General features: G+C 52.3%; 7 protein-coding genes across 12 annotated transcripts; 3 read left to right on the forward strand and 4 right to left on the reverse strand.

Annotated features, from left to right (window-relative positions):
• Positions 1-6,969: 6,969 nt before the first annotated feature.
• FAM227A (family with sequence similarity 227 member A) lies at positions 6,970-41,553 on the reverse strand (the record flags this gene model as incomplete). Its single annotated transcript, XM_081084051.1, has 15 exons — positions 41,333-41,553; positions 39,500-39,582; positions 34,834-34,903; positions 34,033-34,109; positions 31,782-31,928; positions 30,039-30,140; positions 29,360-29,464; positions 25,320-25,443; positions 19,121-19,228; positions 17,311-17,390; positions 14,233-14,317; positions 13,577-13,665; positions 11,134-11,352; positions 9,833-10,032; positions 6,970-7,120 (listed from the first exon to the last, which is right to left on the reverse strand). Exons 1-15 carry the CDS (start codon positions 41,457-41,459, stop codon positions 6,970-6,972), a joined length of 1,767 nt encoding a protein of 588 aa, XP_080940177.1. The 5' UTR covers positions 41,460-41,553.
• A 3,511-nt stretch (positions 41,554-45,064) lies between these two features.
• Positions 45,065-52,915, forward strand: CBY1 (chibby 1, beta catenin antagonist). 3 transcript variants are annotated; one of them, XM_081085155.1, is made up of 5 exons: positions 45,065-45,666; positions 49,438-49,598; positions 50,537-50,642; positions 50,730-50,848; positions 52,205-52,915. In XM_081085155.1, the coding sequence occupies exons 2-5, from the start codon at positions 49,521-49,523 to the stop codon at positions 52,283-52,285; spliced, it is 384 nt and encodes a 127-aa protein (XP_080941281.1). In that variant the 5' UTR covers positions 45,065-45,666; positions 49,438-49,520; the 3' UTR covers positions 52,286-52,915. The 3 variants fall into 3 exon arrangements, with proteins under 3 accessions (XP_080941281.1, XP_080941282.1, XP_080941283.1); XM_081085156.1 differs by having other exon boundaries at positions 45,587-45,807; positions 52,205-52,890; XM_081085157.1 differs by lacking the exon at positions 45,065-45,666 and adding an exon at positions 46,989-47,109 and having other exon boundaries at positions 52,205-52,890.
• Positions 52,916-57,932: 5,017 nt separating this feature from the next.
• TOMM22 (translocase of outer mitochondrial membrane 22) lies at positions 57,933-59,846 on the forward strand. The gene is made up of 4 exons (XM_081082733.1): positions 57,933-58,059; positions 58,323-58,441; positions 58,882-58,999; positions 59,188-59,846. Exons 1-4 carry the CDS (start codon positions 57,943-57,945, stop codon positions 59,260-59,262), a joined length of 429 nt encoding a protein of 142 aa, XP_080938859.1. The 5' UTR covers positions 57,933-57,942; the 3' UTR covers positions 59,263-59,846.
• A 201-nt stretch (positions 59,847-60,047) lies between these two features.
• JOSD1 (Josephin domain containing 1) lies at positions 60,048-73,925 on the reverse strand. Of its 2 annotated transcripts, none has more exons than XM_081082731.1 (5): positions 73,884-73,925; positions 72,684-73,506; positions 63,033-63,161; positions 62,726-62,920; positions 60,048-62,124 (listed from the first exon to the last, which is right to left on the reverse strand). In XM_081082731.1, the coding sequence occupies exons 2-5, from the start codon at positions 72,866-72,868 to the stop codon at positions 62,025-62,027; spliced, it is 609 nt and encodes a 202-aa protein (XP_080938857.1). In that variant the 5' UTR covers positions 72,869-73,506; positions 73,884-73,925; the 3' UTR covers positions 60,048-62,024. The 2 variants fall into 2 exon arrangements, with proteins under 2 accessions (XP_080938857.1, XP_080938856.1); XM_081082730.1 differs by having other exon boundaries at positions 73,808-73,900.
• Positions 73,926-77,678: 3,753 nt separating this feature from the next.
• GTPBP1 (GTP binding protein 1) lies at positions 77,679-100,940 on the forward strand. Its single transcript, XM_081085161.1, has 12 exons — positions 77,679-77,987; positions 81,106-81,217; positions 86,912-87,092; positions 87,638-87,986; positions 91,595-91,718; positions 92,837-92,951; positions 94,814-94,958; positions 95,084-95,266; positions 95,991-96,126; positions 96,679-96,857; positions 97,429-97,629; positions 98,437-100,940. The coding sequence occupies exons 1-12, from the start codon at positions 77,796-77,798 to the stop codon at positions 98,527-98,529; spliced, it is 2,010 nt and encodes a 669-aa protein (XP_080941287.1). The 5' UTR covers positions 77,679-77,795; the 3' UTR covers positions 98,530-100,940.
• Positions 100,941-102,072: 1,132 nt separating this feature from the next.
• Positions 102,073-117,499, reverse strand: SUN2 (Sad1 and UNC84 domain containing 2). Its single transcript, XM_081085160.1, has 18 exons — positions 117,270-117,499; positions 114,241-114,399; positions 113,235-113,419; positions 112,821-112,958; positions 112,255-112,350; positions 111,764-111,857; positions 111,119-111,189; positions 110,679-110,803; positions 108,343-108,597; positions 107,894-107,971; positions 107,378-107,421; positions 106,714-106,879; positions 106,184-106,405; positions 105,986-106,070; positions 105,489-105,604; positions 105,222-105,389; positions 104,773-104,865; positions 102,073-103,571 (listed from the first exon to the last, which is right to left on the reverse strand). Exons 2-18 carry the CDS (start codon positions 114,360-114,362, stop codon positions 103,458-103,460), a joined length of 2,172 nt encoding a protein of 723 aa, XP_080941286.1. The 5' UTR covers positions 114,363-114,399; positions 117,270-117,499; the 3' UTR covers positions 102,073-103,457.
• Positions 117,500-127,561: 10,062 nt separating this feature from the next.
• On the reverse strand, positions 127,562-137,516 carry DNAL4 (dynein axonemal light chain 4). 3 transcript variants are annotated; one of them, XM_081084702.1, is made up of 4 exons: positions 137,417-137,516; positions 131,096-131,299; positions 129,866-129,949; positions 127,562-128,658 (listed from the first exon to the last, which is right to left on the reverse strand). In XM_081084702.1, exons 2-4 carry the CDS (start codon positions 131,162-131,164, stop codon positions 128,494-128,496), a joined length of 318 nt encoding a protein of 105 aa, XP_080940828.1. In that variant the 5' UTR covers positions 131,165-131,299; positions 137,417-137,516; the 3' UTR covers positions 127,562-128,493. The 3 variants fall into 3 exon arrangements, with proteins under 3 accessions (XP_080940828.1, XP_080940827.1, XP_080940829.1); XM_081084701.1 differs by having other exon boundaries at positions 131,096-131,258; positions 137,417-137,484; XM_081084703.1 differs by lacking the exon at positions 137,417-137,516 and adding an exon at positions 131,411-131,605 and having other exon boundaries at positions 131,096-131,258.
• Between the last annotated feature and the right edge of the window lie 1,408 nt (positions 137,517-138,924).

Raw genomic sequence — 138,924 nt, forward strand, 5'->3', positions numbered from 1 at the left:
CCTCACCCAGGATGGCCACACCCTCATGGGGTGAGGGTCCCCGCTGGGGGGCTTGGCCAGCCTGCAAACAGCCATCAGCCCCTCACCCAGGCTGGCCAGGTACCCCAGCAGGACCCCCCACCCTGAAGGGGCTGTGGCCAGCCTGCACAAGGCCCTCAGCCCCTCACCCAGGATGGCCAGGCACCCCACGGGGGACCCCCACTCTGAAGGGGCTGTGGCCAGCCTGCAAACAGCCATCAGCCCTTCACCCAGGCTGGCCAGGCACTCCTATATAATAAAAAGGTAATATGCAAATTGACCCTAACAGCAGAACAACTGGAAATGACTGGTCACTATGACACACACTGACCACCACGGGGCAAATGCTCAATGCAGGAGCTGCCCCCTGGTGGTCAGTGCGCTCCCACAGGGGGAGCTCTGCTCAGCCACAAGCCAGGCTGACGGCTGCCAGTACAGCAGTGGTGGTGGGAGCCTCTCCTGCCTCCTCAGCAGCACTAAGGATGTCCGACTGCAGCTTAGGCCTGCTCCCCACTGGCAAGTGGACATCCCCTGAGGGCTCCTGGGCTGCCAGAGGGATGTCTGACTGTCAACTTAGGCCCAATCCTCTGGGGAGTGGGCCTAAGCCAGCAGGTGGTCATCCCCCGAGGGGTCCCAGACTGTGAGAGGGCACAGGCTGGGCTGAGGGACCCACCCCCCCCCAGTGCACAAATTTTTGTGCACCGGGCCTCTAGTATAATTATAAAAGAGCATTCAGAATAGGTTGTTTTTTGCAAGCTAAATTTTTAAAAATATTTTATTGATATTTTTAGAGAGAGAGGAAGGGAGAGGGATAGATACATAGAAACATTGATGAGAAAAAAACATCAATTGGCTGCCTCCTGCACTGCCCCCTGATTGGGGATCGAGCCTGCAACCCAGGCATGTGCCCTGCCCAGGAATCGAACTGGTGAACTCTTGGTTCATGGCTTTATGCTCAATCACTGAGCCACACCAGCTGGGACTCAAAGTGCTTCTTTTTTTAAAAAAACAACAACATATTTTTATTGATTTCAGAGAAAAAGGGAGAGAGAGCAAGAGATAGAAACATCAATGATAAGAAAGAATCATTGATCGGTTGCCTCCTGCATGCCCCACACTGGGCCCGCAATCTGGGGGTGTGCCCTGACCGGGAATTGAACTATGACCTCCTGGTTCATAGGTCGATGCTCAACCACTAAGCCACTCTGGTTGGGATCAAAATGCTTTTTAAAATGGTATTTTCTTAAAAAGGAAGATGTTGTAGTCATGTAGCATGTTCTAGCAATGAGGTATATGTGGAAATGTCTGGGACTTCTGGAAATGTTTCTTAAAAGAGAATAGGGTTAAGCCCTGGGGCTGGGTAGCTCAGTTGGTCAGAATATCATCTCCATACACCAAGATTGCAGGTTCGATCCCTGGTCAGGGCACATACAAGAATCAACCAGTGAATACATAAATAAGTGAAACAAACAATCGATGTTTCTCTCTCTCTCTCCCTAAAATCAATAATCATAATAAAAAAAGAGAACGCAGTTAAAAGTAAATTGATGGAGAAAAATATACCACGTTAACACTAATCAAAAGAAAGCAGAAGTACCAACGGCATATTTCACAGACCTAAAACGAACTCTCCAAAAATTCATCTGGAATAAAAAAAGACCCCTAATAGCTGCTGTGATCCTGAGAAAGAAGAACAAAGTAGGTGGGATCTCAATACCAGATATCACGCTGTATTACAAAGCCACTGTTCTCAAAACTGCCTGGTACTGGCATAAGAACAGACATATAGATCAATGGAATAGAATAGAGAGCCCAGAAATCGACCCAAACCAATATGCTCAATTAATATTTGACAAAGAAGGCAAGAACATACAATGGAATCAAGACAGTCTCTTCAATAAATGGTGTTGGGAAAATTGGACAGATACATGCAGAAAAATGAAACTAGACCACCAACTTACACCATACACAAAAATAAACTCAAAATGGATAAAGGACTTAAATGTAAGACGGGAAACCATAAAAATACTAGAGGAATCCAAAGGCAACAAAATCTCAGACATATGCCGAAGCAATTTCTTCACTGATACAGCTCCTAGGGCATTGGATACTAACGAGAAAATAAACATATGGAACTACATCAAAATAAAAAGCTTCTGCACAGCAAAAGAAACCATCAACTAAACAACAAGAAGGCCCACTGCATGGGAGAACATATTTGCCAATGTTATCACCAATAGGGCTTAATCTCCCACATTTACAGGGAACACATACAACTTAACAAAAGGAAGATAAACAATCCAATCAAAAAATGGGTAAAGGACCTAAATTGACACTTTTCAAAAGAAGACATTCAGAAAGCCAAGAGACATATGAATACATGCTCAAAGTCACTAATCACCCAAGAGGTGCAAATCAAAACAACAATGAGGTACCATCTCATACCTGTCAGAATGGCTATCATCAACAAATCAAAAAACAACAAGTGCTGGAGAGGATGTGGAGAAAAGGGAACACTCGTGCACTGCTGGTGGGAATGCACACTGGTGCAGCCACTATGGAAGACAGTATGGCGTTTCCTCAAAAAGTTAAAAATGGAACTCCTATTTGACCCAGTGATCTCACTTCTAGGAATATATCCCAAGAAATCAGAAACACCAATCAGAAAGGATATATGCATCCCTATGTTCATAGCAGCACAATTCACCATAGCTAAGATTTGGAAACAGCCTAAGTGCCCATCAGCAGATGAATGGATTAGAAAACTGTGGTACATCTACACAATGGAATACTATGCTGCTGTAAAAAAGAAGGAACTCTTACCATTTGCAACAGCATGGATGGAACTGGAGAGCATTATGCTAAGTGAAATAAGCCAGTCAGAGAAAGATAAATACCACATGATCTCACTCATTTATGGATAATAAAGACCATTATAAGCTGATGAACAAAAATAGATACAGAGGCAGAGCAGCATTGAACAGACTGTCAAACTACAGCGGGAAACCCGGGGAGGGTTGTGGTGGGGGGTGTAAGAGATCAACCGAAGGACTTGTATGCATGCATATAAGCATAACCAATGGACACAAGACACTGGGGGGTAGGGGAGGCCAGGGGAATGTCAAGGGGCGGGGGGAAGGAGACATATGTAATACTCTTTGTAATACTTTAAGCAATAAAGCAAAATTAAAAAAGAAGATCTCTCAGCTTGTCCTGGTAGGTCAATCATGGAAAAAGGAGACATATGTAATACTTTAAACAATAAAAAAAATAATTAATTTAATTTAAAAAAGAAAAGAAAAAAGAAAGCAGAAGTAGCTATACTAATTTCAGACAAAGCAGACTTTAAGGCAAGGAAAGTTATCAGGAATAAATAAGGTTATTATATAATGATAAAGAGGTCAATTCTCCAAGAAGACATAATTCTTAACGTGTATGCTCCTACCAATAGAATATCAAGCTGCATGAGGCAAAAACTGAGTGAACTGCAAGGAGAAATATATGAATCCACTACACAGTTGGAGACTTTGACGCTGTCTATCAGAATATGACAGATGCAGCAGGCAGAAAGTCAGTAAGGACATAATTGAACTTAGCAATACCATCAATCAACTAGATATAATTGTTATCTATAGACCACACCACCCAACAACAGTAGAATATACATTCTCCTCAAGTTTACCTGTAACATACCATGACAGGTTACATTCTGGGCCAAAAAAATATACCTGAAGAAATTAAACCCTGGCTGGTTTGGCTTAGTGCTTAAAGCATCGTCCCATGGACCGAAGGGTTGTAAGTTCGATTCCCGGTCAAGGGCATTGTACCTCAGTTGCAGGTTCCCTAGCTTCTGTGGGGGTGCAGGAGGCAGCTGATCAAGATGTTTCTGCCCTAGCTGGTTTGGCTCAGTGGGTAGAGTGTAGGCCTGCGGACTGAAGGGTCCCGGGTTTGATTCTGGTCAGGGGCACATCCCAAGGTTGTGGGCTTGATCCCCAGTTGGTGTGTGGGGGGGGTGTAGGTGGTACCTGATCAATGAATCTCTCTCATCATTGATGTTTCTCTCTCCTCTCTTTCCCTCTCCCTTCCTCTCTGAAATCAATAAAAATATGTAAAAACAACAAAAAAAGATGTTTTTTTCTCTCTCTCTCTCCCTCTCCTCCCTTCCTTCCACTCTCTCTGGAAATCAATGGAAAAAAATATTCTGAGGTGAGGATTTAAAAAAAAAAAAAAAGAAATTTAAAAGAACAGAAATCGCCAAAACCGGTTTGGCTCGGTGGATAGAGCGTCGGCCTGCAGACTGAAGGGTCCCAAGTTCAATTCCGGTCAAGGGCATGTGCCTGGGTTGCGGGCACATCCCCGGTGGGGGATGTGCAGGAGGCGGCTGGTCGATGTTTCTCTCTCATCGATGTTTCTGGCTCTCTCTCTCTCTCCCTTCCTCTCTGTAAAAAATCAATAAAATATATTTTAAAAAAAAACAACAACAACAAAATAAAAGAACAGAAATCACGCAATGTCTGTTCTCAGACCAAAATGGAATCAAATAGAAATCAATAACAGAGAACTGGAAAGCCCCCAAATACTTGGAGATTAAATAACATCCTCCCCTGCCAAATACAAGTAAAAGTTTATTTAGACCAGGGGTTCTCAACCTTCTGACCCTTTAAATACAGTTCCTCATGTTGTGATCCAACCATAAAATTATTTTCGTTGCTACTTCATAACTGTAATGTTGCTACTGTTATGAACCGTAATGTAAATATCTGATATGCAGGATGGTCTTAGGCGAAACCTGTGAAAGGGTCGTTCGACTGCCAAAGGGGTCGCGACCCACAGGTTGAGAACCGCTGATTTAGACAGTCACAGAGCTAGAAGTGAGCCCTGGAAGAAGTGAGCCAGCTGGGCTGTGTGGGCTCAGGAAATAAGTTACAGAGACAAAAGAAGGGTCCTTGGAGCTTAGGAAAAAGAAAGGCAAAGAAAACACTCCTGGGGGAAGGAGATAGGAGAAAGCCATGGGCCTGATCTAGAGAAAGAGCATGCTTCTAAATCTGCGGTCGCCAAGCGGTGGTCCGTGAGGTCCAAAAGGTTGGCAACCACTGTTCTAAATAACATACTTCTATGTAACACATAGGTCAAAGAAGAGATCTCAACAAAAATTTTAAAATACTTAGAACTAAATGAACATGAAAATACAATTTATTAAAATTTTGGGGATCCTGAAAGCAGTGCTTAGAGAGAAATTTATAGCATTATATACATACTAAGGGCCCAGCGCATGAAATCGTGTGAGACCCAGAACTCAGAGTCCAATGGCTCAGGGACCCAGAAAGAGTCCCATGGCTGCCACCGCTGCTGCTCCTGCGGGAGGCGGGACCCAGAAACCCGCCCACACCTCCTGTCAAGTCCTCCAGAGTCAAGTCCCTGCCCACCTGCCCATGCCTCACTGCGCATGCAGCCCTGCCCACCCACGCATGCAGCTTCCTGCTGATTGGTCATTAAGGCATGATGGTGTGACGACCACAGGCTTTTTATATAATAGATATTGCCAAAGAAGACCTAAAATCAATCTAAGTTTTGACTAGAAAATAAGAGCAAACTAGAAAAATAAGAGCAAAAAATTAAATCCAAAGTAAGCAAAAGAATAAAAAAAGTTAGAGCACACAGTGTATGAAATCATCTATTCCTGATATAATTACTGTAGTACTCTTGCCTAAAGCATGAGTTCCACATTTGCTGTTGAAATAAACCCAACTGTTCAAAAATTTAAAAACGAATAAATTAGAGCATAAATAAATAAAATTTAAAATAGTAAATCAATAGGGAAAATCAACAAAACCAAAAGCTGGGTCTTTGAAAAGATCAATAAAATTGATAAGCCTCTAGCCTTGCTAACTAAGAAGAAAAAAAAGAAAGGACAATTACTAATCTTAGAAATGAAAGAGGAGACATCACTACAGGTCCTACGGACATTAACAAGATAACAAAGAAGCCCAGCTGGGGCGCCTCAGTGGTTGAGTGTCCACCTATGAGCCTGGAGGGCACTGTTTGACTCCAGGTCAGGGCACATGCCCAGGTTTTGGGCCCAATTCCCAGTGTGTAGAGGGCAGCCAATCAATGTTTCTCTCTCATTATTGATGTTTCTATCTCTCTCTCTCCCTCTGCCTTCCTCACTGAAATCAATAAAAATATATTTTAAAAAATAAATTATCTTTTTTTAAAATACATTTTTTATTAATTTCAGGGAGGAAGGGAGAGGGGGAGAGAGATAGAAACATCAATGATGAGAGAGAATCATTGACTGGCTGCCTCTTGCATGCCCCCTACTGGGGATCAAGCCCGCAACCCAGGCATGTGCCCTTGACTGGAACTGAACCGGGACCTTTAAGTCCACAGACCGACACTCTAGACACTGAGCCAAAACATCTAGGGCGAAATTATCTTTTTTTAAGATTTAGAAGCTAAGATTTGGAAACAGCCCCAAGTGCCCATCAGTACAGGAGTGGATAAAAAAGCTGTGGTACATTTACACCATGAAATACTATGCAGCAGTAAAAAAGAAGGATCTCTTACCCTTTGAGACAGCATGGAGGGACCTGGATAGTGTTATGCTAAGCGATCCTGAAAATATCATTGAGCCTTTCGGACCAATGTGCCTGCAGCCAACTTACCTGTGGGCTGCCTGGTTACTGCAGCCACTAGATTTTCCTTCTGCTCAAGCTAGTCTGAGCTGGTTTCCTGGCCCTTGCAACCAAAGAGCTCTGACCCATGCATCTCAGAAAGAACAAACACTTGACACGGAGGAAGTACAAAATCACTGGCAACTCTTTCTGCGACCATGACTACTTTAAAAATGAGAACTGAGGGACACAGAAGAGCGAGTGAACTTTGACGTACTTTTCCATTATTAAGAATTCTTACATTGCTCACATTTCTACTTTTCCCCTGACCTTTTTTTCAAACAAACCTTATTAGAAATTCGGTCTCCTTCTCCTGGTCGGTTTTAGGTTTCTTTTCCAGGGTTTCCTCATAAAAGGCTGAAGGTGGGATGAATGTGCGGTTTGCCCTTTTTTTATCAGCTTCTCTTTGGTCTAAATTCTTCGTCTCCCTGTGGGAGAAAAGACACATAGGGAAAAAGACTACAGAGCTTGTATGGACTTTTCTCTCCTATCCTCGTAGGTAAAGAGAGGCAAGTATTTACAAATTCATTCATGACACCGTCAAGAGAAACTGATGAACAGAGAGCTAATCGCGGAGCAGCAGCTCAGCCCTTGCGGTGTGACTGAGGTCCCAGCAGCCCTGGGAACAGAGAGCACAATGGGCGGCCCTTGACCCAAGGAACACATCCTCCAATCAGGAGGCGGCGAGGGACCCACCACCCGGAAGGAAGCTGAGGCGTGAGCTTGGAGGGCGGCTGGATTCCAGTCGGAGCTCTGCACTTGCTGTGTGACCTGGGGCCAATGAATTCACCTCTCCACGCCGGTGTACTCGCCTCCACACGGGAATAATAGCACCTAGCAGTGGTTCTCAACCTTCTGGCCCTTTAAATACAGTTCCTCATGTTGTGACCCAACCATAAAATTATTTCGTTGCTACTTCAAAACTGTCATGTTGCTACTGTTATGAATCAAAATGTAAATATCTGATATGCAGGATGGTCTTAGGCGACCTCAGTGAAAGGGTTATTCGACTGCCAAAGGGGTCGCGACCCACAGGTTGAGAACTGCTGCCCTAAGGCGTGTGGTGGGTTGAGTGACCACAGGCCAGTTGCTTAGCACAGTGCCTGGGACACAGGAAGTGCTCGGCGATGGTGGCTGCTGCTGCTGGCATTACAGGAGGTTTTCAGTGGACTGTCTCTAGATAAGCTCGGGGTGCACAGTGGGAATGCTGAGTTGGGTAATACACCAGCTGACTTCTGAAATGTGGACATCTGCTTGATGGAGCAGCAGGTTATGGGTGTTCAAGGTAGACAAATAGCAGTAAATGTATGTTAGAGTGAAGTAAGATGTCATCCTATACCTCTCTGCTGTGGGAGGGTAGGCGTAGAAGGACAGATGTTTAAAAACTAGCATTGAGCTGTGCCTCAACCAGCAGTTATTCCAACGATGGGGGTCTTTTCCCAAGTCCAAGGGAAGAACTGTGTTACACAACATTCTCATTTTCGCGATCTTCCGCCACAACCTTGTCTTCACTTTCCGGCGCCTGCTTCTGCTCGCAACGAAGAGACCAAAACCAGCGGCCGGCTGTCCTTGTGAGGATTGCGTTTTCTAACGGAAAAACTTGGATGTAATTCCTGGATAATATTTTCTGCGCTGTCATTTCTTGAGATGTGGCAGCCTGCACACGTCTTCGGCTCCTGCTTTCCACTAGTATGAGGATCCTGAGCTTGTAGCAGAGTTCTGTGTGGAAACATTTCAGAGAGCTCTGCAAACAGCCTTCCGAGTTGTGGATGCTTGCCCCAGACAAATGTGAGGACCAGGCCTCCGACTCACAAGAAAACCAACTCTCCAGCAGCACCGTCCCTGCTCCTTCCCCGCACGGCTCCACCTGCGTGTGCAAACGAGGCTCTTCCTCACTCAGAGCAGAGAACCTTGCAAAATAGTTGCTGGATTGCCTTTCCTGCGGTGGGGCTGGGGGGGCGAGGGAGGGCTGCTCCAGGCCTCCCACCGCATACTTTCCTTTGGACCCTGCAGTTTCGTGGTATGGGCCTGTGTGTATTCTCTAATAGTGTCATTCACCGAGCACTTCCTTTGAGCCAGGCACTGAGCTGGACATCTTTTATTCGCACAACCACTCCATGAGCACTACTGCGATTGTCATGTAGGTGGCATGCCAGCCCCCAGGGCTAACTGAGGGACCAAGTTCACACAGAATGAGAGAGCGGGAGCCGGAGCTTCAGTCCGTCCAGCGTCAGCGCCAGTGCTCCTGACCCCATGCTCGGCAAACTGCAGCTTGCGAGCCACATGCGGCTCTTTGGCCCCTTGAGTGTGGCTCTTCCACAAAATACCACGTGGGCGCACACGTACAGGGGGATTGAAACTTCGTGGCCCATGTGCAGAAGTCGGTTTTCTGCCTGGGCGAGTCTATTTTGAAGAAGTGCTGTTGATATTTGGCTCTGTTGACTAATGAGTTTGCCGACCACTGTCCTAACCGATGTGCTCTATTAGAGAAAAGAGTGGTGACCCATGTCCGAAAGGGCCCTAGCCCATCTGCATGGAGTATTCCACATCAACAGTGTCACCTTTGTTCTTCTTATGTCCACCATTTTTAAAAAAATCTATTTGAAATTTTATAACATAAAATTTATATATAAAAGTAAATAAAGTAGGCAGGCCATGGTCAAAGAGCAAGAAGAGTATAGAACACCATTTACCCGTTCTCTAACGTCAGCAGGTATCAACATCAGGCCAATCTCGACTAACCTATCACTCCCTGTGTCCCCACACCAATACCCACCCCTAATGGGTTATTTAAAGCAAATCTTAGACACCATGTCATTTCATTCATAAACACTTCATTATGTATCTCCTTAAGACATGACTCTTAGAAAATAACACAACTACAAAACTATTATAATACCTTTTTAAAAGGAACACACCAAAAGGAATTCCTTAATATCATCTAAAACCCAGTCAATGTTTGAATGAAATGAAGATCTGGTCTCTGTTCTTGTGGAGTTTACATTCTGGCCACAAGGAAAGCTGAATGTGCTTAGGATGGCTTGGGACTAGCCCCCCACATCAGAGTTACTGTGGCGCCTACGACAGACAGGTGCTGAACGCTGCTGCCCCCCCCGCCCCCCCGCCCATGCCCTGCTCACCTGAGGAAGTTGTCCTGCAGCTCCGCTAGGTACTCATCAAAGTAACTCCATTCATTGCACCGGAACTGGGTCAGCTGCAGGAGGTTGTCCCTTCGCTTCTTCATGTTGCACAGGGTCAGGTTGATGACATCAGCGTAGGTCAGGCTGGACTCAGTGACTTTCATGGTCAAGGAAAACCCCTCCCTGCCGGTCGCTACTGCCTCTCAGCATATTGGAGGCATGTGCCTGGTGCATGGGGAGGAGGGCCGGGAGACGCAGAGTGCGCCTGCTTTGGAAAGAGGCTGTCCCCACCACGGCCAGGCCACTCCCTGTCTGTGAATGAAGCTCTTCTCTCTGCCTGCTGATAGAAGGGCCACTTTTTTCACACTGTCATCTAAGATTCTTACTGTTGTCACCGTGGTGAATAGGAAGGAATTCCATCTTTTCTTTCCTTTCAGGACCAAGGCCTCAATCCCTTGCTCATGTTTGTATGTCAAAATTTTTTCTTTGTCTCCCTCTGTCCCAGGCCTGTGTGTGCCCAGCCAGGCTCCTCCCACTACACTACACTGTCTTTACAGAACAGTAGGTGATAGAAGGAAAAGCATTTCATAAACAATAAAGCTCCATGAAATGTGACATAGAAGAGGTTTGGGGATATGAAGTGCCATAGGGCAGCCTCTTGGTGTGGAGCTGTATGTACGTAGATAGGTACCATTCAAGCACTCGTTGCCTGCCAGGCACCATGCTCAGCCTTCGCCTCTACTGCGCTTGCACTCTGCAAAAGTCCTACGAGGAGGGCCTGTTATCCCCATTTTACAGATGAAAAAATGAGGCCCAGAGAGAAGCTAGAACTTGTCTAAGTTCACTCAGCCGGGAAGCACTTGAGTAGTCCCCCGAGTCCAGGTCTGTTTGAATCCGTGTCTGACCCTCTGTGGTAAACTGCTAAGACGCAGGACGCCAGCACATGGCACACCTGTTTTCTTAAGATCTGAGCCTTCTCCCAGGTCTTTAGGGTAAACGTCAGTGGGGCCAGGAATCTGCTGATGTGTCTGGGAGAAGGGATGTGTGTTAGGAGAAACACACCCAAAATTCCTGACCAACACACACTCCAGGGTCAGTGAGCATCCGGGAGGCGTGACTGAGTTGCAATGTTCGAGGACCTGGCTAGCCCATTCATCCTGGTACCGGGGAGACGCTTTCTATACAAGGTAATTTGACTTGCCCAGGGTCCGCAGCCAGTTCATGAGGCCGAGGTGGAACTAAAACGAGCACGATTCTGGCCCGTGGGCTTCTATCAACGGCCACCCTTGGCAGGCACCTACTGTGTGCCAGGCGCTGTGTGAAGGGCTGGATGCTCCAGGAAGAGGAAGCAGGGAAGGATATGGGACGGTCGTGGTTATTTCTGTCCTGGTCATCAGCACGTCTCTGCCACACTGCCGCAGGGTGGCGTAGTTCAGCAGGAAGTGAACAACCAGAGGACTCTTCCCGTAAATGTTGAAGAGGTTGGAAGACATCTCAGGGATTTTGCAGGCAGGGTGAGACTGAGAGAGGGGGGAAAATAAAGGGTACTGTCAATTTTACAGCATTAAGAAACGTAAAGGGCCCTGGCCGGTTTGACTCAGTGGATAGAGCGTCAGCCTGGGAACTGAAGGGTCCCAGGTTCGATTCCGGTCAAGGGCACATGCCCGGGTTGTGGGCTCGATCCCCAGTGGGGGACTTGCAAAAGGCAGCCAATCCATGATTCTCTCTCATCATGGATGTTTCTATCTCTCTCTCCCTCTCCCTTCCTCTCTGAAATCAATAAAAATATATTTTAAAAAAAGCTTTAAAATAAAAAGAAGAAAAGAAAAGTAAAGGCATTCATGTCCTTTGAGCTGGTAACTCTCACTTTAGGATGCTATCCTAAGGAAGTTACCCAAAAGAAAGAAAAACGGCTTAGGCACCAAGATGCTGACTAGTGCCTAAGATGCTGTTTTACTCTAACAAAAGGTTAGAATAATGTTCAAGAAGATATTACTATCCCTAACCAAAGAATAGCATGCATGAAGCCCTAGCTGGTTGCTCAGTGGTTAGAGCGCTGGCCCAAGGACTGAAGGGTCTCGGGTTCAATTCTGGTCAAGGGCATGTACCTAGGCTGCAGGCTTGATCCCTGGCCCTGGTTGGAGTGAGTGCGGGTGGCAACCAATCTCTTTCTGTCTCTCCCTGTCCCTTCCACTCACTCACTCTCAAAATCAATGGGAAAAATATTCTCAGTTGAGAATTAACAAAATAAAAATAAAATATTTATGAAGAGTTGGTACTAAAATATTGCTTTAGGTGTAATAGATTAAAATAATCAAGATGCAAGATTGAGTAGATAATATTACATATTTTATATAAAAGAACTATAATAATTATATGAAATAATCCATGGGTACAGACAATAGGATGGTGAAGGCTTGGGGCGGGGAGGGGGGACGGGCTAGAGGGGGTCAATGGCAGGGGAAGGGGACATATTTAATACTTTCAACAATAAAGATTTAATTTAAAAAATAAAAATGAAACCATAACAATGCTGGGCTTCATTTTCCCCAATTTTATAGAAAAAGGTCGGAAAAGTTAAACAACTTCCTCAAGGAGCACGGCTGATGAGATGCAGCACCAAGATTTGAACCCATGCTGCCTGTTCTTGCCACCATGCCCTGCTACTTCTCAAAAACTTCCTGCTAAACGCGGACAGGAAACGGGCAGTGGTAATAAATACGGAGAAATGAAGAAGGTTCAAGAAGCCTCCTGCAATGCTTGCTGTCCTTGGCCCAAACTCCATGGTATAAGTCCTTTGCTTGGTGGTGTCTTGGGAAAGCCCCCAAACTCTTGCCCTGTGCAGGGCCCTAAGGGCCCCTCTCCCCTACACAGCACGGCAGGTGCCACTGACAGAAACTACCGGGCACATGGGGCGCATGGGGGGCGGGGAGGAGAAGAGGAGAACACGACCCCGGGGGCCCTGTGTTCCGTGGACTGTGCCGTGGCAAGGCTCCATGGTTAGGAGCCCAGGCTGAGCCGGACAGACCTGCATGCAAGGCTTTCTCTCTTATTTGCTTTGTGAACTTGGACAAATGAGTACTTGTTCTGAGCATCATCTTCCTCACTAATAAACTAAAGAAAAGCAGTCATTATCTCCCAGGACAGAGACAGTTAAACAACAAGTACTGCGTTAGCAAGTACCTGCCATGGAGGGTTTATTACATGATAATTATCACCACCACCTCAGGCAAGTCTCATAGCACCAGAGCAGCAAACAGACTCCATGCTCTCTTCCCAGTACACCCAGGCTCCTGAATTTCAAGCATTTAAACGCCCGGAGAAATCCAGACAAAACATTTACTTCACTTGTGCTCACCTCAGCCAGGAATTACCCCTAGGCCCGTGGTCGGCAAACTGCGGCTCACGAGCCACATGCGGTTCTTTGGCCCCTTGAGTGTGGCTCTTCCACGAAATACCACGTGCGGGCGCGCACGTACAGTGCGATTGAAACTTCGTGGCCCATGTGCAGAAGTCGGTATTTTGTGGAAAAGCCACACTCAAGGGGCCAAAGAGCCGCATGTGGCTCGTGAGCCGCAGTTTGCCGACCACTGCCGTAGGCAATTTCCTGGCGGCGTCACCTGAGTCGACCATTGGAAGTACCCAAATTCTTACCCTGACATCTCAACAGTGCTAGCTTTTGTAGCTATATCCCTTGGCCCCTTTTAAATCACCTCTACTATTAAATTCCAATTCTGTGCTCACCTTCTTAGGAAGCATATTCTCATATATTCTTGCTTCTGATCTTTTCTTGACTTGTGTAGCTTTCTTCAAGGCCTGAGTCTGACCATGATCTGTCAAAGTAATATTAGCAAAAAAATAAAATAATAATAATAATTGGGAGTTGGTCAGCCATGGTAGATCTGTTTCCTATTAATGTAAAAATGCCTGGGTGGATTCGGATCATTGGGAAATACTAGAGGAAGTAGGTTAGGTAAATTTATACAACTTAACTTGCATTTTATACAGATATACACCTATGGCCATAGATTTTTCCATTTATTAAGCTATCCACCGATCCAAGAAACATTTACTGAGCATCTTCTATGTGCTAGAAGTAGATTATCTTCAAGAAACTCATATTTTAGTGAGAAAAAGAAGGCATGCAAGTAATAAGTGTAACGCTAACTCAGGTGCCATGATAGAGTTCTCTACAAAAGTGGAACTAAATCAGTGCTTGTTGAACTGATTACCTATGTCTTCTCATAAGGTATTACGTGGTGCCAGGGCCCAGGCTAGAAGGGAGCAAACTAGGGTGACAATTATGTTGAAATTCTGTTGAAACAAACTCAAGAAAGGAGGGCTTTGGAGACGATCACTGAGTCGAAAGCTGACACTTCCCTTTTAGCTAGTTCCTGTACCTTGCGTGGTGTTCTGTGATTGTGGGGTATCCTCTGAATTCTTGGATAAACAGCTTCTCCTGCTTTTTAAATGTCCACTAGTCCACTGCAGGGGAGAGGGGGGAAAAACAAATTCAGTCAAACTGGCAGTGAGAATAATACAGAAAGGTACATGCAGTTTTGGCCATTAGTTGGTCCTGTAATTAAGGATGACATGCTATTTCCTAGATATTTCTGATTCTTCTCGTAGAGGGAGAGCTTTCAGGCACAGCTAGACAACACAGCCCTTCGTCCCGGGAACCTGGTGGAGAGAAGAGGCTAATGTAGAAAAGGCAAGGGCTGGGGACTGAGGCGCCGGGTTCCCGTCCCGGACCTGCTGCGCGACCGCCAGCGGTCCTGGGCAAGTCACCGAATTCTCGATGCCTTTGTTTCCTCGTGGGGTTCTTGTGAGACTAAGGCAGCTATCGCGTGCCAAGTGCAGGGGTGGCTGCGCACGGGCAGAGCTCTGTGAAAACAGCGACCGCTGTCCGTGCCATCACCGCGCCTCCTTCAGGAAACATTTCATCGAGCCACGCCGACTGTGCCTGGCACCAGGGACACCTGAAGCACAGTCCCTGCAGAGGAGCGCCCGGGCTTGCAGGGGCGAGATCAGTGACAGACAGTTATGCTGAGGTGTGAAAAGTGTCACGCATTTAGGGGAGAAGATTAGGTGTGTCTGTGAGTGACAGAGTGGCTCAAACTAGGAGGAACTTCTCTCCCACAGAGCAGCCTGAAGGCAGACAGTGCAGGCTTGTATGTATTTGTGCAGAGATACGCCCTTCAGGCCTCCGACTTCTTCCAGCACAAGGTTACCCCCTCCCTAGGATAGAAACCTTGTTCTGAGGGTCCAAAATGGCAGCTAGCGCTCCAGCCCTTACACTCACATTCCAGGGAGCAGAATGGAGAGAACAGCAGAGGCAAAGGACTCGCATGTGCTCTTTCCGTAAGGCTCCCGGGACACCCCCGGCACCCAGCCCTGAATCTCATTAACTGGGTCTGTCGAATGGCTACCCATGTCGGGAGGCTAGGAAGTAATCTTGTATCTGGCCACATAAGTGCCCCGATGAAAATCAGAGGTTCTCTCCTATAGAGGAAGGGGACAACAGACACTGCGGCACAACCGATAGCAGGCCGGACGCAGTGCGAGCAGCGCATCATAAGAAGGCAGAGTGGGAATGCTGCGTTCTGCCTGGGGGAGCTCACTAGGCTGGGAGAGCTGGAGGGTTTCCAAGGAGAGGAGACACTTTGGTTCTGTCTTTAAGGATGAGTAGGAGGTTAGTGATGCTAAACAGATGGTCCACCAAGTGGCAGACGAGCAGCCCACCAGTCTCAACAACTGCCACTTTGCTTTTATAAAAATACTAGAGGCCCAGTGCACAGATTCGTGCACCCGTGGGGTTCCTCGGCTTGGCGGCCGAGCGCCATGTGCTCCCACTCATCCTGGCCCCGCTGCCCCTCTGCAGCTCTGCTCGCCAGCTGTGAGCCCAGCATCAGTCCGCTGAGCAGCGCTCCCCCTGTGGGAGCACACTGACCACTAGGGGGCAGCTCCTGCATTGAGCGTCTGCCCCCTGGTGGTCAGTGCACATCATAGCGACTGGTCCATCGGTCATTCGGTCGTTCAGTCGCTTAGGCTTTTATATATATAAATATAGAGAGATGATATTTGATTAGAGAGAAGAGAGCTGAAAGGACTTCCCATACACCACGCAGCTGGCTGTGCGACAGACACTGATGTTTATAGTTTAAAGTGGTGACTGGGGTTTGTTAGAGAGAAAACACTCCCAGGGCTCAATGAAGCATCATGTTCATTCTTAACAGGCCTCAGTGAGCCTGACAGTAGAGCAGAGAATAGATGCAGAGGCCGGCTTGGTTTGCGTCATTAGACTCTCCTGTTTGTTGGAGAGGCAGCATAGTGATGCAGGAGGAGCCAGGCTGACAGCGTCCTGACGTCAGCTGAAGTCGGCTGTGTGGCCCAGGGGAAGTGATTCAGCTCTGGGAGGCATGTCTTCCTTCGCCAAATAAAGATAATCATTACCGCCCGCTGGCGTGGCTCAGTGGTTGTGCGTCGAACTATGAACCAGGAGGTCACAGTTCAATTCCCGGTCAGGGCACATGCCCGGGCTGTGGGCTCATATTGGGGCAAGCAGGAGGGAGCCAATCAATGATTCTCTCTCATCATTGATGTTTCTCTCTCTCTCCCTCTCCCTTACTTTCTGAAATCAATAAAAATATATATTTTTTAAAAAGATAATCATTACCGACCTTGCAGAAATGTAAGGACTAGAGAGGATATTTGCAAAGACAATCTGCCCATGATGGACTGTCCGATTACTTTTCTATCTATTCTCACGTTGTGACCAGAAGCTACCCCGAGTGTATGAGGCGGTGACATCGTTGGGATGGGGGTAACATAAGAATGTGGCTCAGTGGATAGAGCGTTGGCCTTCGGACTGAAGGGTCCCAGGTTTGATTCCGGCCAACGGCACATGCCCAGGTTGCGGGCTCGATCCCCAGTAGGGGGTGTGCAGGAGGCAGCCAATCAATGATTCTCTCCCTTTCCCTTCCTCTCTGAAATCAATACTATATATATATTAAGACTGCTCTGGGGCCCCCTCCCCACCACAGCACAGAGATGGAACCATTCTCCCCACGTGGTCAGCCTGCTGCTCAGACTGCGCATGCTGAGGACCAAGGAAAGCAGGAGAGAGTGCGAGATTCAATCCGGAGATGCCCAGAAATACCCGAGAGGGGCCTGGGCTTTGAGATCTGGTACTAGCAGGCCCCGCTCTGTGCCCAGGCCCCGCACCGTGCCCAGGCCCCGTTCCGTGCCCAGGCCCCGCACCGTGCCCAGGCCCCGCTCTGTGCCCAGGCCCCGCACCGTGCCCAGGCCCCGCTCCGTGCCCAGGTCCCGCTCCGTGCCCATGCTCTGGAACTTGGGAAAATCCAGCCCCCCACCCCCACCCAAGAAGGTGGGGTGAGGAGTGCAGAGATGTGGGACTAACCGGAAGGCATTGGAGCTTATGGGGCTCCAAGGGGCCTGGGTTTGTGCCTCCCACTCACCTGAGAACAGGGGACTTTCCCGCTATAGACAGTCTTGTAAGAAGAGTATGCCTTAGGAATGAGGAAAGACATCTGTTTTCCTAGGGAAGAGAAAAGGTTGTTCCTCAGTTGCTTCAGGTCTTGGGTGGCACTGCAGGCCAGGAGCCTCGGTCTGCAGACTGCCCCCTCCCTGGAGGCAATAGCAACAGCAAAAGAACCAGCCTCAGGCAAAGCAGAACCACTTCCTGAGTGACTTGGGCAAGTTACCTACCCTCTCTGATCCCATTAAAGGTACGGATACTAACTACCTCACAGGGCCAATGAACCAATGACAGGAAATATGTGTGCAGAGTACACAGGACAAGCACTCAATGCACAGGAAGAAAAAAAAAAGACTTCAAAAGAAGAACCAAAACTCAGAACCCAGCAAAACTGAAATGAATAAATGTTGGGTTAAATGCTTTAAAAAGTAACAACCTATCAATCTCATAAGATTTAAAATTAGTATCAACTGAAATGTCATTACATTTGAAGACAATTTACGGGTTAGATTTTCTTTTCACCTTGAAACTCCTGTGTGCCCATGACCACTGCTGGGAGAGCAACCCTGTTGTGTGAGCCAATAACTGCAAACGCGTAGGAAAGGAGCACACAGCGGCGCCGGGCTCTGAGAATGCTCATCTCCAGCCGCCACCGCAGCCGCGCCAGTCCTCCAAGGCTGTCCGGAACGTTCTTCCCTGTGCCCTGCACCGGGGCTTCTCAAACTAGAACGTGCTTGTCGATCCCAGCGGATCGTGGTGGACTGCAGTCTGATTCAGTGCAGCTAGAGCAGCGGTTCTCACCCTTCCTAACGCCGCGACCCTTTCATACAGTTCCTCATGTTGTGGTGACCCCCAACCATAAAGTTATTTTTGTTGCTACTTCATCACTGTAATGTTGCTACTGTTATGAATCGTCATGTAAATATCTGATATGCAGGGGTCGCGACCCACAGGTTGAGAACCGCTGAGAGGGATGCTGAGCTGCAGGTCCTTGGACCACACTCCGCAGTCCCGAGTTTGAATCCTGCCTCAGCCACGGGCTGCTTATCCCTCCCGGTCCTCCCACTGCTGCCTCAGGAATGCCTCTCTGTTCCCCGCATGCCTCTGGGTCTTCTCACCTGCTGTTCCCTCTGCCTGGAACAGTCGTCTTCCCTTTTGCAGCCTAAACCACACATCCTTTAAATCTCGGCCTAACTGCCGCTCACTGTCCCTCTCAGGGCTGGACTGGGTGCCCCTCCCCGAGCCGCTCAGCACCTATTCCCGTCTCAGTACCCGTTCACTGCGGCATCATCGTGTTGCCCGTATTTCCCACAGGACTGCGCGGCGGGGGCTGCGCTGGCCTCCCCGGGGATCCTCGTGTCTGCCTGGCACAGGCCTGGCACACGGTGCTCTGTCTGCACCTGCTGACTGCAGGGAGGAAGCTGGCCTTGGGGAAGTTGCTTCTCTGAACTCTAGTCCCCTCATCTGAGGATTCAGTGTGTCCTTCAGCTCGTTGTGGTGAAGATTCAATAAAGAGGATGAAGAGCTGAGCGTGGTGCCTGGCACACGGCAGACCATAACCGGCATCTATTATTATAATATAAAGTACTGCCACCGCCCTCAACAATGACGCTGCGCTGACTAACTGTGGCTCCTAAATGAACACGTCAGTCATTTTGGTGGCTAGTTTGGGGATCCATGAGAGAACCTGGCCTGAGGATTTCAATACGAAGGCCTTTCCCTGCCCCAGCTAGATGGTGGCTGGGCGTGACCGGGGCAAAGGGGACAGAAGTCCATAAGCGGGACCTTACCCCTTCTCCATCGTCTTCTCCTCGATATTAACCCTTCTCTCCGGAATCTCTCTGGGTCCAGGTTCGAGTAGTCCCAAGTGTCATAGCCCAGTGGGCTGGGATATATACCTAAGGGGAAGGCAAACGTGATCCTGAAAACTGCCAGAGGACCAGAGGCAGGAAACAGAAGACAGGGGCCTCTGAGCTGCCCCTGCTGGTCCCGGGGAGGCTGGGCTTCCAGCAAGCGCCATCTCCATCCCACGGCCCGTGGTCTTAGGAGTCACGTCCTCGCTAAGAGGCTTTGGTTTCCTCATCAGGAAAATGCAGATGGTGACGCCCACCCTGCCCTCCTGACAGCGTGGGTGTGAGGATCAGATTACAGCACAGACAAGGGACCCTGGGGCGTGCTGTGCAGAGGTGAGGGCTGTGCAGAGGGGAAGGCTGTGCAGAGGGGAAGGCTGTGCAGAGGTGAGGGCTGTGCAGAGGGGAAGGCTGTGCAGAGGGGAAGGCTGTGCAGAGGTGAGGGCTGTGCAGAGGGGAAGGCTGTGCAGAGGGGAAGGCTGTGCAGAGGTGAGGGCTGTGCAGAGGTGAGGGCTGTGCAGAGGGGAGGGCTGTGCAGAGGGGAGGGCTGTGCAGAGGGGAAGGCTGTGCAGAGGTGAGGGCTGTGCAGAGGTGAGGGCTGTGCAGAGGGGAAGGCTGTGCAGAGGGGAAGGCTGTGCAGAGGGGAAGGCTGTGCAGAGGTGAGGGTTGTGCAGAGGGGAGGGCTGTGCAGAGGGGAAGGCTGTGCAGAGGGGAAGGCTGTGCAGAGGGGAAGGCTGTGCAGAGGTGAGGGCTGTGTAGAGGGGAGGGCTGTGCAGAGGGGAAGGCTGTGTAGAGGGGAGGGCTGTGCAGAGGGGAAGGCTGTGCAGAGGGGAAGGCTGTGCAGAGGGGAAGGCTGTGCAGAGGTGAGGGCTGTGCAGAGGTGAAGGCTGTGCAGAGGGGAAGGCTGTGCAGAGGGGAAGGCTGTGCAGAGGGGAAGGCTGTGCAGAGGGGAGGGCTGTGCAGAGGTGAGGGCTGTGCAGAGGGGAAGGCTGTACAGAGAGGAAGGCGTTGTAATGTTTGTTTTCACGCCTGTCGCCTCTGCTTTTACTGGACTATGAGCTCACTGAGGACAGGTCTGATTTCTCGTTCCACCTCCTGTTCTAGGGCTGACTGTTGGACCTGGAACATGAGAAACAGGGATTTGGTAGATTTTATTCCGCATGGTATCACACTCAGCTGAGTGATGGAGGGGTTCACCCTAGGATTCGATGGTGATGTTTACGGGACGAATGCTCCCCTTTTTAGGAAACCATGTGTTTCAGAGTCTTGGCTTCTCGGAACCTGAACCCGCAGACATGAGAGGGACTCCACGGTCTCCCTCAGTTCTTTGGTTTGGGAAAGAAAAGACCCAGGATTAGCTGAGAAATGTGTCTCAATGCACAGCTGTTGTCTCTGTTGGACGAAGTAAGTAGACAGGAGGCTTGTTACTGGGAATGGATCAGGAAGAGGAGGCACAGCCTTGGACAAAAAGGGGAATAGGAAGGAGGGACAGAAAGTCAGGGAGTAGGAGGCAGAGTGGCAGGAGGGCCAAAGACCCAGCTTTGCCTGGTGCTGAATCCGATGCCTGGATCTGAGTGCTCCCCCATGTGTTTGCTGTTGAATTTCTTGGATCCTGCAGACGCCGAGAGGATTAAATGGGCATGCGGACTATTGTCCTTACAAAGGTCCGCTTGCAAGTCTGGCCCTTAGCTGGCCTCTTGGATGGACCTTGACTGGTGAACATTTCCTTCCACTGATATAAAACTTTCCCTAACTACCGAGAATAAATGGATAAATTCCTAGAAACATACAACCTACCAAGACTAAATCATGGAAGATACAGGACATCTGAACAGACAAATGAGTAAGGACAAAAGCCCAAGACCAGATGGCTTCACGGATAAATTCTAATAAAATTTAAAGAACTAACTCCAATCCTTCTCAAGTCCTTCCAAAAAACTGGAGATGAGGGAATACTCCCAAACTCATTATAGAAGACTAGCATTATCCTGATACCAAAGCCAGATAAGGATACCATAAGAAAAGAAAATTATAAGCCAATATCTCTGATGACTATAGATGAAAAAATTATCAACAAAATACTAGCAAACAGAATTCAACAGCACATTAAAAGGATCATACACCACGATGAAGTGGGATTTACCCTTGGGATGCAAGGAGAGTATGACACACACAAATCAATAAATGTGATACATTATATTACTAGAATGAAAGGCTAAAAAGCACACGCTCATCTCAATAAATTCAGAAAAATCCTCTGGCAAAATTCAACATCCTTTCATGATAAAAACTCTAAAAAAAGTGGGTATAGAAGGAACATATCTTAATATAATAAAGGCCATATATGACAAGCCCATAGCGACATCATACTCAACAGTGAAAGGTTGAAATATTTTCTTCTAAGATCAGGAAGGAAACTAAGGTATCCACTCTCACTACGCCTACTCAACACAGTACCAGAAGTCCTAGCCAGAGCAATCAGGCAAGAATAAGGAATAAAAGATATCCAAACCAGAAAGGAAGAAGTAAAATTGTCTCTTTTTGCTGATTACTTGGTATTACATACAGAAAACCCTAAAGATTCCACAAAAAAACGGTTAGAACTAATAAATAAATTCAGTAAAGTTGCAGGATACAAAATCAACACACAAAAATCAATTATGTTTTTATACACTAACAAAAAACTATCAAAGAAATAAAGAAGACAACCCCATTTACAATAATATTAAAAACAGTAAAATATTTAGGAATAAATTTAGCCAAGGAATTAAAATATATAAGACTATAAGACATTGATGAAAGAAATTGAAGATACAAATAAACAGAAAAATATCACATGTTCATGGATCAGGAGAATTAACATTATTTAAAATGTCCATATACCCAAATCTATCTATAGATTCAATGTAATCTCTATAAAAATTCCAAAGGCATTTTTCACAAAAATAAAAAGAAACTATCCTAAAATTTGTATGGATTCACAAAAGACCTTGAACAGCTAAAACAATCTTGAAAAAGAACAAAGTTGGAGGCATCACACTCTCTGATTTTAAACTATATTACAAAGTTACAGAAATCAAAACAGTATGGTACTGGCAAAAAACAGAAATCCACAGACACACAGATCAATGAAACAGAATTGAAAGCCCAGAAATAAACCCACACAGATAGAGTTAACTAATATTGGGAATTCAAGTGTCATAGCCCAGTGACACTTATTTCTCCAAGAATAATCAATGGAGAAAGGATAGTCTCTTCAATAAACGGTGCTGGGAAAATTAGATATTCATGTGCAAAAAAAATGAAATTGAAACCCCTGTCTTACACCACTTACAAAAGTCAATTCAAAATGGATTAAGGACTTAAGTGTAAGACCTGAGACCATAAAACTCCTGGAATACAACCTACGGGGAAAGCTCTTTGACATTAATTTTGTCAATGATTTCTTTCACATTACACCAAAGGCACAAACAACAAAAGCAAAAACAAACAAGTGGGACTATAGCCAACTTAAAAGCGTCTACACAACAAAAGAAAACAAAATGAAAAGGCAACCACTGAATGGGAGAAAGTATTTGTAAATCATTTATCGGATGAGGGGCTAATATTCAAAGTATAAAAGAGCGCATACAACTCAGTAACAAAACAAATAATCCAGTAAGGAAACGGGCAGAGGACCTGAATTGACATTTTTCCCAAAGATACTTAAAATGGCCAATAAGTACATGAAGAAGTGCTCAATATCAGTAATCATCAAGGAAATACAAATCACCTGTATGCATATATGCATAACCCTTGGACACAGACAATAGGGTGGTGAAGGCCTGGGATGGGGGGAAGGGTGGACTGGAGGATAGGGTGGGTGGGGGCGGGGAGACATATGTAATACTCTCAAAAATAAAGATTTTTTTTAAAAAAAGGAAATACAAATGAAAACCACAATGAGATGTCACCCTATAGCCATTAGAGTAGCTATTATAAAAAAGACAAGAAATAACAAATGTTGGCAAAGATGTGGACAAAAGGGAACTCCTGTGACCCATTGGTACGAATGTAAATTGGTACAACCATTATGGAAAACAGTATGGACGTTCCTCAAAAATTTAAAACAGAATTACCATGCAATCCCAGCATCTCACCTCTGGACACATACCCAAAGGAGTGAAATCACTGCCTTGAAGAGATATCTGCACTCCATGCTCAGTGCAGCACTAGGTACATAGCCACGGCATGGAGCCTAAATGTCCATCCACCGCTGGATGTGTGAAGAAAGTGTGGCATTTACACGCAATGGAATGTTATTCAGCCACGAAAGGAGATCCTGCCATTTGTGACAACATGGACAGACCTTGAGGACACTATGCTAAGTGAAGTAAGTCAGACAAAGACAAATACTGCATAATCTCACTTATGTTTAGAATCTTAAAAAGCTGAACTCAGAAGCAGAGAGTAGAAGGGAGGCTGCCAGGAGCTGGTGGGTGGGGAAACGGGGAGGTGTTGGTCCAAGGGTATAAGCTTCCAGCTATAGGAGGAACAAGTTCTCAGCATTTGATATCCATTATTGTGACTATAGTTAACAATACTGTATTGTCTACTTGAAAGTGGCTATGAGAGTAAATCCTCAATGTTTTCATCATAACCACCAGAACAAAAAATGGGAATGATGTGAGGTGCAGGATGCGTTAGTTAACCTTGTTATGGTAAACTCTTAGCAGTATATACACGTATGAAGTCATCACATTGTACCTGAAACTTACACAGGGCTACATGTCAATTACATCTCAATAAAGCTGGGGGGAAACAGTTTCCCTAGTGCAGCGGTTCTCAACCTGTGGGTCGCGACCCCTGAAAATACATCTTGCCTATCAGATATTTACATTACGATTCATAACAGTAGCAACATGACAGTTATGAAGTAGCAACGAAAATAATTTTATGGTTGGGGGTCACCACAATGCGAGGACCTGTATGAAAGGGTCGCGACATTAGGAAGGTTGAGAACCACTGCGTGGACAAGAGGGCGTCACTGTGCCTCGGCTGCTTGTAAATGATGTGGCTTATGCTGAACCTCTGCTCTTCTGGAATCTGGGGCACGTGGACAGAGGCGGCTGCACGTCCAGCCCCCAAAAGTCTTGGGTGCTATTTCTCTAGTGGGATTCTGGGCAGGAACGTCACAGGCAGGGGCTACATTTTCGTTGCAGAAGGAGAGGGTTCTGCATAACTCCTCCCGGGAGGGAGAGAGCATGCGGAAGCCTCACGGACTCCTCCCAACCCCGACTGTCTTCTCCCCTACGATCCGCTGCGCATCCTACCACGTCGCTGTCAGACATCTCAGCCATGAACACACCGGTGAGTTCTCTTAGCAGGTCGCCTAATGGGGGAGTAAGCTTGGAGACCGCCAGCACAGCAGGAAATGTGGCAGGTGCTTGCTCAGCAGGGTACCTGGGCACAGGAACCTCTCGACAACGGTGGCCTTTCGTGACCTTAACAATGTCTGTGCTGAGCCCTGGCTGGTGTGGCTCGGTCGGTTGGTTGGTTGTCATCCTGTGCACCGAATGGCTGCCAGTTCGATTCCCGGTCAGGGCACATGCCCCGGCTGTGGGCTCAGTCCCCAGTAGGGGGCGGACAGGAGGCAGCCAATCAATGATTCTCTCTCATCATTGATGTTTCTATCTCTCTCCCTCTCCCATCTTCTCTGAAATCAATAAAAATATATTTTAAAAAAAGAAAGGAAAGAAAGGAAAGCAAACGTCACACTAGCACTGTGTGTGCTGCAGACAAGGGGAGACTGCGCAGTTGGGCCGCCTGGCCTCGCTCAGGCGAGGGCTGTGGAGGGTGGGGTGCTCTAACCGGCAGACGGCTTTGAAGTTCCTGAGTTCTGGGTCCATCAGCTCACAGCAGAGGCAGCTTGTGCACAGCAAATGGGGCTGCGCTCAAACCTGAGGCCGGCAGATGCAGCTGGACACAAGCAGGGGGCTAGGAATGGCTCAGAGCTGTTCGGAGGAAGCAGGGAAATTGGCACCCTCGGCTCTAATGTCAAGGAGAGGAACGGACAACCGCCTCAATGAAGGGATGGCAAACAAGAACACACTCAGGTGGGGAGAGTATTTCCAGAATTGCTTTCTAAGCCATCTCTTACCTGAAATCCACAGGCTCATGGTGTTACAGATATAAGACTTGAATTCATGTGTGTTGAGCCAGGACTGTGGGAAGCAGGAACTGAAGCTGGTGTACAGGCCTTTACTCAGAAGTGATGGCAACCTCTGGGAGCAAGCAGAGCTTAGGCAACATTCTAGACATTTCTAGACCCAGAAAAGAGCCCCTGACATCAGAAAGGACTTGTGATAAAATTCTCTACCTGATGCCTGGCCGTTGTGGCTCAGTGGTTGAGCATCAACCCATGCACCAGGAGATCATGGTTCGAATCCCGGTCAGGGCACATGCCCAGGTTGTGGGCTCCATCCCCAGTATGGGGCATGCAGGAGGCAGCCGATCAATGATTCTCTCTCATCATTGATGTTTCTCTCTCTTTCTCCCTCTCCCTTCCTCTCTCTGAAATTAATAAAAACATATATTTTTTAAAAATTCTCTACCTGACAGCAGGCTGCCTTCCTTGTTATGAGTGGAGCAATTTCCACCTACCCTGCCCCACAGCCTGGTGAACTCCTTCCCCTACCTGGGAGCTATGCTGGTCAGCAACCCTTCCACTAGCCCCTTCTGCAAGCAGCTGAACAGTAGTCCAGAAGGTGACAAGATACCCGTGACCCCCAGAAATGATACTACTCACTGGGGTTTTCCTGTGCACAGGTGGTACTGTCATTTCTTAACTATGCTGGAGCTCAAATTACACATTTATATTTGGCTTTAGTCATTCACCATCCTGTCTAATAAAAGGCCAATATGCAAATTGACTGAACGGCAGAACAACCGGTCACTATGACGCACACTGACCACCAGGGGGCAGATGCTCAACGCAGGAGCTTCCCCCTGGTGGTCAGTGTGCTCCCACAGGGGAAGCGCTGCTCAGCCAGAAGCCAGGCTCAGGGCTGGCGAGCGCAGCGGAGGTGGCGGGAGCCTCTCCTGCCTCTGTGGCAGTGCTAAGGATGTCTGGAGAGGGCCTAAGCCATCAGTCAGACATCCCCCGAGGGCTCCCAGACTGCGAGAGGGTGCGGCTGGGCTGAGGGACCTCCCCCCCCCCCGAGTGCACGAATTTTGTGCACTAGGCCTCTAGTTATAACATAAGCACTTCTCCAAGTTATTATAAACTCTTTGGGATTCTTTTCCCAATAGTAACTTTTATAATATTACTAGAGGCTTGGGGCACGGATTCGAGCACCAGTGGGGTCCCTTGGTATGGCCTGCGGTGATCAGGCCGAAACTGGCAGTCTAACACTGCCTGCCGCTCCTGCTCAGCCCAGCCCCACTGTACCTGCCACTGCCACTGCTCAGTAACCTCACTGCTGCTCTGCTGCAGTCTCAGGGCTGCGGCAGCCAGCTGTGAGCCCTGCGTCTGGCACCCGTTGGTCAGCTGAGCGGTGCTCCTGCTGTGGGAGCGCACCAACCATCAGGGGGCAGCTCCTGCATTGAGTGTCTGCCCCCTGGTGGTCAGTGCGCATCACTGGTCGAGTGGTCGGCCGGTTGCTTAGGCTTTTATATATATAAATGCTGAGTGGCCATATCAAAATTACCTAAATATCCCCCATTTTTTTCTAGACTTTGCATTACAAATTATGCTGAATAATAATTTTTATTTGTTAAACTACCTCACTGGCACATATTAGACAGTCAAAATTGCTGAATGAATGCATGCATGAATAAAAGCAGCTTTTCCTGTATATTAAATATGTCTTCCAAAAGATGGTATGGTAATACTATTAATTATAGCAATTCTGATATATTGGGGGCTTATTGTGTGCTGGGAGATATATCAGATGCCTTACAAACATCATCTCAGTTAATCCTTAGGACAAGTCAGTGAAAGGCATTATTGTCCCCATTTTATGGGTGATGAAACTGAGGCACAGAAAACCTAAGTGAATTGTTAAGTGGTCACTTAAATAGCTTAAGTGCCTTACAGCACAATTCACTCCCCACTCGTCCTGTCCGAGTGCCATTTCCCTATATCCTTTTTAAAAATATATATATTTTATTGATATTTTTTTACAGAGAGGAAGGGAGAGGGATAGAGTCAGAAACATCGATGAGAGAGAAACATTGATTAGCTACCTCCTGCACACCCCCTACTGGGGATGTGCCCGAAACCAAGGTACATGCCCTTGACTGGAATCAAACCCGGGACCCGTCAGTCCTCAGGCCGACGCTCTATCCACTGAGCCAAACCGATCAGGGCTGCCTATATCCTTTTAATCTGTGCTCTCTAACAGGTGAAGAGGGTACTGAATTATTATTGCTTTAATTCCTATTTTTTATTATTGTTAAAGATGAACCTTTTCCCATTTGTATTTTTTCCCTGGTAAATTTCTACTTTATGTACTTTGTCCATTGGTCTGTGGGGTGTTTCATTTTTTTCTTATTGATTTACAAGAAGTTTTCATGTTGTGTGACATATATGGTACCAGTATCTTTGCATAGTTTCTCATTTGCCTTTTAACTTTGTAGTAACTTTTTAAAAATTTATGTAATTAAATCAGTTGATATTTTCCTTTATGGTTATTTGGGGTCATACTTAAAAAGTCCTCCCCCACCCCCAAATCAGGTAAATATTCACTCAGATTTTCTTCTAGCAATCCTTTTAATATATATATACACATACTAGAGGCCCAGTGCACGAATTCGTGCACAGGTGGGGTCCAGCTGGCCCGGCCCGAATCGGGGCGGATCAGGGCCGGGCCTGTTGGGAGGAGGAGACAGTGGGAGGTTGGCTGGCCAGCCTGCCCTGATCAGGGCCGGACTGGATTTGTGGAGGGGCCTCAGGTGATTGGCCGGTGGGCCATGCCCCCCGATTGGGGTGGAGGGGGCCGATTGAGGGCGGGGCTAGCCGTGGGAGGGGCCATGGGAGGTTGGCTGGCCAGCCCCACCCCCAATTAGTGTGTGTGGGGCCACTCGGGGGCGGAGCTGGCTGGGGGGAGGGGCCATGGGCTGATGGGGTGGTGGGGCTGATTAAGGGTGGGGCTGGCTGTGGAGAGGGACTGCAGGAGTTTGGCCAGCTGGCCCCACCCCCAAATGGGGTCGGGTGGCCGATCAGGGGCCAGTGGCCTGGGGGAGGGGCCATGTGTGGTTGGCCAGCCAGCCCTGCCCCTGATCAGAAATGGGGGGGCCCATCAGGGGTGGGGTCTACCTGGGGGACAGGCCACAGGTGGTTGGCCAGCAGCCCTGATTGGGGTGGGGCCAGGTGGGGGTTGGGGCTTCAGGAGTTTGGCCGGTTGGCCCCACCCCCTATTGTGGTGGGGGCGGCGATCAGGGGTGGGGTGGCTCAGGGGAAGGGCCTCGGGGGTTTGGTTGGCTGCCCTGCCCTCGATTGGGGTGGGAGAGGCCAATCAGGGGCAGGGCCAGCTGGGGGGAGGGGCCAAGGGAAGTTGGCTGGCCGGCCCCACCCCCCAATTGGTCCGGTTCACTGGCTGCAGTGGGCATCATAGCGACTGGTTGTTCTGGTCATTACAGCATTCTGGTTGCTGGCTTTTTATATATATAGATATTCGTATATAAAAAATAAAAATGTATATTCTACTTTTTTTCTTTTTCTTTTATTTATTTTATATTCTACCTTTAATTTTAAAATTATAGGCTTATTTAAATACTACAGAAATATATAGAATAGAAAAGTAAGTTCTTAATCCTTATTTCTCAGAATATAACCATTGCTGAGAGTTTGGTGAATTTTTTTCTGGAGTTTTTTCTATTCATAGGCACATTTAAGTATACATATATATTTTTAACATAGACTTGTATAAATTGCCTTGTTTTTCACTTAAAATCTTTCCCAATCAGTAGGTTTACAGTTGCATGTGCTGAAACAGTTTATTATTACATTATTATTTATTAATTATTGTATTATTTTCCACTCAAACAACTGTAAACCTACTTTGGCTCCACCCTGTATATACAGACCTACCTCATTTTCCTAACAGCAGCATTACAAGTCAGTGTATGAAAACATCACAGCTTACCAATTACTCACTCCCTTATGTGATTTTTTTCCAAACAGAGGTTGATACTCACTTTTAAGATAGCCTCTTCCGAGTGGGGCCTGGCCCCGTGGGACAGCAGCGACGCGTACTGCTGGGATATCCGCTCGAACAGCTTGTTCTGGACCTCCCTGTTTCGCTACCAGGAATAAAGTCAGAGCAGGAATTATTGCAGTCTCTTGTTGAAACAGCCAAGGGCTGAGATTCTTAAATAAAATTTTCTCTCATTTAAAAAAAATCGTTTTCTCAAGATATTTAACCTATTAATAGTTAGGAAGTAATCGTCATTTTATATGATTTGTGAAACAGGCACAGCAGGGCAGAGTGTTGAAGAAAGCACCCTGGCTCCGGGCCAGGACGTCCTGACTTTCCCCCGCCCTGCCCCTGAGCAGCCCTGCGACATGGAACAGCTACCACAAGTCAGGGCAGCTGCAAGGGGCACACGGACGGGGCATAAGGACGAGGCCCAGGTGAGGAACGGGGGCGGGGGGGGGGTGAGGAGGGGGTGGGGTGAGGAAGGGGTGGGGTGAGGAATGGGGGGGTGAAGAAGGGGGGGTGAGGAAGCGGGGGTGAGGAACGGGGGGGGGGGTGACGAGGGGGCTGCAGAGGCAGCCCATGGAGTCCGAGGGCCGTCCGCCCACGGTGAAGGGTCAGGGTCTGAGGCACAGGGAAATGCCCTGAGCCAGGGCGAGAAGCCATCAGCTCGCATTTACCTGGTACCTTTCATGGAAGATCCACCAGAAGCTATCCAGCCACATGGCTCGTACGGGAGGAGAAGAGAGAAACTTCTCTAAGTCTCTATGTGAACAGAAAAACTTGAAAAGAAACAAAATTCACAGTTATTGTTGCTGCTGCTGTTTTTTAATTCACCGGGAGCCACCGTCAGACTCGTAATCATCTCCACTCAAAACCTGCCTGCCCTCCTGGCCCCACGCCTGGTTGTTACAATCACACCGTTTTCCCACCAGTCATTTTTGGAGTCGACTTAAAAAAATAACAACATCCAACTTTATAGTGAATGCTGACTACTTGCCTTGCCAGATACTTTCACTTGTTCTCTGTTCACCCCTAACAACCACAGGAGGCCTGCGTTAACAGCTCCACGTTACAGACGAGGAAACTGGGGGCTAGAGCGCTGAAGTCATGTGCCCCCAGTAATACAGCCAGCAGGCGGCAGGGCCAGGATCGGAACTCACAGTAATATTGTTGATCACTAAGCTCTCTAATCACATTGATGATAAAACTACCATTTTTTGGAATTTATGACTAAGCACTTTTATTCACATCCTTATTAAACTTTACAAATTCTTCAAGTTAGAGGCTGCGGTTCTCCCTATTTTTCCGAAGAACCCAGAGCCCGAGAGCCACTGAGCCACCAGAGGTCCTGCCCCCCAGCTCCTGCTGCCACAAACGACACGTGTGGATGCCTCGGTCCACCTTCCTGGGGAGCACACGATGCTCCGGGTGCTGCTGCTCCCCATCCCTGCTCAGGGCAGCTGGGGATCAGGCACCACACCCAGGGTGGCCCCTGCCTGGCCCAGCGGCCAGCAAACTCCACTGTCACACGGGGCAGTGACTGGCACAAGCAGGCCATCACTTTTAGGAAGTCTGAATGCAAAACACAGAGGAAGGAGGCGACGGAACTAGAGACCTAGGTGGAGAGAAGGCAGCAGGGAGAACTCATGAAAAAAAGAAGAAGAGGAAGCAAACAGAGGTGAGAGAGAGGGAGAGAGAGGGAGAGAGGGGGGAGAGGGGGGGAGAGGGGGGAGAGGGGAGAGAGAGGGAGAGAGGGGGGAGAGGGGGCAGGTGAAGCAAGCAGCAGTGATGGATGACCAGGCAGGAGCTGAGGGGACGACGACCGAGCTGCTTTGGGGACAGGAGTTGTGCCGGGCAATGAGGCACAGCCGTAGGGGTGCCAAGGCCTGGCCGTTTTCCGGGCTCCCTCCCCCCCTCACCCCCCACCTGCTTCAACCATCCCCGCCTCCTGAGTGGCCAGCGCCTGCTGTCCCACATGCACGCGGCTCTTCTGGGCCGTAGCACACTCCCCCCCTGCTCCCCCTCCCTCCCCGAGGAACCCAGTGTGTCTGCTCTCCAGGTGGGCCACTCACCCCACAGTTTACCACGGGAAGAATCTAATGTCTAAGAAAAAAGAGAAGCTACGTTTATTGATACACAGTGTGGCAAATGACAGCAGAGCATGTGTCGTATTTTTAAAAAGCATGTATCATGAGGCCGTGTACTCCATGTTTCGCGGGTGGAATACATGGTCACAACGGTCTGGAGACCAGTGCTCTGCAGACAGAATCTAGGTTTTGGGGGGAACCTTGGGGTCTAATCTCAGCGCCAGGCTGTGTGGCCCTCAGTGACTGACTGAAATGGCCTGCCTCTGTTTCCCGGGTGTGACGGGGACAGCAGGGGCGGCTGTGCACAGAGGTGCGCTGCACGCTCCTGCTTACCTTGCCGGTGAAGGGGTTTCTCTCAGACCGGACCACGTTGGCCACCATGTCACAGAAGTCCACCCCATTTGGGAGCTCATTCGGCTTGGAGTCGTTAAACTGGGGGTACTGGTAGAGCTCGGCCAGCAGCTTCTTATCCGCCGTTCTCTGAGGCAAAAGGGCAGAATGTGAAAATGGGGTGCATCATGTCGACAGTTTAAGACAATAAGATATCTTCCCCTTTACGTCATAAAGACAATAAAACAACCTTACAGAGCACTGGGGAAAAGGAAGGTGCGCCCATGATCCCAGCACCTCTCACCAAACACCCATTCGCATGATTTCTATTTTCCCTTTCGGGCTTGGAGCACATGTCTACAGATGTGTTAGGAAACTTCATTTTACCACACACACACACACACTTTTATGTCCTGCTCTATCCATTTAACTTTAGATTTTTCACATTGCTACACTGTCTAAGTTTATCATCTATAATAATATATCCTATTAATGGGCTACAACTTAATTAACAGTTAATTACTTCCAATTAATACTACTGCCATTACCTGGTCAGGGCACATACCCAGGTTACAGGTTTGATCCCCGGTCGGGTTGTGTATGGGAGGCAACAGATCCATGTTTCACTTTCACATTGATATTTCTCTCTCTCTAAAATCAATAAAAATATATTTTTAAAAAACCACTACTGCCATTATATATATACATACATGTATATATATTTATATATATACATGTATGTATATATATTATTGATTGTATAAATATATATACATATATGTATATATATTATTGATTTCAGAGGGAAAGGTAGAGGGGGAGAGAGAGAGAGGAACATCAATGATGAGGAGAATCATTGATTGGCTGCCTCCTGCGCTCCCCACACTGGGGATCAAGCCCGCAACCTGGGCCTGTGCCCAGACCAGGAACTGAACGTGACTTCCTGGTTCATAGGTTGACACTCAACCACTGAATCAAGCCAGGCCGGGCGCCATTATATTTTTTAAGATTAGTAATAACATGGAACATATAATTTCCCCTTTCTTTGGATTATTTATTTAGTATGACTTTCTCAAAATGGCAACATTAGGTCAAAGAATATGACTATCCCTATGGTTCTTAATATATATCACTAAATGGCTTTTTAGAATAAAAATAAAATATAACTATAAAAAATGTAAAAATACAGAAAAGTAGAAAGAGGAAACTAATTACCATCACCTGGCCCTAGCCAGATAGCTCAGTGGGTAGAGAATTGTCCTGACATGCCAAGGTTGCAGGTTCGATCCCCCGTTAGGGCACATACAAGAAGCAACCAGTGAATGCACAAATAAGTGAAAGAACAAATCAATGTTTCTCTCTCTAAATCAATCAATAAAATTTTTTTAAAAAATTACCATCGCCCAAAGGCACCGACTGGAAACATGTGGAGGGACTGAATTGCTCTCTAACTGGACTATGGCCTTGACCGTGGCTGAACTCAGTGACTCAAGCACTGACTCTGAGTCGGGCGGCCTGGGGTGAGACGTCAGCTCCACCGTTTAGTAGCTGTGCCACCTTGGGCAGGACATTTAAATCTGCTCGGCCACCATCATGGGTTAGACGGCAGTTTCCATGCTGACTCTCAACTGCTGGACTTTATGCTATGTGGGCATTTCCTAGGCTAAAAGGTGAAGAGAAGATAACGCTGTATTGTCCCTATTCTCCAGCATTTAAAGGGTTTGAATACGTATGACCTGAGTAGTTTAAAGAGCAAGCTTAGGAGAAGCTTAACTGGGGTGTCTGCTGGAGAGGGTGGGGTCTGGCCGTGGGTCCCAGGGTCTGAGCAGGAAGTGGGGCTCTCCCCTCAACTCTGCGTGATGGTGGACGGTCATCTAACTACTGAATCCCAGCCTCTCGGGCGTCTGCAGGGACTGATGGACCAGCCCTGCTGTGTGAACGCCCCTTGGAGCGAACACAGCACGGAGCTCTGTGGGAGCTGAATCTGAACTCTGTTCCTAAGAGCAAACATCTACATTCTACAAGGAAACAGACAAACGCCCCGTAACACTCCCCATTCTGCTCTTTCCAGGGTGTTGTGAGAACTAGCGTTCTTAAAATACTTGGAAGTCCTCTAAAAAGGGAATTCTGGGTTTTCCTGCACAATCACCATCCAGGTGCCAATGACTCCGCCCCGCCCCCGGCCCCCTCCCAGGAATAAAACCGATTTCATGCCTAACAGAAACCAGTCCGACACACACCCAGGAGCCCTTACCCTTTTAATAGAGATAGATCGGACATTCCTGGACACTGAGCCACTGCAAGTATCCGGTGCTTTTCTTTGGCTTTTGCCTGCAGAGGAGCGGGAGAAGAGGATGGGATGTGAGAGCCCGCAGGGTCCGTCCACCGCTGGGCCGTAATTATAACTGATCTTTTCATCCAACCTGAACTGCCTGTGACACTCACAGGATTAATCTTACTAGATCCCACCTGTGCTGCTGACTTGTTAAGCCCTCCCTCCCCCCAAGCCCGCTCCTCATCTACAAAATACATTCCGTGGTGCCAAGCTTACTGGCCGGGGCATTGTGAAGGCTTGGCAGGGAAATATGTACGAACCGCCTGGTGCAGTGTGGCACGTAGTAGGTGGTCTCTGAATGGTATGGCCCTTCCCTCCTTTGTTGCCCAATGCCAAGAAGTCAGATTTAAGACTCCTTCAGAAGATTACAAAAATATCCTCATCTGAAACTCTGGATCCCTACTGAACGCATTTTAGATACTAGAAAGCCAAACCCCACAGAAACACTAGGGCAGTGATGGCGAACCTTCTGAGCTCGGCGTGTCAGCATTTTGAAAAACCCTAACTTAACTCTGGTGCCGTGTCACATATAGAAATTTTTTGATCTGTGCAACCATAGTAAAACAAAGACTAATATTTCTGATATTTATTTTATATATTTAAATGCCATTTAACAAAGAAAAATCAACCAAAAAAATGAGTTCGGGTGTCACCCATGACACGCGTGTCATAGGTTCGCCATCACTGCCCTATGAGAAAGGCGATGAGAAAGGATTTTGCCTCTGTCTTCCGAGCTGCGGTGGCTTTTCTCTTTTAAAGCCTTCTTCTCCATCTCAAATCTCTCAATTGCCTTCAAAAACCAAAAAGAAACCGGGCATTAGGGAGCGATGCAAATCTTGGCACAGGGCGGGCGGTCAGGGACGAGGCCATGTCACCTGTTGGCGTGCAAAAGGCCCGGAGCAAAGTCTGTGACAGCCTTTGCTGTCTCCCCCCAGGTGGTATGATCTTGGTGGCCACTGGCCTCATCCTCGGTGTCACCACTAATACAAACCCCAACCCTGCCCCCTCTCACGATGCTCCTCCTCCCAGCTGCACCTCTGGGCTTTGCCTTCGAGGAGTACAGGGTTTGGAGCAGATCCAAGGTACTGTTTAATCTCTCGGGAAAAGGGGAATAATAATACCTACCTCTCAGGGTTCTTACAAGGATCAGATACAAAGTATTTACTGCGTTTTAAAATACAAGCACAGAAGCTATCACATAGGAGCTGCTCAAGAAAGGGTAACTATTATTATTATTGGTCATCGTACCCCTGACCTCTCAAAAACATTCTCTTGACCTCTGACTCCTCCTCTCCTCCCCCCACACACCCTCCTGAAAAGGAAAGAAAAATGAATGTCAGTGACCCAACAAGTTGTACTGATTTTTAGCCACCGTGCCCAGATAACCAAGTTAACAAAGAAGTGTGATTCTGTGTTCTTGCCCTCAAGGAACTTACAATCTATTCTGGGAGCTAAGTCAACAATTAAACTGGTAAATTTAGGTTTCACTCAAGTGAGGTTAATGTGAGCTGGAGCAGTCACAGAGGACTGCCTGGAAGAGGTGGCACAGGAGTGGGGAAATGATGAGGCCTCTGTCGCCTGAGCTTGCTAACGGTGAAGTGCCTCTGAGCCTTCCCCTGTCTCTCTCCTGAACTGGCATGTGTGCAGGTGTGTGTCCGTGGGGGAAGGGCTCACACTGGTACCGTATGTGTCAACACGTTGCTCTAGGACAGAACACAGGGATAAGGCATGATGATGAATCGGTGGTTGGGTGTCAATGGAGCAGAACAGCAAGGCCTCTGGTCCTTCCCAGGATGCCCTGCAGCCAATATTGTCAGGGCCTTGGAAGGAGGGACAAGACCTGCACACGGAGGGAACAGAAAGGGGAGCTGGACAGTGGGAGGAAAGCAAGTTTTAGGGGGGAAACGATGAGACCGGCATTTGGCTGAGTTTGCATTGGAGTGACAGCAGGACCTACCAGTGGGGCTGTGCCTGGCTGATGACCAGCATCGCAGGGGATTATCCAGATATTCAGATTCGTTAGAGGCTTATTCCTTGGGTCTGTGTTGGGTCCTGAATTGTTTATTGTGACTCCTGAATAGTTTTCTATTGAAACACACACACACACACACACACACACACACACACACACAGTAACTTGCATGGTACAAAGCCAAACAGCACAGTAAAAAGTCTTCTTTCTACCCCTTGCCCAACACCCGTAGTTTCTCTCACCACCTTTCAGAGTTATTTGGTTCAAATGGGAGCATTCATCTTGCAATTTCCACTTTTAGTTTCTAAAACGCTCCGGCAGTCAGACGATTAGTTAGGTTTAGGTACCTCTCCTCTAGGTAGCTGGAACACGGGCCCGAAATGCAGGTGAGAAGCGACAATTTGCAAATGCATTACTCATTCCACAGGTATTCCCTGGGCACCTGCTGAAAGCCGTGCGCTGGCCCCATGTGAGGACGCAGCAGGGAGCAGTGATGCCATCCGCGGCCTCCCAGACGAGGGGGGGAAGCTGATGATGAAGAGCTGAGAGGCGCTGCGGTGGGAAGGACAGGATGACAGGAGGGGCCCAGAAGAGCTATCCACACTAGTCTTGGGTGGAGTGGCCGAGAAGGCCTTCCAGAGGTAGTGGCCCGCAGGCAGGGAGGAAGGAATGCCGACCCGGAAGTGAGTAGTAAAGCGGTGGGCAGACAAGCTCTCAGGGAGGCTGGAAAGAGCCACGCACGGCTCCTGGCCGGAGCCTGGAGGGAGACCCACACCTAGGACATGAGGGAAGGAATAGGAGAGGACGGAGGAGGGGGAACTGGGCCTCAAAAGGAGGTGGCCCACTCAGGTGTCAGTGCTGATCTACTAAGACTTCTCATCCACCAGGCACTGTGCTAGGAGCACCCAGCAGGCAGGACGGAGGCTGGAGAGACCCATCTGGCTGCAGGTGCTGACCCGGGAGAAGCGGCCACCCAATCAAGGCCTGGGTGTAAAGGGCAGGGCAAACCTCGGCCAGAAATATACCCACATAAATACTCCACAGGCAACGGAACCTGGACAGAGGGGGAAGGGCCATACAATGGAGCACATACAGTCTTTTCAACAAATGGTGCTAAGACAACTGGACATCCGCATGCAAAAAAATGAACAAGTCACAGACCTTACACCCTTCATAAAAATGAACTCAAAACGGATCACAGGCTAAATATAGGATGTAAAACTGTAAACTTCTATAGGATAACAGGAGGAAATTTAAATGACATTGGGTACGGCGATGACTTTTTAGATGCAACACCAAAGATATGATCCATGAAAGAAACAATTGATAGTTGGACTTCATTGAAATGAAAAATGTCTGCTTTGCAAAAGACAATGTCAAGAGAATGAGAACACAAGCCACAGGCTGGGAGAACACATTTGCAGAAGACATACAGGCTAAAGACTGTTATCCAACATATACAAAGAACTCTGAAAACCCAACGATAAGAAAACAAACAATTCAATTAAAAAATGGGGCAAAGACCTTAACAGACACCTCACTAAAGAAAAAACACAGATGGCCAGTAAGCACATGAAAAGATGTTTACTATCACATATAATTAGAGAATTTCAAATTAAAAAATGAGATATCATTATGTACCAATTAGAATGGCCAAAGTCCAGAACACTGACACCACCAAATGCTGACAAGGATGTGGAACAAGAATTATCCTTCATTGCTGGTAGAAATGAAAATGGTGCAGCCACTTTAGCAGTTCCTTACACTTAAACATACTCAACGTATGGTCCAGGAATCCTGCTCCATGGTATTTACCCACATGAACTGAAAACCATGTCCACAAAAACCCTGCACGTGGATATGTATCGTAACTTTATTCATAATTACCCAACGCGGAAGCAACCAAGATGTCCCTCGGTAGGTGAGCAGAGAAATAAGCTGTGGAGAATTCCGACAATGGAATACCACTCAGCACTAAAAAGAAATGACCTGTCACCCTGGCCAGTTTGGCTCCGTGGACAGAGCGTCAGCCTGTGGACTGAAGGGTCTAGGGTTCGATCTCGGTCAAGGGCACATGCCTGGGTTGCAGGCTTGACCCCCCGTGTGGGGTGTGCAGGAGGCAGCCGATCAGTGATTCTCTCTCATCATTGATGTTTCTGTCTCTTTCTCCCTCTCCCTCTCCGAAGTCAATAAAAATATATTTAAAAAGAAAAGAAAAGAAATTACCTATCAAGCCATGAAAACATGTGGAGAAACCTTAAATGCATACTACTAAGTGCAAGAAGCCAAGAAGCCAATTTGAAAAGACTACATGCTGTATGGTTCCAACTATATGACATTTCTGGAAAGATCCATGGTTAGCAGGGGTTGGCAGGGAGGAAGGGATGAACGGGAGCACATAGGATTTTCAGCGAAACTATTCTGTGCAACACTACAAAGGTGGGTACATGCTAACACACGTGCCCAAACTCATGGAATGTGCAGCACAACGAGAGACCGCTAATGTAGAGATGGGCTTGGGGTGATGATGATGTGCCCGCTCAGGTTCCCCAGTTAGAACAACGCAGCGCTGTGCTGTGAGGCAGTTGTGCACACGAGGACAGGGATAACCGAGAACGCGATACTTTCAGCTCAGTTTTGCTGTGAAGCCGACACTGCTCTAAAAAAGAAAGTTCATTAATTTAAAAATATAGCCCCAGCCAGTTTGGCTCAGTGGATAGAGCGTCGGCCTGAGGACTGAAGGGTCCTGGGTTCAATTCCAGTCAAGGGCACATGCCTGGGTTGCAGCTAAATCCCCAGTAGAGGGCGTGCAGGAGGCAGCCAATCAATGCTTCTCTCTCGTCATTGATGTTTCTATCGCGCTCTCTCCCTCTCCCTTCCTCTCTGCAAATACACACACACACACACACACACACACACACAGGGCCCGGTGCTTGAAATTCATGCACGGTGGCGGGGGGGGGGGGGTGTCCCTCAGCCCAGCCTGCACTCTCTCCAATCTGGGACCCCTTGTGGGACGTCCAACTGCCGGTTTAACAGACAGTCAGACATCCCTCTTGCAATCTGGGACAGCTGGTTCCTAACTGCTCACCTGCCTGCCTGATCTCCCCTAACCACTCAGCCTGCCAGCCTAAAAACCCCCAACTGCCCCCCCTGCTGGCCTGCTCGCTCCCAACTGCCCCCCGCCACCCCCCCTCCCCGCCTGATCACCCCTAACCTGCCTCTGCCTCAGCCCTGCCACCATAGCTTTGTCTGGAAGGTCCTGAAGGTCTCCCTGTCTAATTAGCATATTACCCTTGTATTAGTATAGACTGGAGGCCCCTATTGGGCAAATGTGCTTTCAAATACATGGACGGACCTCCAGAGCCCTTCCTTCCTGGAAGCCTGGCCTCAGCCCCGACATCCCTGACTCACCAGGATGTTGTCCAGCGGCTTGGGAGTCAGGCTCACTTCAGCAATCCTTTCGTTCACCTGGTGGATGGAGCCTACAAGACACGCTAAGGAAATCCGCTAAGGAAACTGGGTGGCAGTTGCACACAGGCAGGGCGAGCTAGCCTGGCAAGGACACGGGCTCACTCCCTTCTGTGCTGTCGCTCCACTTAATTATCTTCTTTCCAAACATTCAACATGCCTTCTGTCTTGTGTTAAATTAGCTGCTTTATAAATGGTAAGTGATAATTCTATTCTAAATACCTTGGAAAATATAGAAAGAATCGTCCATGATGCTGCCACCATAACAACTCGTTAGGATTTAGGGAGATTTCCTCCCAGTATTGTTTACATACAGCCCTTTGCACATAATTATCATCTCAGTGTATGTCTACTTTACTACTCTGACTTCTCTTCCACGCACTAATATGATCATTTTCCATAAAGCGGAATGATCTTTGCAATATTTTAAACGGCATCATACGAATCCGTGTAGAGGATGCACTTTAATACACTTAACTGTTCCTTGGTTATGGAATATTCAAGTTGTTTATCACTCTTTGCAGTTATAAATCATTGCAAATTATACACATAGTCACACAAAGCTCTATTCCCATATTTTGGGTGATTCCTTTAGGAGATTTTAGGTTACAGATGACTGGATCAAAGTGTATCTCAACTGTTCATCGCTGTTGAAATCTCTGCTCCGTTCAATGGCCCATCTTGTTGCCCTCGCTATGCCTGAATCTCTGTCTGAGCTTCCATTGGCCTCAGACAAATCCTCTGTAAAAGCCCCATAATCCTACCACTCCGCTCACCACCTTCACATAAAGCAAGGTTCACGCGTTCTCCATTACCGTCAAGTGTCCTCACGGACTGGAGGATCCTCGGCAAATGAAGATGCGGGGGGGGGGGGGCACGACCACTCCGATGGGTCAGTTAGGCTAAGATGAGTGTGGGATGAAGAAGAAAGAGGGAAGGGTTAGAAATGGCCCAGGGAAGCGAGACCCTGAGCAGGTCCTGGTGGGATCACAGGCTCATTTGAAGAGGCTTTCTGAGAGGCGTGGGGAGAAGGGGACGCAGATGGGCGAGTGCCGTTGGGCCGGCAGCAGCAGGACTTGAAGGGAAATGAGCTCCGTGTGAGATGAAAAGACCTGCAGTTATTTATAACCTGAGGGGGTCATTTTCTGGATGAACTCTAAGTCCTCCAGAGACGGGATTCTGTGGGTCCCTGGGATACAGTTCAGGGTCAGAAGGGAGATGAGGATGGACAAAGGAAGGACCAGAGAAGTAAGATGCTACAGCAGAGCCAGGATGGTGCCAGAAGGGGCCAACTCTGAGCCCAGACAAAAGGGCTGGCAGGTGAGCAGAGGTGAGGTCAGCTGGAGGAAAATAATGTTTTAAATTGGGTCTTAAGTTTGCTTACCTGAGGCTCGAGGGCTGGGCACTGACGTTTTAGTTGCTATCTATAATTGTCATTTTTTTTGGAAGAGAAAAGGGAAAGGAGGAGGCAATGAAAAAAAAAAGCTTTCTCTCTTCTTCCTGATTCTTTCAACAAATATTTCCAGTACTTCCTCCTTTTGCATGCACTCTTTCTGATGATCTCAGTAAAAACAATTCAAAGTCAAATAATCCTTACCAGTCTCAAATTCTTTTAGAGGATAGGTAGAGAGTAAGTAATGAAAGACGTAATGAATTTATAAGGAACGAGCTAACAAGTAACGCATGTTATGAACTTCGCACAGGCTGCACCCCTGCGGGGGGGGGGGGGGCCCGGTATGTTTGGTCTCGATTGTAAACGGCACCACAGAAGGATACAGGGTACATGGCCTTCCAGAGTCTTCCTTGCGGCATTCTGCTTCCCACTCGGTGGCAGGCCCTCCTCCACTGGCACCATTGGCAAAGCGGTGACATTGATGACAACCATATTCTTGAAATAAGCCATTGCCTAGTTTCTTGTCAACTGACAAATAGTGACTTTCCACTGCTAACAGCCTGTCATTTCTCACTCCAATCTTGTTCGCTGTTCAGCCAGCCTCCTGGAAATCACACACAGCATAGAACAGCCGTGGGCAAACTACGGCCCACGGGCCGGATCCTGCCTGTTTGAAATGAATAAAACTAAAATAAAAAAAAGACTGTACCCTTTTATGTAATGATGTTTACTTTGAATTTATATTAGTTCACACAAACACTCCATCCATGCTTTTGTTCCGGCCCTCCGGTCCAGTTTAAGAACCCACTGTGCCCTCGAGTCAAAAAGTTTGCCCACCCCTGGCATAGAACTATCTTAGCAAACACAAGCCTGCTCCACTGGCAGGCAGGGCTGCTGGAATAAAGGCTTTTGTCTGAGAAGCCCATTGTCAAGTGAGGATTTCAAGGCATGTACACTTGTTGTTTCTATCTGCTGACGCCCACCCCCGGCCCCACTGAAAATTGTTGTTCAGTTGACCCTTGAACAATACGGGGATGAGGTAAGGGTACCCCCATGCAGTCGAAAATCAACACATATCTTTTGACTCCGGAAGTTGACTACCGATAGCCTACTACGGACTAGAGGCCTTACTAGCATAAACAGTCGGCTAACACATACTTGGTATGCTATATTTTCATATACTGTACTCTCACAACCAAGTAAGCGAGAGAAAAGAAAATACTGTTTAAAAATCATAAGGAAGAGAAGGCAAGCGAGTTTCCAAATCAGAAATGAAATCAAATCTTTCTTGCCTCTCTGAGCCTCCCCTGGAAACCTGAGCTGTGGGTGAGGTTCCGAAGACCCCTTTCCGCTCTCCGATGCTATGATTCCATGATGCGAGTGCATCTCCTCCGTGTGAGGGCCCTGATCTGCCCAAGGCTCTGCTCCTTCTCAAAAACTGGCCCCACCACTACCCTTCCTCCTGGATATAAACGCTAGGGCCAGGTTGCTGTCCCGGCTCCTTGCTTCTTGCTCATCACTACTATCTGTGGGCCCTCCACGGCCAGAGCCTGGTGGCAGAAGCCTGGTTATAATGAAACAAAAGATCTGCCCTCAGGCAGCGCATACATAATGGAAGGAGAGCGAAAAGGTCGAGTTTGGAGGAAAGCTTCACCAAGGTGCCCTTTCACCAGTCTCCTTCCCTCTCCTGCTCATGCCTTCCGCTCCGCACTCTTCTCCCCAGCACTGCCCTACATGCCTGCTCCACTGAACTACTTTCTGGTCCCTTCCATGCTATGCTTTGTGCTTTATGCCTTTACACCTGCTGTTCCCTCTATTCAAAGCTCAGCCCGGGGGATGCATCTTTTGGAAAACCTTCTCTTTTTTAAAATGTGTCCCCCTTTTCCCCTCTTGACCCCGTCCAGCTTGCCTCCCCACCCCCACCCCAGGCCTTCACCTCCCTATCGGAAAGCCTTCTTGAATTACTCCAGGCAATTAGTACCACCTGTCCGCCCTGAAGCCCAGAATTCTGCTTACAGAACTTAAAATACTGAACTGGAATGATTTGCTTCTACAGCTTTCCCCATCAGGCAAATTACTCCGTAGAGATTATGTTCACTCAAGATTTGTTTCCATTTTAGACTCACTCGCCACACTTCTTTCTAGGCCAGAGAGGCTATCCATTTTGGGCTACCCCAAGCCAACTGGGTTACAGGAAGAGCTGACCCAGGCCCTCCCTCCTGCTCCCGGCCTTGCGTTAAACAGGCAAGGGGCAGAGGGCAGAGGGCAGAGGGGAGGCAGGTGCATGCAGGGCGTCGCACTTTGCTCCTACCCCCGCCCCAGCATGACCGGCCAACTACACCCTGTTCTCTGACAAGCCAGGCTTAGGGCGACCCTGTCACAAAGCCTCCTGCTTTAGTTTAACATTATTACTCCTGCCTCACGGGAGAGCTGAATATTATGCTTTCTAAGAGAAATGTTTAAAATACACACTCTGTTCCCTGCTGAATTTTCATCGGCCATTTCAGGAGAAGTATTCTCTGAAACATGGCACGTTTCTATCGTCAGTACTGGAGGAGGGAAAAGGACGCGCAGGGAACTAGCTTCATTGAGAACCGCCCTGTGCCCAGCACTTTGTGGGGGCCTCTGACACGCTAGGTACTGGGGGTAGATGAGCGGAGACTAAGAAATGGCTGCCCTCAGGGAGCACAGATTCTGGCCGCCGAGACTGGACTGTGCCGTTTAAAGTTAACGTGCTCCGCCCTGGCCGAGTGGCTCCGTGGGTTGGAGCGTCTGCCGTACACCGAAATCTCGTGGGGCCAATTCCCAGTCCGAACTTGTGCATCCATGTTTCACTCTCACGTCGATGTTTCTCTTTCCCTCTCCCTTCCTCTCTCTCTAAAATCAATAAAAGCATGTCCTCAGGTGAGGATTAAAATATATATAATTGCCCTAACCGGTTTGGCTCAGTGGATAGAGCGTCGGCCTGAGGACTCAAGGGTCCCAGGTTCGATTCCGGTCAAGGGCATGTACCCTGGTTGCGGGCACATCCCCAGTGGGGAGTGTGCAGGAGGCGGCTGATCAATGTTTCTCTCTCATCGATGTTTCTAGCTCTCTATCCCTCTCCCTTCCTCTCTGTAAAAAATCAATAAAATATATTAAAATATAAATATATATAATTAATCATAAAGTTAACATATTCTAACTTAAACAGGTTGACTTCTGTTCAGTTTAACCTTTGGTCGTTCAGTGACGAGTGACTGAGCCCAGCAGTATATTCCTGCTGCGGAGCGGACGGTGAGCTGGTCAGACTTGATCCCTGCCCTAATGGAGCTTACGTCTGATCAAACTATCATATTCAGGAACCGTGGAGGATAACTCTGACCACTTCTTTGAAGGGAGGCTCCCAGTGCTATGAGATGACATGACAGTGGGCCCTGACCTAGTCGACACGCTGCCAAGTGGGAAACTCCCTCTAAGCAAGAGGGGGCAAGAGGAGAAATGCAGGAAAAGGCTAGACCTGGGCATCCCCGTAGCCACGAACCACAGGTGACAAGTCATCCCTTGGAATTTGGTTAATGTGAGTGAAGAACTAAACTTTTTATTTTAATTTTAAAATGAAGGAGCATAAATCTGAATATATTAATGATATGTAAAAATGAGAATATTTGAGCTATTTGGAGTTAAATAAAATATTCAAATTAACATCATCTGATTTTTTGTTGTTGGTATTTACTTTTTACAACATGGCTACCAGAAAGTTCTAAAGGACCTGTGTGGCCCACAGGTTCCCATGGGGCAGTGCCGGGCCGGACCGTGCAGATTTGGGTTCCAGGACAGCGCAGTGGGGTGTGGTTGGAAGAAAATCACAGCTGGAACCGGGGACCCATGGGTCCTGCCGGCGCACCTACTACGCACCCAGCAAACACCCCGAGTGACCCCGAGCTTGTTTCCTCATTTATCTCATAATAAACACACTGTTGGGCCTCCGGGGAGCTGGCGTTGGGTCTCCGTAGCTCTCTGGCCCGTGCTCCCTGGAGGCCCTGAAGCGGGCCCTGGGCACAGTTTCCCCTCTGGTAGGACCGGATGAGATGGGGGCGGGGCGGGTTACCGTGCTTCCGTCCGTCCGTCTCACCAGAAGACTTGGGCGGAATCCGACGAACTCGGGGCGGGTTTCGTCCCGGGTCCCTCAGGGGACCCCGCGAGGTTCTGGGTGAGACAGTCGACCCCCGTGGCCCCCACATCCACCAGGAAGAGGTGCCCTTTGCTTTGTGGTCTTGGGGGGAGGAGGGAGAGGAGCCCCATTTTGCTCCTGTGAGTCCTGGGGTTCTCCAGGCAACGCCCGGCGCAACCTCCACGTCCCCCGGCCCCACACAATGGAACCTTCGCGAGCCGCTGCCTGACGCGGTTACCATGGGGACGGCCCCCGCGGCCGGGGAGACCAGACCAACGGGTCTGTGGGGAGGCCGAGTGTCGGTCCCGTCCCGTCCTCCATCGGGGGGACCTGTGAGTGACTCCAGGGGACAGTCCCTTTGTGGGGTCCCTCTGGCCCAGCGAGGGCAGCCCTCGTGCGTTCCTGGTGCTTCGGGAAGGTCCGTGTAGTGTCCGCGCCGCGCCGCGCCCCCCCCTTTCCCGGTGGTAGGTCCCGGGCGGGCTGCGCACGCGCGGGCCGGCGGTGGCGGCGGGCCGGCCGGTGGTCCCGGCGCTGGTTTGGAACCCGGCTCCTGCGGCGGCTCAGGTACGTCTCCGCCCCGGGGTCTCCCGAGGCCTGAGGCCGGGCGTTCCCCAGGGACCAGGGTGTTCGGCCGGCTGGAGCCGGACGGCGGGACGGACGGAGGGCGACGGACGGATTCACCGCAGGTGGCCACCGCCCCTCCAAGTGTGTTTCCTTGATTGTAAATTGGGATAGTGATTATTCATTTATATATATGTATATATATGTATATGTGTGTGTGTGTGTATGTGTGTGTGTGTGTATGTATATGTATATATTAAATTTATTTCAGGGAGAGGGAGAGCAGCAGAGGTAGAAACATGCCCGCCATCGGGCCACGGTGCCCTGACCGGGAATCGAAGGTGGCCTCCTGGTTCATGGATCAGCCCTCAACCACTGCGCCACACCGGCCGCGTGTGATCACCGCTTTGGGTTGGCTGTGAAGGGCGAGCAAGGGAACGTTTGTAATCTACGGTCAGGTGCATCCACCAGCCCCGGTGGCCTTGCCCCTGCGGGGCATGGACCTGCTTGGCTGGCTCTGAACTGGCGGGTGTGTGGGTGTGTGTGTGTGTGTGTGTGTGTGTGTGTTTGTGTGTAGACACGGATCCCTTTGAGCAAAGACTCGCCTTCTTGTTAGACTAAAATACGATAATGACATTGTGGCCCTTTGCGAACTGTAAAGCTCTGCACAGCGTTGAATGGTGGTCGGCACCAGCGCGGAGGAATAGGCCGTCTCTTGAAGCCCAGTCCCACCACCTTCCCACGGTGCGATGGGGGCAGGTTCCCTAGCTGCTTATGTACAAGGCATCCAGCAGTGCCCTGGCCGGTTTGGCTCAGCGGGTAGAGCGTTGGCCTGCGGACTAAAGGGTCCCAGGTTCGTTCTAGCCAAGGACACATGCCTGGGTTGTGGGCTCCATCCTACCCCCTCCCCCAGGAGGGGGCGAGCAGGAGGCAGCCAATCAATGATTCTCATCATGATGTTTTTATCTCTTTATCCTCTCCCTTCCTCTCTGAAATCAATAAAAATATTTTAAAAAGAGAAAAAAAGAAAGAAATCCAGCATCGGGCCCAGCCACAGTGGACCCGCAGGAAGAAATAGTAGTTAGTGTTCGTGACTGCGCCCTTTTCTTTTTTGAGTTAAAATCTTTCTTTCTGGATATTCCTGTTTCATTCTTGTTCTGCCCGCTACAGGCATCAAATTAATCGCCCTCCCTCTTCCACCCGTTTTATTTTTTCTCCAGCAGGAGCCATGCCAGGGCCTTCCACGGTGTTTTGGATGACGTGGTAGCACAGCTTAAAACGCCCTCAGCATCTCGGTCCCCACTGCTGTCCGTCCACCATTAGCTGCGAGCGTTCTGGTTTGTCCACGTCCTAAAGTGCCGTGCCCAGGCCCAGAGGCCTTCATTCCACAGCCTGTGTGTCCACTGCTTTTTTCATCACAAACACACATCTACTAGTAAAACACTCGTGAGCACACACCCCTGAATATCTTTATTTTCATTTATTTAGAAATCATATATACATATACTCTGTATTGTATATTGTAAAATGTCCAAAGAAACTTTTAAACTTTTATCATTAATTTTAATGATATTAATTTCTATTTTTTAAAAATTTTATTGTTTTTTTACAGAGAGGAAGGGAGAGGGATAGAGAGTTAGAAACATTGATGAGAGAGAAAGATCCATTAGCTGCCTCCTGCACGCCCCCCACTGGGGATGCACCCGAAACCAAGGTACATGCCCTTGACCGGAATCGAACCTGGGACCCTTCAGTCCGTAGGCCGACGCTCTATCCACTGAGCCAAACCGGTTTGGCATTATTAATTTCTACATCATTGAAAACAGCAGTTTTTCTACATGTTTTTATTGAAAAGATACCTTGCTAATTGTGATGGATTTATACTATGAGTTAGTTAGTTAGTTAGTTAGTTAATCCTCACCCAAGGATATTTTTTACATTGATTTTCAGAGAGAGCAGAAGGGACGGGGAGAGACAGAGAGAGAAGCATCAATATGAGAGAGGCACATTGATTGCTTGCCTCCAGCACATGCCCCAACCAGGTACGTGTGTTTGACCGGAATCGAACCTGGGACCCTTCAGTCTGTGGGCTGATGCTCTACCCACTGAGCCAAACCGGCTAGGGCTGAGTTGTTTTTTAATGATAGTTGATATAAAACCTTATTTCAGATAGCCTTGAAGTTCCCTTCTTTTTTGGTCTGCTTCTTGTCAGATATAATTACTGACAGTCCTTGGGTTATGTCGGACTCAACATATGTCGTTTCGTGGTTACGTTGCCATCTGCCATTTATAAAAAAAAGAAAGTTCTGTCATTTCGACGTATGTACATATGTGCTTTATGTTTTTTATTATTTATTTACCACAAGTAAAAAAGGTCAGGAATTGTTTTCTTTCTTTTAATTTTGTTTTACTGTTTCACTTCATTGCTGCTGTGCATGTGCTCCATGTGAGTGACTAGGTGCTTATGCCGGTGGGTTCCGACGTACCCCGAGGACCTACTGTAGCTCATAAAGTGGCGAAAGAGGGCCTCAGACCTAGGACTAGGGGGCGGGAGAGCTCTGCTACTCTCCTCTGCCCCCTTGTGCTCTCACTGTTGTTGTAGTCTGTCTACAGTTTCTTGGAATATTTTTAAGCTACTTGTGTGTAATGAGTTAAAACTGGGTAATGTATGGGAAGTAATGAACCTTGACCCCTGTCTCACGCAATATACGAAGTTAATTCCAGATGATCATAGTCCTAAGTGTGAAAGTTAAACAATAAAAATTAATATATGAAAATGTCATTTTTAGAGTAGGAAAATTTTCTTAAATAGGACACAAACACTAATCATTAAAAAAAAAAAAAAACATCGTAAATTAAATTCCATTAAAATCAAGAACTTCTTTCATCAAAAAGAAACCAATAAAACAAAAAGGCAACTTTCAGACTAGGAGAAGATATTTTCAGTATTCCCTGTATATACAACAAAGAACTTATATTCATCATATGTAAAGAACCCTTACAAATTAATAAAATAAAATAAAAAAGATAGACAACCCAAAGGAAAAAAGGCAAAAACTTGAATAAGCATGTCACAAAAGAGGGTATCCAAATGTCCAGTTAGCATATGAAAAAGTGTTCGATTTAATTAGTAACTAGGGAAAAGCAAATGAAACGCAATGTAATCCCACCACGTATCTTCCAGAATGACAAAATAATGATGGGACAGCCCTGGCCAGGGTGGCTGATTTGGCCGGAGCATCATCCCACACACTGGAAGGTCGTGGGTTTGATTCCCTCGTCAGGGCACATACCTATGTATGTGGGTTTGATCCCTGGGGGGCCGATTGATACTTCTCTATCTCCCTTCCTCTCTAAATAGATTTTTTTAATTAAAAAAATAAAATAAAATGGAGTCTAGGCAGTGGCTGTTGCCTAGTGTGATTCTTACCAGCGTATGGGAGTATGTTCCTTGCTCCCAGACTGTAAATCTGGTGATGTCAACTGTGACAAAATTTAAGACCGGCAAGTTAGGCGCTTGCCTGTGGGTAACATAACCCGCAGAGCCACGCACACCTCTGTTCACAGTCCAGCTCCAGCTCAGGACCTTCGTCTTTCTGGACCTGATCTGTCAGGTGGGGGTGATGGGAGCTAAGCAAAGGACGGCGAAACTTGAGACACGACATGCAGAGGTTTTAGCGCACTGCCGACCTGGCACGTAGCGAGCAATCAGCACGTGGGAGCCGTTACCAGGATGGTGAGTAGCCACCTACAATGTACGTTTCCTGGTTTCAGGACAGTGACATACAATCACGGACCCGGCTGTCTGTACCCCCGACGTGTGCTGCCGGGAGCGCTGACGGTGCCTCAGGCCGAAGATGCCTCTCTTTGGCAACACGTTCAGTCCGAAGAAGACGCCCCCTCGGAAGTCTGCCTCGCTCTCCAACCTGCATAACGTGAGTGTCGGTCCTCGGGTCAGCCCGGTGCGCACGGGACAGGGTTGTTGGGTCTCTGTAGGGAGTGGGGTTCTGCAGAGGTGAGCACGTAGGAGAGCACCCTTTCACTCCTCTTGCCGTGGCTAAAGTCAGTTTTAACTCCTACTCGCTCAAGAGCCTAATAAGCAGTCAACCTCGCGATGATTTCTGGCTCCAAATATTACCCAGGGGGACTTCACTTTAGTCCCAGGGCGCGGCCAGGAGTCGACTTAGTCGTGTCTAAGAATCAAATCATTCTGAAAGGATGTTTGCCGCCGTTAATGGCGTTCAGAAGGGTATGTCACAGCCCCCGCGCCGTTTCTAAGCTCCTCACGGGCAGAGCGGTCACATTCTTCTCTGAGCACCCAGGCCTGGTTCTGTGCAGGGTGGGTGCTCAGTGCGTTGTAGAAACATCAGAAAAATACATTAAAAATACATACCTAGCTTTTTCGGAAAACATCCTGGTATATCAAGTAGTATGTTTCTTACAGTTGAGAATTTTTTGTTGCACTTGATTGTCTGATTTTTGTTTTGTTTTTTTTAAATATATATTTTATTGATTTTTTACAGAGAGGAAGGGAGAGAGATAGAGAGTCAGAAACATCAATGAGAGAGAAATATTGAGAGAGAAACATTGATCAGCCGCCTCCCGCACACCTCCCACTGGGGATATGCCCGCAACCAAGGCACATGCCCCTGACCGGAATCGAACCTGGGACCCCTCAGTCCGCAGGCCGACGCTCTATCCACTGAGCCAAACCGGTTATGGCTTGATTGTTTGATTTTAAAAATATTAAATGTGCTGGGTGATGACTAGAGGAAAGAAGTGCGTTATTGGGGTCCTGTCGTTAGGAGAGGCGCTGGGCCTGGAGCCCGGGTGCCGGCGCCTTGTGACGCTAGCACGCAGTGTCTCCCCACAGCTGGATCGGTCCACCCGCGAAGTGGAGCTGGGCCTCGACTACGGAACCCCCACTATGAACCTGGCGGGACAAAGCCTGAAGTTTGAAAATGGCCATTGGGTAGCAGGTGGGCTGATTTCCTGCCATTTTGCCCAACAAGATGATGGAGGGGCTCCCCCCACCCCCTGGTAACGGCTGGTCTGTCTGCCCCCAGAGACTGGGATCAGTGGAGGCGTGGACCAGAGGGAGGCCCAGCGCCTCCGGAGGCGGAACCAGCAGCTGGAGGAGGAGAACAACCTCTTGCAGGTGAAGGTGGACGTCCTGCTTGACATGGTGAGGACGGTGATGGGCAGGGCTGCCTGGGCTTGGCTTTGGTGGGAGGCTCCGCCCCAAGTCGGTCCATCCAGCTCGTACCTCTGAGTGCCCGTTGGCCCGGGAACATTGAATCCAAAGATACAAAGGCAAATCGGGCGCAGTCCCTACCTTCAAGCACTCATGGGCGGCGGGAGGGGGCAGTAAGCGCAATGCCCGTGCCTCCTGGTAGGGCAATGGGTAGAGTCTGAACAGGGCCTGGGGTCAGCACGTGATAGAGAGTGACTCTGTGGAGACGGAAGGGCGCACCTAGGAAGGGATATGTGAGCTGAATGTGGAGCGATAAGAGGAGGGCAGGGCTGGGCTGACGCAGTCCAGGGAGGACCGCCTGCTCCTGCGCCCCACGGGCACGCGTCAGTGCCTGGCGGCACCTGCCCACACGCACTCTGCATCGGCCTCCGTTTCCTGTGGCTGTTGAGAAGCCAGCAGCCTGCTGGGCCTGGAGGTACAGTGGAGGCTGACGGAGAGGCAGGAGAGCGGGCAGGGAGTGGTTGGAGCCTGCGCTCGAGCTCGCCGTCCTGGCTCCTGGCCCAGCTCCACGCTGCTCGTGTGTCTTCAGGCAAATTACTCACCTGATCTGCGTGAAGAACTCCGCTTCTTCAGCCATAACATAGACACGACGGCGGCTGCGCCCTGTGAAGTTAATAGTACAGTGAAGCTGGGGCGTGGTGGGTTGCTCAGGAGTGTAGCTCCTCTTTCACAGCCACTGACCGTTAGCGACGATGGCTCTGTCCCTGTCGGGAATGTAAGTCCAGGGAAGGGCCTGATGAGGAAAGTGGCGCTCTTTTCGAAGCATCGTTATGGGAGCTGCAGCCCAGAAGCAACCAATCCTTTAGCTTAGAATTACCAGCATCTGCCGTTTTCTCTTTTTCTTCAAATTATAAGAGCAAGTTTATTTAGACATTTACGGAGGTAGAAGTGAGCTGGCTGGGCTGTGTGGGCTCAGGAAACAAGTGACAGAAGCAAAGGAAGGGCCCTGGGAGCTGGGAGAGGGAAAGGCAGAGGCAATGCTCTGAGGAAAGAGGGGGGGCGGGAGGACAGCGTGCTCCCAGCCTTCTGTTCCCTGAGGCCTGCCGTCCTGAACAAGGTCAATGCCAGGCGATCCCAGTGACCCAAACCGCCGGCAGAGTGGATTGTGAACGCTCTTCAGTACTCGAGATGGTTACGTTCTGCCCGGTCACAAAGGGGTTCCTTCCTGGAGGCTGGCAGGCCGCGGTAGAGAAACGCCAAGCGCCTTTACCCGTGGGCAGGGCTAGCCTCGCAAACCTGAACGCAGCCCACAATGTCCTCTCTGACAGCCCGCTGCTTTCCTTCCAGTTCTCTGAGACCACTGCCGAGTTCCAAATAATGAAGAAGGAGCTGGAAGAACTGAAGAGTGTCAACCGGAGAAGGAAATGAAGACCCCAAGACGTTGGTTAGGAGAAGAGGGAGAACTCGCCTGACCGGAGGAGTGGACTATAGCTGAGGTTTTTAAGCTGAAATGGTAGATTAGGCCCCTGGAGAGAGGACCACAAATGGGGCCAGAGGCACTGGCACCCTTGAGTTCACAATGGAAGGGTGATGACATCCTGGAGGAAATCGGGGTTCCAGGTCGGGGCAGTACATAGCAATGTCCTCTGGCTGCCCCGCTCAGGGAGGCCACGCTGTGAGCAGGCCTCTGAGGTCTGGAGCGGTGCTAAGACTCTGGGTGCTCTCCAGTCACTTCACATATAAACGCACTGTCCCAGCTTCACTCTCACTGCACGGGCTCTCTTGGGAGAAGCAGCTGGAGTCCACCAGAGCCTCCCCTCACACGGTGTTTGGGGCGTGGCCCCAGTTCTAAAGAGCGCTGACCTCCGCCCTTCAGGCCCCCCTCTGTGTGCTTTAAAGAGTGTTTGCTCCCCAAATCCACGTCCTCTGGCTTCAGTTTCTCAGCAGCATCACCAGTCTTCTATGCAACACTATATTTTTTGCTACTTTCTTGTTTATACTACTTTTTCCCCTTTTTTTTCAATAAAGATTTTAAAAATAAAAACAAAGTGTCCTTTTAAAAAATATATTTTATTGTCCAGACAGTATGGCTTAGTGATTGAGTGTCGATCCAGAAATATATATATATATATATATATATATATATATTGATTTCAGAGAGAGGAAGGGAGAGATAAACATCAATGAGAGAATCATTGATTGGCTGCCTCTTGCATGCCCGCTACTGGGGATCGAGCTTGAAACTCAGACATGGGAATTGAACTCTGACCTCCTAGTTCATGGCTCGGTGATCAACCCCTGAGCCATATACTTCTTTAAATTAAATGATGTTACACAATCTCCATGACCAGAGTGAAAAAAAGAAGCATCAATTCTTGGAGAAGTGGAACCTGGAGTCTGAGCTGTCCCATCAAAGGCAGGATTTTCAGGTTGTGGGAAACGTCCCCGCTGCAGGGGAAGCACTCCAGCGTCTGGGGCCTTGGCAGAGGCTGCCCTGGGACAGACACCGGCTGTCTTCCCCATTCCCTGCTCTCTGGGGAGTTGGGACTATCCTGGTCCTGGCAGGGACCAACGAGTTGGGGTGGGGCTGGCTTCCTGGAGGGGGGGTTTGGTGCCTGAGTCTGAGCTGAGCTGCTCTGGCTGGAGGAAGGAGCCAGCCGGTCAGTCAGAGGGATTCAGCTGCCAAAGAGGGAGGGCACTGCGGGTGGAGACAGTGCCCAGGGATGGCGACCATGGGCAGCAGTACCTGCCTGGGGGGCTCAGGTCCTTGCACACATTCTCACTTCCTCCTCAGCTCAGTCCTGTGGAGCACAGACTGTCAGCATGCCTATTTGCAGACAAGGAACCAGACTCCAGGAGTTTCAGAACCTGGGCTAGGATCACAGACTCGCAGCCACAGGGGAGGAGGAGCGAGGTGGGGGATGGCCCCAGCGGCTGCTGTTTGTAGTCCATCCTACTGCCCACTCGATGGGGGATGGGTAGAAGCTCCAGCCATAGGATACAGATACACACAGGGCATAAGGCTCCAGGCGCAGGCACTGGGGCCATGGAGTTTGCTTGTTCCTAGGCCACTGTGGTTGGCAAACATTAAAAGAGCACCCTTGATGCCAGGTACCTATTTCTAATTCTCACGAGAATTCGTCCGTCGTATCATCCCCTGCTTTTAGCTGCAGAGAGCATCCCAGAAGGTGACAGCTGGAAGGGATAGAGCCGGGACTAAACCTTGGGAGTCATGAGAGCGGATTTGGTTGTCACAGTGATGTGGGTCCCCCTGCTCACCACCAGGGGCACCCGGCCAGCTGGAGCCTGAATGTGGGACAACTGCAGGGAAGAAGGACTTGTGAGCGATCATGGAGGCAAGCCGCTGGTGAGTTTGAACAGGGGAAGGCTGTGATCAACTTGGTTTCCAAAGGCTCCCTTTGGCTTCTCTGGTGAGAACAGACTGCAGGGGGCAAGGCTGGGACCAGGGAAGTGGCAGGAGAGGAAGTGAGTGGGCAGACTCTAGACATGCACTGAAGGTGGAGCCCACTGATGGGCTGTGGGGTGTGAGCAGAGCCAAAAATAATCCTATTGACAAAAGTCCCTTAAGTGAAAGGGAGGGAAAGTTATCCATATCACCACTCTAACCTTCCCCCCCCCACCCCCCCATAGAGATGCTATATACTTTCAAGGTCTTACTTTTTTAGGCAGACACATTCTTCAGGTTCTGGCTAAAATTCTTCCTCCTCAAAGCCTGTATTAACCAAATCTACTGCTCACGGGGCACCCGAGTAAAGAATGCTATCCAGGGGACATTTATTATCTCTTGTAATCACTACAACAATTTCATGACTTTCTGTGCTGAGTGTCAGATTAGAGAAGAATTGTTACGGAAGAGCTGAGGTAGAAAGTCCTGCTGGTGGGAGGGGAGAGAGTGCAGGATCAGAGGCAATAGCCAGGGAGTTTTACAGTTTGAGGCCTAGCAAGGGGTCCATATGCAGAACTGTCCGGATAAGAGCTAGTGTGTGTTTCTGTTGGGTGGGGGGTGGGAGGCTTCTATCTTTTTTAAGATTCTCAAAGGGATCTCTGCCCTCCACCAATCCAAATTAAGAGCTATTTTACCCGTTTCAAATTTAACAGGACAGAAACAGGGATGGTGGACATCGTGGATTTGAGGGATAGGGAATGAGAAGAGCTCAGGGGTGGGGTTTTAGAACACCCCATCTTCATCCAAAGGCAGTCCCCTGTGCACCAGGCACGGGCCATCATCTCTCACTTGGTTGTACCCTAAGTTGCGTGACCTGGCATCAGTCCACATGTCTTCTTTGCTGCCATTGAGCATTTCTCCTTCAAACCCTCCGTGCAGCCACCCTCCCCTGGTTCTCCTTCCTCTCCAGCAGCTCCTTGAACCTCCTGGTGTGGGGGAAGAGGCCCCCCGCTCCCCACGCCTTTAAAAAAATCTTTATAGGTATGACTACACTTTTAATTAAACATTTTATTATGGAAAAATACACAACATAAAATTTACCATCTTAACCGTTTTCATGTATACAACTCAGTGGTATTAAGTACATGCATGATGTGCCACCATCATCGCTATCCATCTCCAGAAAACTTTTCATCTTGTAAAACTGAAACTCTCACCCTAACCGGTTTGGCTCAGTGGATAGAGCGTCAGCCTGCGGACTCAAGGGTCCCAGGTTCGATTCTGGCCAAGGGCATGTACCTTGGTTGCGGGCACCTACCCAGTAGGGAGTGTGCAGGAGGCAGCTGATCGATGTTTCTCTCTCATCAATGTTTCTAACTCTCGATCCCTCTCCCTTCCTCTCTGTAAAAAAATCAATAAAATATATATTTAAAAAAACAAACAAACTGAAACTTTCTATTCATTATACTAATTCCCACTTCCCCTCCCCCCAGCCCCTGGCAACCACTATTTTACTTTCTTTGCTTTTAAGTATTCTGCTGACCTTTTAAAAAATATTTTTTTATTGATTTTTTTTTTTTTTTAAGAGAGAGAAAAGAGAGAAACATCTCCTGTAGGCCCCCTACTGGAGGTTGAGTCTGAAACCTGGACATATGTCTCCTCCAGGAATCTGGGAATTAAACCAGGGACGTCTGGGTGCATGGCATGATGCCCTCCCCTTGAGCCACACTGGCTCTGCGACCTTTAAATGTCTCATTGCTCAGGGCTCTGTCCTCTGCCTTCTCTTCCCATTCTGCCTTTGCTAGATCATCTCATCTACTCCCGAGGCTTTGAATACTCTGCACTGCCTGACTTCTCTTTTCTCCTTGTCCCATGGCAATTGTTAATTGTTGAAAGAGCTCTTTAGCCTCAAACATAGGATTTTTAAAAAATCATGCGTTGCTCTTGTGAATACTATAAACAAATGTAATGGGTTAAAGTTTTCCTAAAACTCCTTCACATTAGCATTGTGACTTTCTACTTGAAGTCCTGACGTCTGTACCTTCCACATAAGATTGCCTTTGCTATGTTGGGCTTCCAACATTTCATAAAGAGCCCGTAAAAGAATCAAAAGCCATTGGCACTGGGTTCCTAAGCTGCCCTTGCACTGATGTAGACCAAGCATGTCAAACTCCCGGCCTGGGGGGCCACATGCTAAATGAGGCACGTGGCCCCGCCGACCTCAAGTTTGACATGCTTGATGTAGATCTAGCCTACTTAAAAAAATAAACATGCCAAAACCGGTTTGGCTCAGTGGATAGAGCGTCGGCTTGCGGACTGAAAGGTCCCAGGTTCGATTCCGGTCAAGGGCATGTGCCTGGGTTGCGGGCACATCCCCAGTAGGAGATGTGCAGGAGGCAGCTGATCGATGTTGCTCTCTCATCGATGTTTCTAACTTTCTATCTCTCTCCCTTCCTCTCTGTAAAAAATCAATAAAATATATTTTTAAAAAAATAAAAAAATAAACATAATTCATAAGTGTACAGCCTGATGAATTATCCAAAATGAACACACCCATGTAACACCACCCAGGGCAAGAACTTTACCAGCAGCATCCCAAAAGTTACTCTCCTGCCCCTTCCCAAGTATTAACCCCTTCTCCTCAAAGGGATCACTATCCTTCTCACCATTGATAGATTTTGCCTGTTTTTGAACTTTATATAACAGAATCATCCAGTAGGCACCCTTTGTGACATGAAAACTTTTTGTAATCAGAGCTGCCCAGCCCATAGATGAATGAAACCGAGGGCCGTTATCTGGAGGAAGTGCAAGCCCTCCTACCCCCGAATGGGTAAGTGCAGATAAGGATTTGGATGGTGCAGTCCTGAGATTCTCCCATTCCACGGTCCATTGGCTAAAGATGTATATCAGATTATCCTTGTATATAATAACTTGTGGGGCACATTATAAAAAGAAGCATTTTCATCTATCATATAGGCAACATATTAAAGTATGGCGAACACCTAATTCTGGGGAGGGTGTGGGGAAAAGGCACTTCATTCACTATTGTGAAACTATATACTTTCAATGAGCCCTTGAAATACCTAGCAAAATTTTAAATGGTCATACTTTTCGGTAGCAAATTCACTTCCAGAAATCTATCCTCCAAAAATACAGTAACCCTGTACTGTGCCTCAATTTCTTCATTTCTAAGGTAAGGACAATAGTACCTCAGCATACACACAGTGCCCGCTCCGGAAGCGATAACTCTAGCCTTTGTTTTAGTATACTGGGTCTGTTTATTTGATGTTTCCCCAAAAGACCAATTAACCTTCAAATCTCTAACTTATCCTACCAAACAGCACACCACTCAGGTAAATGAAACTAGATGAGTGTTTCTCAAAGGGCGATCCCTGGGCAGCTTGTTAAAATGCAGGTTTCTGAGCCCACGCGGAACCCTCTGAACAGAATTCCTGCGGAGGGACCCAGACTTGAGCAAATCGCCGGGTTTTATTTCCCTGGAATCTCAGCCGCGTCCGACTGGGCTGAAGGCGGATGACGACTGCCGGCCAGAGGGCGTCGCTGTGGCCCCGCCCTCCCGATTCCAGCTCCCGGAAGGGCAGCTCTATGCTCGGCGCGACATTCGCCTCCTCTCTTCCGGTTCCGGTGTCCCTCCCTTCCTCCCTCCCCCCCTGCAGACATGGCTGCCATCGTCGCTGCCCCGGGTCCCGGTGCTCCCCTGCCCCCGGACGAATTGCTTCCGAAAGGCGATGCGGAGAAGGCGGAGGAGGAGCTGGAAGAGGATGACGACGACGAGGTACTGGGGCCCAGCGGGCGCGGCGGGGAGCGGGGGTCCGCAGCGGAGCGTCCCGCCCGGGGGTGTGGGCCCCGCGTGCTGCGGGATCGGGGCACGGGCGCGTCGTGGAGCCTGGAGAGGTCGGAGCGGAGGCGTGTCCTCGGAGGCGGAGTTAGGGGCCGCGCTGGGCCCGGAGTGCGCTCGCTCCGGGGACGGTCGGCGTGCCCCGGCGCGCGGGGGGCTTTCCGCTGCTTCGGCCAAGACCCCGGCCTCCTCCACCACAGCCAGACGAGACCCTGTCGGAGAGACTCTGGGGTCTGACGGAGATGTTTCCGGAGAGGATCCGGTCCGCGGCCGGAGCCACTTTTGATCTCTCCCTCTTTGTGGCTCAAAAAATGTACAGGTAAGGGACAAGGGCAAAGACGCCGGGGGTGCCTGGGGGGCGGTGCGGGAACGCGGGCGTTGGAAGGATCATACCTGGGTTGGAAGCCCGCCTGCCACCTAGATCGTGGAGTGACCTTGAACGTCTGGTCCCTTAGCCTTAGTCTCAATTTCCTTGTAAGTGGGGATTCTTGTTGGGTAGGATCGTTGTTAGGCTCGTTTCAGATTGTGTGAGATAATGAACGTATCGGTATCTTTGTAAGAACTCGGGAGAACGTTAAAATTGCTGTCACTAGCTACACAGCTCCCAGAACTGCTCCTCCTGTACTGGTAGGAGTATGGTGCAAGAGTTGGGTAGAGTATGTTTATCAAAAACATTGCCTCGGCGGCGTGAGGAATTTGGTTCCTTCTTGGTGCAGCTGTCTGGCTTTGCCTCCCATCCTGCTCACAATCCCTTTGTAGGTTTTCCAGGGCGGCCTTGTGGATCGGGACAACTTCCTTCATGATCCTGGTTCTTCCTGTTGTCTTTGAGACTGAGAAGTTGCAAATGGAGCAACAGCAGCAACTGCAGCAGCGGCAGGTGAGCTCAGAGACACCTGAGTAGACCAGCAGTTAGTGTGTGGGTAGAGCGTGGGATCTGGCCCATGTTTTAGGTTCTTGATTGTGCGGCCAGCATTGCTTTTGTAGACGGTCTGCCCCCATTACATAGGAGGGAAAATGAGATCCCCAGGTCTGCATGGCGCCTTACATCTTTCCTTTCTGTTCCAGATACTCCTAGGGCCTAACACAGGGCTGTCAGGAGGAATGCCAGGGGCTCTACCTTCACTTCCTGGAAAGATCTAGATTGTTACTGCTCTATTTGACCTGTCTTGGTGGGAGAAGTTTGAAAATTCAATACTGTTTGAACTGATTTTTTTCTTCTTTTTGGCACAAAAAATAAATCTGGTTGGGAAAATGTCCCGTTCGTTGTCTCATGGAGACTCCCAACTTGCAGCTGTGCCCTCCAAGCTTTCCTGGCTGACTTCTCTCCTCACTCTGACACCAGAGTGCATCGATGCAGATGGTCACTCCAGCTCCGGCCATCCCCTCACTCAGTCACTCCTCGCCAGAAGGTCTCCTCAGTGTCTGCTTGTGGAGCAGGAACTGATGCCCCTGGGAAGGATGTACCCCTGACCATTAACGACGGTTCTGTTTTGACATGCACTATATGAAATACAAAATGCATTACAGCTGTAGTGTGAAGGCAGCCACTGTGAATTTGTATGTTGGAAACGAGGGAGGGCCAGCAGCAGTTTTAACCACAGGATGGGTACTGTGGAGGGCAGAGCAGGAGCTCATGTCCTCTGTGCATTTTGGCCATTAGACCTGTGTGTCTAAAAGAGAAAAAAAAGTCAGTGCTCACTTTTGTAATTAAATATTTAAAATGATTCCAGCCAAGTGTCAAGCATGTGTTTCTGGATATGCACCTCAAAACTTATACCATTTTAGAAGGACAAAGACATGAACTGCCCCAAAGCACAACATATCTCTAAAAGATGACTTGTGATTTTAGTGAATTCCTTCTAAAGCAGCATCATACATTTACCTTTTCCCCCTTTATGTACATAATTACAGAATTTAGGCAGACATGAGATTTATGTATGGAGTTCTCCACTTTTAATATTTGGTTAAACAAAATACATCTTCTGTAAACAAACCCAGCACAAGGCCAACAAAAACAGGTAGGGGAAGATAAAAGCAAGGAAAACAAAAAGCCTAGGGTCACCCCTTATGGGCATCAGGGTCAGGCCTGCTCCCTTCCTTAAAGGAAATAGGGCTTTTTGCCCTTAGGCATCAGCATGGGTCCCTGTTCCCAAGCACCAGAATTGGATATGAACAGAGAAACCAGCCCTGAAATGTTTAAGCGTCTTTGCATATCCCATTGGCTCATGGACTCCAAGTACATGGGGACTCCTTTGAAGGGCCACTTGCACAGGCGCGAGCACACTGGAGAGGTTTCCTCCTCTTCCGAGGAAATGGCTTACTATCTATCACTGACAGTGCCAATGGACCCAAGCTCCTGCTTCCGACCATCAGCAAGGCTGGCTGGAACTTCTGGCTGGTGGTGATTGGAATGTCATTGTGCAGGGATAAAGAGCTGTCTGTGGAGCCAAGCACGTCTGATGTAGAAAATGGTGCAAGAGATTGCAGTCAGTTGCTCAGACAGCGTAACGCAGTAGCCGCTTGGTGGCCTGTTACTCAGCATAAAAAACGGCCTTGTTGGATTGAAGATAAATGTGCAGAAAAAGTGCTGGTGTAAACATGCACTCCAGTCACAGTGGGGAGGAGAGCGCCTCAGCTTCATCCTGTTTCACTTGCTCAGGTTTGACATGCAAGCCCCAGGCTGGCTTTGCTGCTGGAGAGAAGTCTGGCTAGTGGAGCAGCTCTCAGGCCTGCCAAGACCATTGATCTGAAAGGCCTGGACGGGCCATCCCTGCCCGCCCGTCGGCCTTGCGGCAATACAACCACTTTGGAGACAAGCAGTGCTTCCCCTCCTCTCATGTTTTCCAAAGTTAGGAGAAAATGGGCCTACAACTATTTAAAGAGGTAGGGGTGGGTCAATTCTTCGTTGATTTGTAAAGAAAACTATAGAAAGATGACAGACCCAAGTCCTCTAACATAATACACATAACCACCTAACTTGAGGACTCTGCTCACTATAGTGACTCCCAGCCTAGGACTTCGATTCTAGCTGTTCTCTTCACAATACTTTCCTCACCCAACTGTTTTAAACTAGTGGAATTTGATGTCGAAGGCAGGCTCATTTTTTCCTGATTTGGTCAGAGTGGGCCAACAGGAAAAACTGCCCTTATGCTTATCTGGTGTCCCAGAGCCTCCTAACTTAATGAAATGGCAGGGACACTGCTGGATGAGGCAGACAGGTTGCCTATGCCCGGCTGGTTTCGGCCATGTCTTCTTAGGTATCTAGCTCACCCTGTCATGCTAGAATGCTGCAGGATTCAGCCACTCTGAAATAGTAGAGAACTTTTCATTATAAAACGACAAGAATAGCCATAAACCATCCTTAAAAATAGGATAAGGGAAGGCATTGAGGGTTGCAGATGGCATGATGTAGTGCTGCTGGGGTTGTCGAGATGGTTCCTGAGAGACCTTTGCTCTGGGTCCTTCAAACCAGTCACACGAGCTTTGCATGTCCTGTGTCTTCAGACCCACTAGTTGCCAGGAAAGGGGAAATGGAGGCAGCATCTCCAGGTAAGTCAGAGCAGCAGTGAACTCCAGCAGAGCCTCTGTCAAGTCCTCAGAGGAAAGGGAAAAATAAGCTAGGGGACACCCCCCCCCCTTTTTTCCTTGTCTCTTCGAATAAAACAAGGGTCTTCCATTGCTTGCCCTAAGCACAGAGTTCCTACCTTCCTTCCTTTCCCAGGAATGAGTAACGTTGGTTGGTTCTTGTAACATTTCACACCTCTGGCCTATTGCACACTGTCAAATCTGAGGGAAAAACCCGATGAGATGTCTGGGGAAGTGGCAAGGGCAGACCCAATGTATAGGGCACAGCACATCATGGAGGATTTAGGGGTCGAGGTGAGGGAAGCTTGGCAGAACTGTTACATATCAGCCCTCCAACTCTGACGGGCCTCCACCTCTTCTGGTACCACCAGCAGGAGTTCACAGTTCTTCCCTCGCAAATGATGTTTTAAAAATTTCCTATTGGGGGAAAAATACATGAGAGAGAGAATGAGATGCTGTTAAAATGGCAAATTCCAGTCTTGGGGCCGTATGTTCACCAGTAACCTCATCAATTTATACCCTTGACAATCCTAAAAAACACCCCCATGGTGATCTGCTCTTGGTGGGTTCCACTTTTGGTTACCCCTCAATCTGTCTAAGATTTCCAATATGAATTTCTGCTCCTATTATTGCTTAAAGTAGCTAGCTCTGTGACAAACAGCCAGCCGAAAGGACTTCTAATTGTGTGTGTGTGTGTGGGGGGGGGGGGTTGGGGGCGTTCTTCTTTGGGACGTTTAGTTCTCTCTGCCCTGAATGTCTTCCTTCCTCTGAACTGGCAGCTATACTGTCACAGCCAAGTGTAGATAAAATGACAAGGCCAGTCCTGCCAGACCAGAAGATCAGTGTCCCAGGAGCTGGAGCTTCATGGACTATCAGAGATTCAGGTCTTTCAAATCTGAGACCCTATGATTCTGAGTGAGGCAGGGAGAGGTCCAAGCAGCCAGGGATTTCAGGTCCTTTGCCAAATAATGAGAGAGGAGCCATAGGAGCCCACCCAGCACAACAGCCACCACGGCACCTGAGCTCGCTCTCGCCTCCAATCCACTCGGGCGTCTTCAGCTTGGAGTCCAGGTTGTAGTAGGCACCGCCCACCTCTCGAACACAGATCCAGTGCTGCCTTTTGAGAGGCAACTTCAGTGGACCCCAGCTCAGGCTGGAGGGCAGATTCATGATGAAGCCCATGACATTAGTGAGAGCAATGGCACTGACATCCCTGCAGAAGAGGAACGGTGTCAAGTCCCCTGGCTGTCACACAACTGGCCTCCTACCTCCCCACGCAGCCTCTGCGTGCCAGTTCTCCTCAAGTCAAGCCAGGTTCAGATTACCTGCGCTTGTCCCACCAAACAGCTTCATAGCCTTTGGTCTGAAGTGCTGCCATAATGACGTTCACATCGTAGTTCCCATTTCCCAGCATGCTCTTCTTGTGGGGGGTCACCATGGTGTTTGGAGACAACCTACAGATGTGAAAGGAGGACTGAGACTTGTTGATCTGCTTAAGGCCTCCTGAGCCTGCACTACCAGAGACAGCACTTTAGGCCACTGTCCCCCAGAAGTTTGTTTACCCCATTCAAGTAAACTAACCAAGCTTCCAACCAAGTATTCTGCAGGCTGGGCTCTTACTGTCCAAGGATTACTTCTTTTTTAATGTAAAATAATAATTTACGACTGGCTGGTGTGGCTCAGTGGTTGAGTGTCAACCTATAAACCAGGAGGTCACCGTTTGATTTCTGGTCAGGACACATGCCCGGGGTTGCTGGGCTCCATACCTGGTAGAGGGCGTACAGGAGGCAGTCGATCAATGATTCTCTCTCATCACTGATGTTTTTAACTCTCTTTCTCTCTCTCTCCCCCTCTCTGGAATCAACAAAAATATAATAATAGTAATAATAATAATTCAGCAGGGATGGAGCCTCTTTGCCTGTCATTTAGAAAGTGTGTCAATGAACACAAAGTGTTCCATGAAGGCGTCTCATTTATCCCCAGCCTACCCATTTCTGCCGCCTTTTCCTTGCTGATTTCTCTGCCCTGACAAAAGCCAATGGAAAATAGTATTTGATATTTTCATTTACACGGGTAGTATTTGTTACTGTTTTTTTATATTTAAGTGCTTTCCACTTAAAGCTTACACACTTGATAATCATTAATCATTTAATACTCAGGCCTACAGGAGCCCAGGCAGGTAACATAAATGTATGAATTGGGGCCAGGTATAAAGCAATAAAATGGAGTAAGGCCTAAATGAAACTGCATGCATGACCCATGTAAAGCATTCCAAATATACATGTGTATGTGTAAAATACTTAAGGATTTTTAAAAATTAAAACACAAAGAATCAATTGAAAGAAATTTTTGTGCCAAACACAACTGCAGTCTGGCTTGCTCACCCAGCTGAAAGAATTTCTGGCCAGGCCTCTTAGCCACTCCTTCCCCTCAAGGCAAGGTCAGTTGTGAGGCGTTTCCGGTCCTATCACTTTGTTTCATAGGCTTGCCAGGCCAGGACCCGAGGAAAGGCCATCTTGAAGGAAAGGGCAGCACGTGCGCAGGAGGGAGTGTGGAATAAATGTGGAGCTGTCACCCTGCTCAGTGGTGCTCAGTGCTTACGCGTTGGCCTCAAGAGTCTTGGGTTCGATTCCTGGTCAAGGGCATATACCCGGTTTGCAGGTTCGATCCTGGGGCTATCAGGGCGAGTGCTGGAAGCAACCAAACAATGTGTCTCTCACACTGATGTTTCTCCTTCTCTTTCTCCCCCACTCCCCTTCCTCCCTTCCACTCTCTAAAAATCAAGGGGAAAAATATCCTCAGGTGAGGATTAATAACAACAACAAAAAGCAGAGATAGGAGCTGCTAAATGCCATCTCCAAAAGAGAATGGAGACTTTAAGTCAATTCTAAAAACTTAAAAAATCTTATAAAAAGTAAAAAACTTGAACAAAAATAGAATCAGACATAGAAGCATGGAACAGATCATCTAATGCAGTGGTTCACAACCTTCCTAATGCCGCGACACTTTAATACAGTTCCTCATGTTGTGGGGACCCCCAACCGTAAAATTGTTTTCGTTGCTACTTCATAACTAATTTTGCTACTGTTATGACTCGTAATGTAAATATCTGATATGCAGGATGTATTTTCATTGTTACAAATTGAACATAATTAAAGCATAGTGATTAATCACAAAAACAATATGTAATTATATATGTGTCTTCCAATGGTCTTAGGCGACCCCTGTGAAAGGATCATTCAACCCCTAAAGGGGTCGCGACCCACAGGTTGAGAACCGCTGATCTAACCTCAGAGAAGGCAGGGGAGGGGGAAGGGTAAGAGATCAACCAAAGGACTTGGATGCATGCAAATAAGCATAACCCATGGACACAGACAGTAGGAGGGTGAGGGCATGTGCTGGGGGGTGGGAACAGCAGGGAAGAGGTCAATGGGGGAAAAAGGAGACATATGTAATACTTTAAACAATAAATAATTTAAATTTTTTTAAAAAAGTAAAAAACTTCTCTATATACAGCAAACATACCAGATCATTTTTTCAGCATAAAACATATTCCTGCCACTGCTTAAACCCTCTAATGGCTCCCCAAACACTTAAATACAACCTAACACTACTTCCTCTGGCCTGCAAGGCCCTGGGGTCCTGCTGACCTCATTGCACCTCTTACCACACAGACCTCTGCTACTTGAGCACACCAGCTTTCTCACCGAGGGCCTTTGTACTCAATGGCTGCCACTATCTGGAATACTCTTCCCCTAGATCAGCGGTTCTCAGCCTGTGGGTCGTGACCCCTTTGGGGATCGAACAACCTTTTCACAGGGGTTGCCTAAGAGCATCAGAAAACACATATATACATAATTAATTATTGTTTTTGTGATTAATCACTATGCTTTAATTATGTTCAATTTGTAGCAATGAAAATACATCCTGCATATCAGGTATTTACATGACGATTCATAACAGTAGCAAAATTAGTTATGAAGTAGCAACGAAAATAATTTTATGGTTGGGGGTCACCACAACGTGAGGAACTGTATTAAAGTGTCGCGGCATTAGGAAGGTTGAGAACCACTGCCCTAGATCATCACTTGGTCAGCTCGTTATTTGGGTCTCAAGTATTACTGCCTTAGATGCCTTTTCTGACAGTCCAAGCTTAGGTTTCTCCCAGTCACTTCCTATTGTATCTACCTGCTTTAATTACAGCCCTTGTTATTACTGGACATATCTTCTGTCTGTTTTCCCACACTACAATGACAGCAGGGGGCGCAGCGGCCTTCTCTATCCTGTGAATGTTACATCACCAGGGCTCAAAGAGTGCTTAAGGAGTGTTGTCGAAATGTTCTCTGTATTTATTTTATCTCTTTCCCTGAAAATAGCAGAGGACCCTTAAAATGAAAAGAGCTTATGTGCTTGTCTCCAGAACTAGCAAAAGGGTACCTGAAGACATTACATTCCACTCTGCAACCAAAATTTTTCTCTGTAATAACTACCATTTATTGGAAACTTCTGTGCCAAGCCCATGACATGCTTTCATATGTATCTAATTTAATCCTCACAATAAGCCCATAAGGCTATGAATTATTTACATTTTATAGGTTTAAAAAAACTAAAAAACAAAACAAAAACTAAAGTTTGAATGACTAATCCCTGATCACTTATCTGTCAAGTTTGAACAAGGATTCAAACTCAGATTTGTTGGAATCCAACGTGTGCCTGTGTGTTTTTTTTTAAATATGTCTTTATTAATTTCAGAGAGAGAAAGGACAAGGAGAGATAGATAGAAACATCAATGATGACAATCATTGACTGGCTGCCTCCTGCATGCCTCACACTGGGGATTGAACCTGCAACCTGGACATGTGCCCTGACTAGGAATCGAACCATGACCTCCTGGTTCAAAGGTTGATGCTTAACCCTGAGTCACACCAACTGGGCAGTTGTGCCTGTCTTATAGCAAGGACCCAAGAACAGAGTGGTGGTGGCAGCAGGTTGATAAGAGGAAAGGCCAGCTGAGCCCCTGGGGCCTGGGCTTGAAATGTAGCTTAATAGGACAAAGGCTCTAGGTGGGTTCTTGGGCACTTGGATTAAATGCAAAAGCATATGAAAAAAAGCCCAGCTCAAGAGAGATCCAGTTCCTTTCCTTTCACCAGTTTTTCAATAGCTTCTCATCCTTTCAGTGTAGTCTCTAGCCAGTGGATGCAGGGAAACTTCAACAAAGAAACTGCCGAGTCTTCCTCCTCTTTCACCACCTAAGTCCCTGCCAGGCTCAAACCTCAGAGCTGAGCTTTCCCAAGTGTGTTCCCAGAGGACCACAGAAAACATTCGATACAATGGCTGAATGAAACAAGAAAATAGGTTTCCTGCAAGTTTTCTTGAACCCCTAATGTGCTAGTATTCACCTTGAGTCTTGAGGACATGTTTGACCACATAAACGTTATTTCTGGCCTCTCCTCTTTCATCCTACTTTCTGTTCCAAGTCAAATCCTTTAGGCTCATCCTCGCATCCTATCTCCTCCATGGAATCTTTCCTGGCTCCTTTGTAATAGAAAAAGGAGGGAGATTGGGAGGAACTTCCATGCAGCATCAATGCCAATTGTGAGATTTAATCTCCATGCCTATTAGCTTATCTGTAAAAATGGCAATGATTCCTATCTTAGAGGACCACTGAAGAATGCAGTTTTTTTTTTTTTCATAAATGTGCAAACAAATAGTAAATTCCTGAAGGAAATGGCTCTTCTATTCTGTGTCCCTCACAGCTAGGCACTGGCAATTGAGTAAACATGTGTTGGTCAAACTGATCAATACAGGAAATGCCGAGGATGGCTTCCATCTCGTTCCCAGAGTGGTTATTTGAACAAGTGGGGCCTACCCAGTTTACCTACGACACTAGCACTTGCTTTTATGTTAATAGTTGTGTCAGCTACTTTTATAAGCTTTATCACTTAATCCTTCCAACAATCTCGAAATAGAGATCAATCCCATAGTGTAAATAAGAAAACTACGTACAAAGAGGTTATAATGATTTGCTCAGTCATGTACAGCTAGTGAGGGGCAGAGGTAGGATTCAACTTCCTAACTCTGAACAGCCTCCTGGATATTTCGATACACTGGCCCTGCTGAATTCCTTAAGATCCTGTTCTGTTTCAATCGATTGTTTTCTTGAGACTCCCTGGTAAATTCTTGTTCAGGACTGACTCTATTTAATTTAATTAGAAATTCTGGGCCACAAAGCAGGTTTCTCACTGTTGTCACAGCCAAGAGGTTGTTAGATCTGAAGTGATCTACAAGTGAGAAGATAGGCTCTAGTCCAGGTCTCACACCTCAGGTAAGTTCCAGGTCCTCTCGTGGTTGTCAGTGTGTCTGGCTATGCTGACGAGTTCAGATTTTAAAGAAAAGTAGATGTGGAGACATTCATTCATACTCCTTTTCTCCCATAATTATTTTCCTTTTTATCAGGTCTGAAGAGCTGTGACATTAGAAAATATGACTTCCTGATGTCTTTAAATTATTAAGTGTAAAGTACAGATCACAGAAGTACTCTGTAGTAGATGTTGGCCATGACGGTGATGGTGATGATGTTTGGCCCTTGGATGAGATAATTCAAATCTCTAGGGGTTAACACTTAACAACATCTTTTCTCAATTTACAACTACCATACCTTTACTTTTTAAAAAATTGATCTTAGAGAGAGGGAGGGAGAAAGAGAGAGAAACATCAATTGCCTTCTGCATGCACCCCCGCCTTTGGTGTATGAGACAAAACTCTAACCAACCGAGCCACAGCAGCCAGGGCACAACCACCAAACCTTTCTATGTGGCTCCTGCCTATTAAATGGCTCAGGGACCATTTAATAGGAAGGCAGGAGGACTTCCCCTCTATGGTAGGGAACGCTGGTTGCTCATCATTATCTACAATCTTTGTTTTTTCCAGGTTGCATTAGACTTTTTTCCCCTAGTACCAAGCTAATTTTCATCTATTTAGATTTTAGCAGCTATTTTGAGAGGGAAACACATACTTAGCTGCAAGAACATTTGATCATTGAAAAATTGAGATGAATCTAGTGAAAATGTTTGAGACCTGAGGATTTTCAAAATAACCTTGCAAAGCTGCTGCCTTATTTAACTTCTAAGTCCTTTCTTTTCAAAGCATAGATGTACATGATAAAATGAGATCAAATACCCACATGAATATTATTTCTATCTTTTCTCTAATTTCACATGTTGAAAACTGACCCTTTTCGTGCCTTTTTTTGCTATCACTGTAGACTACCACTGTCTCCAAATCTTGGACCCAGCCTGCCACACCTCTGACTCCTCTCTTCCTCGTCCCCATGTTGCTACCAAGTCATTAGCTTAGTTCTAAGTTCCTATTCATTTTTATTCCAAACATGAGTCATTTCATGGGCACAACTGTACGAAACTCCACCCTGCTTTTGTATTTCTCCTTTATCTGGCTAAAATTCAACTGCTACGAAGAACTTCCTTCTCAACAAATGGCATTAATGAAATTTTTTCTCATTTCTACTATTCATTAGTCACATCTTCACAAAAGTAAAGAACTTTAGATCTGGGAATTTAAAATTATCTAGTAAAACCTGTCAACTTTACGGTTCTTTCTGTTAGGACCCAAATAGATCATCTTTTCTTTTAGATTGTTCTAAATTCCATGCTTCTAATCAGAGTCTGTTCTCAAGGCCTGGCCAATGTGTATCTCCGAGATGTACCTCTCAGCGGCTGAATTCTTTTCAACTTGTTTTCTCTACAGTGCCCAGCAGTGCCTGGCACACTGCAGGCAGCCAGTAAATGTTTATTTAAAAAATTCAATTTTTTCTCTCTCACCTCTTTCTCCTTTGCTTTTTCCTCGAATCCCTTTCATGCCTTTTTTTTTTTTTTGGTTTCTATTCATCCACACAGAATCTTTCCATACAAAATAGTCTATATAGAATTCTTGGAGTGGGGACAGAGTATATTCTCTTTGTGTACAGAGTTGCTATTACTTTAAGGTGGATCTTTACATTGTGCTGCTAGGGAAGTGGGGAGTGTAGTACAATTTGCTAAAAGCAAGTTCTATTCCTTTAAAGCCAGGAATAGAACTCTGGCTCCATGTTAATGTTTATCAAGTATTTAGCATTCTTTCATTCAGGGAAAACAGCTTAAAGAGCCCCACTATTATTTACAGTTTATAATCGTAGTCCACATCTTTAGACCCAGACCCAACTTACTAGCAGAGTGAACAGCTACTGATGATATAATTGTTCTGACATTCCTTTCCAATACTCAGGGAGCCAACAGAGCAGTTAGGAGGCCCAGCAGTTACAAAGCTTGGGTCCAAATCTTGCCATTAATAGCTCTGTGCTGCCCTGATCGGTTTGGCTCAGTGGATAGAGCGTCGGCCTGGGGACTGAAGGGTCCCGGGTTTGATTCTGGTCAAGGGTATGTGCCTTGGTTGCGGGCACATCCCCAGTAGGGGGTGTGCAGGAGGCAGCTGATCGATGTGTCTCTCTCATCGATGTTTCTAACTCTCTATCCCTCTCCCTTCCTCTCTGTAAAAAATCAATAAAATGTATTTTTTTAAAAAAATAGCTCTGTGCCATGATTTTCTCATCTGAAAAAATGGGAAATAACAGAATCTACCTTTTAAAATCAATGTGAGGAATGACTTAACACAAGGAAACAGTGCTTTGCACAGAGTGAGCGTTCATCTGTGTTAGTGATTGTCATTTCAGATCGGGGCCAAATTTAAAGAAGTGAAAAACTTGTGAATGAACACACAGAATCTTGACTGTTGAAATTTACTAGTGAGTGAAACGGGGCAGATTGCTTAAACTGAATCCTTGGATCAATATAATAAGGTTGTTGCAAGATTGCTACATATTGCCCTAGTCGGTTTGGCTCAGTGGACAGAGCCTCTGACGGAGGACTGAAGGGTCCCAGGTTCGATTCCAGGCAAGAGCATGTACCTCAGTTGCATGCTGGACCACCGGCCCTGACTGGGGTGCATGTGGGAGGCAGCTAATCGATGTATCTTTCTCACATTGATGGTTCTCATTCTCTGTCTCACTCCCTCCCTTCCACTCTCTAAAAAAAAATTAATGGTGAGGATAACAAACAAAGATTGCTACATATTACCAAGTACTGTACAAAGCACATTCAACTAACTATTCACTGTGAGTCCTTTCCTTCTCCCTAGATTTAGGTTAGAAAATAATTCGCAAATATCCAATTAAAAAATATGAATTAAAAAAATATGAATGGCTAGTGAAAAGAAGCAGTGTAATGGATTGGCCTCCTTTCTACTCTTTTCAGTTTCATGACTTGATGATCTGAGACAAATTATCTCACTTGCCAGGGCCCGATTCCTGAAGAAAGGTAATTCTATTTGCCAGGTAATGGCCATAACGCAAATGACACATTTGCACCGCTAAGGCATAACTATGGTTATTATTGGCAGAGGAAAACAATTTACTCTCACTGTAATTTTGTCAACACCCTGGGATTAACATTCCTTTAAGAGAGGTCTATGGTTCTTTCAGGGTAAAAAGTCTACACCTATGTGGGGACCCTTTCCCCCTCCCTGTGTGGGAGTCCACTCTGTGGGACTCTTTCCCTCTCCCCATGGGGGAGTCTGTACTTGTTCTTCAATAAATCTCCACCTTTGCTATACTACAAAAAAAAAAAAAAAGTCTACACCTATGGACTTTCACCCCAAAATAGACTGTTTCCAGTTGTAATACAGGCCCTTATGGCGCAATAATTTTATCTCTGAGTGAAGGGAGAAAAGGGTCTTCTGAAACTGCCAATATGCACTGCTTAAAGAATTCTTCCGCTTTATCTGCACTGAGAGCCAGGAGGCCTTAACACTGTCTGGCTGGAGGAATCAGACAGGCTCACTGCTGTGGGCTGCAGACGTGCTGACATGATCTGATGATCTGAGATGTATTATCTCACCTGCCAGGGCCCCATTTCCTCAAGAGAATTCCTTCTGCAGGAACAAATTCTCAAACCCTTTGGTAAAAGAATTTCAGAACATCACAGCAGAGAGGGAAAAGCGGAACTTCTATCAACCTGTCAGATAGCATCAGTGAGAAAGGGTATCTAGAATGAAGTAAAAAAGGGAGGGGATCAAGAGTCAGCTTCACATCACGGCTTTGCTGCTTAGAAACTATTTGGACAAATTACCTGACCTTTCTGCCTGTTTCTCCATCAGTAAAACAAACAGGAGACCACTGTGGGGAGGCAGCACAAAACAGTATGTGAAAAGCACGAAGGCTAGCACATGGTCTCAAAGAAAGGCTGAGCCCTGTGTATACACCTTTCTTTCCTTTTTAAAAAGATATTTATTGATTTCAGAGAGCAAGAGGGAGCGAGAGATAGAAACATCAAGGATGAGAGAAAATCATTCACGGGCTGCCTCCTACACGCCCCCCACTGGGGATCGAGCCCACAACCCAGGCCTGTGCCCTGACCAGGAATGGAACTGACCGCCCAGTTCATAGACACCTTTCTAGAGAACCCACAACATCCCCTCTCCGGTGACAGGTGACTGAGCAGTACTCATCCGGGCCCCTCTAGACTGTTAGGTCCTGAGGGGCAGGACTCGAGAGGCATCAGACAGCACAGCGGTCACCGGTCACCGGTCACCGGCGCAGGCACACACCTCAACTCAGACTCGGCTCCACCTCTGGTGGCGTTTGCTACCCGGGCAAATCACCGCGCTCCTCTGGGCCCGGCCTTCATCTACGACAGGGAAGTAACAGCGTGTGTCCCTCGGCATTGCGGATGCTCTCAGCACCGCGCCTGGCCCGCCAGGGTGCAACGCAAAGGAGCGGCTCTCTCCCCCATCCTGCGTCCCTCACTTATCCCCGTTAACCGGATCCCGCTGGCGATGCTTTCGGTTGGAAGGTGTAAGGCGACGAGACGCCGCTCCACCCGCAGACACAGCAAAAAGTCCCCAGAAACCACGCAGCGGGGCCCTACCTCTGGAAAATCTCCTGCAGCGCCTCCCGGCTGAAGGCGCCGCTGTCCTGGAAGACGTTGTTGAGCGCGTGCAGGGCGCAGAGCTCGCGGCGCTGCTTCTCGTGGTAGATCCGGGGGGGCGCGGCCTGCGGCGGCTCCGGGGACTCGGACTTGGCCTTGTCTCCCCGCCAGGGCACGCAGCTCATGGTTCCCGCCGTGGGCTCCGGGGAGGGCTGAACACACCCCGCCCCCCGAGGAAGAGGGCGCGCTTCGCAGTCTGTCCGGATTCCTGAGGTCCACCTTAGTTTCCGGTGCCCATGATTTATGCTTTGTCACGGGGAGAAAGACGGGAATCACCAGGAAAAACAGCCCACCTCTTCTCGATAGAAAAGTAACTTCTGAATTAGTGTTTTTCACCACTAACGTCAAAGTGCAGAATTTTTAAAAAAAAACAACCATAGAAAAACCTAAGGCCTTGCTCCCTTCCCCCGCCCTCCCCACCCGCCCCCCTCGGGAAAAACCCCCACGGTTTTCTTGCTGTGTTTTCCTTTGTACGAGCCAACCGGGCCTCAGCGCAGGAAGACGGGGCGGACCCGGTCACACCGCTCCTTCTCTTCCATTTCTTCCGGGCCGCAGCGCCACTGACTCGGGAGGCAAGGCCCAGGTGGCGTATAAAACGCAAAAGCCGAGCAGCTAGCGAGGGCCGGCCGGCGTGGGAGGGCGGGCAGCGCCGGGGCCTCCGAGGCGCCTCTCCATGCCCGCGGGTGCGGTGGGCCCCGCGGGGCGCGAGCCGAGGCGGGCGCGACTCCCTCGGAAGCGCGGACTCTCACCTTCTCGCGCGGCCCTGCGGGGGAGACAACCCGGTCAGCGGCGGCGGTCGCACGGGCCCCGCGGAGGACCACGCGGGCCGGGAGGTGGCGCGGCGGGTCCGGCACCGGCCCGAGGGAAGGTCCTGCGCGGGGACGGGCCGACCCGCGAGGGGTGGAGCCCCACCATTCTCCTCACCCTCGGGGGCCCACCCGTCTCGCCGCCCCCACCCAGACCTCCCCGCCGGTCACGTGAGTGCCAGCCGCGGGGCCCTCCCGCACCCCCCCACACCCCGGCCCCCGCGCCCACTCGCGTCCGCGCCGCGGGCCGCCCCTCACCGCGGCCGGCCGCCCCCTGGACTGCGGGCCGCCACCTGGGCCGCGCTCCGGAGCGCGCGCACCTGAGCCCGCGCACCTGAGCCCAACGTCAGCGCCCACGCCCAGCGCGTGCTCCGGAAACGCCCTCCCGCGCCGCGCGGCCCCGCCCCGCCCCGCCGCGGCGTCACGTCGAGGGCAGCCTGACGTCACGGCGCAGCGGTGGGGGCCGCGGCCTCGCGCGCCGGCTGGCGGGCTCCTGTAGCGTTGGGAGACCGGGTCGGCGCGGGGTTTCTCCGCTCCGGGCCTCCCTGGGCTCGCTGGGCGGGGCGATTGCGGGAGTCCCGCCTCGGCGCCCGCCGCGCCCGGCCCGCCCCTCCCCCGGGCGTCGGCGCCGTCCCGGGCGGTGACCCAGCCCGCGGCGGCACTTGGCGGCCTCCCCACCCGCCCCTCTCGCCGGGCCGGGTTGGCTTAGGGCCTGAGCCCTTGGGCGGAGCGCTTCCGCCGCCCCGGCCCAGCTCCTCCCGCGCTGACCGCTCTGTGTTGGTCCAGCGAGCGGTTCGCCGGGGGATTGCAAAGCACCATCACGGCGCTCGGGCGCCCATTCTCTCGGGGAAGGGCCCCGCCGCGCCGCACTCCCGGGAGCGCCGAGGCTGTTCCGCTTCGAGCGGAGTGCGATCCGCGGCCCTCGGTGTCCCATTCGGTTCACTGCGCTCAGCCACGGTCTCGTCCCCCCGGCGGCAGCCTCGGAGCTCCCCTGGGCTTCCTGAGGCCCGTCCAGCGCATGGTGCGCCGGCAGGTAAACGCAGCCCCGCGTGGATTCCCCCCTCGGCTGCCCCGAGGGCATGTGGAAGGCAGGCATCACCACATACTCACTGTCCACCTGAGCTGCCCCCCTTTTGGAATTTTGTTCAGGAAATTGGAAAAACAATAAGAGATCACGCTTACTATTCCGTCCCTTCTTCAACCTGCTTCGACAGCACCCAACACCATTACACCCAACAGTTATCACTGAGCACGTTTGAGGGCCCACGAGGGGGTTGGGAGTCCTCCAGGCAACTTTTGGATTACCTTAAATGTTTGTAATTTGTAAGCCTGCTAAGGGTTACAGATATATTTACCTAAGATTAGTTATCGAGGCTTGCCAGCACTGTTCTAGGTGCTTCACAAATATAACCTTATTTTCCGCTGACTGTTCTGTGAGGTAGGTATTTTTTTTTTTCTTTTTAGAGGTGATAACTGACGCTCAGGTGAATTCACTTGCTCTAGGCCACATAGCTAGTAAGTAGTGGATCCAAATGGGAACGCAGGCTCTAACCAGGGGTGGGCAAACTACGGCCCGCGGGCCGGATCCGGCCCGTTTGAAAGGAATAAAACTTAAAAAAAAAGAGACCGTACCCTTTTATGTAATGATGTCTACTTTGAATTTATATTAGTTCACACAAACACTCCATCCATGCTTTTGTCCCGGCCCTCCGGTCCAGTTTAAGAGCCCATTGTGGCCCTCGAGTCAAAAAGTTTGCCCACCCCTGCATCTAACCTGTCTTTAGAAAAAGGATGTAAAGATGGGTAGGGAATTCCCTTCATAAAATGTGACTTTGGACTTCTCTATTTAAGAAACACCTACTCTGCGAATAGGACAGAGTCCTATGATGAGAAGAGCATGCTTAAAAAAAAAAAAAGTTTCCATTGATTTCAGAAAGAGGAAGGGAGAAGGGGAGAGAGATTGGAAACGTCAATGATGAGAATCATTGATCTTGATCGGCTGCCTCCTGCCCGCCCCCTACTGGGGCTCAGCCCAAAACTCATGCCTGTGTCCTGACTGGGAATCGAAGGGTGACCTCTTGGTCCAACCACTGAGCCACACCTGCCGGGCAAGAGCATGATTTCTAGTATCCCATCATGTGCCAGCACATTCTGAACTTGAACTCTTTCTGGACAAGCCAGTTGATTAGTAAAATATTAAACAGCAACTATTATCCTAAAGTACAATGCCTTGATATTTTGCTTCCCTGACAAATCATATTTTATTTGTAACTACCTCATAGAGAAATATATAGGGTAGTGGTGAACAATTTAGCCAATCACAAAGGAAAAAACACATTCGAAGAACTAGTACCAAGACATCGGGAGGTGGGTGACTTCTTGCCCAGGGTACCCCAGCTGTGTTTGTACACATAAGACTTGAAAACAGGAACAAGACGAGGTTGCCACTTTCCTTTCGGTTGGCTCCCGGAAACTGCAAGCCACTTTGAACCCTGCCTTTTTGTTCACTAAATCCTGTATTCCAAACCCTAAATCTTGGACATGTTACCTTCTCAAGCGGCTACTTTCTTGCTTGCTACCTGGGACCAGTGGCCTACTCCCCAATTTCATTAAGCTTTTCAGATTTTTGAAACAGGAATTCAAGATACTAAAACTTTGTTGATGGTGTTTTGGATTGGGGCTTTCCACAAGTGGTGATACTGAAAAAATCATCCGTAGGAAACTAAACAGACCCTAGCTAGATCTCAGCTCCACAGTTCGTAAATGTGGTGAGGTGTGTTAAAGAACAGAAGTTCAACCCCGGTAAATTTGAAGATCTAATTGGCTTTATTAAATGATTCATGAATTGGCAACTCATCTAGTAAATAGAAGGGAGCCCCAAGTAGTTGTACAAAACGGAAGGTTTTTATAGGCAGGAGGGTGGGTCAACGAGGTTAAAAGAATGGGTTGTTTCAGACTAGGTCACCTTCCTTTGCGAGAAGGCAGAGGGATCTTTTCAGGCAGCTTACCTCACCAGAAGAGCAACACCCACCGTAATGTGTCTCCTTGCCCATGGTCAGGGGGTGCTAATAACTTTATCTGGCCCAGTTTCTTATAAGAATCTTGCACTTTGTACTACTCAGCGCAGGTCTCTTATTTACAAGGTGGGATGCTGCACAATTCATGAATCACTAATAAAGCCAATTAGATCTTTAAACTTATTTGGTTGAATTTTGTTTTGTTTTTTAACAGATTCTTTTCCTGCCCTGCCACTTACAAAGGCTCTGTGACCTTGGGAAAGTTTGGCTTCTCAGTTCTTAAGCTACGTGATTTTTTTAAAGTACAGATGGTTGTAAAATCAATCAAATTGCTGATTGATTTAAAATTCCACTCGTGGGAGGGAATGAAACTGCATATTGAGTCTTGGTGAAGCTTACCACAGTGATTCCATTTTGGGTCTATTTTTAACAGGTGCTTCTGGCTTCTGTTAAGCTGGCTGCCTCTTCTGTCTCTCCGCAGAAGACAGTGAATGGAGAATTCTCCCTAAGGTCAGCGTTTCATTAATTGCCTCGCTCTGGCTGCTACAGTATCCCAGGCATCGATCCAATCCTACTATCAAAATTGCCCGGAGATGGCCAGCAGGTCGGACCGCGGTCTTCCAGGGACTGCCCCGAGTCACTGAGTGGAGTGGGACGCGCCTTGAGCAGTTTACTATCTCCGTGGGCGGTGGCCCAAGGCGCGGGACCTATCCGATGACCGGATTGGGCCTTGCCCCTGTCCATCATCCGACGGCTCTGGGCGCCGACTGTTTTGCCGTAAGATTTGGAAGTTGAGCACCGCCTCTGGAAACGAGGGGCGTGAAGATTGGCGAAGGTAAACGTTGTGTGTATTTTTCTCCTCATTGGATGGCTACTGTGTCAGTCATACTCTCCGCTGCTCCCGTTGGTGGAAAGGCTCCGGGCTGGTAGCGTGGACACAGTGCAGCCCCGCCCAAGTTGCGATCCGGGCGCGTGACGTCTCAGATATTTGTTGTTGGGGTTTGGGCCTCATTAGTTATTCATTAAGCCCTTGAAAGGGCTGCAGCGATTGGTGGCTGGGAAGCCTGGTCGATTGTTTCTTAGCTAGAGATAGGTGTCGCCCTCTACGCGGCCGAAAAAGTTTCGCATAAATTATTCCGATGGGGTGTGGGGCGGGGCTACGCATAGATTAGGCAAATGAGCAGGGGAGGGACGCGAGGCCGGGTACGAATGAGCCTAAGTTATTAAAGATGGCGGCGGAGCGGAGTCGCTCCCCGATGGACTCGCCGGTCCCGGCCTCTATGTTCGCCCCCGAGCCCAGCTCCCCGGGGGCGGCCAGGGCCGCGGCGGCTGCCGCCCGGCTCCACGACGGCTTCGACTCGGACTGCAGCGAGGACGGCGAGGCGCTCAATGGCGAGCCGGAGCTGGACCTCACCAACAAGGTAGGCCCGGGCGCCGGCATCGGCGCTAAATGGGACCAGGTGCCCAGGGGGCCCGGCGGTGGGCCGAGCCGTTTCCCGGGCGACAGCGGGGGCGGGAGCGGGGGCGGGAGGAGCCGAGCCCGCCCACCTGCCGGTGGGGACAGCGCCGGGGGTTCCCGAGCGATGGGTGGCCCCGTGCGGCCCCCCACCGCCGTCCTTCTACCAGCGGCTCCGACCCCCTCCCGCCGCCCGGCTCCCGGGGAGATCACAACCCCTCGGCTCCGCCACGTGGAACTCGGGTGCCCGACACTGGCAGCGCCCCGCGCGGTGCCACCTCCTCCGATACCGAGGGGGGCCCGCTGCACTGTCCGTGGCAGCGAGGGTCGGCGGTGGCTTGGGAGCGGGAGTGGAGGCGCGGGAGGATCCGGTCGTCCGAAGCGAAGCGGGAGGCGTCTCTTCCTGGTGTCGGGAAAGGAAACAGAAAGTAGTGGCTCAGTCGGGGAGAAGGAGGTCCGAGCTGTGTCCACTTTGCCAGTCCACCCAAAACAACATTGAAAGAGGGACTTGACCTGTCACCTCGCCGTCCTGGGAGTGGAACACAACCTGTATGAATGCAGTAATGAAGGCCGTTTCAAATCGTGTCCTCTGAGCTCCCGAGAAGGTGGGCAGGAGTTATGGTCTGACCACCTGCTGGGCATTGTGCGCGATGACAATTAAGTATAAGATGTGACTGTGTTTTGCAGGTGCTAAATGGAAAGAATGCTAACTTGGGAGCCAGACAGGGTTGGGTTCTGGCAAAAAAAGAAAAAAGAAAAGAAAGAAGCAGACCCGAGGTGGGATCACTTGCTCCCTTGAGAGTAAAACAAGACTTAATTGCAGTTTCAGCCCCTCCCAGGTGTGGAGTATTGGGCTGTAATTTCCTCGTGGACACTAGACAGGCTACCTGCATAAGAGCCCCTGCCACGCTTCCACACCAACACTGTCAACTGGCCTGAAACAATATTTTCTTTTGCTAATAACTTTCTATATACATATGGTTGTATGCATGAGTGGCTCTGGCCACCAACACAGGCTTCGAGCCAGGATGAACTAACTCTGTCCCTGACTGATAGAAGAGCAACACCCACCATAATGTGTCTCCTTGCCCATGGCCAGGGGGTGCTAATAACTTTATCTGGCCCAGTTTCCTATAAGAATCTTGCACTTTGTACTACTCAGCGCAGGTCTCTTATTTACGAGGTGGGATGCTGCACAATTCATGAATCACTAATAAAGCCAATTAGATCTTTAAACTTATTTGGTTGAATTTTGTTTTTCTTAACAGATTCTTTTCCTGCCCTGCCACTTACAAAGGCTCTGTGACCTTGGGAAAGTTTGGCTTCTCAGTTCTTCAGCTACGTGATTTTTTTAAGTACAGATGGTTGTAAAAATGAGAGATGCCTATAAGACCCCTAGTATGGTGCCTAATACATAACTATTCAGTAAATGAAGTGAACTGAAGAACTGATCATTCCCTGTGCAGTTTAATAGCAGCCGATGGAAGATAGAGCACCAGTACCCCCTCCTACCTGTTGCTGGAAAATTGCAATAGAGATGTTTGTGACCTTACACAGTCTTTGGTGGCAAAATGGCATGAAACTTGGCCCATACTGCAGAAGACTTGTCCCTGCAACCTAAGCAACCAACTTTCAGTGGCTCTTTCTCTCTCTAGAGGCAGCTGAGCACTTGGAAGCCAGTGGTCTTACCTGGTGCCTCTAATGCCATAATGAGGATGGCCACGCTGGGAGAGAGGGAAGGTCTGGGGATATATGTGAGGCAATGTGACATGATGCAACAGACCCAGGCAGCACTCAGGTTAGAAGTACAAGCTCTGATGAGTCAACTGGAGAATTGTAAGAGATGTGCTTGACTCAAGCAGGCCAGCTGGATGTCAATTCATGGTCAAGTTGCTGAAGAAACCTGAAAACAGTGGGAAATTGCAGGGCAGTGTTGCAAAGAGAGTAATACCTTCATTTCCTGACCAACTTATTTAATGTTCCAGAGTAGGGAAGTGGTTCTTCATCTCATAGCTGGGATGTTGAGGAACTTTATGTATATAAATATCGGTGATATCGAAAAGAAAAATGACCATGTAGAGAGAGATAAGGAATGGTTTGAGAGATTGAGTCTTGAGGAAAGGATTAGAAGCTGTTAGTTCTGCACTTGCTACAATTATATGTGGAGATCTAAGGCTCTGAAAGTTTCCAAAGTGAGAAACAGTTAATGGTTAGTTTCATCCAAGAAGGTTTTTTTTGGGTTTTTTTTTTTTTGGAAAGGATTGTGAAGAAAACTGTACTTACCACCTATTGAGCTTTGGACTAGATGCTTACATGTTATCGTATTTGGTCTTTACAGTGGCGTGGCCTGAGGATGCAGGTGGTATTACCTACATTTTGTAGATTGAAGAAAATGAGACTGAGAGAGATTAAGCTCTTTGTCCAAAGTCACACAAGAATTGTTACAGAATGGCTATTGTTAAATGGCCTCCCCAAATAAGCGGTTGATACTTTAATGTTATTGTCACAAATTCGTAAAATGATCGTGCTAATGCCCATCTTAGTGGTAACGGTGTTTTTGTTGATGGATGAAGACGAGTCTTGCAGCATTTTTTACTGCCGATTCCTAAAGAAAAAATCAAGATAGCCAAGGCAAAATGGAACAGAACCCTTTTGTTATTATGGCAACCATTGGTCTAAGGTGGAGGGCATGGCAGTTTAGATATTTGTCCTATGAGCTGCGAGCTGTAGGTAGAAGGCTTTGGCATGTGGGCATGAAGCATTGCTCATCAATTTCTACCCACAGTGTCAGATTCTCAGTCATTGTTGGTCCTTCCCCTCCTGTTAAGCAGCTGGGGGCAGGCTGCTCACACCCTCTTTTCTGTGGGTTGTGTTTCACACTCGTCATTATAAAACTCAACTCAGATAAGGCCTTCGGCTCAGAGGCTATTGAAGGAGTGGCAGAGAGGGCAGGAGGGGCTTTGTAGCTGTTGTAGATTAGGGTGCTGCGGGGTGCAGTCAGGGCCTCGGTCAGGCTGTTGACCTGCTTTGGCTGTGGTGCTCTTGTAGTAAGTGTGGTCTAAGGCTGTTGGTTTCTTTTCTAGCTGGTTCTAGTGAGCCCTACGTCAGAGCAGTATGACAGCCTACTTCGGCAGATGTGGGAGAGGATGGACGAGGGATGCGGAGAGACCATATATGTCATTGGGCAGGGATCAGGTGAGCATAGTTTTCCTTTCACTTTGTTTTTTAAAAAATATTTAGAGCACATTTCCCATCTTTTACCCATTTTTTTTGTTCAGTGTCTGCAGAACTGTTTGGGAGGATATAAAAGTATAATGTGATCATGTTCATTCCCACCTTTTTGGTCATAATATGCTTGACTTGATTCACTTTCCAAGCGGTTTTACAGATGCCTCTTTTCCACCTCCATTTGCATGAAGGGGAATGAAGCACAAAGCCAGGGAACTTGTCCCAGGTGTAGAGCCTTCCCTGGGTAGATCTAGTCTTCCCCTCCACCCCAGTTTACAGATCCCATTGCTATTACTGTCTGCTTAGCAGAGAACTTATGTGGCCCTTCTTGATATCAGTAAGGAGGAGACACCGGAATTCTTCTCTTCAGCAAAGCTGTCTTGCCCCAGACCACACTGACCACTCAGTGTGGGTAGTTGTGCTAACAGAAGCCCTCTCTTCTCCCCGTGAGATCCCATCAGACATGTAGACGAGGTAGCATTCTGGAAGGAACTGGTTATTGTACTGCGGCCTGCTTATTCCGTTGTAATGGGGCTGTTTTGGAGGAAGGCAGCTTCCATAACAGAATCCCACATTATGTCCTGGGTATTTCCCCTCAAGTCATTCCTCCTCTATCCTTTCAACACAAGGCCTACTTACTTTATCTTCATTATGGCATTATGCTGAAATGACAGCTGGGTTTGATAATGATTATGAATTTAGCCTGAACCAGAACTGGTCTGTCATCTTTGCAGGAAGCCTCAGGAGGGCTTGGTGCATCATTAAAGGAACAGTTCTCTTTGTGAATGTAGGCTTTGTAAAGGCAGATAATAATTCCTTTGTTGACTGAGTTTAAGATGGAGAAGATCTCAATATCATTCTTTATTTGGCTAATACCTATTAAGTATCTTCTAAGGGCTTGATACTGTTGCAAAGTAGTTTTGGATACTAAAATCTGGTCTCTGTCCCAGGGAGGAAAGATAGCATATATACAAATAACCTCAGCAGAGAATAGTATTTGGAAATGGTCAGAAGTGACACAAAGAAGAAGGGCTCGATCTCCGGTTACTGCTGTGCCTTCCTTTGAAATGTGTTTCTTATCTATCCTTTCCTTCCCATCTTTGCTGCCAGTGCTTGGTTTTGGTCTTATCACCCTTTGCATGTCAGGAAGGGGAGTTGGTTAGCATTGTCAGGTGCTAGAGAGACTGCAAGGAGAGTTGGGTTCAGAAAAAGCCATTCATTTGGTGACTAGGGGGTCATTGCTAGCTTTTTGAAATCTTTGTGGCAGGTACAGACCAGGCCTGCTGTGATAGGATGAACCATCAGAGACCACTTCCTGCTTGTGGAGCTGAAGAAACCACATCTAGATCAGTTTTGACAAGTGGTGGGACTGTTCTTTGAGACCCAGATCCCTAACACACCTTCCTCTGCCCCCAGTTCTTTAATGTGGACTCTGAGTGAATTTTCCCGTACCCTGGCGGCTGACAACTAATTAACCCGTTCATGGCAAAGCATAAGATGTCAAACATTCATTAACACATTACACACCCAGGCATTATCTTTGCATCTACCAACTGGATGGTATTAGATTCACAGTGACTCCTTCCTGCTGGAATTATTTAGAGGTTGTAACTAGTTAAACAAGCTGAACATCAAACAGAGGACTAAACCAGATGCAAGGCCCCAGGGACCGGCTGCAGCACCTGCTTCCTGTGTGTGCCTGGCGCCTCACCTCTGTTTATCACATCCTTTGCCTGTAAAATGAGGATAATGACATCCTTCCCCACCCGCCCTCTGAGACATTTTGTATGAATAAACTGGCATTAAACATTCTAAGCTGCATAGAGGAATGTGCTCTTTAAGTACACATTCGTACTCTAAGATGGATCTTATAAAAGGGGCAATCTGGCCCAGGAGTTAGTTCAGGGTCTGGAGTCTGGCAGGTCTGACTTTGCCTGCTGGCTCTAAGTTATCTTAAAAAGGGAAGAGTAGTAGTGTCATGGTGAAGGTTAACACTTGGCACATAGTGAGCATTATATAAATGTTAGCTACTATTAATAGTTGCAGTAATAATTCTTTAAGGGTTCCAGGTATAGTTGATTTGCCATGAGATTGCTGTCAAAAAGAATCTTGTTAATTTTTTAAAATATATATTTCATTGATTTTTACAGAGAGGAAGGCAGAGGGATAGAGAGTTAGAAACATCAGTGGGAGAGAAACATCGATCAGCTGCCTCCTGCACAACCCCTACTGGGGATTGAGCACACAACCAAAGTACATGCCCTTGCCCGGAATTGAACCCGGGACCCTTTAGTCCGCAGGCTGACACTCTATGCACAGAAACAAACCGGTGAGGGCAGAATCTTGTTAATTTGTCAGATATTAAGTTACAACTTTCTAAGAGCCACGTACTGTATTAAAAGTTCAGGGAACAAAGGAGGAGGAGTATGAAGTCTTTGTGGAGAGTCAGGAAAAGCTTCAAAGAGGATGTGACCCTTGAGTCGGTTCTGAAGGATGAGCAGGAGTTTTGTGGGCGAATGAAGGCAGTGTGAGTGCGCAGAGGCAGCCACAGGCAAGAGGCAGCGGCCAAGGAGGAGCATGTGGCGGGCCAGTGAAGCAGGAGTGTATTGTGTGAGGCTGGGAGTGCCAGTCAGGAGGGCCCTTGAGTGCCATACCAAAGAGTTCAGGCTTTTATCCTGAAAGTTCGGAGAACCTCGCATCAGGTTGAGCAGGAAGTGCATGTAGAACGGGTAAGTCAGGTGCCAGGACTGAAGTCGCACTGAGGGTCAGGTGTGGGTGAATGTGGCCTTTAGTATCTGGACCGCTGCGGCCTTCCCCTTGGCCTGTCTCCACTAATGCCGCGTGAGGACTGCAGTGCATGCGGAGAAGGGGAATGTGACGGGGCATTTGACCACCCGGAGCTCTGGCTGGACGAGGTGCTATTGGTCATTGCCCCCAGCTGTGGAACAGGACCTGAAAACATTGCTTTTCGTTGGGTCAGAATCAAGAAACAGTGGCTAGAATTTGGGGATCTGGCAAGAATGGCAGGATTAGCAGGCTTTCTCCAAGGAACAATTCAAGTTCTCTGACCAAGAACTTCATGTAGGAAAAGCATCCCCCCTGGGGGATCCTGGGAATGTTTGCGTTCGACTTCTTTCCTGGAGATGCTAATGGATAGTGAGGGAAGACGTGCATCCAAAACACTGTTCCACAAGGCGTAGTGTGTGGAAATGCCGTAAGTGAGCAGGATAGGTAGATGTGCTCGTGGGTTTTGTAGGAGAGGAAATACATAAGCAAAGGCGTGGAGCTGGAGAAGTACAGAGAACATGGGAGGGATGGTGACTGGGTTGCTTGCACTGGGACAGAACTGAGGGGGTGGGGGTGGGGGTGGAATCAGTGGGGAGACCTCTAAGGAATTGAAACTGAACCTGCTGGGCCTGGGAAGCCATTCCCACCCAGGCTTTGACGAGGGCGTGACAACATCAGAGCTTCTTTTTCTAGGAGCACGGACTTGTGTCCACGCAGGATGGGCTGGAGGAGCTGAGATGGACTTGCTAAGACCAGTTAGGGGTCTGTTGTGGTAACTGAGGTAGAATCAGGGCCTGAATCAGACTTGTGGCAGCGGGTTGGCCAAAAGCGCAGAGCCGGGACAAAGCAAGAAGGGCAGGTAGGAAGCTAGAATCAGCGGGACCGGAGTGATGAGTATTCCGCTGGGCTGACTGGGAGGATGGTGCTGTCTTCGGAAATAGGGAAGGCGAGAGGAGGAACTGGTCTGGCATAAGCGGAACCCCGGCCAGGGGAAAAGGCTCTGGGTTGGAATCAGAAGACCTAAGCTCACAGCCCCTTGGCGCTCGGCCAGCTCGCAGTCCTCTCTGGGTTCTGTTTACCTCAGAGGGTTGCAGTGAGGACTAAAGTGACTTATTAATGGTGTTAGTTTTTGTGCTGTTGTTTAAAGGGAGGGGCTTGGGTTGTTGAGTTTAGACATTAGGCTTCTAGGAGTCATCCAGGCAACTGGGAATTCATTCTAGAGTCCTGGGAAGAGGACAGTGCTAGAAAGAAAGGGGCTACTTATTTATTTATTTGTAGGTTTTTAAATGACAGGTGAAGCCATAGTATGAGATAGTCAAGGGGAATGCTCAGAGGGTAGAGAAGAGGGCCCCTGACTGGCTACTGGAAAAGCCTGGCATTTAAGGACAGGAGCAGGAAGAGCCACAGCGTAGACAGAGAAAGGAGCCAGAGAGCAGGAGGGGAATCAGGAGAGTTCATGCGCTCGGCACGCAGGGTGGAGGGAGGCGAGCAGTGGCCAATACTGTTGTGGTCGAGAAAGGGGCATCGGAGGAGGGGTTAGAAAGCCATTGATGACTTGACAGCTAGTTTTTTCTAGCGTTAAAAGATTCAGGGTAGGATGGTGATAGTCAGCAAGTCTCAATTACTCTTTTGAGATGCTCGGTGGTAAAGGAGGAACAGAGGAGATGGTAGACAAGCAGGGGAAGTGAGGATGGGTTTCCTTTTCCTAATTGAGGAATAACTGAGCTTGTCCGTACGGGAAGAAGTAGGAGGAAAAGGAAGAGAGGGTGCGAGAAGGTGCTTCAAGGTGTTTGGGAGGCAGTAGAAGAGATTAGGCCCCTGCTGGCGGGTTAGCCTAGGGCAGGCGCAGGGGTGTCTCAGAGACAGAGGCTGGAGGAGAAGCTGAAGGAGCTATTATGGAAGTTATGACATCGAGTGGAAAGCATTGATGGGAATTGTCATCAATAGACTCTCAATAAATGATTGGTTAATTGGTTCCTCCCTTCCTCATCCTGAGCTCAGACTCATTTTTCCATCTATTTGCTGGACATTTCACTGGAGCTACCTCAGTCAAAATTCTATTTCTGAAATCATCCTTAACTCTCTCCCATTTCCCTTTGTCTCCCGTCCTCATTATTGCTTGCCGGGATTATGAGAACGACTTCCTAACTGGGCTCCCCATTTCTGGTCTCTCACTTGTCGATGTACACTTTTTACCCCTGCCCAAGAGATCCTTCTAACCCGCAGCGATCGGGTCATGTTACTCCCTTGCCTAAACCCCCAAGGCTTCCTATTGCCTGGTGCATCATGTGTTTTGCTGCTAATGTCTGTCTGCTTAACCGCTTCCACCTCTTGTGTGGTCTCCTGCCACTTGCCATCCTGCTCCCCAGCACACTGAGCTGCTCCTGGTCCCTGAATGTGCTGTGATCTGCAATGTTCCATGCTTAGCCTCTCCGCCGAGGACACCTTTCCTCCTTTCTCTGCAGCACCCTGCAAAGCTGCCCTCCGCTTCCCCAGGCAGTGCTAGTTGCTCAAACTTTACATTCTCTTTGTACAGTTCTATAGTATAATATTCAAGCTGTATTGCCATTAATTAATTTCCTGTCTCTCCCACTGGGCTGTGAGCTCGCTGAGGGCACCTGTATTCCCCGGACTCAGCATGAGGCTTGGCATTAAACCCAGGAGAGTCTCCGTGATTACTGTTGAATGAATTAATGAGTGTCTTGCTTAATGGGGAGGCCTGTGGCACTATTATTTATTAACTCTGCATGTGCCCAAGGTTTTTAAAAGTGTCAAATAGAGAGAGCCATGTTCTCTGGTGCCTAGGGTGGGGCCTTGGTTAGGGCTAGACTGTCTGGCTTGTTGGAACACTGATGCCTGGGCTCTTGTCACCAGATGGGACTGAGTACGGGCTGAGTGAAGCGGACATGGAGGCCTCCTACGCCACAGTGAAAAGCATGGCCGAGCAGATAGAGGCCGACGTCATCCTCCTGCGGGAACGGCAGGAAGCGGGGGGCCGCGTGCGTGATTACCTGGTCCGGAAACGAGTGGGAGACAATGACTTCCTGGAGGTCAGGTGAGGAGGCCTCAGGAGTCCCTGCAGCACGAGCCGTGATTGAGCCTCTGACACCTAGCGTGGCAGCTTCACCCCTTCCCTTCTGAGTCATGGAAAGAGTGTCCAGAGACACCATAGCACCTTTCTCTCTTCCTGCACCTCCCCATCCCTAACTGTTTCCACTTGGGAAGAGTGGGAGCGAGGCCAGCCATTCGTTCTGTGGGCTGCATTGTCTTCCTTATCGGCCTGTGAGTCCAGAAACCCGGGTGATGGAGGAGGCATTCTGTGCCTGTCTTGGCTCTGGGGCCCCCCTCCAGCAGCCTTGGGGAAGCGAGTGGGAGTTCAGGGAGAAAGCCACTGTGGTGGGAGCCCCGCTCCTCCTGCATAACCCTTCCTGCGCCCTGGAGAATACCTCCAGGCACGTTCCCACGGTGCTACCCAGGAGTAGGAGGGGCAGTGAGCTGGAGAGGCTCAGGAGCAAGCCTGTCCTTACAGACTCCGTTGGTGGGTTTCCCTTCACTCACCCACTGACTCTCACGTGGATGTGTGGCTTCATGTACTCGCAGGGTAGCGGTAGTGGGCAACGTGGATGCTGGCAAAAGCACGCTTCTGGGGGTCCTGACACACGGGGAGCTGGACAATGGCCGAGGCTTTGCCCGCCAGAAACTCTTCCGCCACAAACATGAGATCGAATCTGGTCGCACCAGCAGTGTGGGCAACGACATTCTGGGCTTTGACAGCGAAGGCAATGTGGTGAACAAGCCAGACAGCCACGGCGGCAGCCTGGAGTGGACGAAGATTTGTGAGAAATCCACGAAAGTGATCACCTTCATTGACTTGGCTGGCCACGAGAAATACCTGAAGACCACGGTCTTTGGCATGACAGGCCACCTGCCTGACTTCTGCATGCTCATGGTAAGTGCGGCGCCTGGGCAGGCTGCAGCGGGACGTGGAGGGTGTGGTGGTGTGCACGGGTTTGAAATGGTTCTGAGGCTGAAGCCTGTTGGTTTGGGGCTTTGACACTGGGTAAGGATGACAATTTTGCCAGGGTCCCCTGAGCTCTACAGTCATCTCAAGGGTGTAACTTGATTTCCTAGGTGAGGCTCGGAAGTGATGCCCTAAGGAAAAGCCAGCGTATTTGCAGACCTCTCATTTTTTGGAGAGACACAGAGGAGGGTTTCTCCTGGGGGTTACTGCCTTTAGAAATGTTTTCTTCCGGGGTTGGGCTACTTTGAGGAGGTGGCACCAGGGGGAACCCTCAGAGAGGGGGGCCGGGGGGAAGGAATGGAGGAGAGCACAGACAGCAGTCAAGAGGCGCCTGAGAGGGGGCCTCTTCCGGAGCCTGGAATGAGTGTCCATGTTGAGAGGATGCTGCGTGCCTGGGACCGTGCCGGGCCTGGGGGCAGCAGCGAACAGGGCCGGCCTGGGCTCCGGAGAGCGGTCAGCCTGGTAGGAATGGATTTCTGAGCAGCTCATTTATGTAGAGGAGCTGAAAAGGAAGGGAGCAGAGGCCTGTGTTGGATCATGTTGCTAAGCTTGTATTTGGGTCCCTTTGATCTTCCTCCCTGGACAGAGGGGGGTCTGTGAGGCCCACAACCTGGGTGGCAGCTTCACAGCTTTCTCAGACAGAACCAGCAAGCACGTTTTCCTTCCGCCAGTCCTCGAGGCCCTTCCCCATGCCCCAGTCCCTCCAGCTGCTTGCATTAATAAGTGTCGTAAACGCAGCATCTGTTCAGAGCAAGCTCCATCAGGTTGTCCACAAACACAGGTTCTCCGGCGAAGTCCCCCCAGACGAGACTAAAGGGAGGCGGCGCATCTGGATGAACACTGTGGGCTCTGCCCAGGGTTCTTGGGCTCAGTGTGGTTTCATTTCCTGTATCTTTGGTCATTGCAAGGGGCCATGACCAGCCTGGACTGGGCTAAGGAAACATTCTCTCTAAGAAGGGGTTTCAGTGGATGGTCCTTAGGGCATATGGGGGTGGTATTGAGAAAGGTATAGCCCTGGCCGGTTTGACTCAGTGGGTAGAATGTCAGCCTGCGGACTGAAGGGTCCTGGGTTCGATTCCGGTCAGGGGCACATGCCCAGGTTTCAGGCTTGATCCCCAGTGCAGGGTGTGCAGGAGGCAGCTGTTCAATGATCCTCTCTTATCATTGATGTTTCCATCTCTCCCTCTCTCTCTTCCTCTCTGAAATCAATAAAAATATATTAAATAAAAAAAGAAAGGTATAGCCGAAACCGGTTTGGCTCAGTGGATAGAGCGTCGGCCTGAGGACTGAAGGGTCCCAGGTTCGATTCCGGTCGAGGGCATGTACCTGGGTTGCGGGCATATCCCCAGTGGGAGATGTGCAGGAGGCAGCTGATCGATGTTTCTCTCTCATCGATGTTTCTAACTCTCTGTCTCTCTCCCTTCCTCTCTGTAAAAAATCAATAAAATATATTTAAAAAAAAAAAAAAAAGAAAGGTATAGACATCTGTCAGTTTAAAATGAACACTTTTCTAACTAAGCTACAGTGAGAAAGGCCAGTTTTTGGAAACATCTTCACTCATATGAAACGTTAAATATTATCTGACTTTTGGGCCAGATACAAATATTAAAATTTTCTGTAGAAAATAATTAAATATTTGATTATTATTCTATGGCAATCTATTTCCAGGAGGGTGGGGGATCTTCAAAGCAATAGAGCTCTCTCTTTTCCAGGTTGGGAAGAACTAAAGCAAGTCTGGGTTGGATAGGAAAGGTTGGAGGGAATGGGGAAAATTAGGAGGGAAGATGGGGCGGCGTCTTGTTGTAGCTGAAAGCACAGGTATAGGGCATCTGTGTCATTGGTAGTTGGCTCATCTGTGAACTATGATGATCAAATCTCATGACAATTTTGTTTTAGTCACAAATTTATGTGATACCAAAATAAAAAGGTACCGAAAGGCTTAGAGTGAAACGTCTCCCCTCCTCACTCTGTGCAGTTTCCACCCAGAGGGAAGTAGTATTTCCAGTTTCTCATGTATCCAGAGATAGTTGTAATCATACCAGCAAAAGTGTGTATATTCTCCTCCTCCAATTTCAAACATTCAGAAAAGTTGAAAGAATAGTCTAATGAATACTGTAAACTTGCCACTCAGGTTCAACAATTGACATTTTGCTATACTTATTTGTACATGGATGGATGTGTGGGTTTTTTTTGCCTGAAGCATTTGAAAGTAGATTATAGACATTTCAACTCTTCACCCCCAAGTACTTCAGCGCACAGCTCCTAAAAGTAAGAACTGCCTCCTACTGTTCCTGCAACCAAGAAGGTGAAGGAGGGCTCCCTAAATCATCCAGTATCTAGTCCAGAAGTATTTATATTTCTCAGATGTTCCCCAAATGTCATACATCTGCTTTTTTCAACAGTAACCCAGTCACCATTTTTTTAATGGTAGTGTGCTATATACACCTTGCTTTTTTCCCCTTAAAAACATATCTTAGAGATTATCCCACATCAGTAAATAAGTTTCCTCTTTTTTGGCACATGTGCCCTAATTCATTTAACCAGCCTCTGTGGTGATATTTAAAAACCTTTATTATTATGGGAAGGAATAGTAACAGTAATAATAGCAGCTGTTGCTTGAGCACCTACTCATGCTAGTTGCGTGCTGGACCCCTGACATGTTATGACATTTAAACTTCAAGTGACCCTCTAAAATGGGTATTACCCCCCCCCCCAATTTATACATGGGGACACTGAGAGCCAGGGTTGTTAAACTGAATTCACTTTGATGACCCTAGACCAGTGATGGCGAACCTATGACACGTGTCAGCGGTGACACGCGAACTCATTTTTTTGGTTGATTTTTCTTTGTTAAATGGCATTTAAATATATAAAATAAATATCAAAAATATAAATCTTTGTTTTACTGTGGTTGCAAATATCAAAAAATTTCTATATGTGACACGGCACCAGAGTTAAGTTAGGGTTTTTCAAAAGGCTGACACGCCGAGCTCAAAAGGTTCGCCATCACTACCCTAGACAGTTGTTTTCCGAGACTGTCTGGGCTTGTCTTTTTTTTTAAAAAATAAAGCTTTATTGTTGAAAGTATTACATATGTCCACTCCCTCCCCCCCCCTCCATGTTGATCTCCTCCAGCCTGCCCCTGCCCCCATGCCAGGCCTTCGACACCTTATTATCTGTGTCCATGGGTTATGCGTATATGCGTATAAGGTCTTTGGTTGATTATCTCCCTCCCACCCACCCTCCATCACCTTCACGCCGAGATTCCGCCCTCTGTGGACTTGTCTTCTGTTGTTTCCAAGCCTCCTGGGATTTTGCTAGCCCACAGCGCTGAATTGGGTTAAAGCAGCCTGTGCCCAGCCCAGCTTTCATCTGTAGCCGTTTAGTTCCTGGCCTGAGACTTGTGCCCCTGTGTCCAGTTCTGATGGCGGCCTCAGAGATGGGAGCGCTCTCCCGTCAGCAGTCGTTAAGTCTCTGTGCCACCAGCAGCCACCTCTGTCTCCCTTGCCCTGATAGTTCTTTCTGTGTTGGGGCAGGTGGGCAGCAATGCTGGCATCGTGGGGATGACCAAGGAGCACCTGGGCTTGGCATTGGCACTCAATGTGCCTGTTTTTGTGGTGGTCACCAAGATTGATATGTGTCCTGCTAACATCTTGCAAGGTAAGTGAAGCCCCAGCTAGCAGCAGTCTCTCTGTCTGGGGCTGCCACGCCCTGGGCTCCCTGGTGGTCTGCTGCCAGGCTTCAGCCCAGAGCCTTCAGCGTCCTTATCTGGTGCTCAGACCTCGCCTTTGTTTCCCATCAGCCCAGAACCTTCTGCCTTCTCCCTGTTCAGCTCTTGGTCTGAGCGTAGCCTAGAATTACCCCCTGCACTTTGTTCTTTCTGGTTCCAAATGCAAGATTCTTGAGGCCTCTAGTCTCGTACCTCTTTTCAGATGGCCTCAGACAGAGGGGGTTGGGTTTTACCATGTGAGCTGGATGAATGTGGCAACATTGGGGCAGGGGGTCTGGTAATGTTTTTTGTTTGTTTTTTTAAATATGTTTTCATTGATTTATTTTACAAAGAGAGGAAGGGAGAGGGATAGAGAGATAGAAACATCAATGAGAGAGAAACATCAAAGATTGGCTGTTAACTGCACGCTCCCTACTGGGGATTGAGCCTGCAGCCTGGGCATGTGCCTTGACCAGGAATCAAACTGGTAACCTTTTGGTTCAGGGGTTGACGCTCAACCACTGAGCCACACCGGCCAGGCTGATAATGTTTTAGCACCAAAGGCTTCAAAACAAGAGCGGGACTAGGCCTTCATGTATTTCTCCCTCGTAGCTACAGATGGTAGGAGAGAAGTGGAGAGATGTCCTTTGGGGGGGCCTCATGAGGACCTCTGCAGGCATCTGAATGTGCTAGAGATCCTTTTGTCAGATGCTTTTTTCCCCCAGGAAGCAGAGCATTCTGAGAACATTGTCCCTGTGGACGCACCCCCACCTCCCCCCCACTTGCCTTCTCCCATCACTTACAGGATGCGGGTCTTCTAGAGATTAAAGAAATCCAATGGTTTCAGACTCGTAACCTCAGCAGACAGGCCCCATCCGTGCTCTGTTTCTACTCTAGCAAACATGCATCCACCCAAAGTTTTGATCCTCTTTTTTGCTTCTCCAGGCATTGTGGCATTTAACATTCTCTGTCTCCTGCTTGCAACAGTGATGAGTGGACCTGTCTTGCCCTAAAAGCCTGGCCAAAGAGAAGCCTGTGTCTCCTAATTCTGTTCATTTCACCCTTTAAGAAACCCTGAAGCTGTTACAGCGCCTGCTGAAGTCGCCAGGCTGCCGGAAGATCCCTGTGCTTGTGCAGAGCAAGGATGATGTGATCGTTACCGCCTCCAACTTCAGTTCCGAGAGGTAACAGGCTAGGGAGCACTCACTTCTGGGCGGGCACAGACGGGGTGAAGTGGACTCGTGCTCTCAGCACAAGGTCTCCCAGGCTGGCAGGTGCCTCAGATTCTGAGGAGCTGCCCAGCCGTGGGCAAACTACGGCCGGCGGGCCGGATCCGGCCCGTTTGAAATGAATAAAACTAAAAAAAAAAAAAAAAAAGACCGTACCCTTTTATGTAATGATGTTTACTTTGAATTTACATTAGTTCACACAAACACTCCATCCATGCTTTTGTTCCGGCCCTCCGGTCCAGTTTAAGAACCCATTGTGGCCCTCGAGTCAAAAAGTTTGCCCACCCCTGAGCTAGCCTCACTGAGGTTAGAATCCCAGCGAGACCTCAATGTCCTTGCCTGTGAAATGGGAATGATGTTCCCTCCTCCATGGGGCTCTCGTAGGGTTGGAAACTGTGCCTGGTCCCTGCGTAATAGAAAGCTGCCATTTTTATAACTTATTCTATATTTTTATACTGTTGTATCTCAGAAGCTCTCAAATCACAAATCATTTTAGGCCTTTACTCATTAACATATCCTGCGATTCTATAAATATACTTGGATGTCGGTTGTGTGCCAGGCTCTTCATCTCAGCATTGAGGTTTCAGAGTTGACTCAGGCACTAGCCTTGTCTTCAGGGTGGTCAGCTCCTTTGTCAGAGATACTCTTTGAACTTTGTTATAACTCTGTTCCTTCTCCCAGAGTCTTGGGGCTGCTTAGAGCCACCTGTCTTCTGGCTTGGCCTGTAGTACAGGACCCTGGCTGGCATTTGGCCTGTTCTGCCCTGACAGTGTCTTCAGTACCACCATTTGACCAGCAGAGGGGGTACATTTCAGCTGCCCCCATTTATCTTATTTAAAATTATTTTCTTATTATGTGTGTGTGTGTGTGTGTGTGTGTGTGTGTGTGTGTGTTTAGAGAGAGATAGGAAGGGAGAGGGAGAGAGAGACATTGATGTGAGAGTGAAACATCAGCTGCCTCGTGCACATCCTCTACCCGCGATCAAGCCTGCGACCTGGGTATGTGCCCTGACCGGAAATCGAACCAACAGCCTTTGGTGCACAGGATGACGCCCAAGCAACTGAGCCACACCAGCCAGGGCAGCTGCCCCCATTTTAATTCACTGAGTTTTTCTGGTGCCTGTCTGTGCAGGTACTATTCTAGGAGCCGTGGGGATATATCATTCCTGATCTCCAGGAGTTTGATTAACCCTGGGTGGAGATACAGAGGCCTTTGAGATAGATGACGGCAAGTCAGGCAGTTACATGTAACGGAGGCACAAAAAGCTCAGGAGCTGAGAGGAGTGAATGTCCGTCTGGGAAGGGTCTCCTGGAAGCAGCAGCAGGGAGGCGTGCCCTGAAGGATGAGAGGATTTGGTAGTTGGATCAGAGGGAAGCAGTTCAGGCAGGAGGATCAGAGTGGACAAATACAGGGGAGCATAAAGAACCAGGCTTTTAGAAGAAAGTAAGTCCTCTGGTCTGGCTGGAATATAGGGATTTGAGAGAAATACCTGCAGGATGCTGGGAGGAGGGACGCAGGCTGTTTTCTCCATAATGGGAAGGGATTGAGGGCTTGAAGCAAGCCTGCGTGTGCTGTAGGAAGAAGCGTTCCGAGCGCCTGAAATGGGGCAGCGGTGGAGGGACAGAGAGAAGGGGGGCGATTTTAGAGACAAAGCTGAGTAAGAGGAGAAGGCCTTAGAGCCGGGCCAGAGGGGAAGAGCCCTGGGAGGCGGGCGAGGGGCAGTGGGGCCCTCCCAGGAGCCCCCCTGCTGCTCCCATCCTGTCGGCCAGGCTGGCCTCCTGAGCTCCTGTCTTTCTTTTTATTCACCCTCCACGTAGGATGTGCCCGATATTCCAGATCTCCAACGTCACAGGCGAGAACCTAGATCTGCTGAAGATGTTCCTCAACCTCCTGTCCCCCCGCACCAGCTACCGGGAGGAGGAGCCGGCGGAGTTCCAGATTGACGACACTTACTCTGTGCCGGTGCGTGGCCTCCGAGGAGCAGGGCGGGAGGCTGGGCGGGCACTTCCCACAGCGGGTTGGGCTGAGTGTGTGGTGGAAAGGGGCTGAGTGGGGAGAGACTTACGGGGCCAGGGTCTTCTCTGCAGGGTGTGGGGACGGTGGTGTCAGGGACAACACTCAGGGGCCTGATCAAGCTGAATGACACGCTGCTGCTGGGCCCGGATCCTCTGGGGAACTTCCTGTCCATCGCCGTGAAGTCCATCCACCGCAAGCGCATGCCTGTCAAGGAGGTGCGGGGCGGCCAGACAGCCTCCTTTGCGCTGAAGAAGGTGAGCGTCGATAATACCCTAACTCCCCTAAGAGTCCGCGTTTTACTGGGCTCGGGCCGTCTCCATCCTCACGGCTGCTCTGCAAGCCAGGGCTTACTGACCTCACCCGCAGAGGAGGAAACGGAGCTGAGCCCGCCTGAGTGACATGCCCAGGAGTGCACAGGTGGCACGTGCTAGAGCTGGGACTTGAGCCAGGCCTGCCTGCCTCCTGCCACCCTCCAATCCTGAGCAGGGTGTGCTGAGCTCAGTGGTGAGGTCAGACAGGCATCTCCCTGCTGTGCTGAGGGCCACTGGGGTCCATGCCAACTCCTCTTCCCATTCCACCTCCTTCCCCAGGAAGGGGTGAGTGGCAGCTCTAGGATCACCTACCTTCTCCGCCAAGCAAGTTAGCCAGCAAGATGAGGCTGTCTCTATCCCCGCAACAGTCATGTCATACTCGCCCTGTTCCTCCCACCATTGCTTCCTGCCTTTACCCTCATCACCCACTTAGCTCTTACCCATCCTTGACGGCCCAGCTGAAATGCCGCTCCTGCATGGCCCTGAGTAGCAGTGTTTCGCTTCCCCAGAGTGCTAAGACCTGCCTGGAAGGCCTGTGGTCCGGTGCAGTGAGGGCAAGGCTGAGTGGGGCGGTCCTCATTCCCAGAAGGTCGGCTAGTCCTTGGGAACCAGGGGCTGCAGCCCCAAGGCACATTGTGCCTGAGTCTGGGGTTCCTCTTTCTTTCAGATTAAGCGCTCATCCATCCGGAAGGGCATGGTGATGGTTTCCCCGCGTTTGAATCCCCAAGCATCCTGGGAATTTGAGGCCGAGATCCTTGTCCTCCACCACCCCACCACGATTAGCCCACGCTACCAGGCCATGGGTAGGTGTCTAACGGGGCTGCCAGCCCAGGAGCCCCCCACTCTAGCTCTCTACAAAGTGCTCCAGTGACCCGAACCCACAAGTTTCAGCTCCATCCAAGAGGTCTCCTTCCTGCTTAGTGATGCTCCCTTTTCCGCCCACGAGCTGTAGCGTTTATCAATCCTGCAAACAAACCGAGTCCTGGCTGTGTGCCTACTCAGTGTCTGCTGAATGACACGCTGAGACCAGGTGTTGCCAGGTGCTGCGGACAAAGGCCAGGTAGGCAAGGGCCCTGCCCTCGGGAAGCCAGCAGGTTAGAGAGACACATGCAAACATAGTGCCCTGAATTCAGGAATAAGGACCATGGTCCCAGGGACAGGTGAGGTCTAACGGGAGGAAAAGGTAGGTGAGTTCGAGGCACGATCAGATCTCAGTGCAGCCTCCGTTCACTCGGCTCCCCTAGGCCTCCCCAGGCTTAGCCTGCACAGCTCAAGCATATTTGATGCTTTCACTCTGCCTCCCCTGCCCTGAGGCTAATGGTGGCGCGAGGCGTCTGACCTGGCTCCCTTGGCAGTGCACTGTGGGAGCATCAGGCAGACGGCCACCATTCTGAGCATGGACAAGGACTGTCTACGCACTGGGGACAAGGCCACGGTGCACTTCCGCTTTATCAAGACCCCCGAGTACCTGCACATAGACCAGCGGCTGGTGTTCCGGGAAGGCCGCACCAAGGCCGTGGGCACCATCACCAAGGTATGGCCGGGCAGATCTCCCCCCCCCAGCAGACACCAGGGTCACTGGCCCGCAAGCACAGCAGGTGCTTCTGGAGAGGCCTTGCGGGACCTCCTGACCGGCTGGGCCAAGGCCAGTCCCTGCCTCGGGAGAGCTGGACCAGGGCATTCCTCCTGGGTGATAGCCACACGTCCGATGTTTCCAGCTGCCGGGATAGTCACTGCTGGGGCCTGAAGTTAAAACCTGCCCCAGACTCTGGTTCCGAGGGCCGCAGGGTCCTCAGGCTGGAGATGCAGTTGATGCTCTGAGGAGTCTTAGCCCGTCTGGGAGCCTGGAGTTCAGCTCACCAGGCTCTGGCAGGCAGGGCCCCGTCTGGGAGCTGGGCTGAGTGGGAGGGGCCGAGGATCCCTGGCTGCGGGAAGAACAGCCAGAGCAGGGACAGGATGGAGCTCTGGATGGGGAGAGGACACCTGGGCGCCCCCAGGACCAGCCAGGCTGGGAGTGAGCAGTCCCTGAGGGCGGGGGAGCCGGCTGCTGAGCTGATGGCACTGCCTGCTGCTCCAGCCTCATCCTCACCCCTTGGCTCCTGCAGCTCCTCCAAACCACCAACAACTCCCCAATGAACTCCAAGCCTCAGCAGATTAAAATGCAGTCAACGAAAAAAGGCCCCCTGACCAAACGAGAAGATGGGGGCCCCCCTGGAGGGCCGGCCGTAGGGGTGCCTCCCCCTGGAGACGAAGCGGGCTCTCTGGGGGCTGCACAGTCAGCTGCATCCAGCAGTCTCCAGCCAACGGTGAGCATGCCTCGCAGCCGTCCTGGACCCCTGACCACCTCGGGCGGGTGCAGGCAGGGCGATGGGGTGTGGCTGTCACAGAGTCAGTGGGGGTGACGTGTGAGAGCCCCGGCACAGGTGCTTTCTGAGCATGCGCAGTTGCCTCTGAAGGCGCTGTTTTTCAAACTTGGAGGTGCGGCCTACATAAAAGCAGTTTAATTGGTCCTGATGAGCATTTGAGAGTTTCCCACATTTCAGTCTCCCGTTGCCAGTAAGAATAAATAGTGTTTGTGTCTGGGGGTGAGTGTGCCAAGGTCCAAAAGGTTTGAAAATCTGCCGTAGAGGCTCTCCTGTGCCCCCTCCCCCAACGTGACCCCTCCTGAGGGGCCGGTGGCCTTGGCCCTGTGTCACTGTGGCTGTCACTCAGCACCCCTGCCAGCTCTGTCCCAGGTTCCTCTCAGAACCTTTCTCCAGCCGACCCGCCTCTGGAGAAGGAAGCTTTTGCTGCACCTGTTCTTTCTGTTCTCCCCATCGCTTTCCTCTGGCTCCGTCATTCCCTTTCCCTTCCCACCATCAGTGGTGGCAAAGCTTGGTTCCTACTTCCTTTGTGCTCCTCCGAGCTCATACCCTGGCCACGTGACCCACCTGCCCCGCAGGCCGGCAGAGCAGGCCCTTGCTCCATCTGACCAGCAGAGCCGTGCTCAGGCGAGGCTGGGACCACACTGCCTGCCCTTCATCTGCTGCCTCTGCTCCTCTGCTGCCCAACCCTGCTCCCCTCCCCTGCTCCCCGTGGCCCGCTGCTTCTCAAGCTCTTCCTTTCTCTTTCAGCTCAAGCCCAGCAGTGGGGGCCGGCGACGAGGGGGCCAGCGTCACAAGGTGAAGAACCAGGGGGCCTGCCTGACTCCTGCCAGTGGCTGCTGAGTTTCTCCTTCCCACCCAAGGGATCGTGCTCTGGCCACGCTCCATCCGATGGGCCAGAGCAGCCACCACCCTCCCCAGGCCACGGCCGGAGCCTCATCATTCCCCAGCCCTGGTTCCCGGGGCTCTAATTTATAGCCGAGGACGACGGCAGACTTCCGGAGCACTACCATCTCCCGCCCTCTTGCCCGCCTTCTTCCTCACTCAGTCTTTGTACATCTGGGCCCTTAGTTTTTATTCTTTTTATTTTCTCTCTCTCGCCTGCGTGCGTGCGTGTGCGTGTGTGTGCGTGTGTGGGTGTGTGCGTGGCCACTCAGGGCCCTGGCAGTCTTCTCTTCCTTTCCTCCTCCATGGCTGGCCCCGGCCTCCAGGAGCTGTCCGTCCACGTGTGTGTCTGTGAGAACCTTTAGGGGCTGTCGGGAGCTGAAGGGCCTCCCTCCCAGTGCTGCTCTGTGCCCGGAGCCCTCTCTGGAGCCGACCTCGGGGCGGGGGCTGCAGGTATAAGTGCGGCTGCTCCGTCTCAGGAGCCTCTTCCTGGGACTCGGGGCTTCTGGCAGGGTCAACCGTGCTGGCTCCCTCTCTTCCCTCCCTCTCTTCCCTCCCTCTTTCTCCTTAAACCCCCGAACAGGAATGCCAGAAGCTCTTACATTGTAACCTGTAGATGGTGGAGGGGAGAGGCGATTGGGTGTCGGGCCCTCCCTGCCCTTCCCTCCAGCCTGTGCCACTGACCCAAAGACAGCTGGTGGCTTTCCTTCCCGGCACAAGCCTGTTTGCCTGCTGCTCAAGGCAGCTCCTCTGCCACCTGCTGAGCCTCCCAGGCTGCCTCCTGCCTGGACCTTGAACCTTACTGGTCTTGGGGCACTGATGACTTACTTAGAGGGTGTCGCCTGCTCAGGGTCCTGCTCACTAGCGCCTCCTTTTGGCGGGGTGCGGGTGTTCCTCTGAGCCAGGCTGGGAGGGGAACCCCTCCTCCCACCACAGCTCCGCCACATCACCCCAGCGTGGCTGCTGCAGGGGCACAACGGAATGGCCTGAGCCCCAGGTTTGGAAGCCCCGGTTGGGATAGGGGGAGGCAGGTGCAGGCCACGCGGAGCAGGAAGCCCGGAAGAACTGCCTGGGGCGGGGGCCGGGCCCAGAAGGCAGCGTGGGCCCTGAACCAGCCTGGCTGAGCTGGGACTGGAGCCCTCAGTTGAGGGTGCACTAACAGGCAGAGATGTGTCCTGGCCGGGACAGACACCCAGCTGGCTGGGTCCTTCCTCAGCCTTGCCTCCCTCTTGTCCCCAACCCCTCTCCTGTCCTGCTCCCAGACTGCTGGTCCTTCACTCCCTTCTCCCCGCTGTTTCTAGTTACCACTGGCCCATGGCCACGGACTGACCAGACCAGCACACAACATGAAAGCTTGTCCACGTTGACAGGTGGAGGAGCTGCCACTGAGAACACTGGTGCCCTGCCTGCCCCAGCCCCAGTCTTAGAGAGCAGGGCAGGGAGGGGGAGCCCAGATTCTGGGAGGCAGGCGTGGCCTCACCACCCACGCTCTCCCACCAGCTCTGACACAGGACAAGTTGCCAGCCTTCTCTGGACTTCAGTTGCCTCCTCCCCAGCAAGAGGTGAATGCCTCCGGGGGGTCAGAATTTATTGAGGATGTATGTGAGGCCCCATGTGCCCAGCACGCTGCGTGTACCCACGCTGGTCCCCAAGGCCATAGCAGAGGCCCCGAGCTGGGCGACAGGCTTGAGAGAGGTGGCATGGACATGTCTGGTGTGGCTGGGGCTGTGCCAGGTGTCTCCCTCACTTCATAGTCTGAGGGAGGTGGCATTGGCGCCATTGTTCTAGGTGGGGACACAAGCTCAGAGGCGCAGTGCCACCAGCAGGCGGGGTCTTCCCACCCTGGCCCTTGGCCCAGCCATTCCCGCTCAGCTGTGTCCTTTGGCCCCTCCTGTTCCTTTGTCTCCTGGCGGTTTCCCTCTTGCTTTTTGGCTCATTCTGCTTGCAGGGCTGCTGCCCACGGAATCCTTGGTAATCAGAGGGCTCCAGTGTTGAGCGCCCTGCTCTGTCCCCTTGCGGGTGCTGTGGAACTGGTATTTCCCTGGGCGTGGCCATGGTAGGCCTTCGAGCAGGCGGTGCCTGGTTTTGTTGGAACTCTTCGGCCCCTGTGAGCATAACCACTGGATGTTAGGAAGCCGTGGCCGCCCCCTGGCCTCTGGCCTCAGATGCTCGGGAGGCTGGTTTGGATCCGTGTGGCCGCCGGGCCACACCTGTTGCAGGGCAGACCGAGTGCAGCGTTTCACTGTCCTCCACGGGGACGACCCGAGTTCCCTGTGGGTCTCAGCCTCCCAACTCTCCGTTTGGAACAGAACACCAGCCCTTTTGTAGTTGATGAAGAATAAAGTTGTTAATCTGATCATCTCAGTGGCAAACCCTGACCCTTCTGTGTGTGTGGTAGGGGTGGTGGCATCTTAACTCCGTCACACCGCTGTTCTGCGGACTGGCCCCGGCTCAGCACAGGGCAGCAGGACTGTGACATGGGCGGGGAGTGCACGTTGGCTTGGGGCCAAGGGATGTACCACAGGGAAGATGGTGTGAGTTGTGCCGTGAGGGGCCAGTAGGATTTGAACGTGTGCAGACAGGCAGAGGGTATGTACCTGGTCCGAGGGTGAGAGCAGAGGCCCCAAGCCCTGTGACTGTGGTAAGTTCCAGTGACTCGGTACTGCTCAGGGCTGTCTCCTTTGTTGAAAAATGGTGCTAGTTGCAGAGCAGGTGTTGAGTGGAACCGGGAGAGAAGCGAGCAGTCAGTGGGGGACGAGCCTTGTGTAGGACTAGCTCTTTCCTGGGACCCTAAGCTGAGGGGATCTGAACTGGCGCAGAACCTCTGGGCTGGATTTGCACTCCACCGGGCACCCTCTGTGGCACTTGACCCCCAGCCCCTCCTACTGACCTGTTCCTGCCTTTATTTTTCTCAGCTGTGATGGGGACTGGTCCTGGGCCAGGTGTCATGGTCAGACGAGGCGTGTTGGAGGGTCCAGTGGGGGACCACCCCTGGCCCTCTGAGCAGCTCGATAGAGACACTGACTGGGGAGTGGTTAGGGGAAGGGCCAGGACCTGAGCTGGCAGCTTCTGGCTCTCAGGGCACCCACTTCCGTGTCCCAGCCCAGCCCAGACGGGGGCAGATGTCTAACTCCCGTGGAGAAGGACGCAGCCCTGAAGGCAGATGTGGTCACTAGTTAAGCACGTAACTTGCTACCTTCTACTCATGTGGCTCTAGAAGATGCTTCATATGATGTCAGGGTCGGCTAATAAAGCCACCCCACTTTCTCCTGCCAATCCTTGAGCCCAGAATCACTGGGGCAGGGCCTGCTCAGGCCGCACCTCCCACCACAGCTGGGTTTTAGCAGAGAGGCCTGGGTTTCTAAAGCAGGAGTAAGTCTTTGAAGCATTGTTTTGGCCAAGAATTCATTCTCGTTTTCCCAAAAGAAGATTCCCTGTGCAATGGCCAGATAAAAACCATGTATTCTCCCCCCAAAAAACAAAAAACACGTATTCCATGAGTCCTGGGCATAATTTACTCTTTGCATAGGTATAAATTAGAATCTGGAGATAAGAAAGGTAAGAGCCCAATGGTGCAGCATTTGTGACAGAAGAGCTGGGCAGAGGTGTGCGGGCCAGCGCTGGAGGAGCACAGGGTGGCCTGGGGCCTGGCCTTCAGCCCCGCTCCGCCCCGTGAGGCTCGGCCCAGGAGGGCGCCTGCCTGCATGGCAGCCCCTCTTGGCATCCGGGTTACACGGAACTGAAATCAACCAGCACCCACAGAACAGGGCTAGGAATCAAGCTCTTAGCTTTTCAGTTAAAAAAATGACCTTGAAAAGTGTTTACATAATAACAGCAGGGCCAGCTGAGGCAAAAACCCTGACTCCCACCCCTGCCCTCCCCCACCCCAACCCCCCATAGAAAAAAGCCAGAAAGGAAGCAACTGAGCAAGAGCTGGAAGAGCCCTGAGGGGGTGCCAAGGGTGAGGGCCCCTGACTCAGGGGCCGGATTGAGATGGGGCACAAGTCACACAGTCCTCCCACCATGACACCTGAATATCACCCTGTCATCACTGGGCCACCAGGGGAGCCAGGGCGTCCTCTGCCTGCACCCTTTCAGCTGGCCCCCGACGCACCCTGGGGGATGTGGCAAACGTGCTAGGGACAGGCAGGCCCCACCCCCACATCAGAGGAGCAGAAACAACTAGTGTCCCCAGCAGAGGGGCCCTTCCAAGGATCCCAGGAGCTGACCTAGGGTACAAAAAGCCCCACGGCCCACCTCACGCCAGGACAAGCACAGTGTATAGAAGCCCTTGGAGGACCCTGTGGGCCAAGCTCCCCAGGGTCGATGGAACTGGCTTCGGCAAGAGCCCAGCCGCCAGCTCCCAGGAGCTGCCTGCCTGCAGCCCGTCCCAACCGGAACTGCGGGCACCCTCCTCCCATGGGGCCTCAATTCCCTGCCCCGAGCCCTAGCTTGTGCCCCCGTGGCTTTGGCATGTGCATCACACACCACACACCTCCCAATAGAGCTTCCTGGGTGCCAGCCCCTCCGCCGTGGGCAAGGGGCAGTCAGTCAGGTCTTGCCCACGGCTGCGGGATGTGTCCACCATCACCTCCCCTGCCTCTCAGTCCCACATGATATGCTACATATGTACAGCCTCCCAGGAGGGGAGGCAGACCCTGGTGCCCGGCGTGAGAACGGAGGATGGAAAGATTGGAGCCAGCTGAGCCCTGGAGCTGCCGCTGCTGGGAAAGCCCGGCACATCTATGTCCACTGGGCAAGGGCTCCTGCTCCTGGAAGTCAGTGCGCTGATCAAGCATGTGGGGAAGCGCAGGGGTGCTGCTCCCCGACACCCGGAGAAGGGGCGTGGCGGGCCTCCCCGCTGGCTGGCAGCAGTGCAGGGGCGCCTAGTGGGCGGGCTCCCCATGCACCCTGAAGCGGTAGATGCAGGTGTACTCAGGGTGGCCCCAGTTAGTCAGGATCCGCAGCTCCACCACCTGGTAGGTGGCCATTTTGGGGTCCTGGGTGGAGAAGAAAGAGGTTACGAGTGTCGGAGCCCTCAGCCCTCACTGGCAGCAGGCAGGCGGGGAGGTGCCACCCCTCGGGCCAGGACCCCTGCCCTGGGGCCTCTGAGACCTGGACTTCCCAGCTCCTGTCTTCAGACCCTGCAGGAGTGTCCAGCTGGTGGGCCAAGGGGCTCCAGAGGCCTCCCACCGGGGCCACCCCCGGAGCCACGGAAGAAAGGCCTGTGGCTGAGCACCGGCCCATTCATCCCAGCCGACAACCCACAGGAGCGCCTAGTGACGGCGGCACTGCCCTCGCGGAGTCTGCGGCTGTGCTGATGTTGGGAAAGAATCCCTTTCTTTGAACGAAGCAGAATTTCTTTTCTTTCTCAAGTTGCCATCAGGCGTCTGTCTTCTATGCTCCACAGCCAGTTTTGAGGCAGCTTTCGATGCCCAGCACAGTGCCTCCTGCTCTTCCTCCCCCCTCCAGCCTCCTGTCCTCCACTCGCTCCTACAGGCAGTCTACACACACCCTGAGAAACCCCGGCTACTCCATGGCTTCGTTATCGCCTGGAGCTCACAGCCCAGTCTCCGCCAGGCCGGGTGACAGCTCCACGGGACCGCCTGACAGGTGCCTGCCCCCGTCTGCATTAGCCTCTTGGCTGCCCTCCCCACCTTCCCCTTCCCTACTGTGTCCGCCACCTCTCCATCCTCCGGGTGAACACCGATCGTCAGCTCTGGCTTGCTTTCCTACAACCACGTCCCGACTCTCCCTGTCTCCAGGCTTGTCCCCGTGGACTCACCATGTACACGGCCACAGTGATATACTGCACATCATCCTGTCACTTCTCGGCCTAAAACAGCACTGCCCACCCCCTTCCACCCCCACCCTGAGGGCTGAGACTCTTTGGCCTGGTGTCCAGGCTCTCTTCCTGCCACTGGCCCTTCGCCTCACATCCCGACCTCACGCCAGTGTACTCCGCTCCTCCCCTGGGGGAGGCCGCAGGTTCCTGGGCCCCCGCAGCCCCGAGGAATCAGCCTCCTGGGGGAGCTGGGGCTCTGCCCTTCTGGGAAGTCGCTAACACAGCTGTCTCTGTTCCATGCCTCGGGCTGCAAGAGGGCAGGCGCTGTGGTTTCCTGTCTGAACCCGGGGCCTGGCACAGGGTAGTGGGCAGGGAAGTGAGTGTGCCACCTCTGCTGGCACAACACAATCCTGTACCTGAAAATAGAATGTCTGGATGGGCTCCCCGTCCTGGTTGTAGGTGAACTGGCCAAGAGGCGTCCCCTCCTGCTGCAGGTCTTCATCAAACCCCTGGGAAGAGCACAGGATGAGGCAAGAGCTGCTCCTGGACACGCGCCCGGCCACCGAGAGTGCCTCCCTCCGTGCCCACCGTCCCCTCCCCCCTGGTGGGCTGCAGGGGACCTGAGCACGGGAAACAGGCTGCTGTGGGGTCTGTGACAGACAAGTCGCTTCACTCCTTGGGCCTGTTTTTCCCTCCGTAGCCTGAGACAACTGGGATCGAAGTCCCATTTCCCACCCTGGCCCCATCTCTTCCAGATCTGCTCCCCGCCCCCAGCCAAAGAGTGACCCCCAACTTTATCCTCAGTAAGGCCCCCAGGCCCTCCTGCAGCTCGCCTCGGGCCCGCACAGGGGGGATAGATACTCACAAAGACAGCAAAGTCCTTGGGGGCACTGGAGATGGTGCTATTGGGTGACAAGGACTTGGGCACATGCTCTAAGGTGACAGCAGTGGGGCGGATGCGCGCAGAGAGGCGGACCACGGCAAAGCCCTGGGGCCCCTGGAAGGCCCAGCAGTTGCCTGGATGCACATCTGGCTGGAAGGGAAGAGCCGGGTCAGGGCAGGGCTGGGGACAGAGCCGCCCCAGCTGCACAGGCGACTGCTCGGGACACTGCTGTCCCTGCCTGGTCCCTACCTGGAGGATGACGCGGGGCGACTGCGAGTGGTACCACAGCGGGATGCCGAAGAGGCTGAGGAGGGCCGTCTTGGTCTCATAGGTCTCGGAACATCGGGTGCTGATCACACTGGCCCCTGACCCAGGAAAGAAAGGAGTGTGGGGGCCTGGGGCCTGGGGAGCAGGGGAGGGAGACCAGACAACCAGCTCAGCAGCCAGAAGGACCTGCTTAAAGGGCTGAGGCCGCCCAGGGGGGACCGCTATTGCCCGTGTCCTCTCTGAGGACGGAGGGCAGATGCCCAGGCCCAGCCTGCACACCCAGCCCAGACCACAGGGCAGCTGTAAACAGCCTCATCCCCGCCAAGGATGGCGCCGGCACATCACGGGCCTTTGTGGTGAGTTCGGGGTTGGGTGATGTCTGATGCGCCCCGCTTGCCTCGCACACGGCTGCTCCGGCAGATGCCAGCGGCCAGTGCGGGGACCAGGGCTCGGCTGCGGAAGGAGAGCGGGGCACGCACCTCCGGACTCCAGCGCGTAGTCCACCATCCCGATGCGGTCCTCACTGTAGCGCTTCAGGGCCTGGTTTACGATGCGGTGCACCTCCTAGAACAGGCACCAGAGCAGGGGTGACGGGAGGCAGACGGCCACCCTCGGACCGCCCCTGCCGGGCCCTTCTGTGCTTGCACCACGCTGGGTCCCAGGGCATAGTTTCTCACCTCCTCTGTCACCCCGATCACGCCTTCCTTCTGCAGCCTCAGCCCCACGCTGGCCACCGCCTCCCTCGCCGACTTGCCCTGCATCTCGGCCACGTGGCTGAGGATCTTGCCCTCCAGCTCCTGCAGCCGAGCCTGCATCTCCTCGCGCTGAAGGAGCCCCGAGCGGGCCCCCCCACCTTGGAGAAGGAACTGACTGACCCAGGCAGGGAACTGGGACTCCACCTGGGACCGGAAAGAGGTCTCACTGTGGAGGCCAGCAGGGCAGAGCCTGGCTGGGGAGAGAGGCAGGGAAGGGGTGCAGGCCTGGGAGGGGAGGGCCAGCATGTGCCTGCTCGGGCCACACAGATGAGAGAGTTATGAATGACCCCTCCCTGGCTCCCAACACAGGAAGACAACATCTGTGTCAAGTCCAGGGCCAGGCCCCATGGGACTAAGGCTGCAGGGGCAGGAAACTGTCCCCTACAGATGCCAAGGACAGATGGTCTCAGAGGGCGGGTGCTCAGCAGGGGACCTGGACGGCTCGGACTCACGTCATCCCGCACGGCCTGGAGCTGCTGCGGCAGGAGGCCCACTTGGTCCGCCACCGAGCTCTGCTTCAGGGCCAGGGCTGCCAGCTCCTGGCGCAGGCCTGCCAGCTGGCCCTCCAGCCGCCCCAGCTCCTTCATGGAGTTCTCCCGGAAGGACTCCTGGGTCATCCTAGTCCCAGAGAGAGGAGAGTGAGCCTTGGATGCGGGGAAAACAAGAGGACCCCTCACTGGCTCCTGATGGGAGGCGTGCCCACGCACACAGGCGACGCAAGGCCTGCTCGGGGAGATCCTGGCTGTGAGCACAGCGCCAGGTTTGCCTGACCCAGGGAGCTCATTCCTGAGCCCAGATCCATCGTTCACTCGGCCTCTGCCGCTCGCCCCCCCATGAGCAGATGTCCAGGGCAGGGGAGGCAGCGTGTGAGGGTGTGCAGAGAAGATGGTATGTCTACATGAACCCACGAATCCCAGTCTCTTGCCGTGCCCACCCCAGCCTCCACTGCCCTCAAACACAGGCTTCAGCACGCGGTCCTGACCTGGCTTTCAGCCATCCCTCTCTCTGCTTAAAACAGTCAGAACAGGCTCTGGAGCGCTGCTCCCCAGTCCTGCCTGGGGTGGGAGGCATAGGGCAGGGGGAGGGGCAGGCCTAGGCCAGACGGCAGCCCATTACCTGTGCCACTCGGACTTCAGCTGCTGGAGTCGGTCCTCAGACTCCTGTTGCAGGCACAAGGGAGAAACGCGCCATGTCAGGCTCAGAGCAATTGCCTTTCGGGATCTGTTCCCTTTGGGGTGTCTTTGCCTAACCACTTCCCTGCCCCAGGGTCTCCCATCTGCTCCAGCAAATGTCAAACTGGCCTCCGGGTCAAGGTCCTTGTGCCGGTCTCACCGGATCTGGGGCCCTTAAGCATTCATACACCCACTCACTCACTCACTCATTCAGCACGCCAAACCCAACACCACGGCCACTTGACTGTACCCCTCCTGTCCCAGCAGCTCCCAGTGTGTCCCTGGAGAGCATTCCAGCCCAGGTGGGTTCAGTTCAAGCAGAAGTCAGGGGACTCCCCCAACCCCCGCCCCCACCCCACCCCATGTCTACACAAGTCCTTCGGGCGGCCAAGGTGCTCCCTCGGCCCTAGAACAGAGGTTGAGTTGGGTCAGGGCCCATGTGGCCAGTGCCCAAGCCCACCTGGGAGGCCCGGACTATCTTCTTGAAGAGGTCTTCTGCGTCCTGCTGGTGCTCTGCCCTCAGGGAGACCAGCTCTTCCTGTGGGCACAGCGGGAGGGCGGGGTGTCACGGAGCTGCGCTCAGAGGGCCCCTAACCACCAGTAAGTGGTGTGAATGCAACCCAGTCCAGGCCTATTTGATGGCACCCTCAGCTCCCGCCTCTGCCACAGTGCTTCCTGGGGCACTGCACACCCACGGGGTGCCGGGCACTGTAGTCCACGTGCTCCCAGCGGGCAGGGGCGTGGGTGCAGACAGGAGAGCGTCCGTGTGAGAGAGGAGGACACTGAGACTGCCTCTCGCACGTCAGGGTGCGCAGGGTCCCCCCCTCCCCGCACCCCCCCCTCCTTCCGCCCACGGTGTCACCCCCAGGCGGCACTCAGCTCTAGCCGAGACCGCAGCTCCTCCCGCACCTGGATCCGGGCCGCGGTGTCCCTGCGGAAGTCCTCCTTCAGGGCGGCCTCGCGGCGGCTCACCAGCCCCTCCAGGAGCGCCAGCGTGTCCTCCTGGCTCAGGCCGCGGCCCCCACCCTCGCCGGCCGCCCCCTGCCGCAGCTCCAGGCGTTCCAGGCGCATGGCCTCCTTCTGCCACGCGGAGGAAAACTCGGCGGCAAGGGCTTCCAGGCGCCGCTCCAGGGAATGCACCCGGGACAGAATGCGCTGCTCAGCCTGCAGGCGGGGAGAAGCCCAGAGGGGAGAGGCCTGCAGCCACAGTGCTTCCTGGACGGGAAGGAGCCTCAGACCCTGTGAACACTGCCCCACCGGTGGCAGCAGCTAAATGGGTTCGGTGGGCGTGGTGACAGCACAGCACAGGGTACGGGACACACGGCGGCTGAGGGGTCTGATCCCCAAGGAGGGGTGCACGTGGGACAGGAGACGGGGACATAGGGCCCTCCCAGGAGAGGGTCCGAATGGATGGCCACAGGGGGCTGGGTGAGCCCACCCCCTTCCCTGTCGGTGCACGTGTGCCAGAGGGAGGGGCTAAGAGGCTCAGCTGACTGTCAATGGCTCCCACTTCTTCCGTCGGTAACTACGGCTAAAAGACCACTAATCTCAAAGGCCTTTCTTTTTCCTCTTGAACTGGACGCCCACAGAGAAGACAGCACACAAGTCATGTGGACCTGAGGGTGGCATCTGATAGCGTGCCATGAATTTTGAGAACCTTGTTGGCTTCACCACGAAAATCTTTGCCAAGAGAAAGCATAACACACAGCCTGTCAACTACCAAACGGCAAGGCCACTGGGTACAGAGGTCAAGTCTGATTTTCAAAAATTCCACTTTTTTGGCATGACTCAAAAAGCAAACAAACAGTAAAAAGTCACGCTTGTAACATCTGCCCCTCCACCCGGTGCCCGCACCACCCCCTCCCAAACAAGGCAACTATTTTTATTAGTGTCTTTATGCAAATGTAACTTTTTCTTTTCTTTTCTTTTATAAAAAAAGGTGGTCCTGAAATTGAATTGTATCTAATGTCTTTACTAATGATTAAAAAAGGAAGTTTTATAAATGCCAGAATGTCATCAAAGTAAACTCAGCAAGATACATCCAAAGTTAAATAACTGCAATAGTTTTAATTTTTCATTGTGGCCCTCAGGACCTGTGCACATACCGGCTGGTTATTGGTGCACTTCACACAGACACACACACACACACACACACACATGCACACACGCACGCAAAACGCACACGTGCACGCACACACACACGCAAAACCGCGGGCACACACACATATGCGCGTGCGCACACATACACGCACACACACATACGCGCATGCACACACACATACACGCGCACACACACACACGCACACGGACTGCAGGCTCTTTGAGGGTGCAGCCTGGGCCTATCTCCTCTGCCCCTGGCAGGTTGCAGGAGTGGCCCCTGTCCTCTCGGGGCCGCAGGTGCACCTGTGGGGCGTGGCCGGGCAGGTGCCCCCATAGAGAAGGGGGGCCTGTCTCCTGCTTGAATCTAGACTGGCTCTGGGTTTGCTGAGGCCAACAGGATGTGGAGGACGCTAGTTCCAGCCGAGGCCTCGAAGGGCCTGGCCTGATTCTGCTCTTCTGGAACCTGCACGGCTGCTGTGAGAACACAACCGGCCTAGCCTGCTGGACAACAAAAGCGCGGGGAGCCCAGCCGCCCGCTGACCCACCAGCCATGTGGAGCCCAGCCAAGGCCAGCCTGTCCGTGCTCGGACCAGAAGGGCCAGCCAGGGGGCCCACAGACTCGTAGCTAGTTCAACGCTTGTACTCTAAGGCACGAATTTTAGGGGACGATTATCTGTGCTAACAGATAACTGACCAAGATACCACCTTATTCATAGAAGTGCTCAGTAAATATAGGATGGGGCAAAAGTAGGTTTACAGTGGTGAGTACACGAAACACAGAGTTTATTTTTGTATTATTTATTAAGTATTGTGTTATTTTCATACGAACAACTGTAAACCTGCTTTTGCCCACCCTGTACTTGTGAGACTGTGGGAAGGAACACAGCGATAAGACGACTTGTCTGATTCCTGTCCTCCTGTTTCCTGTGCTTAGGACGGTGGGGACCGTGGGGCAGTTCTGAGTCATATCTGAGCCGACTGCCTCCCAATATGTCCACTCCGAATGGTAGAGAAAGGGGTGCCCGGGGGACTAGGGTGCCCCAGCGAGGACGGCACCTCTCTCAGCTGTGTGCCAGGTACAGGTGGGCCAGTCCACGTGCAGGGAAACCAGCGGCGGCGGCGGGAGCCTGCTCTCAGGCACTCACCTGGGAATGTGGGGCGTCTCTGGCCTCCCACACCTCATGCTGCTGGCTGCTGCCCTTCGCTGCCCACCAGGAAACCAAGGTGGGGTGGACCGTGTGCAGGCCGTAGGGGTAGAAATTCCAGGCACCTGGACACAGGCGAGAGGCTGGTTACCTGGCTGGTTATGAAGGCGCACATGCTAAGGGCTTCGCCTACACAGGTGCCCAGGCTCAGGGAGGACCCAGGAGAGCCAGACAGGCGTGGCCTAGGGCCCCGGGCGCAGGTGCCCAGGCTCGGTCCGACCCACTCGTCCTGCCTCCTTCCCTTTCTGGCCGGTGATCCCATCCCTCTAGTTTTCAGCTCTGCTCAGCACTGCCTCCGCCCCAGTGCCCTGCGCCGCTGGCTCCGCAGCCCCATTGGGCAGCTCTTGTCCTACCGTCCCCTGGGCGGCGGGTCAGCTCACCGTAGGTCAGGCCTGTCAGGAGCAGCAGCAGCAAGAGGAACCACAGGAACGTCCTCAGGGACGAGAAGCGCCTGGACCGGGGTGGGTGGGGCGGGCGGGGGAGGCGGACACGTCAGAGGCTCGGGCCTCTTGCTCCCCGGGAGTCCCTGAGATTGTTTCCGAGTGCTCAAGTAATGGGGACAATGAGGACCCTGTGGATCTCACTGATCTTATTACAAATAAGCAGTGAGTCTTTAAAAACACTAAAATTTTCATGTACAGAGGCCCCCTATGCAAGCAAACATAGGAAAAAGTATGGAACTCCTTAAACAACGTTTTCTTTTTAGAAAAATGGGAACGCTTTTCTCGGTGCCATGAATCCATCCTCACCCTCTTCTCAGCACAGCTGGCCCCCCTCCAACCAGGATACAGCCAGAGGGACCCTGACTTCTGGCCTCGATCCTCTTCCTTAGCTAACTGCCGGATCCCAAATCCCAGCACAAACCCACAGCCTCAGGCAGCTCCTGAAGTTGAGGAGGACCCTGGGGTCCAGGTCGCCACGGGGCCGGGGCTAGAGCCAAGGCCCCACCAGCAGGAAGGGGCCGGGCTGGCCTGAGACTCAGCCTGGGACTTTCTGACTCATTGTCCAGGAGGAGTCTCGCTCACCTGGTTAGAACGAAGACGTCGAGGAGGGAGGCAGCCGTCGTCAGGCGGTACCAGGTGGTGCCGACCCACCAGTAGAGGAGTCCGAAGAGCCGGCCTGGAAGAGGGGCCAGCAGGCCGAAGTGCCACCCTGAGGAGCAGGGCCTGCAGTCGTGGCTGCAGAGCACCCCTCTCCCCCTGCGGTCCCTGCCTCGCCACACCCCCTCCAGGCACCTCTGTCCTGGCCGCTGGCCACCAGTCCCTCTAACCCCCCCACCCCCCACCCACTCCACCAGCGCCCTCCGCCCTCCACCCTCTGCCCTGCGCCACAGCCGCTCCTGCCCTTCCAACTGCGAGGATGTTCCCATGGCTCTTGGCCCCTGTGATTATTCTAGAATGAGCTTCCCCGGTGGTCCTACAGCCCCTCTGGGTAGGCTGGACACCCAGGAGAGATGGGTGAGAAGGGGCTGCTGTAGGGAATGGAGACAATCGTAAACGGAACAGCCAGCACCCACCTGGGAAGGTGACCACCGTCCAGAAGAAAGAGCCTGCCCGCGAGACCGCGCCCCTCAGCTGTGAGCCGGAGCCCTGCTGGGCCGCCTGTGAGTACCCTGCAGGGAGGGAGCGGCTGTCTGTCCTCTCAGGAGAGCCTGGGACGGGCACTGCCTGCCACTGTCTTCTCCTTCAGCCCGCGCACTGGGACCCCGGACCATTCTCCACATCCCAGTGCCACACAGGCTGGCACCCAGTCGGCCAGTAAGCGTCTTCCCATGAGCTCCCTGCCTGCACCCCTCCCCTCAACCACTGTTCAGACCAGACCCAGGGGCCGTGCACCTCCTCGCGTGCAGCAGCGGGAAACGCTTGCTGGAAGTGAGCAGACAATGGAGTTGACCTTGACTCTAGGCCTAGTGGGGCAGGGACGGCCCATTGTGTTGGGGGACACCCCAGGCTGGGGTTCAGGGCGCTACAGGCACAGGAGGGACGCCAGAGGGTCTGCGGGGGCGCCTACCCGACAACAGGCTCCCTCGAGCTGTCAGGGAGCCCGGGCGGCGGTCCTGGAACCCGGCTGAGTGTCGCCTACCTACGTAGTCGTCCTCAGAGGAGTAGCCGGAGGAGGACCCCGGGAAGTCCTCGGAGAGCTTGGCCCCCACCAGCCCGTTGATTTTGCTGCTCTCGGTGTCCCCGGTGCCTCTCCTCCTCCTCACCGGCAGGTCCTCACCTGCGGAGGGAAGAAGGCGGGGTTCTCCTGGGCAGAGATGCCGAGGAGGGGACTCGGGGAGCCCCGGGGGACACCCTGGTGGACTCTGTCCTCGGCCCCTCCCGGGAGGGTGAGCTGGGCCCAGCCCCTGTCTCCTGGGCTCGGAGCCGCCACGGGGCTCCTCTATCATCCGCAGGGACCTGGGAGCTGAGGCCTGGGAGCCCCCCGCTGGCCCCGCGGGGTCAGGCACCGGGTGAGGGAGTGGGAAGCAGAGCCCAGGAGGAGGGTTCCACTCACTCCAGTAGGCGGCACTGTGCAGCTGGTCATCGAGGACGGAGCTCCGGGCCAGGGAGGCGGCCCGGGGGCTGCCGTAGTAGGACTCCCTGACCACGGACTCGCTGTAGTAGGTGTGTGTGTCCGCGGGGCCCAGCTGGGGCGCCGGGGAGAGGCGCTTCGTGCTGCTGGGTTTCCTCTTCGCGGTCCTGCGGGGTCAGCCAGGAGGGAAGGGGAAGGTGAGCCAGGTCAGGAGGAGGCTCGGCAGCCGGGCCCTCCTGCAGTGAGTGGGTTGGCCTTGTTGCTAGGCAACTAACAGCCCCGGGCTACAGGCCCGCAGAGCAGAGCTCAGGTAGCTCCTTGGCTCCCATTATCTCCCCATCTCACCAGCAGGGAGATGGTCAAGGTGATGAGTCAAGATTCAAATCTAGGTCTCTAACTTCAAAGCCAGGCGGTTTTTCTCACGCCTCTAATGATCAGTAATTCCTACAACCCACGGAAAACCTAGACAAGCCCGACCTGCCTCCAGGGGCCGCAGGGGCTGTCTGAGGGCTCCTGTCTGCGAGGGGGGCAGGATGAGGAGGGCCCCTGTCTCACTCATTTCCTGCTGCCCTGGGACCACTCCCCTCCTCGGGGCTTGGCTGCCGCTCCTGAGGCCCTGCCCGCGCTGAGACACAGAGTGCAGGTCCGCGTGCCGGTTCCAGGGGGCATGACGGAGGCCTGCCCTCACAGGGCAGGGGTTTCCGGCCTGGCTTTTTCTTGAAGCTGCCTCTCCCCACTTCCTGTTCTCTGAACACAAGGCCGTGGCCTGGCTTACAGGAGGGGGAAGTGGTACTCATCCTGGCCTCCTCACAGGAGTGGATGTCCCCTGGCCTGGACATGGGCGTCTTATCTCTGCCCATGAAGGTCACAACAGGGAGAGGCCGTGCAGGGATGCCCAGCCCTCTGCTCTGCACAGCAGCACGATCCACGGGGTGGGAGGTGGGGGGTTAGGGGTAGGGGTTGGGGGTGGGGGGTGGCAATCCCCTACCGGAAAGGACTGTCCTTAAACAGGGTGCTCTGGCTCCCCGCCACTGAGCTCCCGCCACTGCTGCTGCCGCCGTCATCGTCCCCCTGGGAGTAGCGGGTGAGGCGCTGGCTTCGACGAGACATGATGAGGTGGGATGGGGACCCTTCCCCTAAAGAGAGTCTTGGGAGAGAAAGGAGGGCCGGTGAGGCTTGGGGCTGTGGTAGACCCTACCTGGCGGAGGAGAGACAAAGCATTTTAGCCTTCAAAACAGCCTTCGCTGTGGGAGACAGCCCTCCCCACCCCCTGCAGCCCGCACCTGCCCTGGGCCCACTCGGTGCCCAGGCAGCCTCTTTCCACCAGGTTTGCTAATTTTCAGTTTATCTGTCACTGAGCTCCGTGAGAGCCAGAACTGTCCTTCCGCAGCCGTTGGCATGTGGCACACGAGAGGCACAGGCGATGCTACATGAACGTCTCAATCACTGCGGCCGGCACAGACCCCCCAGCCCAGCCGCTCCACTGCACGCCTCTCCCGAGAGCAGGGGCCACTCCCATCCTCGCCGTTTCCCGGGGGAACAGGCTTTCCTTTTCTTTCCTGTAGCTCTACTCATGGGCCAGGGCCCCAGACAAACTGACTCCAGAGACCCTTTCCCAGCCCCAGCCCCCTGCACTCTAACAGGGGCTGTATGCTGGGTCCCCTCAGCTAGTTACTGTCCCGCCGCATCAGGACACCTCGTCGTCATGGTGATGATAAAACACTCAGTAAATGCCTCCTAGGTACCTGGCTCCTACAAACCCATTTCTGATCCTACAAGCAAGGGAGACGTCATTAGTGCCATCGTGCAGCGGAGGGGCCTGGGACACAGCTGATGGGTGACTTGCCCACAGCCACCCGGCCCCTAAGTGACTGAGCCGGGTTGTGAGCTCAGATCTGACGGGTGACAGGGCTGGCTCTTTCCACCCCACCGTGAAGTGTTCAGGTCGTTTCAGGAGTGTGGTGTGCGGCCCCAACTAGTGTCTCTGTAGCCTCAAATATGTTCCAAACAAGCTGTAGATAAAGTTGTTACACAACAGATATTTGTTAACAAACTAACAAAACGGGCAGTGGAGCAGCAGTGTGGGAACCAAGGCTCTGGAACTGATGACGCAAGGGAGGTCCGGGTGAAAGGCCTGGCAAAAGGTGCTGTTCTGCGCTGGCCGGCTTGGCTCAGTGAAAAGATCCTCCGCCTGCGGACTGGAGGGTCCCGGGTTCCATTCCGGTCAAGGGCATGTACCTCGGTTGCAGGCTCCGGCCCTGGATGGAGCGTGTGCGAAGGCAACCAATTGATGTGTCTGTCTCTCTCCCTTCCACTCTCGCTAAAAATCAATGGAAAAATATCCTCAGGTGAGGATTAACAACAACAACAAGAACAAATGTGAGCTCTTCTTTAAAAAACAAAGAAATGCGTGTGGCCCTGCCACCCGAGGAGGACTAATAAGCTCCAGGAACCCAAAATCAAAATCCCGGATTACAACGTGGAGTGTCACCTACCACAGCCGCCTCTGCCAGCCCGTGACAGCCCCGGCGACCTCGGCCCCCTCGAGAGGGCCTGGTCCTGGACACCTGCTCTCCCTTCCAAGACTCCTGGCTGCGGTTTAAATGACTAGTTCTCTCTGACACATCCCGACTCAGGCTACGGAAACCAGAAGGTCGGGTCAGCCCAGCTGGCCGATTCTGCAAAGTCCTCTTCTGAAACGCAAGCAGCCTCACGCCCTGGCCTCCCCGGCGTCTTCGCGGTGGGACGTCTACCTGGCGTCTCCCTCTGGTTCTAGCCGGGCTTGGCAAAGGGCTGCCGGTCGGAGCCGAAGCAGGAAGTGGGCCTGGGTTCTGGTCTCTATTCCGCTCCTTATATGGTAACTCCCTCCCCTCCTGCCCTCCCCACCTGAAGCTCCAGCTGCCCACAGCCACTCCTCTTAACTCCCGCCCCACTGCGTGGAGGCCTCCGCTCGGGGGTAGAAACAAAGCAATGTGTTTACACAATACTGAAGGCCGGGCGGCGAGAATATACATATTCATGTGGACATGGGGGCGGGGGGGGGGGCGGGCTGAAAACTGTCAGCGCCTGCAGCCTCCCCAGCGCCGGAGGCACGCTGGGACCACAGAACAGAGCGCAACTGGGTTTTCACCGGAGGAAAAAGGTCAAGGCTCCTCCTCCGAAACAAAACCGGAGATGAGCCTCCGGACGCTCCAGGCTTTTGCATATGAGAGTAGACAACGCCCCCCACACGCCGGGCCCGGGAAGAAACCGCCGCTAAAACACCCCTCCCCGCTTCTGCGCTGAGCCACAGCCTCCTCTCGGCGCCACCTTCCTCCATGCGCGTCACAAACTTACAGGACAGGATCTGCCCCGTGTTCAGACTTGACGCAGATCTCGGATCGCTCCCGCGGGCCATTTCCACGCGGGGCACGCCCCGGGGCCTGGACCGCTCCAGGTGCCCCCCTCCCTGAAGCGTAGGGATGTTTACACGCCTCCCGGCTTCTCTGCTCCAGGTCGCACTCCCGCCCCCTGCTTGTCTGGGCTCTTTTTAGAACTCGGCCAAATGGGCTGCTCCTATTCCGAGTTGGGAAAGGCGGAGGCCGAGAACTGCCTGTCCCTGGACGCTGCCCGACTGGCACGAGAACATGGGCACTGCCCTGGGCCGGCTGGAGGCAGCCGGGTCCTCCCCCTCCTCCTCCCGGAGGTTCTGCCCCGGGAAGTCCCGCCTGGAGACATCCGCCCTCGGGGGGCCCATGGGCGGCCAGCCCTGGGGGCGGGGACCCGCGGCGGTGAGTCAGGGCGGCCCGGGCACCGCGCGGCCCCTCCCGACCGGCCCAGGGGCGGGCGCCGGGCGGGGCTGGAGCCGGGCCCAGCCTGGCCCGGAGAAGAAGCAGGCCAGGAGCTCGGCCATGGCCGGAGCGGCGCAGGGATGACCCGGGGTCAGGCCGGGCCCGGCGCCCGCGGGGAGGCGGACAGGGCCGGCCACCACCCTCGCCCCGCGCGTCTGCCCGCCAGGGGCCCCCGGCCGGCTGTTACCTGCTGTTCCGCGCGGGGCCGGGCGTGCGAGGCCCGCGCTGCCACCCGGGCGCGCCCCCTTCGCGTCGGGATCCCGGTGCGGCTCTCGGTGCGGGGCCCGGGCGCAGGGAGCGGCGGCGCGGGACGAGGTCGGCGGGCGGGAGCCGCGGACAATGCGGCCCGAGCACAACTGCGCGGCGTGAGTGGGGCCGGGCGGTGCGCGCGTGGCCGAGTGTGTATGTGTGCGCCTGTCTGTCAACCCTGACAGGCCGCCGCCCATTGGCTAGGCCCCGCCCGCCGCCCCGCCCACCGCCGCCGCCCATTGGGCGGTTTGAACACAAAGGCCCCGGCTGGCCCCGCCCTCCGCGTGGGCCCCGCGGGCCGGGCGCGCCCAGTTAGGAGTCCGCGCGTGGGAGACGCGGGCGCGAGGGCGACGTCTGGGCGCCGAGGACTCGGCTGCAGCCGGCGGGGGGGGCTCGGCCGGCTGTCGCTGCGCACTTGCCTGCGGCCCCGTGGGTCCCACACCGAGGGCTCCCTCGCGCGCTGCACACCACGCGTGGCCTCCTGGCCGCGGCCCCCCGGCGCCCCGCCGGCTGACTCGGCATTCGGGACGCCCGGAGATCGTGGGCGTGGGTGGCGGGGGCACAGCCGCCGGGAGGATGGCCCGCGGGGTGGGGAGCAGCGGGGAGCCGACTCCCCGGAGGGAGGCGTAGTGAGCGGTGAGCCCTCCGCGAACTCTGGGCAGCTCGTCCCAGGCGCCTGCGTGACTGTCCTCCTGGCCAGGCCCTTCTACCCATTTTGCAGACGAGGAAACTGGCGCACAGAGGTTTTAAGTGATTTGCTTCAAGTCACACACGGCTAGAAAGAGGCGACACTGAGATCAGAAGACTCTTCACATCCAAGCCCGCGTTTTCCGTTTTAGGTTGATTTGGGGGTTCAGACACGCAGGAGGCTCTGCCACCGCCCGGGCTGCCCCGGGGCCCCCAAGTCTCATTGCGGAAGCTCTGCTCTGCGAGCGGAGGAGCTGGTGCGAGCTGGCAGGAGCGCGGATGGATACCAAGGAGGGAAAGGCCGCCTGCGCCGGGGCCTGGTGCCCGGGTACCCCCCCCCCCTCCCCCTCCGGCCCAGCCTGGGAGGAGAGGACTCGCTCCCTCTGCAAGCTCTTTAGGGGAAGGCGGGACAGACGGTCGTTGTTTAACTTTAAAGTGCCGAGAGGAAGAGACGAGATGACAAAATGAGAGACAGGACCGGAAGGGGGCAGGAAGGGAGGTGACACCACACACACTCCACAGGGCACTGCGGACATTTGAAGCACAAAAAACGGGCCTCCGCCCTGCCTGCCCCACCTGGGCAATGGGGGTCTCACCTGCACTTACGCTTCTTGAAGACAATGGTGCTGGCAGTGCTGCCTCCGGGTTAGATGGAGGGCCCCCCCGAGGCCAAGGGCTGGCTCTGCCGGTCCCAGCACAGGCCTGGCTCATGTCTGAGCACCTGCCGAGAACTCAGGTCAGATTTAGGGGCAGCGTCCAGGGAGGGGCAGGGCTCTCTCTTGACCTTCTCCTCACCAGGGCGCTTCACTCCCTTCTGTTCTAGCCGATTTCAGTGGAGCCCCCAGATCCCACCATCTCCCTTGCAGAGCCTGCGTCCCTCCTCTCCCAGGGTCCTGGCCGAACCACCTCCCTCCCAGGATGTGCCTTCCACTGGTCTCCGGCAAGGGCCGTGGCCTCAGGCTGGTAGGAGGCAGGCCCTTCTCACACTGCGTTGCCTCCATGCGCCTTTAGTAGGCGAATAATGGGCCCGAAGACACGGGGTCCCAATCCCTGGAACCCGTGGATATTGCCACGCGTGGAAAGTCTTGGCAGATTCAATTAAAGGAAGGATGTTGAGATGCAGACATTACCCTGGATTATCAGGGTGGGCCTCCATGTAATCACAGTGTCCTTTTAAGAGAGAGGAGGAGGAGGAGAGGGCAGTGTGACCATCGCGGGGGGGGGTGGGGGGGTGGGGGGGTGGGGGGTGGGGAGGGGACTGGAGAATGTGGTCACAAGACAAGGAACGCTGGCGGCCACCAGGAGCTGGGGAGACGAGAAAGGGACTCTCCCCCGGAGCCCCCAGGGGGAGCGTGGTCCTGTGACAGCTTGATTTCTGCCCAGCGATTTTCATTTTGGACTTCTGGTCGCCTGGCCTGTGAGAGAGTAAGTTTGTGTCTCTGCAAGTCACCAAGTGTGTGGCAATTCGCTGCGGCGGCCACAGGGAAGTGAAAGGACCCTGGCTGCAGGGAGCTGGCAGTGTCCTCACTCTTGGTCATTTGACACAGGCACACTGCGGACCCCCCGGAACCAGTCCCTGGCCCATGTGTCCGGGCCCATGGGGGAGGCAGGCAGGTGCACCGTCATTCCACCACCGTGGGGTGTCATGGGGACGCCCTCGTCTCAGGAAGCACAGAGGAGAATTGGGAATGCTTGTTTAGGGCTCCCATGATACACCAGGCCCCTCCCTCGGTCCCGGCAGTCCTCACTGACACCGTGCGTCAGACTGTGACACCACACACACACCTGTCTCCCACCTCTCCTGCCCCCCTTCACCCCAGCCCCATCTCCCTGCCATCTGCTCACTCAGCATCTCCGCCCTTCCGGGTTCTTCTCTGTCTGGCCACCATTCATTTGGCTAGTCTTCTCCCAGCCCCACACTCCTCTTTCTCCCTGCTCCACCTTCCATCATCATCATTCTGTAAACAGTGGCAGGTGGGGTGGCGGCGTTGCCCCATCTGGAACAGGGTCTTGGGGCCTGACAGTGCAGCGGGGCCGGTATGGTTTTCTTTCTTTCTTTTTTTTTATTGATTTTTTACAGAGAGGAAGGGAGAGGAATAGAGAGTTAGAAACATCGATGAGAGAGAAACATCGATCAGCCGCCTCCTGCACATCTCCCACTGGGGATGTGCCCGCAACCCAGGTACATGCCCCTGACCGAAATCGACCCCGGGACCTTTCAGTCCGCAGGCCGACGCCCTATCCACTGAGCCAAACCGGTTTGGGCAGTTATGGTTTTTCTTCATTGCTGGACACTTTTGCCTTAGTGGCCCCTTCCTTCATAAAAATTTTTTTTAAATGATATTTTATGACATTGGTAGAAAGATGGCTGTAGTCTGGGCCTCATTCATTAGTAATTACTCATTATCGGGATATTTAATGTTCCCTCTGGGTTTCAAAGAAATGCCGATGAGAACATTTCGGTGTGCCCCCAAGGCACTCTGGGCCCCGGGCGCCCTGTCTGCTCGTTTCGGCAGAGAGGGTGGCCCGCACTGGGGCTCCGCGAGGGGCGCCACCCGGAGCACCTGGGCCCGGCCCTCCCTCTGCTTTTGGCGGCGGCGGCTGGTCAGTGTGGCTGTGATGACCAGCGAGGAGGACGCGGCATCTGTAGCCCTGGTTCCAGGCCGGGGGCAGCGCCTGCTCTGTGCCCCGGGCCGGCCACTGCACCCCTCGAGCCCCTTTCCTCACTCGTACACGAGAGGAAGAGCAGCTGTCCTGCCTGTGGTAGGATGGCTGTGTGGCCTCGGGCCTGTTTCCTCCTATGTGAGGGCAGGTGGGAGGACCCGCTCACTCACCAAGGAGGGGGAGGGAGTTGGGCCTGATCTGTCCTGGACTCCTGGTCAAGGCAGGTGTCTCCTCTGTGCTTCCGGACACGTGGGCCAGGGCCTGGTCCGAGGGGGTCCTCAGTGTAGCTGTGTCAAATGACCACATGAGTGAGGACACTGCCAGCTCCCTGCAGCCAAGGCCACCGCCGCGCCTTCCTCCCGGCCGACAGGGAGTTGGCGTCTGTCATCAGACCGTCACATCAGAGGATCCTTGGTGGGGGCCGGGGCGGGGGACTGTAATACCAAGCTTCCTGGCTGAGGAACAGGTTTGGCAGCTGTGGAGAGGCAGTCATCTCAGGGGATCCGGTGCCCCCCCCCTCCCCCTCCCCCGTGGGGATGTGCTGTGGGCCCCGCCCAGCCTGGCGACCTCTTTCATCTGCAGCGTTCAGCGCGCCAGCACCCGGTGGCAAGCGCAGTTAAGCCCCATTTACGGAGGAAGTCCAGTCCCAGGAGAGGCAGGCGCTGGATCCAGGCAGGCGCTGGGCCCACCAGGGTCGGGGACAGACCGTGGACACTCCTAGTCAGGCTCTCTGGGTGCCTGTGCCTGTCACCTCTGCCCCCCACACCCACATCATCAACAGACTGCCTGCCTGGCTCCCAGTCTCCAAGGGCCCGATCCCAATGGCCCTTTCCTCAGCCTGCGCCCTGGCTGGAATAGAACGTGCAAGGATGAGCTCAAATTTCCCTGCCCCTACCTATCCAAGGCAGAAGGAATGGCTCCCGCATCGTGTCCCCGTGTCCTGAGCGCCTCTCTATCCCCGCACACCCTACCCCTGCCTGGCCTCAACTTTCCCACCTGCGCAATGGGGACAGTAATTGCAGCCCTTCCCGGCCGGCCGGTGGCTGTGGAGACAGATGAGGTGGGGAGATGGGAGCTCTCCAGGGCCTGGGGGAAGGCGCGGCACGAGGACCCAGGAGGCGGCCAGTCCCCCAGCTGTGTCAGTGTTGGTGGCCGCATGCCTTTCCCACGCAGGGCAACCCCGAGGGCCTCCCTCAGCGCCCAGCAAGCAGCACTGAGCCTGCATGGGGAGTCCCATCATGAGTCCCTCAGCGGGTCCCCAGAGAGGGTGCAGGGGGGGGGGGGTGACAGGCCTTGACGGCACACGCCTGGGGCGGAAGGGGCTTCAGCGGCTGAACGTGCTCATCTGCTCAGCTCAGAACCGCTGGCCAGGGAGCCCCTCCACCAGCGCCTCCGAGGCCCCGGCCATGCACCTGGGCACCGTCTCCAGCGGGGCCCCGCCTCTGGCCAGGGCCTCCCGGGGCTCAGGGGCTCCCATCAGCCATCGCTCGGGCTGAAGGGGCTGGTGGTTGGGAATGTGGGCTCCAGAGGGTTGCCTTCTTCTTTTTTATTTTTTAAAATATACTTTATTGATTTTTTACAGAGAGGAAGGGAGAGGGATAGAGAGTTAGAAACATCGATGAGAGAGAAACATCGATCAGCTGCGTCCTGCACATCTCCCCACTGGGGATGTGCCCGCAACCCAGGTACATGCCCTTGACCGGAATCGAACCCGGGACCCTTCAGTCCGCAGGCTGAGGCTCTATCCACTGAGCCAAACCGGTTAGGGCAAGGGTTGCCTTCTTGATGCTGAAAAGTGGGAGGGTGGGTGGCATCAGCGAGAGGTGACCTGGGGCTGCCCCCTTCATCCCCCTGGCCCGAGAGAGGACTCCCTTCCTGCAGCTGGGGTGTGTGTGCACGTGTGTGTGTGCATGTATGTACATGCCTGTGTGTGTACAACACGGACAGTAGATTTGGGAGTGCCGTGACCGTGGGCAAGCCTCAGAGTGCTCATCAGGCCACAGCAGGGGCTGAGCGAGCTGCCTTTACGGTCCGCCCAAAGCCCAGCCCGGCTCAGCCCTCCCTACTGGCGGTGGCCCTCCCGGAACCCGTCCCGCCCCCAGGACACGCCCCGACTCCACACCCAGCCCAGTGCCTGTCGCCGGTGCGGGGCAGCTCCGCAGGGGTGTGTGTGTGTGTGTGTGTGTGTGTGTGTGTGTGTGTGTGATGCCTGCTCCACCCGTCCCTCCTCTCTCCTGCTGGCTGCCTGCCCGTGCTCCTGCCACACAGGCTCTGAGAGGCCTGTCGCCACCCTTTCTGCTTTCTGTCTGGAGTGTTCCAAACTCTCCTGTTCTCTCCCCCACATCCTGGCCTCTCGGTTACCCCATCCTCCTCCCGGGTCTGTTCTCTGCAGCTTTGCTCGTGAGGCCAAGGGGCTGTGGTTATTCGTAATTGAGGCAATTTCTCAGTCTTCCTCTTCCGGCCTCGGCCAGCCCACAGCTCCCACCTCAGATCCCTCAGAGCCAGGTCCCTGCCTCCACCGCACCGCACGCCCCACCGCACCCCTAACCGCCAGCCTCCCTCCCACTCCTCAGAGCCCGCGTCCCTTCTGCCTTCCTTTCTAGGATTAAACACTTCCCTTTGGGACCCCGCTTTGGGGTCCATCTCCTCCTCCTGCCGGACAGTCTGCCTGCCCCCTTGAGCCCTCTCCTGTCTCCTCCTCGGCGAGCCCTGGTTCCCCAACTGGACTCTGGAGCTTCTCCTGGGAGCCCGGGAGGGGGGGGGGGGCGCACGGGGAGGAGTGGGTGGTGACCAGCTGAGGAGCCGGGTCCTGGGCACCTGGACCTCCATCCTCACGGCAGCCCTGCGAGGCGGGGACTGCTGAGCAGTGAGTTACTGGAGGGGGCGTGGGCCTCAGAGCGCAAAGTGGAGGTGCTGGGCCAGGCTGGACCATAACTTCAGTGCGGGTGGCAGAGCACACAGTAGGTGCTCAATAAATGTTTGCTAATGAAGAGCAGAAGGAAGTCGGGTCTGACACACTCAGAGCCACCACGCCTTTCCCACTTGGGCCCGATGAACCTGAAGAGGTGGCTTATGGCCGGCTGGGCCTCAGAGGAGGGCAAGGGGCAGGCAGGGCCCATCCAGCACCCTCAGCGCCCTCCAGCAGGCCCCCGCCAAAGCAGTTGCTGGTGAGCATGTCATGCCCACATATGGCCACAAGAGGGCGCCCCACGCCACCAGCCCCGAGGAGACCGGCCTCCCAGTGGCAGAGCAGGGATCTATAGCGGGGAGCGGGGTTGGAGGACTGTACCATGTGGAGGGGTGGCTGACAGGTGCACCACAAGGAGGGCCCTTGGGTCAGAGGAGATGGGCCCAGAGAGAGGGTGGCTGGTCTCGGCACACAGCCAGCCTGGGCAGAGCCGGGAGGTTCCCTCCCAGGTCCTCACCTCATGCGTTTGAGGGAGGTCCTGTCATTTTGGGGGCACGTGATGATTAGCTTTGCCTGGGTTCCCCGGCCTTCTGGACTGCAAGGCAGACCCGGGGTCAGGAGAGCGGGCTGGGGGGTGGGAATCGTGGGCGGGATTCGTGGTGGAGTTGGCCAGACCTAAGGCCAGGATCCTCCTCCATCAGGGGGCCCCAGGGGTCACGCTGGTGTACAGCTCATGCCCATGTGGAAGTGTTCTCAGTGGGGTAGGTGTCCAGGGGTCTGGCTTGGCAGCTCTGCCCCCTTGCTTGGCCCTCGCTGACCCTGGGACCCCTGTCTCAAGGTCAGGCTGGCCCTGGATGCCCAGGCAGCGGGCCTTGCTGAGAGGCAGAGAGGCCAGGGAAACTGGGCTTTTTCCTGGGGCTGTGGTCAAACTATCTGGCAGGGGTGCCGCTGGGAGCTGCGTGGCCCTCCTGGTTACTGTTGGGTGAGCAAGATGTGGGTGGGGCCCAGCCGGCGTGGCTCAGTGGTTAGTGTTGACCTATGAACCAGGAGGTCACGGTTCGATTCCCAGTCAGGACACATGCCTGGGTTGTGGGCTCCATCCCCAGTGGGGGGCGTGCAGGAGGCTGCCGGTCAATGATTCTCTCTCATCATTGATGTTTTTCTCTCTCTCCCTTCCTCTCTGAAATATATGAATATATGAAAAGATGTGAGTGGGGAGGTGGGCTAGGAGGCGGCTCCCTGATGCCTGCACCCCAGCTCACAGCCCAGCTTATGCTTGACCAGTAGAGCAGGCGACTGTCCTTGGCTGCCTCCCGTCAGCCCTCCAGCTGGGAAAGGAGACTTGTGTTCCTGGTTCTATGGCATCGAATCCTGCCAGGAGCCTCCAGGGCTCCCTGCCTCTGGTTGGCAGCAGGGGTGTGCCGCACCCAGCCCCAGCCCCAGCTCTGCCCACTCCCCACCCACCGCTCCTTTGGCTGCTGTGCCCTGACCCCTCCTCACCTCCCTGGGCCTACGGAAACCCCTTTCAGGCCCAGCTCAAATGTCACTTCCTTCGAGAGGCCTCCGGGCAACCAGGCCATCGAGGCCTCTCCCTGGCACCCCAGCCTGCTTGTGGCCAAGGTCACAGTGGGCAGGGCACACTGCAGAATGGCAGGGACTGGCCGTCTCCAGCCATTCCAGGGCCCGATGGTCTATGCAGCATTTAGCGAGATGGGGGAAAAGAGGAGCGCCCGCTTCATGTACCCTGTTGCTCGAAATTTCCTAGAAAAGACTTTTCCATCCATCCATCTGTCCATCCATCAATTCACCAGCCATCTGTCTATCCATTATCCATCCATCCCTCCATCCATCATCCATCCACCCATCCACCCACCCACCCATCATCCATCCATCCACCCATCCATCCATCATCCATCCATCCATCATCCATCCACCCATCCACCCACCCCCCCATCATCCATCCATCCATCATCCATCCACCCGTCCACCATCCATTTGTCCATCATCTATCTATCCATCCATCCATCCACATATCCACCCACTCATCCATCCATCCATCTATCCACACATCCACTCACTCATCCATCCATCCATCCATCCACCCACCCATCCATCATCCATCCACCCATCCATCCATCCATCATCCATCAATCCACCCACCCACCCATCATCCATCCATCCATCATCCATCCACCCGTCCACCATCCATCCATCCACCCGTCCACCATCCATCCATCCACCCACTCATCATCCATCCATCCATCATCCATCCACCCGTCCACCATCCATTTGTCCATCATCTATCTATCCATCCATCCATCCACATATCCACCCACTCATCCATCCATCCATCTATCCACACATCCACTCACTCATCCATCCATCCATCCATCCACCCACCCATCCATCATCCATCCACCCATCCATCCATCCATCCATCCATCCATCATCCATCAATCCACCCGTCCACCCATCATCCATCCATCCATCATCCATCCACCCGTCCACCATCCATCCATCCACCCGTCCACCATCCATCCATCCACCCACCCATTATCCATCCATCCATCCGCCCATCATCCTTCCATCCATCCATCCATCCATCCATCATCCATCCATCCACCCACCCACCCATCATCCATCCATCCATCATCCATCCACCCGTCCACCATCCATTTGTCCATCATCTATCTATCCATCCATCCATCCACACATCCACCCACTCATCCATCCATCTATCCACACATCCACCCACTCATCCATCCATCCATCCATCCATCCATCCACACATCCACCCACTCATCCATCCATCCATCCATCCATCCACACATCCACCCACTCATCCATCCATCCATCCATCCACCCATCTATCATCCATCCATCCACCCACCCATCATCCATGTGTCCATCCATCATCCATCCATCCATCTGACCATCCCCAAGGCCGGGGAATGGCTTCCCAGACTGACCCTGACCCAAATCCTTCCATCTTTAAAGCACTTCCACATGTGTGGCCACCACCTCCCCAGCGCCCTATAGGAACCTTGGGAAGGAGAGGGGGAGGAGCTTTGAACCTTGTTTTGCAGCTGAAGAAACTGAGATGATTGAAGAGCAAGTGGCTTGTCCCAGCTGGCAGGCTGACCCTGGAGAGGGTGTCGAGCGGGGCTCTGGGTCACAGGCCTGGCCTGTGATGAATCCTGGCTCTGCCACTCAGTGGCTGTGTGGCCTGGAGCCGAGCCGCTCTGGGCTTCACCCTTCGTCTGAACAGGGGGGGGACACACTGATCTCACAGAGTGAATATAAGCAGTACACGAGCAGAGCTTGGAAAAGGCTCAGTGAAGTGCCTGGCACACCTGGGGCACCCAATAGTTTGAGAATATTATTAATACCAATTCAGGTCATCTGCCTCCGGTTCACCCCCACCCCCACCCTCACCCCCGCCTTTCTAAGGATGAAAGATAGCAGCTGGCAGTGGGAGTGGGTGCTTTAAATACCAGAGGAGGAGAACAAAGGAAACAGAACCGGGCGGGGTGTGCGGCCCCTCCTCCCTCCTCCCAGAATGCCCGTCCTCACGTTCATCGCGTCAGTTTCCATTCGGTTGGGTGACGGGGTTTAGTTTTCCTTCCTGACCGGCTGTGAGCTCACAGAGGGCGAGCTCTGTGGCTTTGCCATCTTTGCATCTGCACTCCTGGGGCCTGGCACGCGATCGCTGTGGAATAAGCATCTTCGAACTGAATTAAATCATGCGAGACTGAAAACATCTTGATAGTAGCTCAGTCTGGCCACCAAGGGCATCCCAGTCAGGGTCCACATGGCCATCCAACTGCACTCAGCCCGAACCCCAGAGGTACGGGGCAGGGCCACGGGGTTCCAGCGGCCGAGCTGTCTGGCCAGACGCCCCTCGGTGCCTGGGACACACCACACTCTGAGGATCCTGAACACGTCTCCCCCGACCTCAAGAGGCTGTAGATGGAGTCAGTTTTTGGCCATTTTAATTGTAAAAACCAAGACATTTATATAAATAAGACCGCTATGTAAAATAGGATTCATCCTTCTACTAAAGCACTCTCCCCACACTCAAAAAGAATATAGAAAACCCACAGAGAAGAAGTACAAATCAGCATGCGGTCCCTGATGAGAAGTAACTGGAGGCCAGGTTCCCTGCTGAGACGGCCTCTCGGCGAGGGCACTCCTGGCCCAGGTGGCTCGCTGGAGGCTCAGTGACACCTCGAGAAACTGCCGGGCAGCAGCTCCCACACCCTCAGCTGCAGGCTGGGGGCAGTGGAAAAGGTGGACGAAGCCTGGCGGTTGGGGGTCGGGGGAGGCTGCTTGGTCCGCAGGCCGAAGCTGGGGCCCATGAGATGCAGTGGTGCTCAGCCTGGGGCCAGCTTGGGGAAGGGGCTTCTGGGGAGTCCCCACTTCCCCGGAGGACGAGGAGAGAAGCTGCCGGTGCCTCTGGAAGGGAGGCTCCTTCCTGGGGCCATTTGCATACGGTCCATAAAGACAAGGGCAGTGGTCATTTGCCAGTGGCCCTGGGGTGGAAGACAGGGGCTCCCGGATGCGAGGGGTGTAGCCCCGAGAGACATGGGGCTGGCATGTCCCCGCGAGAGCAGTTCCACCTCCCCACGCTCCGACCCTGTCACATGCCCCCGGCCCCCCCCTGCATGGAGACCACTGCCTGCTGCCCCTCACACCCTGGGATTCAGAGTGAGATGGCTGGGAGCCTGGGGAGAGAGATGTCGATAAATTCACACACTGGGCCTGGCTCAGGACACGGGTACACAGGACAAAAGAAAGACCCCACGCTCTCCTTCAGAAAACTCGGCCCTGCCTGGGCTGCTCCCCACCCGGAGGAGGAGGGGGGGTGGGAAGCCCTGCGGGGCGGGGTGGGGCAGGGGCAGTGTCAGGAGCACTTCCACACGCACACGGCCAGCGTGCCCCCGAAGTACAGGTACAGGAGGTTCTTCACCTCGTGTGTGATCTCGAACCCGAAGCCCTCGCCGATCACCACGTGCCAGGAGGAGCCGAACTTCTTGTCCATCGTCTCTTTGATCATCTTGGCGGCACTCTGGAACGAGGAGGTGCTCGTTAGGGGGGTGCGGGGCACAGCGCACACGGCAGCTCCCTCTGTGGGAAGCGGAAGTCTTGGCAGGAGAAGGCCTGCCGCCTGGTCCTGCTGTCCTGCCCGGGAACCACCACTGTGCCAGGAGGGTCCCCCCGCCCCCCTGCCCGCCGGCCACCACGCAGGGCAGAGGCCTGGACCGCCCTCCCAACAGGAAGATGGCCGAGGGGGCAGAGCAGGCCTCAGGCTGGACACAGCGTCCTGGTCAGCTCTGTTTCTGGGTCAGTACCAGGCTGTTCTGGGGACTGTGAGTCACAGGCCCAGAGCACCCAGAGGCTGACTGCACAGGAAATTACCGTCACTGTGAGGCGTCGGGCTCCCTGCGGGGACACAAAGGCTGTTCCTTAAAGGGTTTGTGGCTCCAGAAGGGGAGCTGGACTGCGCCCCTCCGTCACGCCACGGCCCCCTCCTTCCTGTGCTCACTCCTTCAAGAAGGGGTCTAGGGAAGGGCAGGGCCCAGTCTTTGTGCGACAAGTCCCAGGCTCGGGCATCTGCCGGGCACCAGTAGCACCCACCACAGTGCCAGGTGCCATGTGATCACTTGGTCCGCATCACCTCAGTGCACACATCCTCACCGCTGCCCAGATCTGGACTAGGAAACGGCTGAGAGATGAGAAATGGCCCAGCCAAGGTTAAAGAGCTGGGAAGGGCTGGAGATGGGATTGGCCAGGGTCTGCCTCCCCGCCGGCTGCTGTGACACTAACTTCTCTCTCTCTCAGCACTTATAGCCACTGGTAACACCGATCCCGTGTGGATGCCCACTGGCTGTGCCAGCAGCACGCAGACGGTGCCGGCAGGAGATGGGTGGAACCCTCTGAATGGATGAATGGATGCGAATGAATGCCTGGGCGGGCCTGTTCTCCCCTGGCTCAGAGCCAAGGGACGGTGCCCTATCCAGCAGCCCCCCTGAGACAGGGCAGGTGGCAGGGGCGTCACCAGGACCCCTCTGGCTTTTCTCCCTTGAGGGCTGGGCGTGACTGCCAGAATAGTGCCCACAGCCAGCGCCAGCCTCTGCCCTCACCGCCCTGCCCCAGCTACGGATGCTCTAGCCTGCCCCCGCAGGGCCCTCTGGAGCTGGCTGTGCCAACGGGGGTACTTGATTCACCCATGGGGTCACCAGAGGCACGAGGGGCGCCTGCACCAATGGCAATACCTCGTTGTTGTTGGAGAATTTCTCACAGGCCGTGACACACAGCTCCATGGTCTCCACTCGCATCTCCTCTGGCATGTCCGAGTGCTAGAGACGGGCAGGGCGACAAACAGAGAGAGCTGAGCCCGTGGCCGGGGCTCGGCTGGCCTCTCCGTCCCAGGCTTAAGGCGCGGACACTGGGTTGAGCCCTGGCATCTCCTCTGGGAACTGGGGGCGCGACCACGCGGCTCTACGGCCCAGGCCCTTCTGCCTTCTGGAAGCCTCGTCGCACCGTGTGAGCCAACAGATGTGGGAGGCGGCCGCCCAGGCAGGAGTGAATCCAACTCAGAAAATGGCTCACGGGCAGCCTCCCTCGGACACAGCTGCCCTCACCCCGGAGCCGACAGCGCAGCCTCGCGGCTCCTGGTTCCTCTCTGCCTCTGGGCTGCGCTTCTCAGTCCACTTGGCCGGATCCCCTCCCAGTCCCAGCGCTGGGGGCCTGGGCTTGGCTCCACCCTTTCCCCTTCTTCGTTCTCTCCTTTCCCGGGCCCTAGCCCCGTGGTTGGCAAATTGCGGCTCGCGAGCCACTTGCGGCTCTTTGGCTCCTTGAGTGTGGCTCTTCCTAAGCCTTAGGAGTACCCTAATTAAGTTAATAACAATGTACCTACCTATGTAGTTTAAGTTTAAAAAATTTGGCTCTCAAAAGAAATTTCAATCGTTGTACTGTTGATATTTGGCTCTGTTGACTAATGAGTTTGCCGACCACTGCCCTAGCCTGTTCTGTGGATTTACTTATCTTATATTGGGGAGGGGTCCCACAATGTCATCCCCAGTTTTAATCTCTCTTTTGGGCTCCAGACCCCTACATCCAACTGCCTACTTGACAACCGCACTCCAATGCCAAAAAGACAACCCCGCTTTTCCCCATAAACCTCCTCTCCCCTCACACAGGAACGGAAACTTGTTGTTGAAACCTTTCCTTCCTGTGGGCCAGGCCTCCTCGGTCTGGTTCACAAGTATATCCACAGCCTAGAACAGCCCAGGATATGCAGGGTGGCCTCGATAAATACTTGTTGAATGAATGGAGGAATGAATGAATGAATGAATGAATGAAAGAAAGAATGAATTACCGCTGACTTCTCAATCTCTAGTTCTGAGCCAGCAAAGCCCTCCTCACTTTCCCGCACCACCTCTTGCCTCCCTCTGAGGCTGCATGGGCCCTGCTGGCCCCCTGCCTCCCTCGCTGGGGCTTACCCTGACCAGAGGGAAGGTCTGCAGGCGTTTATAATCAGCCTCATCTTTCTTCCCTTCTGCTTCTCCCATGATCCTTCCACCGTGACCACTGGAGGCGAGGGGGCTTTCAGGAGGTGCCGAGACGGGCAATTAGGACACACCCAGGAGACTCAGGACGCAGGCCCTGCCAGCGTGATGGGAACAAAAACGTCTTAACGAGGGGTGCTGCGGAAAACAGGGAAACCAGGGGGAGAGAGTTGGCTTTAAAACCACACGCCGCCAATTAGACAAGTCTCAGTGACAACTTGACACCTCCCAGTCTTCACTCCTCCGCACCCGTTTCCAAATGGCCAGCAAGTCTGCAGACGGGAGATGAGTCAACACGAGATGCTGGGACCTGGTGAGGAGCACACGGTATGATGCCACAGCCCACACCGTCGTTACCAAGACAAATACTGACTGCGGGCCAGGCCGACGACGGAGCTGGAGCCAGCAGTGAACAAACAGAGCCTTGCATGCCCACGGCGAACATGGTCCTGTTTCTCAGCAGACGTGATGAAACAATATCAGGTCACTATCGGCAATCCTGGGCTTACGGGAGAGCGAGGGCCTCCTCCTGTAGGTCCCTGGCCTGCAGAAGGATGGGAACAGTGGTGCCGTGTCCTTTGGCACGCCAGGCTCTCCCTCCCCCTGCTCACCCCGCTGTCCTGGCTGGCTGGCTGGCCCAGGGGCTGGAGGCCTGGGCGTCAGCGCTGCTCCTCCTGTGCTCCCCAGCCCGGCCTTGGCCTCAGACGCCTCATCAGCAACACGAGGGTAGTCGGCGTCCCTCTCGTGAGGCTGTTGTGAGAATCAAGTGAGAACACGTATGTAAGCCACGAGCACAGTGCCAGGCACGTGGCCGGCATCGGAGAACGCCAGGGAGTCAGAGAATGCACGGGGCTGTGCCCGGGAAGCTATAAAACCGAAGACATGCCTAGGTTTTTCCTTTCCAAGTCCAGTTATCTAATTACAGGTGGGCTTTTCCTGAAGAGACGGGCCTGGATCCCAAATGACCCGGGGCATCGCTGGGCATCCTGGTGTTTCTCTTTATACTTCAATTTATCTGATAATTCAGACTTTTTTTTTTTTAACTCAGAAGAAGTGCTACTGTAAGTGGCTTTTCTGGGTGTGCTCATGCTGTTAAACCCCTTTTAACACCCATTTCAGACAAATCCAGGACAGACACGTTATTCCAGCATTTCTGACATTTCTGAGTGAAGTTGTGTTCATGGCATAGCCACTGAGCCCCCAGATGCCCAGCGTAGTAACGAGCAGGTAACGACGGTGCCATTTAACAGGTTTCCTGCGTTCAAAGTGCGGCAACACCCGAGTTCGGTCCCGCCCCACAGAGGCCGGGCCGCTACGCAGCTGACCTATGAGCAGCGGAGCTGGCGTGAGTCTGGGCCGTCTCTGGTGTGGGCACCCCTCACCCCCCATCAGGCCTTCTCTCAGCACTGGCACGCAGCAGGCACTTCAGTGCGTGGCTCCGGGACTCCAGCGGGAGGTGAACGTTTGATCTTCCCTCCCGTGTCTGCTGTTCCAACGCTGACTTGCCCTGCTTGGCCGAGCTCTGAGCTTGCCGCTGTGCGCTTTTCTGGCTGTGCTCCCCCCGCCCCCCCTCCCCCCGCCGCCCCCCATGCCTCAGGCGCCCTCAGCGCCATTCCACTTGGTCGGCGCCCTCAGCCGAGGCTGGAAACCTGGCACCAATTCCAGCCTCCACCACACCGGCATTTTCTGATTTCTCAGTGGACAGATGGCTCCTCTCGCCCATTCTGGCACGTGGGCCATTCAGATATTAGTTGTTGTTTGGCTCTACCTGTAAGTTGGCAAGTTAGCAAGCACAGTCTCGTTGTACGTTCAGTTCATGCTTCTTCCGTCACAAAACCCAGTGAATCCCTTTGTCTTCGCGCATTAACCGGCGGCCCATCCCCAATTCCATCCTGTCCCTCTCGCTCCACTACAGGCCACGTTCTTGCTTCCTTTCCACGCTACCAAGGGGTGGCCGCAGGCGGTGGCGACACGGATGATCCAAGGATAAGGGCTTTAAGGCTTGTTTACCTCCCGAGATCTTTCAAGGAGGAACCACTTAAAATGCGGAAGCAGCTGCTAACATATCTCCCACCTAAATATTTCAGTTGGATTCAATTCATCCTCAGGCTAAAGAGTGCCCGCATGGCGGGCGGGAAGGGCGCTGGAGGCCGCAGTGCACGTGCCGGTCCTGGGGGCAGGCAGGGTGACCACTTGGACCGTCAGCATGTGGAATCCCGAGGAAATAGACCTGGGAAGTGTCACAAAGCCCATTCTTCAAGAACAAAGGGGGAAAGCCATGGGAGTCTGGGGGAAGGGCCATCGCCCTGCAGAGCAGAGAAGGTGCAGGACCAGGAGGCGGAGCATCTGGGCTTCAGTAGCAATTCTGCGCCTGAAATGCCTTCTTCCCTCTGCCCTGCTCTGCAGCCCTGGGCAAGTGATTTCCCCGGAGCCAGGTCTGCTCCTGTGAGACAGGGTCACCCCAGCGCAGCTTCAGACGGCGGCTGCGGCAGGCGCCAAGGATAGGAAAGCGCGCGCTCAGAAACGTACAAGCTCTGAACTGCATCGTCGCACGGCTCTTCCTACCGTCACGATAGTAGCCAGGACTTTGCCAACATGATTCAACCGCATTTATTAAAGAACATGACTGCACAGAGCTTTCATAACCACTACAGGTCTCCAAAAGGGACGAGAGTTAAAGAAGGAAAAGCAGCAGTTACAGATGGTGCTTCCAAGCACAGACAGGCAGGAGAACTTCCCGTGATGCTGTGCCGTCAGAGTAGAGCAACCGCCATTCAGACACGATTCAAAACCCTGCTGAAAGGGTACCAAAAATAGAGCTAGAGGTTTTCATAACCTTATCGATCTTCCATGCAAGCGCGTGTGCCTGACAGCTCCAGGCCAGAAGAGCCCCATCAGACCTACCAGAGAGCCCGTTAATAATGTACGTGTGCCCATGGCCAGCGTGCTTGGACCTGCTGGGTACCAAGGCTGGACCCATCCCAGGGCCCAGGCCAGAGGCCTTGCTCTCTCCTGCCCTTTACGCTCCTCTTCGCCCCAGGGCCCCTCTGCGTGCTTGATCAAGACACGTTCTTTATGTATAATATGACGTAATAAACAACACGGACTCACGAGGTACAGATTGGGCTGAAATCACAAACATTCTGGTCAGGATACAGAGTACAACCCAAAGTCAGAACCACCACAGCTATGGGCTCTGCCCGAGAACAGCTGCCCACTTACCGTGGACAGTGGGTTACCCAGCTCCCACCTCCCCTTCCCCACCCAAGAGAAGAGAGTTGAACATAAAAGACTAAGAATGACATTATCATAAAAACAAGAAGTTAGCACTTTCAAAAAACATGTTGTCCTCAGAGAGAGGACATATCAGACAATGAACTGATAAGAGCAGATACCTATGCTTCATCTTAGCCAAAAGGCTGAACCACTGGCTTATTTAAAAATAATTTTTAAAAAATATATTTTTATTAACTTCAGAGAGGAAGGGAGAGGGAGAGAGAGAGAGAGAGAAACATCAATGATGAGAATCACTGATCGGCTGCCTTGACCAGGAATCGAACCAGGACTTCCTGGTTCATAAGTCAATGCTCAACCACTGAGCTACATGGGCTGGGCTAAACAGACCATTCACAATAGCTCATTACTGGTGACATCTCACAACCAGTCATGACTTAGCAGTGCATCAGGAGTCCAGACCATCACCAGGGGCTGAAGGACTTGATCTATTCTGGTGTAGAAGCCCCAGAGCACCAAGTCCAGTGTCTGGCACATGGCAGAAGACCAACAAATATCTAAATTGTAATTAAATCATATTCCATTTGCCTCCTGGGAAGGGAGAGGACATATCAAATTCATTCCCTAATACTTACTGAGTACTGACCTTAAGCAAGGCAACAGGATGGGTGCTTGCATACAGGGTCTCAGTACTCCCCCGATAACGGTCAGACAGGCGCTACTATCCCTACTTTTCTGGTGACGTGCAGGCTGAGAAAAGAAGTGACATTCCACTTGGCTAATAAATAGAGGAGCTAGGGAGAGAGCAGGCCAGTCTGATTGTAAAACCACTGAGCTTAACCTTTGGAGCTTTCTGCTTTGGTATCACCGTGTTTGTTCCTCCCTCTTTCCGGAAGCTCTTGTCCACCTGTCGGGATCCCTACTTCCTTCTAGGGTCTGACTCAAAGGCTGCCCTTGCCCTCAAGTTTTTCTTGCTGTCCTCTCCCTGGCCATCTAGAATTCTCCTCTTTCCTCTGTCTCTGCCTCTGTCTTGTTGGCACTTACGCTCTCTGTCCTGAGCCACAGTTAGTTCCTTGCGTATGTGTGTTGGCCTCTCAGGTTGTGAGCCTGAAAACAGGGACTGTCTCTTGCTTAAAGTGGAGTCGTTGGAAAAGCATAAGCTTGAGGTTATATATACTTGATGGAATCCTAGCTCCTGGGACTCTTCAGTCCACAGGCCAATGCTCTATCCACTGAGCCAAACCAGCAAGGGTGATGATTATCTACTCTTGTGCACATCTCGCCAGCGACTTAAGCTCAGTGGTTTTACAAACAGACTGGACTGCTTTCTCCCTACCCACCGGTCATCCCTGACTTCCCCGTCTCTCAGGGGCATCACCATCCTCCTGGGCATCGCCCGTCATTCTGCCATGCCCACCCCTCTCAGGCAGTTGTCATGTTGCTTTGATTCTGCCTCAGCGGGATCTCGCATCCCTTCACTTCTGAAGCCACCGCCCTGGTTCACGTCTTTGATGTCTGTCACCTGGGCCATGGCTGTAGCTTCCTAACTGGTGTCCCTTCTTCTGGTCCTGCTTCCTGTTAACTCCATTATGTTAACGAGAATAATTGCCCAAAACCACAACCATGTCACCAACCCCCAAGAGACCTCCAAGGGCTTCTCATTCCCCACGAAAAACATCCACACTTCTTCAGCCTGGGTGTTAGGGCCCTTCTGCAGGTTCACACCTCGCCCCGCCTTTCCCCAGCCTGCTTTCTCCCTCTCCTTGGCCAGCTTCAGTCCTCCAGCCGTATTGGCCTGTTGGACTTGCACTGAAAACCTTTGGGCACATGCCCGGGTTGCGGGTTCGATTCCCAGTAGCGGACGTGCAGGAGGCAGCTGATCATTGATTCGCTCTCATCATTGATATTTCTCTCACCCCCTCTTCCTTCCTCTCTGAAATTAATAAAGATATATTAGAAGGAAAAAAAAGAATGGGTAATCACCAAATCATGGATCATCAGGGGCAGAAGGGAAGCCATTGAATCCAACCATCACATCGATCAACACATCCATCTCTAACTAACACACACACACACACACACACACACACACACACCTCGCCACCCCAAAGTATCTCTAACCTTGGAAACCCAGGAGATAGAACAGAGCTGGAGGTCTGGATTTGGGGGTCCAATGGAGAAATGCAAGCTCACACTAAGGGAGCTGGTGGCACTTCTGAGGGGGAAAATGTGGGGAAGAGAGACAAAGGAAGGAAAGTAACAAATACAGAATCAACACTGGACTGGACTCTCTATACTTCATATTATCCTCAGAATTCCCAAAGGAGGTGCTCTGTGGCACCCTGACTTTCTACGAGCCCTGGGAGATCAGGAAACTTGCCGGGGTCCTGCTACTGGGAGTCCGAACCAGGTTTGTCAAGTTCTTTGAACTACACCCGATTCGACTCCTCCAACGGGAAGCACATCCTCAGGGAAGCCTCCTGTTGGGTCAAAGAATGGCATCCTAGAACGTCAGAGTCGAAGAGGCCTTAGAGGTCATTCAGCCCAACTTCTCGTTTACAGATGGGGAAACTGAGGCCCAAAGAGGGAAATGAGCCGCCTGGAGTCCCACCCGTCGCCTACTGTCCAAGCCGAGAGGAATGGGCCAAGACCGGCGCCCACAGGCCCAGCCGCCGGAGGGGGGAATTGCACCTTGTATGGGGTTGGGGGGGGTCCAAAGTTCTGGGAGCGGGGTTCGGTCAGGGAGTCTGGAGGAGCGCGAAGGGTGCCGGGGCCTTGATGCAGGAGTTGGGGGGACGAAGCGGTCTGCAGCATCGCGACAGCGAATCTGTCACACCGAGCTCGCCGGTCGGCTACGTGGGAGGATGGGGGTTGGGAGGACCTGAGGCCGGGGACCAGCAGGGAGGAGACTGAGGTGGGGCCTCCGCGGCGGGCGAGGCCCCGCCAGCCCCGCGGTGCTTCCGGGCTCCCCTCCGGGCCGGCCCTCCCCACCCGGCTGCCCGCCCAGCCCCCGGGCCTCACCTGCTCCCGCGGGGGCTGCAGCCCGGCCGCAGCTAGCGCACCCACGCCGGGGTTGTCAGGGAGCAAAACAAGAGTGTCTTAGCAACAGCGAGGAAGTCCCACCCCTCACCGGACGTTGACAACCTCTTTACTTCTTATTGGTGAATAGAAGTGTCCCTCAATGTCGAAGGGCCCTACGTAGCCGAGGTTAGCGCGAAAGGGGCGTGGCTTAGAGCCCAGGGAGGCGGTGCTTAACGTATAGTCGTCCTCAGTGGGCCTGAGGAGGCAGGGACCTACGGAGTTCTCATGTTAGAGAAACAAACTTTTAAGAGCAGTGTTGCCTTGGGAGTTTCTTTTAGTCATTTGAAATAACGAGTGCAATTTGTTGGCGACGTGACACTGAGGTGCTATTTTATTCCAAAGCCAATCATTACTACTATTTACGGCATGTAGGGCTTTCCAATGATCTCTCTCCTAACAGTCACCACCATTCTTTCAGATCATGGGATTCGTAACCCGACCTGAGCTAAGGTGTAGAGAGGCTAATAACTTGTTAGAGGAAAGAATCAAGGTAAAGCTCCCAAGGAATGAACCCGGATGCTATTTCCACTGGAGCACACCCTCCTATAGCTGCCTCGTCCTAGTCCATAGGGGACATTGTACCATCTAATTACAGACACAGCTGCCCAGACCATGGCTTTCTCCCCCTAAGGAGGGAACATTAATAATGCAACTATGGAAGGGACAAGAATCTGCATGTGCAATTCTTTGATTGGTGGATCAAAGGTTCAGTAGGGTACTCCCAAATGTAAACATTGGCTTTCTCATGGCGGGTTCTTCACCTTCATTGGCACCTACGGGGAACTCAGCCCTGGCCAGGTTCTGGTGATTTAAAGAGGAAGAAGATGAGGACCTTGGTCCCAGAGAAGGCACAGTCCTGTGAGCGGACAGCTGTGTCAACAAAATGGATGCAGAATAATTCATTCTACCTGTGCCCTGGCAGAGGTGTGGGCAAGGTGCTGGTTCTCCTCAAGGAGGGAGTCACTGACTCTCAGAAGAGGTGGTGCTTGAGTTGGCTGAGTCTGTACCTGACCAGTAGGCTAATGAGGGTGGAGAGCACAAACACCAGGGAGCTTGGTGGCCTGGATGAAGGGTGAATGGGGTATGAGTGAGAGGTGATGGTGAAGATGCAGAGTGAAGCTGGGACCACAGAAGTCAGAGGGTTTTGAATGCCAGGGATGTGGGTGTTCCCTGGGGTGAGGTGAGAGTTGGGGAAAGTAGCTGTTGGAGGGTTTCAAGGCCAGCAGTCACGTGGTCAGGTTTGGGTTGAGGAGAGATCACTTGGGTGGTGAAGATAGTGGGCTGAACTTGGAATGGGTGGACAGAAGACAGGCACCGTGGGTTCAGCTTTGAGACTTGGCAGCGTGAGGCGTGCTAGCCCCTTGCCCATTCCCACCTGGCCTCCTGGGTGCCTTCTGCGGGTCCTGAAATGCCTGGCTTAGCCTCCACATTTCCCCAAGTCTCTTTGC

The sequence above is a fragment of the Myotis nattereri genome (genome assembly GCF_964212035.1).
Source record: "Myotis nattereri genome assembly, chromosome: 2".
Classification (NCBI taxonomy): domain Eukaryota; kingdom Metazoa; phylum Chordata; class Mammalia; order Chiroptera; family Vespertilionidae; genus Myotis; species Myotis nattereri.

Coding starts and splice junctions, on each gene's coding strand:
- CBY1 (XM_081085155.1), top strand. CDS start 49,521: ATGCCTCTCTTTGGCAACACGTTCAGTCCGAAGAAGACGCCCCCTCGG. Junction 49,599..50,536: donor CGCTCTCCAACCTGCATAAC/GTGAGTGTCGGT, acceptor GTCTCCCCACAG/CTGGATCGGTCCACCCGCGA. Junction 50,849..52,204: donor TGGACGTCCTGCTTGACATG/GTGAGGACGGTG, acceptor CTTTCCTTCCAG/TTCTCTGAGACCACTGCCGA.
- TOMM22 (XM_081082733.1), top strand. CDS start 57,943: ATGGCTGCCATCGTCGCTGCCCCGGGTCCCGGTGCTCCCCTGCCCCCG. Junction 58,060..58,322: donor AAGAGGATGACGACGACGAG/GTACTGGGGCCC, acceptor CCTCCACCACAG/CCAGACGAGACCCTGTCGGA. Junction 59,000..59,187: donor AGCAACTGCAGCAGCGGCAG/GTGAGCTCAGAG, acceptor TTTCTGTTCCAG/ATACTCCTAGGGCCTAACAC.
- JOSD1 (XM_081082731.1), bottom strand. CDS start 72,868: ATGAGCTGCGTGCCCTGGCGGGGAGACAAGGCCAAGTCCGAGTCCCCG. Junction 63,162..72,683: donor CTGCAGGAGATTTTCCAGAG/GTAGGGCCCCGC, acceptor TCACATCTGTAG/GTTGTCTCCAAACACCATGG. Junction 62,125..62,725: donor GGAGGCGAGAGCGAGCTCAG/GTGCCGTGGTGG, acceptor TTCCCCCAATAG/GAAATTTTTAAAACATCATT.
- GTPBP1 (XM_081085161.1), top strand. CDS start 77,796: ATGGCGGCGGAGCGGAGTCGCTCCCCGATGGACTCGCCGGTCCCGGCC. Junction 87,093..87,637: donor AATGACTTCCTGGAGGTCAG/GTGAGGAGGCCT, acceptor ATGTACTCGCAG/GGTAGCGGTAGTGGGCAACG. Junction 97,630..98,436: donor CCAGCAGTCTCCAGCCAACG/GTGAGCATGCCT, acceptor TTTCTCTTTCAG/CTCAAGCCCAGCAGTGGGGG.
- SUN2 (XM_081085160.1), bottom strand. CDS start 114,362: ATGTCTCGTCGAAGCCAGCGCCTCACCCGCTACTCCCAGGGGGACGAT. Junction 106,406..106,713: donor TCCAGGCCGTGCGGGATGAC/GTGAGTCCGAGC, acceptor TTCCGGTCCCAG/GTGGAGTCCCAGTTCCCTGC. Junction 104,866..105,221: donor CCAAGGACTTTGCTGTCTTT/GTGAGTATCTAT, acceptor TGCTCTTCCCAG/GGGTTTGATGAAGACCTGCA.
- DNAL4 (XM_081084702.1), bottom strand. CDS start 131,164: ATGGGAGAAGCAGAAGGGAAGAAAGATGAGGCTGATTATAAACGCCTG. Junction 129,950..131,095: donor AGACCTTCCCTCTGGTCAGG/GTAAGCCCCAGC, acceptor GCCCGTCTCTAG/CACTCGGACATGCCAGAGGA. Junction 128,659..129,865: donor AATTCTCCAACAACAACGAG/GTATTGCCATTG, acceptor TCCTCGTTCCAG/AGTGCCGCCAAGATGATCAA.